Source organism: Pelobates fuscus, chromosome 6 (assembly GCF_036172605.1).
Source record: "Pelobates fuscus isolate aPelFus1 chromosome 6, aPelFus1.pri, whole genome shotgun sequence".
Taxonomy (NCBI): Eukaryota; Metazoa; Chordata; class Amphibia; order Anura; family Pelobatidae; genus Pelobates; species Pelobates fuscus.
This window is the reverse complement of record NC_086322.1, coordinates 252,930,245-253,074,423: the sequence shown is the minus strand read 5'-3', so window position 1 is coordinate 253,074,423 and position 144,179 is coordinate 252,930,245. Positions and strand designations below refer to the sequence as shown.

The 144,179-nt window shown below is 43.5% G+C and overlaps 1 protein-coding gene across 2 annotated transcripts; it reads right to left on the bottom strand.

Moving 5' to 3' along the window:
* Positions 1-27,337: 27,337 nt before the first annotated feature.
* On the bottom strand, positions 27,338-78,077 carry CAVIN1 (caveolae associated protein 1). Of its 2 annotated transcripts, XR_010091272.1 has the most exons (3): positions 77,448-78,077; positions 28,703-31,551; positions 27,338-28,609 (listed from the first exon to the last, which is right to left on the bottom strand). XR_010091272.1 is itself a non-coding variant. In XM_063458943.1 (2 exons), the coding sequence occupies exons 1-2, from the start codon at positions 77,868-77,870 to the stop codon at positions 30,889-30,891; spliced, it is 1,086 nt and encodes a 361-aa protein (XP_063315013.1). In that variant the 5' UTR covers positions 77,871-78,077; the 3' UTR covers positions 27,338-30,888. The 2 variants fall into 2 exon arrangements, 1 of the variants encoding a protein (XP_063315013.1); XM_063458943.1 differs by having other exon boundaries at positions 27,338-31,551.
* Between the last annotated feature and the right edge of the window lie 66,102 nt (positions 78,078-144,179).

Genomic DNA, 144,179 nt, shown 5'->3' with positions numbered 1-144,179 from the left:
AAGGGGGGGACCTAATGTCCTCCGTCCTGGCCCCCACCCCTGAGCGGTGGGTGGGGGCCCTAATGTAAAAAAATGGGGGGGGCCTATTGTCCCCTCCCCGGCACCCACCCCTGAGTGGCGGGTGGGGGCCCTAATGTAAAATAATGGGTGGGGGACCTATTGTCCTCCCCCGGGCCCCCACCCCTGAGCGGTGGGTGGGGGCCCTAATGTAAAATAATGGGGGAGGACCTATTGCCCCCCCGGCCCCCACCCCTGAGCGGCGGGTGGGGGCCCTAATGTAAAATAATGGGGGGGGACCTATTGTCCTCCCCCCTGGCCCCCACCCCTGAGCGGTGGGTGGGGGCCCTAATGTAAAATAATGGGTGGGGGACCTATTGTCCTCCCCCCGGGCCCCCACCCCTGAGCGGCGGGTGGGGGCCCTAAATCAGAATAAGGGGGGGGCCTAATGTCCTACCCCCTGGCCCCCACCCCTGAGCGGTGGGTGGGGGCCCTAATGTAAAATAATGGGGGAGGACCTATTGCCCCCCCCCCGGCCCCCACCCCTGAGCGGCGGGTGGGGGCCCTAATGTAAAATAATGGGGGGGACCTATTGTCCTCCCCCCTGGCCCCCACCCCTGAGCGGTGGGTGGGGGCCCTAATGTAAAATAATGGGTGGGGGACCTATTGTCCTCCCCCCGGGCCCCCAACAATGAGCGGCGGGTGGGGGCCCTAAATCAGAATAAGGGGCGACCTAATGTCCTACCCCCTGGCCCCCACCCCTGAGCGGTGGGTGGGGGCCCTAATGTAAAATAATGGGGGAGGACCTATTGCCCCCCCCGGCCCCCACCCCTGAGCGGCGGGTGGGGGCCCTAATGTAAAATAATGGGGGGGGACCTATTGTCCTCCCCCCTGGCCCCCACCCCTGAGCGGTGGGTGGGGGCCCTAATGTAAAATAATGGGGGAGGACCTATTGCCCCCCCCGGCCCCCACCCCTGAGCGGCAGGTGGGGGCCCTAATGTAAAATAATGGGGGGGGACCTATTGTCCTCCCCCCTGGCCCCCACCCCTGAGCGGTGGGTGGGGGCCCTAAATCAGAATAAGGGGGGGACCTAATGTCCTACCCCCTGGCCCCCACCCCTGAGCGGTGGGTGGGGGCCCTAATGTAAAATAATGGGGGAGGACCTATTGCCCCCCCCCCGGCCCCCACCCCTGAGCGGCGGGTGGGGGCCCTAATGTAAAATAATGGGGGGGACCTATTGTCCTCCCCCCTGGCCCCCACCCCTGAGCGGTGGGTGGGGGCCCTAATGTAAAATAATGGGTGGGGGACCTATTGTCCTCCCCCCGGGCCCCCAACCCTGAGCTGCGGGTGGGGGCCCTAAATCAGAATAAGGGGGGACCTAATGTCCTACCCCCTGGCCCCCACCCCTGAGCGGTGGGTGGGGGCCCTAATGTAAAATAATGGGGGAGGACCTATTGCCCCCCCGGCCCCCACCCCTGAGCGGCGGGTGGGGGCCCTAATGTAAAATAATGGGGGGGGACCTATTGTCCTCCCCCCTGGCCCCCACCCCTGAGCGGTGGGTGGGGGCCCTAATGTAAAATAATGGGTGGGGGACCTATTGTCCTCCCCCCGGGCCCCCACCCCTGAGCGGCGGGTGGGGGCCCTAAATCAGAATAGGGGGGGACCTAATGTCCTAACCCCTGGCCCCCACCCCTGAGCGGTGGGTGGGGGCCCTAATGTAAAATAATGGGGGGGACCTATTGCCCCCCCCGGCCCCCACCCCTGAGCGTCGGGTGGGGGCCCTAATGTAAAATAATGGGGGGAACCTCTTGTCCTCCCCCCGGGCCCCCACCCCCCAACCCTTTAAGCCGCGAGGCCCCCGGTCTGCAGCTCCCCCGGGAGTGAGCTGCAGATTGAGGTGTCTCGCGATCTTAGCCAATCAGAGCGTTGCAGCGGGTTACCACGGCAATGCTCTGACTGGCCAGATCTCGCAAAACTTACCATGTGGTCTGCAGCTCTGCACTTGGCAGAGCTGTAGACTAGACAGGGAACCCTCCGGACCACTATGGAGAGAGCCAGCCCACCGGACCACCATGGAATCGTTAAATGAAAATAAAAAGGTATTTATGACCCTCCCCACACTGTCTCCCCTTACCCTGTCACTGCCCCCCTTACCTTGTCACTGCCCCCGCTGACCCGGTCACTGCACCCTACCCTGCAACAGCCCCCACAACCTTGTCACAGGCCCCCCTAACCCTGTCACAGGCCCTCCTTACTTGTCACAGCTCCCCATACTCTCTCCAGCCCCTCACTCTATCACAGCCCCACCAACCCTGTCACAGCCGCCTCCACCTTGTCACAGCCCCCCCTTACACTGTCACATACCCCCACCACCTTGTCAGAGCCCCCTAACCCTGTCACAGCTACCCTAACCCTGTCACAGATCCTCCGACCAACTCCCAGCCCCCTAGCCCTGCCACAGCCCCCACCACCTTGTTACAGCCCCCACCACCTTGTCACAGCCCCCCCACCTTGTCACGGCCCCTCTAACCCTGTCACAGCCCCTCCCCAGCCTGCAACAGCTCCCCCTACCCTGTCACAGCTTCCCCCACCCTGTTACTGCCCCCCACAACTCCACAGCTCCCCCTACCCTGTCACAGCCCCTCCACCTTGTCACAAACCCATCCACCCTTTCACAGCATCCCACACACCCTGTCACAGCCCCTCCATCTCTCCACAGCCCCTCCACCCTGCAGCACAGCTCCTATCCTGTCACAGCTTCCCCCACCCTGTCACAACCCCTCCACCTTGTCACAGACCCCACACACACCCTGACAACAGCCTCACAGCCACCCTGTCACCCCACACACGCTGTCACAGCCACCCCAACCCTGTTTCAGCTTTTACACACACCCTGTCACAGTCCTCCTGTCACATGCAGTCCCTCACACACACCCTGTCCCGTCCACACACACACCCGGTCACCTCCCCCACACATACCCTGACAACCCCCCAACCACACACTATAACCCCACACACACCGACACCCACACACACACTGTCACCTCCTACACAAACACTATCACTATCCCAAACACTTTCAACCCCTTCACCCAGCCACACTCACATTAAACCCTCCAAATCTCGCCCACTCCAAACATACCAAACTCACACGCCTCGCTTTGCCACACTTATCCTATCACATTAACCCTCCAATCCTGTCAGACTCATCCTCTTTCAGTCTGTCCCACTTACCCCTTTCACCCTGCCACACTCACCTTACCACAAAAAACCCATCCAATCCTGTCCTCCACACTCACCCCAAACCTTCTCACACTCTCTCCCCCCCACCAACCCTGAGATACCTTTCTTAATTATGCCACACACACCCTGTCACATTAACCTCCTCAAATCCTTCTCCAATCCTCCAAGTCTTATTCCCCCCCTCACCCTGTCATATTCACCCTGCCATAGTTACCCCTTTACTCACCCAGTCACAGCCACTAACTGAAGTCATTCATCATAGACACACACAGTCATGAGACATAGCTTTGCCATAACACAATGCACAAAGGCCACAGGCAGCCTCCATAAACACAGCACACCGCAAGCAACTACCCCACACACATCTACGGTCCCAGACACATGCTCACAAAGACGTACATTCACACACTAGGATACTCTCTGTCACACACACTTTCAGGCACATGCACAGGTAGACAATGCCAGACACACTCAGAGATATACACATCAGCACTTACTTATACACAACTGCCAGGCTATGTAACCATTACCTTGTAGTCGTGAATAGACGATTAGCATACTTGCTAATTGCATTTATTTATTGCAAATTAAGTGTGCAAATTCAGTCGGAGAGCTTACATCAGCTCACATCACAGCGGCAAAGGGAGCCGCAACGCTGCAAGCCTCTGAACAATGAATACAGAGACTAGCTCTCTGTATCCAGTGCTGCAAGCCCGTCCTTCAATATAACTACAGCACCTTAGACAGGCAATGCAACCCCGATTTATTTGTTTCTTTGGGTATTAGTGGGGACTCATGTTTGAGTTTTGCCTAAGGCCTCACAAAGTCTAGAGCCACCACTGGCAGCATGCCAAACCAGAACTCTTTGTAATACAGTTGCTTAGTGGTATTTGTGAAAGTCAGGCAGGGTCAGACCACCCCATGATCTCGGTAAACACAGCAAGTCATGTTTAAGTCAGGATCTCTCCAAGCCACCAGGTGAAACAAAGTATCGCCGACCTCAAGGAGGCAAAAAATATTGTCTGTATAGCTAGGGAGATTGTTTGGTATAACTACAGGAGCCTGAGCAGTATGTTCAACTTGAACACCACGATGCAGCCCAGCCAAGACAACTGTGTCTAATGTCCCTTTATTATTATCATCTAATATAATAAATATAATTTATTTTCATATAAACGATACGTCTTAACCTCTAAGTCATCTTAAACCTTCAGTTTGGGTACAATCATCGAAACCCAAGAACAATTTTGTGTTATAGTGAAATTAATACAACGTAACCTTTATTATATTAATGTTAAATTTAGTTAAACATAAAACGATAAAATAAAATAGCCCTTATCTACCTGTTAACAGAACATTATATATATATATATATATATATATATATATATATATAAACAGTATATGAAGTATAAAGTACAATCTGAAAAGTCCTGTGTCTCAATTCAATCTTCTCAGCCCTCTAGATGGCAGTAGAGGTCCTATCTATTAAGTGAATCTGATAAAGTTTAACATGATGACAAAGAAACAATATGTATACTAACAAAGTTATTCACTAAAGTGAGAATTCAAAGTAAATTCCAAGTGATCACAATCATTCTGCTGAACATTTATCAACAAATTATCAGAACCATCCGACATATATTAACCGAAAAATCTTGATAATAACTGAAATTAAAACAATTTAAGGTTGATAATAACTTAGAACTTTGATAGTGCTGCCTGCAAAAAAACATTGTGACATTTTTGGTGATTGCTTTATAACTGACAACTTTTACGACTTCAGTCCACACACAGCTAGGGAACACATTGCACCGGAGGAGGAGATATTAAAACATATGGGGTTATGCATTGTCAAGGAGCCCCACTGTTATGTCAGTGATTGCGACTTTTCATCTGGTAGGGTGCATCTCCCTCAAAGGTCAGTGCAGCTCAGTCCACACCACCATCATTACAGGTGGTATCCATCCTGTAGAGTGTCCAAGTAGCTCCCAAGGTTCAGCAAGTACCTTGGGAAATCAGGGGACACGTACTTTGTTCCTGGGACCTTAGTGGCAGCATGTGTGGAGCACACCAAGGGGGAATGGTGGCAGTGGCACCTTTTCACACTAGGGCTATTTTCACTCTCAGAGTGACGTGGTGGTGCTAGTTCTTCTCCGGTGTGCGTGACATTCTTCACGGCCTTGGCCCCCAAAATCTGCTTTAATGTAATAGTATACAAGAAAAAAAAGAATATTGTTATTGGTTTGGGGCATATAGGCATTAGGTTTGTTAATAGAACTGTTTAATTACGCTTCCCCCTGTCTAAGAATAAACTTAGAAGGAGGGAAAGGAGGAGGGAGGGGGGGAAATCATTTAAAACAAAAAAACTTTTTAAAAATAATATTTCAAGTATTCACACAGTGTTAGTGTATTTACATAGACCAGAAGCACAAAAACTGTTTACCTAGCAAGCATAGTAATAATTGCTATAGACATGTTATAGAGTTAGTGTTATACAAAATGTCCCTTTCACCAACGTCTAAAGTATACAATTGGGGAGCCCTTGCAGCAGTATTACCAGGAAACTTATATTTGGCACATTGTTGCTTTTATAATAACCTCTAGGGCCAACACAAAATCCTTTTTATTTGCAAACAATATTCCTATTATATTTGCAAATTGCAATGAGGCTACAGTAGGTTTCTGTCACCCTGTATCTCCAAGGAGACATCTAGAAAACTGATAGAATACTCTCCACCTATGATATGACATAAAAGCACAGGCTATTGTTGTTTGGGAATTCCATCAGATTCCAGGAAATACCTCAAACAATTTGCTACTCTGGAATAGATATCATCCCCCGTCTTAAAGAAAGTGGGCAATATTTGAGGCTCAGAAGAAATTGCTCCAATATAGATGATTTTGAGGAAAAAACCAAGGTACGCAGATCTCTTTTCTCCACTCAACCCCTGTCTTTCCACCAGCCCCTATTTTCCCTTTCCCCATCATTTTCAAGCATCTGTCTTTTTCTTTTCTTTTTTTTTTTTAAATTCTTTATTTTTGGCAGTGCAGCAGAGTAGGTACATCATTTGGTAATAGCATGGTGAAAATACATTAGCATCAGATAATATACAGTAATGGTTTGTACAAAGTATTGAAGTATGCTGCACTGGTATTTTATAGGTAAAGTAGTATAAAGCAAACATTATGAACACGTTAGTAACATATCTCAGTTAGCGCGGCAGTTAGGTACATTCTTTCTATTTGTCGGGTCTACTGAGACTATAGCTGCAGACAGCGCTGTATCTGCTGCAGCGATAACTCAACTTAGTTAATACAAAGGTAAAGAAAAAACATCAAGGTAGTAACGGGCATACATAAGTATCATACGTTTTAGATAAAAATATGTGTGTTAGTGTGAACAAACTAGGCGTCCGACCGTGGTATCCTATATGAGTGTGTAGTCAGGGTAGGGTTAAAAATGAGTGTCCTCCCATAGGGGGTCTACCCCCGCGTCGCTGTCTGGAGCTTATGCTTGCCCGAAAGGGCTCATCTGAGTATCGGCGGGGGGGGGGGGGGAGGGAAAGGGGGAACGGGGAAGGGTATCATTAAGGTCAGCCTCAGGGTAGTGTCGGGAACGAGCCGTAAACATAAACATCAAAGACTAAAACAAGTCTAATTGGTTGTGGGAGTCCGAAACAACGGATAGCTGGTTTTCACTGCAGGTGGGTCAGTGGGTCAGGATACAGTCTCAAATAACTCAGGTCGGTAGACTGGCCGGTGCTTGTCTCGGAGTTTCCCTCGGGGTGAACACTTTTATGGTAGCCGGGTTGATTTTGGACAGACCTGACCTTTGTTCGGGTGCGGCCTGGATTATACCTGTGGAAGTTAGGAGTGCAGCCAGTTCTTGGTAGCTCTGTGCTTTGTGTGATATCCCATTGTAAGTAAACAATATCGCTCTCGGGTTCCCCCATCGGTAGGGCAGTTCTCTTGCGCGGAGGTGGAGCAGTAACGGCTGCATTGTTTTCCGCCAGATAAGCGTGTTTTTGGTAATGTCCTGGAAGAAAGACAGGTTGTTGCCCTCAAACGAGAAGGGAGTCTTTCCCCTCAGTGCAGACAGGAGTGCTGCTTTGTCCGACATACCCTGAAAACGCAGGATGAGGTCTGCTGTAGCGGTTGCTGGAGCTCGGGTCGGCTTCGGCAGTCGGAACATTCCGTCAAGCCTCAGGGACTTTGCCTGTTTCGGCGGGAGCAGAACGCCCAAGAGTCGTCTGATGTAGTGGGGTAGCTCAGTGAGGCTGATTGAGTCGGGTATTCCCCTTACTTTTAGGTTGTGTCGCCTCCTTTGGTCCTCCATGACATCCAAGCGGTCTGCTGTAACCTGTTGCTGTGTCACCAGGTCAGCCATCTGCTTTTCCACCTTTGTCAATCTGGAGTCCTGGTTGCTCGCATTAGTCTCCAGCTGGGTGATTTTCGTCTTTGCCCCTTCTATGGCCGCTTTATAGCCGGCCATGTCGGCAGAAAGGTCCTTTCTCAGCTCAGCCAGCATCTCCTTAAGTTGGCTCACTGTGACCGGGTCTCCAGGTGTTTTGGACCCCGTGTTGCGGCTTGGCATCGGCCCAAAGGACGCTGCCTCCATGAGGTCCGTGTCAAAGTCGCCCGATGAGTACGATGCAATATCCTCCTCCAGCGCCATCTTGGACCATGCGGCCTGTTGTGTGTTCCGCAGCATTTAGCCAATATCCCGTCCGGGAGGGCTTTTGTCGGCCTTTGTCTTTTTGGACTTTCTGCCCATGTTCCACCTTGCTTCCGTGGTCGGGTTTACGGGTATGTTACCGGTAATTTTCCCCGTTTAGAGTCAGTGAAAGTTATTTGGAGTCGGAGCTCACAGAGATGCGTCCGCTCCGTTGCGCTGCTGGCTCCGCCCCCGTCTTTTTCTTTTCTACTACTGTCCCTATATACTTATCATGCCCTTTTTAAACCTATGACCACAACTTTCTCATTCTGATTGCTTCCCTATATCAGTTCCATCATGCTCTGTTCTCCTCTTGCCATAACATTCCTTGCCTCTCTTCTTTTTTTCCATTGCTTCACCAACTTCTCATTATCTCCTCAACTTCCCCTTTTCTCTACCTACCTCTCTTCCTGCTCCCTATTAAAGCTGTTGTTTCCGCCAACCTATTGCTCCCTCACCTTTGTGTTCGGTGGCCGCGAGAGAGCTCATTGTGAGAGGGGATAGCAGAGTGTGATATCCCTTTCTAGCCCTGCCTCTCCCCATCACAAAGTGGTCCACGTATAAGGGCAAAGAGGAGATATGGCAGAGAGAGCAAGTAATGCTGCCAGGTCTCACTTAGTATTGGAGGGAAGGGTGGGAGTAACGTACAGAGCGATAGTTTGCTGGGGTCCTTCGTGTCAACCTTTTTTTACATTTTGCCTTTCAAGTTAGAGAGATCTCTAACAGGCCAACTGTTAGAGAAGGTCCCTGGCTGTCTCGGGCACTTGGTCCCAGTGGTGTATCCTGGTTTTGTGCTGCCCTGCCTCCCCCCCCACGACACCCCCACCCAACCCTTCCCCCCCCCCGTCCCGCCTTCTAAATACACACACACACACAAATTCACTGACAGATACGCATACACTAGCTAACAGACACACACACACAGTCAGACACACCCACTCACTAGCAGACACACACACACTCACTAGCAGACACACACACACTCACTAGCAGACACACACACACTCACTAGCAGACACACACACTCACTAACAGACACACACACTCACTAACAGACACACACTCACTGTCAGACACACACACTCACTGTCAGACACACACACTCACTAACAGACACACACACACACTCACTAACAGACACACACACTCACTGTCAGACACACACACTCTCTGTCAGACACACACACTCTCTGTCAGACACACACACTCTCTGTCAGACACACACTCTCACTGTCAGACACACACACTCTCTGTCAGACACACACACTCTCTGATATATAATATATAATATAATGTAATATAATATATATAATATAATAATATATAATATATAATATAATAATATATAATGTAATATAATATATAATATATAATAATATATACAAACTGCAAATGTCCCGCACTCAATGTACCGGTCTTGTGCTTGCCTTGGTGCTGCCTCAGCCTTTAATATATTCAAATAGAAAGAGTGCACTCGAAGGTCTTCTTAAGGATATAAACAATTTATTTTGCCAAATTTCAAAAGACATACAAGTCGACGTTTCAGTCCTCGTGGGACTTTTTTCAAGACGATGGAAGGCGGAAAAACAGTGATTTAAATATGCATTGCAGGTGATTTGATTGGAGAGTAGGTTATATGAAAGAGAGGCTGTGCAAACGTGAAAGTGGTTATTCAACTTTGAAAATAGGGATTGACCCCTTGAGTGCCTAAATAAAAAAAGGCCTGACGGTGAGTGTGGTTACGGCCAAATATCTAATAATCTGCGCTCGCAGACATATATTAAAATTCAAGGATAAGAAATAAGAAATATCGAAGCCACCTTAGAATGACTAAGAGTTTGAGATTCTATTTGAATATTTTAACAAATTTGTTAAACTGAATTAAACAGTATTTTACATTTGCTACATTTTTAAACACTAACATAAGGTGGCTGCGTATAGATTGGACTTCCCAGTGTCAATAGATACATTGTAACAAAACTTCAAAGTGTATTTGAATACCCCGCCGGGGTACTATGTATGTATTATATTACAAATAAACGGCCATACAGTCTATAGGGTATAACAGGAGCAACCATCAGCTAACATATTCTAGCTAAATAAAAATAATAATAATATATGAATACTATATGAATAATATGTAGTGGAAAAAAGTCTCATGGGTTAATCACCAGTTATGATTTTTCTATGACCTTTAGTGCAGATATATCAATTACTATTATCTTCTTTATCTTTTCGGGATGAAGCAGCTGAGTGGGTTGATTTCATTAAGTCCCCCCGGGGACAAAGTTCCTAATGTAAAGATCCTGAAGGCTTCTCTTTGAAGAAGTAGGACATCTCTGTCACCCCCCCTGTTCGGGGCCGGAACATGTTCAATGCCCATAAATTTCAATGTGGGCAGTGTGTGCCCTCTTTCCAGGAAATGTTTGGCTATGGGGGTGGTTGCTATGCCGCTAGATAACGCAGTCCTGATAGTGGATCTATGTCCCCTCATGCGCTCCCTGAGGTCATTAGACGTTTTGCCGATATACATGAGTCCACATGGGCAGGTGATGCGATATACTACATGTGTAGTGGTGCACGTGATCCTTTGCCGTATCTTGTATTCTTTACCTGAGCGAGGGTGGTAAAACGCTTTGCCCGGGGTCATACTATTGCAAGCCATGCACTTCAGACAACGATAACAGCCTGGGCTTTGAACAGACTGATGTGCCATGGATATATCCGTGTGAACCAGATAATCTCTCAGGTTCCTGTTTCTCCTATAACTAATCATAGGGGTATTTTGGAATATCGTCGGTAGTGTTTTGTCTTTTTTAAGAACCTCCCAGTTGTGTCTTACTTTCTGGGACATCTCTCCCGATAATGAATGGAACGTTTGAGGGAAGAGCATTCTATTTTGGTTGTTTTTAATTTTAGGGCCGTCTGTGTGATTTTTGAGTGCTTTTGAATATGCACACTCCAGCAATTGTCTTGGGTATCCACGTTGTGAAAATTTTTCAAACATTTCTTGTACCTGGTTTGCTGCTTTTGTAGAATCAGAGTTGTTCCTCAGTATTCTCATAAATTGAGATACCGGTAAAGATTTTATAAGGTTGGGTGGGTGGTGACTGCTGGCGTATAGTAACGTATTGCGGTCAGTTTCCTTGGCAAATAAAGTATACCCCAGCTTGTTATTTTCTATGAAAATTCGAAGATCCAAGAAGTCAATTTGTTGGTTGTTAATTTGATGGGTAAGTCTTACTGGTGAATCCAGTTGATTCAATGACCCTATCATATCATGGAGACTTTGTTCTTCACCTGTCCATATGATGAGCACGTCATCGATGTATCTCAGGTATTTCAGGATATGATGACCATATTTTTGAAGAATGTGTACCTGTTCATATGCATGCATGTATGCATTAGCATACATGGGTGCCATAGGGGCACCCATCGATGTTCCTGATATTTGTATATAGAATGCTTTTTCAAAACGAAAATAATTAAGTGTAAGGCATAATTCCAATAATTCAAGTATATATTCAATCGGGGGCTCTATACGTTCTTGGTACTGTGTTAGTACTTGGCGCATCGCCTGAATTCCCTCCTCATGGGGAATTATGGTGTATAGACTGCTTACGTCGATGGCTGCTAAGTAGACTCCTTGTGGGGGGAGTTCTATAGAGTTTAAGGCTGCTATAACTTGCGCCGAGTCTTTGACATAGGTAGGTAGTGACATTACCGTTTTTTTAAATTTTGCGTCTAACCATTTCCCTATGGGTTCTAATAATCCCCCGATCGCCGATACAATCGGTCGTCCTGGTGGGCGCTCCAGGTTTTTATGAACCTTAGGCACTGTGTATATGATCGGGCACCGAGGGTGGGTTTCAAATAAGTACTCATATTCCGTGGTGGTGAGGAAACCTGCTTCTAAGCCCCTTTGCAGTGTCTGTTGGACAACTTTACTGAATTCACCGGTGGGGTCTATTTGCGTGTATTCATAGACTCTGGTGTCTTTTAATTGTCTAAGGATTTCCTCCTTGTAGTCGTCATATTGTTGGACGACTATTGCGCCTCCCTTGTCCGCTGGACGTATGGTAATGGACATATCTTTAGCCAGGCTGTTTAAGGCTTCTCTTTCATCTTTAGATAAATTCGGACGTCTTTGGTTCCGGGTGGTTGTAACCTTCATGGTATCAAATTTTAACATTTGTGAGAACGTTTTTAATGTAGGGTTTAGGTTGGAGGGGTCAAAGGTGCTTCTCATTTTGAACTTTTCACTGTTCTCCTCACTTTGATGTTGTTGATTAGAACTTTTGAAGAAATCTGCTAAACGGAGTTTTCTATTAAATTGAAATTGCTCAATTTCCCATTGGAATTTATTAATATTAGCAGTCGGAACAAATGAAAGTCCTTTATTTAGAAGCATAATTTCTGTAGTGGTAAGGTTCCTAGTGGATAGATTGATGATAGGGTTAACTAGCGTCTCCTTGGCGGTCGTCCCCTGTGTCCAGTGCCTTTTCCCTTTCTGTCCCCTCCTGGTGTAGTTTTGATGTTTGGGGGGCGCTCTGTGCCTTGGTGGTTCCCACCTGTGGTTTCTCTCACCAGGCCAAGTCCCGGTTCTAAAAAAGACGTATTGTATGATGCTGTGGTATTAGAGTAAGCCCCCTCTCTTTGCGAATCCTTATAATCAGAGTCAGAAGCCGACTCTCCCGAGGTAAAGTCAACAGTGGATGCAATTGGTTTTCTAATTCTGGGCTTATAGGTTCTATATGCGGGTCTGGTGTTATCTCCTGATAGCCACCTGTATACTCTGTGCTCTGAGTAATCAGCTTGTACTTTGGTAAGTTTTTCTCTTTTAAACCTGACCAAATCGTTTTTATATTGTTTCAGATCTTCTGTTAGTTTCTGAATTAATGTATCACAGTTGGGTGCTGTAATTGTAGTTGTATGCAATACTTCATAATTTGAAATTTGAAATTTTGTGATTTTTAATTCACGACCTACCTCCTCGATCACCACCAGCATCAGGTCCAGGGAACACTTGTTTAGTATACCAATCCACTTCCGACACACTTCAGGGTTGTTCCTTCCAATAGTTGGAACGTTGTTAATCCGAAAACCTCTAGGGATTTTTTTCATGCGGTAATAGTCGGATAAGTAGGTGGCATGTAGTTCGAGATCAATTTGTCTTTGTTTAAGTTTAAGCAGATTTCTGATGACGTCCCGAGGTTCGGTAGATACTGGTAGGTCCGAGTCCGTTTGCGGCCACAAAATAGCTGCGGCTTCTGCTTCTGTGTATTGCAATACCTCTGCGTGGTCTGCATACGCTCCGGCTCTTGTCAGGAATTCCTCCATAGATCAAATCCTTGAAAACGATGTGACTCTCCTGGGTCTGGTGCGTGGATTGAGCCCTGGCTTGACGGGCTCTCCGTAATCAATACAAACTGCAAATGTCCCGCACTCAATGTACCGGTCTTGTGCTTGCCTTGGTGCTGAGATGTCCTACTTCTTCAAAGAGAAGCCTTCTGGATCTTTACATTAGGAACTTTGTCCCCGGGGGGACTTAATGAAATCAACCCACTCAGCTGCTTCATCCCGAAAAGATAAAGAAGATAATAGTAATTGATATATCTGCACTAAAGGTCATAGAAAAATCATAACTGGTGATTAACCCATGAGACTTTTTTCCACTACATATTATTCATATAGTATTCATATATTATTATTATTTTTATTTAGCTAGAATATGTTAGCTGATGGTTGCTCCTGTTATACCCTATAGACTGTATGGCCGTTTATTTGTAATATAATACATACATAGTACCCCGGCGGGGTATTCAAATACACTTTGAAGTTTTGTTACAATGTATCTTTTGACACTGGGAATTCCAATCTATACGTAGCCACCTTATGTTAGTGTTTAAAAATGTAGCAAATGTAAAATACTGTTTAATTCAGTTTAACAAATTTGTTAAAATATTCAAATAGAATCTCAAACTCTTAGTCATTCTAAGGTGGCTTCGATGTTTCTTATTTCTTATCCTTGAATTTTAATATATGTCTGCGAGCGCAGATTATTAGATATTTGGCCGTAACCACACTCACCGTCAGGCCTTTTTTTATTTAGGCACTCAAGGGGTCAATCCCTATTTTCAAAGTTGAATAACCACTTTCACGTTTGCACAGCCTCTCTTTCATATAACCTACTCTCCAATCAAATCACCTGCAATGCATATTTAAATCACTGTTTTTCCGCCTTCCATCGTCTTGAAAAAAGTCCCACGAGGACTGAAACGTCGACTTGTATGTCTTTTGAAATTTGGCAAAATAAATTGTTTATATCCTTAAGAAGACCTTCGAGTGCACTCTTTCTATTTGAATATATAATAATATATAATATAATAATATATAATATATATAATTATATTATATATATTTATTATATTATATATATTATATATATTATATTATTATATTATTAATTATTATATTATATATATTATTATATTATTATATTATATATTATTATATTATATATATTATATATATTATATATTATTATATATTATATATTATATATATTTAATATATATAATATAATATAATAATATATATAATATATATAATTAATAATATAATAATATAATATATATACGCACGAGGGAGCTGAGCAGATCGCTCAGAGGAAGAGCTCCCTCGCCAGCCGCCCGCCCAGCAGCCCGCCCGCCCGCCCAGCCCATCAGCCCGACCAGCCCATCAGCCCGACCGGCAGCCCAGTTAGCCGCAAGGCTAACAAGGCACTTGCCCTGGGCATTTGGGGGCGGCGCTTTTTTGCCGCCCCCTGGAAAATGCCGCCCAAGGCAAATGCCTTGTTTGCCTTGCGGCTAAAACGCCCCTGCTTGGTCCATAACTGATGTGCCCAGGTGGTCAGTCTGTCCCTGTTTTTTATATTATGAAGATACCCACCACTAGTTATGCCCGTTTGAATATAATGTTACCACATTAATCGAAGCCTTGGATATTTGAACTGTATGTAACAGTGTTCATACATTTAGTATGCATTTTTTTTAAAGTTGAGCTTAAGACATTTCATGTTCTTTTCGCCAGGTTATGGCATCACTCTTTTTGGATGTGGTGCCACGTGTTATTGTATTCTGCTAAGTAGTGGGCTGCTTTCATTAATGCAACAGAAGCAAATATTTTCTGCACTTACTCCCAAAAAACTCCAATTAGTGTTAACCACAACACGTGGGAGGTGTTTCTTCCCTCCCTTGTGGTCTCTGAGGTCAAAACTGTGTGCTGGGTCACATGACCGGGTCTGGCGCACATATAAGGATGCTGCTCTGGAGTTTGCAGCGTCAGAAACACTGTCAGTCCATTGGCGGATCCAGGGGGGGGGCAACGGGGCAATTGCCCCCCCCCCCGAGATTCCCCCCTGCCGGCTAGTGCAGGGCTGGCATTGCCCAAGCGCCAGCCCTGCAATGTGCCTGCGGACCGGGGAGGGTGATCAGTGATCTCCCTCCCCGGTCCGCAGGCACTGTGCTGACAGCCGGCAGGGGAGGGAGGGAGAGGAGAGAGGACCCGGGAGCTCAACTTGCAGCTCCTCCGGGTCTTCCTCTCGCGAGATTTGGAGCGTTGCCGCGCAATCTCGCGAGAGTGAACTCTAGCCGTGGAGCACGGGCTAGAGTTCACTGGAACCACTGGACCACCAGGGATTCCCCACTGGGACCACCAGGGATCCAGAAATGTCCCCCCTCCTCCTCCTCCTCCTTTTATTAAATACATTTTTTTTAATTAAAAAGCCTCCCTTCCCTCCTCCCCTCCCCCCATACACACTGCCCCACATGCACTGCCCCATACACACACTACACACACTGCCCCCATACACACACTGCCCCCATACACACACTGCCCCCATACACACACTACACACACTGCCCCCATACACACACTGCCCCCATACACACACTGACCCCATACACTCACTGACCCCATACACACACTACACACACTGCCCCACATACACACACTGACCCCATACACACACTACACACACTTCCCCCTTACAAACACTGCCCCCATACACACAAACACTGACCCCATACACACACACTACACACACGTCCCCCTTACACACACTGACCCCATACACACACTGACCCCATACACACACTGCCCCCATACACACACTGCCCCCATACACACAAACACTGACCCCATACACACACTGCCCCCATACACACACTGTCCCCATACACACTGCCCCAATACACACAAACACTGCCCCCATACACACACTGCCCCATACACGCACTGCCCCACATACACTGTCCCCATACACACTGCCCCACATACACTGCCCCACATACAAACACTGCCCCCATACACACACTACACACACTGCCCCAATACACACAAACACTGCCCCCATACACACAAACACTGCCCCATACACACAAACACTGCCCCCATACACACACTGCCCCACATACACTGCCCCACATACAAACACTACACACACTGTCCACATACAAACACTGCCCTCATACACACACTGCCCCACATACAAACACTGCCCCCCCATACACACAGTGCCCCACAAACACTGCCCCCACACACACTACCCCACAAACACTGTCCCCATACAACACTGTCCCACAAACACTGTCCCCGTACAACACTGTCCCACAAACACTGTCCCCATACACACACTGCCCCACAAACACTGCTCAATACACATACTGCCCCGCACACACTGCACACCCATACACACACACAGTGCCCTACACACACTTCCCCCTTACAAACACTGCCCCCATACACACAAACACTGACCCCATACACACACACTACACACACGTCCCCCTTACACACACTGACCCCATACACACACTGACCCCATACACACACTGCCCCCATACACACACTGCCCCCATACACACAAACACTGACCCCATACACACACTGCCCCCATACACACACTGTCCCCATACACACTGCCCCAATACACACAAACACTGCCCCCATACACACACTGCCCCATACACGCACTGCCCCACATACACTGTCCCCATACACACTGCCCCACATACACTGCCCCACATACAAACACTGCCCCCATACACACACTACACACACTGCCCCAATACACACAAACACTGCCCCCATACACACAAACACTGCCCCATACACACAAACACTGCCCCCATACACACACTGCCCCACATACACTGCCCCACATACAAACACTACACACACTGTCCACATACAAACACTGCCCTCATACACACACTGCCCCACATACAAACACTGCCCCCCCATACACACAGTGCCCCACAAACACTGCCCCCACACACACTACCCCACAAACACTGTCCCCATACAACACTGTCCCACAAACACTGTCCCCGTACAACACTGTCCCACAAACACTGTCCCCATACACACACTGCCCCACAAACACTGCTCAATACACATACTGCCCCGCACACACTGCACACCCATACACACACACAGTGCCCTACACACACTGCTGCCCCCCCATACACACATTGCCCCAAACTCACACACACCACCCCCTATACACACAGTGCCCCCCATACACACACTGCCCCACACATACATACAGTGTCCCCCCATACACACACTGCCCCACACAGACATACAGTGCCCCCATACACACACTGCCCCCTATCACACACACTGCCACCCTTACGCACTCACACTCACTTCACCGCTCACACACACACTGCACCTTTCACACACACTTCACCCCTAACACACACCACTTCTCCTATGCCCTACATCCCAGCAGACCCCAGGTAAGTTGTCAAACTGTTCTTAAACGGTATGACTACTTACTCTGGGGTGGGATCCTGGCACTACTGGCACCATAACTACTACACTGAGCTGTAGTGGTTATTGTGCCAGGATTATTTTTTGTAAAATAATCTACAAGTGCCCCTCCCGAGATCAGGCTCTGGATCCGCCACTGTGTCAGTCTGGAGCACAGCGGTGGGAATAGCCGCACGACGCGGACAGGAACCAAATGGCGCCGCTCACGGTGACGGGGTAAGCAAGGCCGCTGCGAGCAGCGCGGATGCAGGGGACCCGACATTACGTCTCTTATGTTGCAACGCCTCCACCAGCAGCAGTTGATGACCCTCTTAGTTTCCCGCCAGCTCTGGGGAGCTGTAACACTTCATTCCCCTGTTGCAGGCTTGACTGTGTGGAGACTTTTTGCAGGATGAGAATCAGCATTTCATGAGCAGGGAATGAGTATTGCGATCTACTGTCGCTGTATTGCTTCTCTGTAGGCCTGCTCCATCTGCTCTCCAGTCGTAGCCAAAACTCCTCAAAGAGCTTGTCGAGCCACATCGTAATTGTCTTCGTAGGGCCTTGTGTGGCAGTGGTCAGTAGTGCACTTGAAAAAGCCTACTGTTTGGCGAAACGCGTTGTGTATTTTTACTCTGTTTTATATTAAAGTATTTTGTTACTACCTTTTACTTTGGGTTAGTTCATTTACTTTATATGCTGCTGTTTTATCCTGGCTGATCTTTTTATCATCATTTTTTTTTTTTTTTTTTTTTTTTTCAAATTTTAAATCATTTTATTGTGCATTTTCCCTATCGGGGCAAATCATAAAACCACTTGCAAAAGCTGCCGATCTCTTGTCTGCAGGCTTTGCAAACCCTCCCCTTAAATTGGCATCTATATATTTGCCATCACAATAAATACAGAACTAAAATCACTTTCAACAAAAGTATTCCGTTCATTAAATACTAATCAGCAAGTTGTATTTCCCTATAATTGTAATATTAGTTATATAGCACCAACATACTCCAGGGAGCTGTATACTGGGGATCCATGCCTTATTTTCAAAACATACACCCCTAATATATGGTCGTACTGTAGCCACAATCCCTACAGAGCCCATACTGTTAAATATACAGACTTTGAATTCGTACTGACTGACAGATCCCAAGGTCTGTATGAAATCAATTGTTTGCTGTGAATTATTAAACATTATACATGAATACACACATTAATAGATGACAAATATATTTACACACACCCTGCCAGCTCAGCCACCTGTACGTTTCTTTTCTTAAACGAGAAATTACCTTTAAGTAATCAATTTACTCTGTTTGTCCACTACTCTGCTCACATATCGGCTGCTGTTTTAATCAAACTAAAACGAAAAACTAATATTGACAAATTAGGCTTGGTACACACCGCGTATCTGCGAGGCCCAAATGAAAAGCCCAGTTCGTGCCAGCGCACATGTCTGCATTCGGGTAACATTACCCCCAATATCACACGAGCCCACAAACCATTCTCACAGTGTAGAATACTACATATTCGCTGGTCCGATTCATATTAGGTATGCATGTCTAATGGGTAAAGGAACAGATTTAATTTAACATCTTAAAGGACCACTCTAGGCACCCAGACCACTTCAGCTTAATGAAGTGGTCTGGGTGCCAGGTCCAGCTAGGGTTAACTAATTGTTTTTTTTTTTTTTTTTTTTTTTAATTTGTATTTTATTGAGTGTTTTGCAACATAGAATACAACTTATACAGGGTATGTCTTGGAGGCATGTATTAGTCCTTTGCCTCTTCTATAAGTCAGAGTTCTGTTGCTCATTCAAACATGTCACACAGGTTGTCTTCAGTTGGGTTTTGTCATTGTCTGGTGTGTGTTCTCGTCTACTGTGAGTTGTTGTGTTTCGGCTGTGTTGTGTAGTCTTGTGTGGCTATGTGTATTTATGGTGTCGGGCTTCAAGGCTATGTGGTTTTGCGTCTCTTAGGTGTTTTGTGAAGTGTCTGAGGGGCAGAGTGTCATGGGTTACCTTCTAGTCCGTCCTTATGTGGGGCTGTCGCTCTCTCTCTATGTGAGTCTCGTGTGGTCTATGAGTCATGTAGCCTAGTATGGGGTTAGGCATGTGGCAGGACAGTCCTTGTTTTAGGGCCGCTCTGCCCTTAGGCTCTCCGGCGTCTTTGCTGGAACCTGGATCCCTCCGGGTCAGGCCGCAGTATTTCTTGGTTCTTTACCCGGTAGGTTCATAGACTTCCAAAACGCCGTGGGATCTTCCCCAGCTGATAGGGTAAGTGTTTCGTGTGCCTTTTGGATGTTCAGCGTTCCATCGTCTCCCCAGCGGTACCGGACCTCTGCCTCTCTCAATTTCTTGGCTACTGGTGCCAATTGTCTTCTCGCTACCAGCGCTGCGAAGGGAAGGTCTCCATAAACCGTCACACTGCAGCCCTCGAGCCGGAACACCTTGATCTCTCTGGATTTGTTGAGGATAGCGGTTCTCACCCCTATGTCTCTGGTGATGACTATGATGTCTCTTGGTGCCTCCTGTGGTGCTGCTGCCGCCTTCCGGACTCTGAACGCTGAGACCACCATCCCTTTGGTGTCTTTGCTCTTTAGGCCCATCGAGTCCACCAATCTCTGGACGAAGGGCAGCAGGACTTCGTCACCCACTGTTTCTGGGATTCCCCGCATGCGGACATTTTTGCGTCTGTGGCGGGATTCCAGTGCGGTCACCGACCGGGTAAGTTTCTGCACCTTCGTGGCCAGATCCTCGATTTGGTCGTGGGCGTCCTGCATCTGGTGTTCCCTAGTCTGCTCTTTATCTTCTATGTCAGAGACCCTCTTGCGGAGGTCTCCTATGTCTGCTTGTTTATCATCATTTTTAACAAGATCCAGTACTGCAAAAGAAATCCCTGGTGGGGATTATTCCACCTACGCTTGGTTCATAGAGCAGTGTGGCTGCTCTGAACACTGTAAGTACGTTTCTTTTTATCACTTTGTCATTTTTACATAAGGAAAACACTATGGGCCCTCTCTTGTGATTTTATTTTTCATAAGACCGGCACTACAAGCATCACTAGAGGAATATCCTACACGTGGGGAGTTTAAATACCACTGTATGCTGTTTTACTCAGAGCTGGTTATAGCTCTCTAAATTGTAAGTTGGCACTCTTAGGACCTCTGTGTTGTCTGTTGTTGCAGTACTACCTAAGTTATTGCACCATTGGGTTTTTTTCTTTTATATATTTTATATGCTGACGTCTGTCTCAGAAGTTTTAAAGAATCGTGTGGAGACTCCAATTGCCCAGTTATATCCTACATGTGGGGAGTATCAAATACCACTGTAAGCTGTTTTACCTAGAGCTGGGCTTAGCTCTAAAAATTGTAAGTTGGCATTTCTCTACGTCTGTGTTGTTCGTGATCCTCTCTACCATACGGTTTTGCACTATTGGTCCCCCCCTTCTCTGCTTTTGTGTTTCATATCCAACCACTGCGATTCCAAAGCGAGAACAGAAGAACATTTACTCAAGGTCTACACTGTACCTATAGAGACTTTCCTTTTTGTGTTATCGTTTTCGTTTATTTTATCCAGCGCACCCTGTATTTGTTGTTTAGTGGTCAGTAGTGCGCCCGCCATTTTGTCAACTCTGTGAGTTAGGCCTTGTGTAGTTGGGATATTTTCAGGATAACTGATTCACTCATATACCAAAGCCAGTGAGTGAGCAAATGCCTGGATGACCCCCACCGGTAGGTTTGGGGACGGGAACCCCTAACACTTCCACTTGTTCCGACACCATTAACAGCCGGGAGAGCAGCCGCCTCTCCCCGTACGCACCCACGTGCAGGTCGCAGCAGAGTTTCAGGGCTAGACCGCAAGTCAAGAGGTGAGACGCCTCCATGTGTGACACCGGATGATACAGGGTGCATGCCACGCTATTGGGAGACGTTGCCTCGTAAAAGTAATTTTTGGTGTATTTGCTCGATTTCATCCGGAGCTCACTCCAAGTGCGACTGCTTCATATGGCAGTCGGGCCCCGCTCCCTGGGGGGTTCCTTTTTGACGGTATTTTAGCCCCTTTTTTCATGCCTCACTCTCATTGCTTACGATGTATTAAAAATGAAACATGAAGCTTTCTGTCATGTGGCAAAATTGTAAACTATTCCAGCTTTCGTGAAGAAATAATCTTTTCTTAATACTGACAGGACGCAAATATTTTCCCGCCTCTTTTTCCCACTCTTGTTGTTCAATTTCTCTGATTTTGTTTACAGCTTTATTTTGTGTTTTACATTGCCGTTTTTATATCTGATTTTGAATGTGGTTAGAACTCTTTTTAGCTACATTGTTTGCATGATATTAGATGTTCTGTTATGTGAATGGCAGTTTTTCTTTCTTCTGTTGCTGTGTAATGTGCTCATTTATCACGTCTTGTTTTGTTTGTGGATTCCAAGTTAAAGTTGTATTTGATGATGATGGCTTATTGGACGATTGGAAGTTCCTTTTGCCGCAAAGCAGAGAAAGTGCTAATTTGGTCCAACCCTTTTATTCAATGTTACTTTCCTCTGACTGGTTGTTTGCTTTACTGTTGTTTTGCTGCAATGGAGGTGCAGTAAAGAGAGAATGCAAAACGTTCACCTCCTGTCATTATTAAAATTAAGATTATTGCTCCGCGAAAACTAAAATAATCTTCAATTGGCATTAAAGGGACACTATAGCCACCAAAACAACTTTAGCTTAATGAAACAGTTTTAGTGTATAGATCATTTCACTGCAGTCTCTCTGCTCAATGCTCTACCATTTAAGTTAAATCCCTTTTGTTTCTGTTTATGCTGCCCTTGCCACCACCCCCCCATCACACAGTCTGCATGAAAACAAAATGGTTTAATTTTCAATCTCATGTTAACTTTCAAAGTTTTTATCTGTATATTGAACATTAATCACACATAGGAGGCTCCTGTAGGGTCTAGTAACATAGCAGCGGATAAGAAATTCTAAAGTAAACAGAATGTGCAATAAAAGAAGTGCAAACTTTTGATGACTTTTTACAGGAAGTGTTTAGGAAGGCTGTGCAAGTCACATGCAGAGAGATCTGACTATAGCTGTATAAATAAAGTGATTTAACTCCTAAATGGCAGAGAATTGAGCACTGAGACTGCAATGGCATGATCTATATACCAAAATGGTTTAATTAAGCAATAGTTGTTTTGGTGACTATAGTGTCTCTTTAAAGTCTTAGGACCAGTGATATTTAATATCCCCAGTTAGTCCTCTGGGTTGTGTATTTATAAAGATAACTAGTAGTAGTAAGGATGGGACGGTCTAGTTATAGTTCATATATTGTACTTGGTGGTGATCTGCTGGTTTGAATATGAAGTAGAACCAGGCTAGAGATCTGATTATTGCCACAAGCCACCACTAGAGGACACTATAATAGCAACATTGTTGCAAATTCAAAGGATTTTGTGCAGGCCCTAGAGCAGGGGTAGGCAACCTTCGGCACTCTAGATGTTGTGGACTACATCCCCCATAATGCTAGCAAAGCATCATGGGAGGCGTAGTCCAAAACATCTGGCGTACCGAAGGTTGATTACCCCTGCTGAGGTTACTATGAAAGCAACACTATTGCAAATATAAAGGATGCATCTTTTTCTGGTGTAGTCCTGAAGTTTCCTGGTAATACTGCCGCAAGAGATGTTGGTTAATCAGACATCTTGTATAACGCTAACTCTATAACTTTAGCAATTATTACTACTTTTGCTAGTTAGACAGTTTTTATGCTTCCTGATCTATGAAATACAATAACACTTTTTCACTTGTGTATACTTTGAACATTACTTTAATAAAGTATTTATATTAATGAGATTTTTTCCCTTTCAGCTTACACTTAGTCAGGGGTAAACGTGATAAATCAATTCTGTTGTAATCAGAGCTGCAGTGTAGTCTACAGTGTTTCCCAGTGTATCGACCCTTGCCACGCTATTTGTCAATGAACACCTTATTGCCTGGACTGACCTATGTTATTGTCTGACCTTATCTTTTGGATATTATGCTCTGAGGTATTGGACTTTGCCCATTTCTCCTGCACTCAGTTGCGCAGGTAAGGAAGCCGCCGTGACCACTTGCCTGGGAGGCAGCGCTTCTGGCAGTAGGCTTCTCCTTCAAAGATCCATGCGATGGCATCTGCACCACCGTCAGTGCCAGCAGTCTTTATTCTCTCAGCGGAGACCCTGGGATGGTGGTGGGCATGCTGTGAGGTCATAGGGCCTTGGTGGCAACATGTTTGTGACACCTGCAGGGGTGGTGCCTTTTCAGACCAGGGCTGTTTTCACTCCCAGAGTGACATGCCAGTTATGCCAATACTACCCTGCAGGGGATGGCACCTTTTCAGACCAGGGCTGTTTGTTTTGTTTTGTTTTTCAATTCTTTATTTTTGAAGTGCATAGTGTTGTACACAGGCTCTCTTAGACATTTCATCATAAAATTGGTAACAATATACAGTGATATGAATATAACATGGAATGTCTAGAAAAACTACAATTTTTTTTAAACTATAGGAAGATACAAAAAGGCATAGAACAGAGCTATATTAGGTTTCAAGAATTATAGACCACTAGGTAGGTGGAGTAGGCTATGGTATCCATGCAGTCAAGGTATAAGAAGACAATTTATAAGGACTCAGTTGCAGCAAACATTGTACATATTGTAATCAGTGAAAACATTGTTAGACTACAGGAAAGGCCTGTCAATCTTTAGAGGGCTGTTTTCACTCCCAGAGTGACATGGTGATTCCAGTGCTACCCTGCAGGTCATGACATTCCACCTTCTTTCTCCATAAACCCTTTTAGCCAACAATGCACTGCTCAGTTGTAATAAAAGCTACAGTGTATATTTATGTTTCCTGCTAAAATCTGAAGTGTTACAGTGTACTGGCCCTTGTCACATTATTTCATTTCTGCCTGTAATGACCTATGTATTATCTGACCTTGACTCTTGGATCACCCCTTCTGCTTTGACATATTGGGATATGCCCTAATTTGTGCTTTACCTCCTTTCAGAGTAGGGTTAGGAGGTCCGCACCTATTGAAAACTTCTGGAGAGTTTGTAGCCCCTCTAAAAATAATTAATAGGTTGCTTATTCTAAACTGCACTGTATTCCAGTGGGCCTACAGATAATATCCCTGTGGCGTAATAACCATGGGGGGGGCAGGGGTTGGAGCAGTTTTCTACCAGTGCTTTTCTGTCACGGGCATGGAGTGGCAGGTGCCTGCAGTGCCAATATAAACGTGCAGGCTGCACGTAGTGCACAGAGTAATCCCAGCAGCTCCCAGCAAAGGGAGGAAAATGGAGATTGGATGGTCCTCATTGTAAAAAAACAAGGTCTATATCTTATGTTTATACAGCACTTCACAAATAGAGAAAGGGACGAGGAATGCCCTGATCAAACAAGCATACAATCTATGGCAGGAGTGCCCAAAAGGTAGGTCTGCAGATGTTTTCAAACTACAGCTTCCATGATGCATTGTCATTCTAAAGGCATGAGAAGAGTCATGGGAGTTGTAGTTTGAAAACATCTGAGAATCTACCTTTTTGTACACCCCTGCTCTATTGGTATGTATACGAATGTGAGTGTGTGTATAAGAGTCTATGTGTGCATGAATGTGTGTATATGCATGTGTGTGAAATTAACAAAAGGAGGTTGGAAGTGTAGTGACATGCAAAACAAATTCTACAATTCATGGGGAGGAGGGGGGCATACATTTTGGCCCCTGATACCAAGTAACCTAGTTACCTTCTGCTGCACCCTCACATTGCACAACACACACTGTTTTGCTCAGACAGGCAGGGCAGGGTAAACATCCAGCACTACTGCAGAAGATGCACGTTTGTTTACCCCCAAATGAAATACTTTTATGTTACCGCAACCACAGTGGACATGGGAGAATTCATCTATTTCTAATGTCTCTGAATGAGATCCCTCTGCTTGGTGGTCATATTTTAATTTGTGCTAACCATTACTCACAATATTGGCAGATACTGAATCCATGTGCCACCTTGGTGTGCGACAAGCAATGAGTTCAGCTTCTCCCAGCTGTCTGTGCCTTGTTTCCAGACACTGATCTCTTAACAGTAATTTTTCAATGTAAGTTCACAGATATAAAATAGTATATTTAGAAATGCTGTAACATAGGTGAACAGCTTAAGAGACATACCTTTTTTTAAAAAACATTTCTGGGAAAACTGCATTTATTGTAAACAGATTGGTTAAAATGTACCGGTTCTACAAAAAAAGATTCCAGGTATTGGAACCCCTATCCTTCGAAGATGCCTTTACTTTTAATTGAGATCCTCTTTATAATCAGTTATACATTTAAAGGGAAACTATAGTCACCAAAACAACTTTATCTTAATGAAGCAGTTTTGGTGTATGGATCATGCCACTGCACTTTCACTTCTCAATTCTCTGCCATTGAGGCGTCAAAGCAATTTGTTTTTAGTTTGTCGAGCACAAGCCACTGTGGCTGTAAATTGCATAGCCAACATGGAAAAAAAAAAAGGGTTTGTTTCCATTCAGATATACATGTGTTTAATTTAGAAGATCGTTTCACCTGCTCTGCTAACTAAACTTAAATAAAACACAGAAGACTCCTGCAGGGTTATTAATTAAGCAGGAGATTAATTCTAAATAAAACACATTAAACAACACAAAAAGTTTGAAAATTAAATCTCTCTATACAGGAAGTGTACAGGGAGTGTGTGTGTGACAGGCAGAGAAGGTGTTCTTAGGACTGCATAAACAAAGTGATTTAACTCCTAAATGGCAGAGAATTAAGCAGTGAGACTGCAGTGGCACAGCCTATACACCAAAACGGCTTCATTAAGCTTAAGTTGTGCTTGTGCTTATAGTGTCCGTTAAATTGGCAAATTAACAAAACACTTTTGATATTTTTGTTAAAGACAATTTGAAAGTTGTTTTGCAATAAACTTCATATACAAATCGGACTAAACAGTCCCCTCCTCCCCCCCATAGCAAGTCTGAGGTGAAGACTTTGAATGGCCAAATGTTGTTTTTTTTTTTGCAATGCTAGATATGGTTGTAAAGATCTTTCAGAAGAAAATGGATTCGTGATTTAAGCTGTTTTTTTCATGGATTCTTCATGTGTTCTCTTCTGTAAGGTGGATACACTTTGTTTTTATTTACTAGTGTATGCAAGACAGAGATTTTAGATGTTAATTTAAAATATTTTCCCCCTCTCCGGGACCTAACCAGTGGTAGCTAACATTCGTAATTCCAGATGTTGTGGACTATATCTCTCCTTAAGCTTGCTATGCTAAAATTAAAGCTGTGAGAGCATTATGGGAGACGCATTCCACAACATCTGGAGTGACGAAGGTTGCCTGACCTTGACCTAAATTTTGGCTTCCTGGCACTGTTGATAAGGCATTGCCTAATTATCCTGTGATACTTGGAATGTTGTACAGACATTCCATAACTTTCCTGCCAAATGTAGGTTGCTTGGAGACAAATAACTGACATGAGCCCACTCACTTCAGTGTGAGAACCCCCCAAAAAACAGACCCAAACAAGGCAAAATATAGTGTTTAATGTCTTTACATGTCAATAAGGACAACATGTTTTAATGGTTTTTCACATCCTTCTGGCAAGCGCACAGTCACATAATACACCCCATTGCCAAATTTCTAAATAATAGGAATTTTGTTTCCTAACATGAACGTTCAGAAGTAATATATATCTTCATGAACAACTGTGACACATTACCTAATACATAAACTTGATTTCTATGTTACCCAACCTGTTTAGACGTTGGAGGTTTATCTGCAGAGTGATAACTAAATGTTAAATTCCCCGTCTATTTTAAAATCAGTATAGTCTAATTTATTTTTTCAAATAGTTTTACACCAGATTTAGTATAGAGTAAGGCAGTGCAAGAATTAAGAAAAGGGGAAAAATAGTTGCTTAATCTTCTTAGTATATATTTATTGCCATGCTTTGTAAGGTAAACATTAATATCTTATCCGCGATTCACACACCTGGGAATATAGACTATTTTAAGACCACTAGGGGCAAGACACATTACAGCTCTCAATAAATTAAGCACAATGTTGAATAACACTAGTAGGCAACTAGTCACCAGCTGCACCATTTATGGCAATACCATTTAGCACCGGTACTTATATTTCTTACATCTTAGCATAGGGTCACTCTAAGCCTAGAATTCACTAAGCCTTAGTAAATCACTGGGAATTACTGCCCCCATTTTCCAATAAAATAAAATGTAAAATAAAGGCAAGCACTTACCTTAAATCCAGAGCTGGGGCAAAGTTTCCCCTTTAGTGCCCCCTCCTACATCCATGCCATCTCACTTTACTGCTTCTTGGTCCGAGGTCCAATCAAATGCTTCTCATAGAGAAGCATTGTTAGAGCTACGGTGCATGCACTTCAAGCACCGTGATTGCCAGTCAGATCATTCTGACAGAGAAGTCCTGAATCAAATGCTTCTCTATCAGAAATCGAGAACGCACTCTGCATGGGGCAGTGTATATTTACATGTGCTGAGTGACAGCTGGTGTATATGAGTTGAGCTGAGTGACAGCTGGTGTATATTTGGCAAAGGACTCACATTAGAGTCTGGAACACTGACTCGGTCACGTGTGCTAAAGGTATTATTACACCTGGCACAAATGTACAAATATCTCTGTATAGGCAGCGTTTCGAGCTCAAATGCTGCACATACAGATTTCTTGCAGGACAACCACTTCTAAAAGCAGAAGTGGTTGGAATAAACATTAAATAAAAAGGGTATCATAAGATACTGCTATTCTATTATTCTTTGCCTGCCTTATTCTACCACGACACCTTCTCTAAATTACACTGAAATAGAATTGGTGAGTAGTAAATGTGTGGTAAATATATTTCTGGGAACTTACCCTTAGTTTTACCATTAAGCTGCCAGACTGTACCTCTAACTTCTGGATTTCAGGATAACCCTCTATTTTCTGCCTAGAAGTGTTGACAGTATAATACACTATCTTCTTATTCAAAAACGGACTGTTGTATTGCAAAAGGAGCATTTTAACCTCTTTATCAATGTGTTTCTGAGGTGGGCTGGCAACCTATGTCAATATACAAGGTCAGTACAAACTATTGGCCTGCACAAAAATTTCACGGATCTTTGTGTGAATCAATATGTTCTACAAAGCATGAGGGAGCATTGACAGAAATCTGTGTATGCCTAAGTGATCAACATGACTCTATTCACAACATTGTCTCAGCTCATCCAGAAGCTATTTGCAAGCATCTCTATATTATACACGCATTAGTCTTGCAAGGGAACTCAGGTACTGCTTTCTCCCAGGAAACATTACCAGTGTGCTAGTCCAGCCATGGAGAACACTGGGAATATGGGTCACCAACACAAGCGCAAACCCACACTAGCAGAGGCCCTGGCCTACACAATCCATGTCTACTGCCTCACTTCTGTAGTTGCCTGCTAACAGACATCCTATCCTATCTCTACTTGCTTTTAATCAGCAGAACAATGGTGCTCTGAGGCTACAGCCCATAAAGCCTGTTTGCTAAAGGCTGTGGGGCAATTGCCCTTGCCAGACCTCCCATGACGTGGTTCTGTCTAGTGTCTACTCCAGCGCATGACTATCATAGATCGTTTGTTTACAGAAAATGTAATTATAATCAGTTAACAGAATTTGACATTGAACGCCACTTGCATCTTTAAGCTAGAACGTCCTTTTTACAAGCTTTTAGTCTTAAGTACTATTGTCCTTTTGAATCCAGTCATATAGCTACCTAAAGGAATGACTACATTCGTCTTAATTTCTACTATGTCTCATGGGTACAGCAATGAGACCCCACTGCTTTCTCTGCTACATGCTAAATAAACTGCATCTCCCTCAATACATGTCTCCATTCAAAAACAGCATAACATTTTTACAGTGCATATTTAAAAAAATATTTTCTCTGTGCTGCTCATTCAATATTTCACTTATGTATCACTTCTTTTCTCAGTTCCGAGGTATGCCTTTTATAAAACAATTTAAGGACATGCATATCTCACATCAACCCGGACACTATTCTTCAGCCTCTTTTCTATCCCTTGTCAACCAAAGAGCAGCCCTAACCACAACAAACAATCTGCACGGTCTTGACTGTTTTAGCTCTTTGCATAGCTTTTATTAGTGTGAAATATAATGTAATTTTGCTATTAAAGAATGTCTACATTTTATCCTAAATCTAGCAACAGCAAGTGATTAAAGAACTGGGATTGGGAAAAAAAGTAAAAAGTGCAGTGTGGATTTTATTGGGTTTTTATTTTTTTATGAGAGTGACTTATTCGAATGACTTCTATAGTTTTTTGTTTGTTTCATTTTTGAACAATGAAAGTAATGTTCACCAAACTTTCACTTATACACTGAGCATTTACTAAATTGTGAATCACGTAAAATTAAAAATCAAATTGTAAAATGCAGATCAAAACAATCACATTGTGAATGAGTTTTTTTTTTGCATCTCAGCTTTTTGGCCTAAAATTCTCTTAATTCTTTTTCGACATCACAATTCACTATTCAGCTAATAAACCCTGTTGTAAATGTTAAACATAAGGCTAGTTGCATTATAACTACGATCCTGCTAACACATTACTTGCATTTTCTTTTATAATTATAAGGTGGGAAGCAATATTGATATTGAAACATCTGTAGAGTACACAGCATGGCTGACTTGTAAACACAGTATAGTTTGGCAAACTTGGCACAGATCCTTTTATTGGGGGGGGGGCACTGAAATAATTATTGGTAGGAACTAAGGGGATAGTAGAGAAAAAAAAAGTATCTGTGATTTGGTTACATAAATATTATAATACTGGAATTTTTTTAAAATTTATTTTGTATTTGCTAGTGCCGCCTGTTAAGTAGAAATATGGTTACATATGCGTAAATATATCTTCTTTTTTTCAGTTTTTTCTTTTTTTGACGTGTGGTTACAACTGCAAAAATATAGAGGAACGAGATGTGTGTATATGAAAGGTAAGATAGGTAAATTGGTTTGAAATGTGAAAGGTAGTAAGCTGTCCAAGTGGAGGAAACAGAATTTTTCCTTGTTAGTCGCTGTCACTTCTTTCAGCCAACACAGCATCAGTGTCCTCAGAGATCTGCAGGAGGGAATTGGGATCGGGACTCTCACCTCTCAGCAGGTCAGCTGCTTCTTCTTCTTCACCCTCCCCACCAACCTCTACCATTTCTGTGGCCTGGACTTCAACCTCACCCTCCCTAATCTTTTTAACATAGAAGGTGAATGGGGGCACCTTGTACACTGCTGTTTTGGACCGGGCATATACAGGGTGGTCAGGAGTGAAGGATTTTTTGAACTTGTCTCTTGAGGTCTTCATTTGTTCTCGTCTTTCATTTGTCACTATCTTGGTTCCCAGCTTGGTCATTTTTTTCTCGATGTTGTGTTTGGTCTTCTCCAGATTTTGCTTTGTTTTTTCTAGGTTCTCTTTGGTCTTAACCTTGGTCTTTTCCATCTTTTCTTTAGAGAATGCTTTTTTGATATCATCAACGCGTCTCATCCCACTCCTCTTGATGCGTTCAGCTCTGGACTCTTCAATGATTTCTTCCAGTTCCACCTCCTCATCTGAGGAGAGCTGTATATTCTCATTTTCTTCCTTATTTTCTTTATGCTCTTCTTCTTCCTCTACCTCTTGCTTCTCTGTGTCCTTTAGAGATTTGCTGATGCTCAGCTTAGATGGCAATTTTACCTCATCCTGGGAAGAAAATACAATTAACATGTCAGTAAAAAAACAAAACAAAAATAGATGGAGAAGTAAAATGAATAAAAAAACAATAATAAAAAAAAAAAAGAACAAACACCACCCTTGCAAAGAATTATTAAATTTTATATTAATGTTATTCTAGGTACCTTAAAAGTAAATATCTTATGTTTAACCGGGGTTTACAGCATATCTGCTGAAAACTAAACCACAGTATTTTCATGAGGTGATGTCTTATAAGTTCCACCTCATGATTTTAACTTGTTTAAATTCAATTCTATAAATTCAGTGCTTGTTAATATTTGCTAGTCTGCATGGTCAAAGGAAAACACCAACATATTACAAATGAGCTATTGCTGATACCATCTTTCAAACAATTTGACTAAGTTACTAAGTCTAGGACTTGCCTAATAAGCCAGCCAATCAGACCGCTCTGACTATAAGGACGTTTCCTGCTATGCCAGCTCAGTCTGCGTGGAGGTGGCTGGAGGAACATGTGGTCCACCTGGTTTTAATGATGTCAAGGTTCTACCCCAACACGAAAGCAAGAGACAACTAATAGTTAAAAAGATACAGCGCATATTCCTAGACCTTAGAGTGGCCATGCTCTAATATAGAATATAGTCCTGATAGAATATAGGGATAACTGGAAACAGGCCAAGATCAAGGTAGAAAAATCGACTACACAAACGTCAGAGGTAAGAGTAATAGAAAACCAGAAAACTCACTGAATACTATAATGCCCTCTCGACCACAACAAGGCCAGGAAGTGATGTCAGAGAAGGATTTAAATAGGCTCACGTGAGTAGTGAAAGGCTGGTGAACAATTGGGATAATTAAAGGACCACTATAGGCACCCAGACCACTTCAACTCAATGAAGTGGTCAGGGTGCCAGGTCTATCTAGGGTTAACCTTGCAGCTGTAAACATAGCAGTTTCAGAGAAATGTTTACATTAGGGTTAATCCAGCCTCTAGTGGCTGTCTCATTGACAGCTGCTAGAGGTGCTTCCGTGCTTCTCACTGTGAAAATCACAATGAGAAGATGCTGCTGTCCATAGGAAAGCATTGAGAAATGCTTTCCTATAGACTGATTGAATGCACGCGTGGCTCTTGCCGTGCATGCGCATTCAGCGCTGACATCGGAAGAGAGAGGAGATTTCCCCAGCGCCGAGGGAGCCCTGTGCTGGAGAAAGATAAGTGTTTAACCCCTCTTGAGCCCAGCGGGAGAGGGACCCTGAGGGTGGGGGGGACCTGTTAACACTATAGTGCCAGGAAAACGAGTTTGTTTTCTTGGCACCATAGTGGTCCTTTAATGCCCTCTGCACAAAGCAAAAGCATGTGAAAAGTAGTTTAACCCCTTAAGGACCAAACTTCTGGAATAAAAGGGAATAATGACATGTCATACATGTCATGTGTCCTTAAGGGGTTAAAAAATGGCCCGATTCCATGAGGATGAGCCTGGAGCTTCAGCTCCATTATGCCCTATGTTAATCTGGACCAGGTTGGAGTAACCCTTTAATTACTGCGGTGTTGTAAAAACTCCTCCTAGTTTTCAGTATGTTACTTATTTCTTTTTTTTTCACAGAGACCAACAGCCACAATATTGCCCAATACTATGGCAACAAAACATTCCTACAACCACTTCAGAACATCTTCAGAACAGGACATGAATTGTACATTCACACTCTTAATACTCAAAGGGTTAACCAAAAAACATGATTTTAGCTGTTCTCAAAATGCATCAAGGAGGTCACATGTGACACATTCTGTTTGTCCATTGCTTTAAACTTTAGTCATATTTACCCAATTTACTGCAATGTGCAACTGGCTGCCAATGGAATCATTTTTTCCCGTCTGTACAATATTTTCCATTCTCTAGCTCATTCAGCCAAGCTTCTGCACAAATACAGTTTTCTCTGTCTCATGAATGCACATGAAGGGTTCCGTCTATTTGACTTTTTTTTCTGTCTATTTGCCAGTTCTGTCCATTTGCCTTTTTTTTTTTAAACTAGAACATATTACATAACATTATTTAAAAATAAATAAAGCATTTTCTGAAAATAGCGGCAGCTCAGATAATATTAGTCCAGTTGGATGAGATAGTTGGAATAAATAGTATATAACATTGTTTAATTAAATTAAGCCATTAATCTTATAACCATCACCTCTGTTGGTGCAGGGTTGTAGACCCCAGTTCTCTTGATAGAAATATTAAATGAAAAAAATACTAAGAATTAAAGTGCACTGACCAGGGAGTTTCAAATTAAGCCAGAATTGCTGGGCTGGAAAAATAGCAGAGTTAAAGGAATTTCCCTTTATTTTTAAAGTTTAAAACTCACCTTATTACCAGCGCCGCGCGGGTCTGCCAAATCAGCACGGGGGCGGGGCCAAATGCTATTTTGGCCAATCAGGACCTCCTCATAGAGATGCATTGAATCAATGCATCTCTATGAGGAAAATTCAGCGTCTCCATGCAGAGTGCCTACTGTGCAGCCCTGAGCCAGGAAGCCCCTCCGGTGGCCATCTGAGGAGTGGCCACTGGGAGGTGTCCCTTTTCTCTTAAAAGGCAGTGTTTACATGAAAATGCCTGAAGGGGACTATTATACTCACCAGAACAACTACATTAAGCTGTAGTTGTTCTGGTGACTATAGTGTCCCTTTAAGTGTGGTTCAAGAAGTAAAAGGGAGAGAAGAAACATTATAACAAATAGAAGAGGAAATGGGATCCTGCACATAAATCAGGCATTGTAGCTCTGTCCTTAGATTTGCAGGAATAGTAAGTCTAGATATCGTTTCACCTAACACCTGGAGCATGCCTTCTCATGGGCTGCTTCATGTAATTCTCCAACTGCAAAGGTCCAGAATGGTATATTACAAAAAGAAAGACACACTTTTGCCTCTGGCCTTCGATATATTGTGTTGTGGATGTTGCTTATTGTTGCACTCCTTGTTGTTCTTCTCCATTGTAACTGTTTCTAATAATGCCATATGATGATATGAGACTCCCGTTGGCGGGGGCAAAGTTATGCTTTAAATTAAATTAAATAGTTATGCACAAATACTTTCACATCTGGCTCCAGTTAGGGGTCTCTACTTCCCGATCCTATGAAAATTAGAACTCATCAGCCTTGTGCAAAGAATTTATTAAAGCCACCACAAATACCTAGCAACAATTTTGACCCTTTGACCTGGGAATTAGGTTTTTGCTCACATGTGCAATTACAAAGAGAACCTATACCATTTTGCATATTAGACTGATCCCACCCGTAAGGACAGTCCAGAACCAAAATGCCAGCAAGTCATCTATGCACAAGAGATACAGTAACAATTGATGATCTTTCTGACCTTCTCGTCAGTGTTTCGGCAAGCGAAAGAAGGCTGAAATTATTGCTATGGTAAACCGCGGCAATGATAGGCTACAGTAGAAGGAGAACTTGAGGGCGGCTTGCCCGGTGAGATAGATCTTTGATCTCGTCACCAGCCATGGAGTCCATTCTTTATGGTAGTGCCAGGCCTACAGCGGAAGGTGGGGAGATCCCTTGATTTCCCCTGTTGGGCTTAGGTTTTGTACTCTCAATGTGGCGAACTTATGGCTCACATGCCAACATACACAAACAGGCCTTTGCGTGCCAGCTGTGGCAAGTGTGCCATTAGTTCACCATCACTGGCCTATGATGAAGATATTAATAAAGTGTCCACATCAGAGATTCTATCTATTTATTCTCCTTTACCTTATTTCAGCAAACACTAAAGTAAATTGGAGGATTCCGTGTTAATTCTATTCTTATACAAAACCACGTTGTTTACAGGATCCATAACAGTGCATATTATTCTGTATTATCAACATCACCTCTTCTACGGCACTGGAGGATTAACTCATGCAAACAGAAATCCTCTGCTCACTGTATTAAACACCACCAAAAGGAATAATGTTTTAAATACATTTGTTATTGTTCCCAATGGGAAAATATCAAAGCATCTCTGTCACCCCCCAAAAAGCATTTGAGCATTTCATACGAGGTACAATCTTAATGGAATGCTCCTAAAGACGGTGTTAGAATTTCACTGTGCAGTCAAAAGTTATCATAAGGCAACCTAGGGACTACTTGGTATTATGGTAAATCTTCCAATTATCAAAACTTTACAAAAGGCTGTTGCTAGTGATAGTTGAGGGAGCATTATCTTGCTCATCACTAGATATATTGCAAAATATGAAAAGACCCCAGAAGGTGACAAAATGTCTGAATTTCTCCAAAAGCAAGTACAAGAGACGTGACAAATGCTCACTGCAAGTATTACATGCAAAGAATTAGGTGTTTATAAAACAGAGTATTAAAAGGAACACTCTAAACACCATAACCACTGCAACCCAAATGTACTGGTTATGGTGTCATGAGTGCCATGGGGTCCTCCCAATGTAAGTAGTTAAACTGATCAGTTACCGCTTCCTGCCTCCTCTCAGACAGAAGTGAGAGCTTCTTTTAAGAAAATAAATACAAATGATTGTAGAAAAACTAGCATTCCTGGTGAATACAGGCACTGGCATCATGCATGCAGAGGCGGCTCTCTAATTAGGCAATTTAGGCCCTTCCACGCCCCCTACCTCATGTTACTGCCCCTCCATCCCCCGTACCCCATATTACTGCCCCTCTACCCCTTCTGTCATTGCCCCTCCATTCCCCTTCCCCTGTTACTACCCCACCTACTCCCTGTTACTACCCCCTGTCAATGCCCCTCCTTCACCCTACCCTCTGTTACTGCCCCTCCAGCCCCCTACCACCTGTCTCTGCCCCTCCATCCCCCTACCCCCTGTTACTACCCCTCCATCCCACTACCCCCCACCCCCTGTCACTGCCCCTCCATCCCCCTATCCCTTTTTACTGCCCCTCCATCCCACTACCCCCCACCCCCTGTCACTGCCCCTCCATCCCCCTATACCCTTTTACTGCCCCTCCATCCCCCTAACCCCCCACCCCCTGTCACTGCCCCTCAAACCCCCTACCCCCCACCCCTGTCACTGCCCCTCCATCCCCTATCCCCTTTTACTGCCCCTCCATCCCACTAACCCCTGTTACTACCCCCCACCCCCTGTAACTGCCTCTCCACCCCCCTACCCTCTGTAATTTACATGGTGCACCCAAGAAATAGTTGTTATTGTATATACTATTATAATACAGTAACATTTTTTATAAACTTATTTATAGCTTTTCTAAAAAAAAAAAAAGGCAGAGCAGGTACTATCGGAACCATCTATGCGGATCAAAAAAAGGCAACAAATCAGGGCCGGCCTTCCAGTGGCTCCAGGCAGCAGTTTTACAGGGGCTGCATTTTACCACCCATGTACACTGTAAAGTACCTGCTGTGAAGCCTGGGACCCCTTTCTCTCTCTCTCTATATATATATCTATATCGATTACTGCTATATATATATATATGTATGCAGTTCTGGGCCCCTGCTACCTTGTGTTGTAGAGAGGGGGCCCAAAAGCCTGATATTTCCCTCCTGTAGCTTCATATGTTCTCCTCTCGTAACACTGTGAGAGCGTTGCCGCGGGTTGCCAAGGCAAAGCTAAGCCTTGCCGAGGCAACGCTCACTCGGCTCGCGAGAGAAGAAGACATGAAGCTGCAGTAGGGAAACATCAGACTTCTGTACCCCTTTTCCACAGGACACAGCAAAATGTGCCATTAGGCCACCATGGAAACTAGTGCTCCCCCCTAACACAGGTAAGAGGCAGGGAGGGGAAAATACACGTAATCATTAATTTTTTTAAAACTGATCACCCCTCACAGCCCCACTACACACACTACAAGCACTACACACAGACACTGCATCCAGTACACACAGCCAGTGCATCCACTACACAGACTCTGCATTCACTACACACACTACAAGCACTACACACAGACACTGCATCCAGTACACACAGCCAGTGCATCCACTAAACACATCCACTGCATCCACTACACAGACTCTGCATTCACTACACACACTACACCCACTACACACAGACACTGCACCCACTACACACAGACACTGCATCCACTACACACAGACACTGCATCCACTACACACAGACACTGCATCCACTACACAGACTCTGCATTCACTACACACACTACACCCACTGCATATCAGCCACAGCCAAAAAATAATAGAGAGAATAATATAAACAAAGGCACACACACACACACAAACACACTCCCACTGACAGACATACTTTTTGCTACCTGTGTGGGCAGACTGATAGGTGTGCTGGCGGCCGCATGGAGAACTTGAATGGCGGCCGCAGGGGAAGCTCTTCTGGTGGCCGCTGGGGGAGCAGGCTTTTCTGTCTCTGCTCCCCCGCCCTCGCGCGCAGCTTAATGAGACCGGGGCCGGAATATGGTCTCTTTCTAGCGCGCGAGGGCGGGGGAGCAGAGACAGAACAGCCTGCTCCCCCAGCGGCCGCCAGAAGAACTTCCCCTGCGGCCGCCATTCAAGTTCTCCCTGCGGCCGCAGGTCACTGAAATGTCTCCCCGGCCCCAGGTGCCGACGGCCCACTGGGAAATTTCCCGGTATCCGGTGGGCCAGTCCGGCCCTGCACACACTACACACAGACACTGCCTCCACTACACACAGACTCTGCATTCACTACACACAGACTCTGCATTCACTACACACACTACGTGCACTACACACAGACACTGCATCCACTACATGTACTACACACACATACATTGCACATACTACATGCACTACAAAGAGACACTGCATGCACTATATCCACTACACAGACACTGCATCCACTACACACACTACATACAGACACTGCATCCACTACATGTACTACACACACATACATTGCACATACTACATGCACTACAAAGATACACTGCATACACTATATCCACTACACACACTACATGCACTACATACACATACATTGCACATACTACATGCACTACAAAGAGACACTGCATACACTATATCCACTACACACATACACTGCATTTACTACACACACTACATGCACTGAACAGACACACATACACTGCACACACTACCTGCACTACACAGACACTGCAACCACTACACTTCACAAAATACACAAACACAGACAATGCACACACTACATCGACTACACAGCCACTGCAGCCACTACACAACATCAACTATAAAGGCATTGTACCCACTGCCCTGCATGCACACATACACTGCATACACTACACATGCACATAAACACACACACACACTCTGTATCCACTATACACACTGCATACAAAACACACACTGCATCTCCTAAATGTGCGTGAGGTATGGGGGTGTGGTGGGGCAGCATTTCATCCTTCGACCCAAGCAGCACAATGTTTTTGGCTGACTCTGTCTTTAAGTCATACATGTGTATTGAAATTGCACTTAAATGCACTTTTATGTGATGATGTCGTTTGTAACTGATATTCACTTTAATGTAGTATTTGGTTTACATACGATGCATGTATTTGAATTTCATATAAATTAATTTCTACTGGGTATGTTTAACCACACAACTAAATATGTCTAAGTTTGATCTTTCTATAAAAATCTTTAAAGTCCCTTTTGCCAGTGACAAAGTGTATTTAATAGAGATGACAATGGTTCAGAAGGTGTTTTGATGCTGATAATCAGCTGACAGAGAACATAATATGACTGTGCCAGCAGTGGGCTCTGATAAAGAGAAGGTTCTTGAATTTTATAGCTGTAAAAAGCTTCGCAGTCAATGGGAATTATCTGTTTGTAGCAATTCATTCTGCCATCTTCATCCAGAAACGTCTAATAGAGAACTAAAGAAAACATCAAATGGAGTTTGCAGTTTTAAATGTATTGTTAAACCATATACCTGAATAATATTTTCTAAAACGTTTTATTGATCTGAAATGTATAGATGAGGTTTGCCCATGAACAAGAGTAGATATAAATGAACACTCCAATCACAATAACCACGCCAGCCCATTCCGGTGCTTTCCCAGAAGAATTTGGCAAACTATTTAAGAATTGTTTGCTATTGTCTCCCATGCACTCTTACCACATCTGCCGAGTGTCTCCTCTGCCCGATATAGGACAGAGCAAATTAAAGTGGCCCAGGTTGGCCCTCTTTAGCCCAGTGGACCGAACAGGATACTCCTACAAGGAGAATCAGGCAACAGGAATATGGCTGTAGGCATCAGGCAAGACTAAGGTCAGTTGTCAAAAGTCCTTAAATGGTTTGACAAATTTCTGAGGGAGGGTGCCAGGGCACTACTGGCACCAAAACTGTTAAAGTGGGCTATGGTTGTTATGGTGTTTAGAATGCTCCTTTAATTCTTAATAAAGCAAAATGAACATGATAGAGGAGATTATGAGGAACAACATTATGAGGAACATGGCAAGCAATAGAACAGTTCTCAAACTTTCTAATACTGGTCCTCCCTTTCTTCCCAGAACAGCATGATTTTGTGGTGGAATGGACTCAATGTGGTGCGGGAAACACTCTAGACCAGGGGTCAGCAACCTATGGCATGTGTGCCATACATGGCACTCACGGCTGCCAGAGACAAACAGGATCTGACCTATCAGGAGTCCCAGTGGGTATCTGTTAGTGCAAACTGGGTGCTGATTGCAGAGATGAGGGACAATCATCAATTTACGCATTGCAGCACAGAGAGGGCCCAGAACTTGTGAGCGGTAATCAGGGCCGGCACGTCCATAAGGCGGCTGCCTTAGGGTGCACCGGCGCGGGGGCGCAAAAGTCCGGGTGACCGGCAGGAGGGAGCGCAAACCGGCAGTGCCGCGGCAGTGTGTGGAGGGGGCGGGGATATGAACACGTCATGTCCCTGCTCCCTCTGTAACACACAGCGCGGCTGGCGCCCAGCAGGGGCGGAGCTACAGCCGGCCCCCTCACGTCCTCCCAAGAAGAGAGCAGAGAGGAGGCAGAGAGGAGGGGGGCTGGGCAGGACCAGCTCCTCCAACTCCCAACTACCTCAGGCAGCACTTTGGATCCCAGGTAAGCCACCCTCCTGAACCTGTCTGCCAGTGTGTGTGTATGTCTGTCTGTCAGTGTGTGTGTGTATGTCTGTCTGTCAGTGTGTGTGTATGTCTGTCTGTCTGTCAGTGTGAGTGTATGTCTGTCAGTGTGTGTGTGTGTGTCTGTCAGTGTATGTCTGTCTGTGTGTGTGTGTGTCTGTCAGTGTATGTCTGTCTGTGTGTGTGTATGTGTGTATGTCTGTCTGTCAGTGTATTTCTGTCTGTGTGTGTGTATGTGTGTATGTCTGTCTGTCAGTGTATTTCTGTCTGTGTGTGTGTGTATGTCTGTTTGTCAGTGTGTGTGTGTGTGTGTCTGTCAGTGTATGTCTGTCTGTCAGTGTGTATTTCTGTCTGTCAGTGTGTGTGTATTTCTGTCAGTGTGTGTCTGTCAGTGTGTGTGTCTGTCTGTCAGTGTGTGTGTCTGTCTGTCAGTGTATGTGTCTGTCTGTCAGTGTGTGTGTGTCTGTCTGTCAGTGTGTATGTGTGTCTGTCAGTGTGTGTGTGTGTCTGTCAGTGTGTGTGTGTGTGTGTGTGTGTGTGTGAGTGTATATGTCTGTCAGTGTGTGTGTGTCTGTCTGTGTTTGTGTGTGTGTGTCTGTCTGTCAGTGTGTGTGTGTGTGTATATGTCTGTCTGTGTGTGTATGTCTGTCTGTCAGTGTGTGTGTATGTCTGTCAGTGTGTGTGTGTATTTCTGTCAGTGTGTGTGTATTTCTGTCAGTGTGTGTGTATTTCTGTCTGTCAGTGTGTGTGTATTTCTGTCAGTGTGTGTGCCTGTCTGTCTGTCAGTGTGTGTGTCTGTCTGTGTGTGTGTCTGTTTGTCTGTCAGTGTGTGTGTCTGTCTGTCTGTGTGTGTGCCTGTCTGTCAGTGTGTGTGTATTTCTGTCAGTGTGTGTGTGTGTCTGTCTGTCAGTGTTTGTGTGTGTATGTGTCTGTCTGTCAGTGTGTGTGTATATATGTCTGTCAGTCAGTGTGTGTGTGTGTGTGTGTGTATATGTCTGTCAGTGTGTGTGTATATCTGTCTGTCAGTGTGTGTGTGTGTATATATCTCAGTGTGTGTGTGTGTATATGTCTGTCTGTCAATGTGTGTGTGTGTATATATGTCTGTCTGTCAGTGTGTATGTCTGTCTGTATCATTGTTTATGTATGTCTCTATATGCCTCTCTGTTTCTTTATGTCTGTGTCTGTATTTCTGTGTGTGCCTGTGTCTGTATGACTGTATGTCTGTGTTTGCACGACAATGTACCTGTATGTGTAGATTGTATGACTGTGTTTGTTTGATTGTGTGCCTTTAATGACTGTGTGTCTGTATATCTTTGTGACTGTGTGCCTGAATAATTATGTCTGTGTGCTTGTATGGTTGTGTGTCTGTATGTTTGTGTGTCTGTATGTTTGTGTATTTGTGCATGTATGTATTTTTGCCTGTATCCATGTCTATGTGGGAGAAAAAGAGAGAGAGATAGGGGCTGGGGGGAAGAAAGAGACAGAAAGGGGCTGGCGGGGAAGTAAGAAATACATAAGAAGAATACATACATAAGAAGGTTGTAGGAGACACACTAAAGGGCACAAAGGGGCCAAAGGAGTAAGACATTGAAGAGGTTGGATATGCAACACTAATGGGGGTAAGACATTCAAAAGGGGGCTACGAGACACAGAGGTGAAGATGCATTGTTTATTTTTTGCATCTTCGCCTGTGTAGTCAAAAATCCTAGCACCGGCTCTGGCGGTAATCCGCACTGGAGTACAGCAGCCCACAACAGCTATTGCAGTTCCTGCCCTTGAGCTGTACCTGGCCAGCCCAGTCCCCAAGGAAGCCACTCACACTGCTACCTATACACAGAGCTGCCAATAAGCCTCCCCACATACAAATAATACAAACAGTCCACACACAAACATATGCATAGACCCCACCACCGCAACACCACCAGCCTGAACTTTTGACACAAGGCAGATCAGATCTGTTGATTCACATGTTTATGCTAAATTCTGACACTAACCTCTGCATGTCTCAGCAACCCTCGAGATTTATCAACAGAAAATATTTTTCTAATTATTAACAGTTTGGTTAAACAGATATGCATACTGAGTAAGTGTACAGATGTACTTAATAAAATGGTGCCTCAGAGCAAATCTGTAAATAAGAAATACAAAAAGCTATTTATAAAGCAACCCCCCAATAACAAATAGTTCTACATGAGAATACACTTAAAAATGCACAAGCATTCCTTAACCTTAATCATAGACTTTTTAAAATGTATTATTTATTACTGGTATTTATAAAGCGCCAACATATTGCGCAGCGCTGTACAATTGGGGAAAAGACAATACAATAGGTACAGACCGATACAACAGGTAGAGAGGGCCCTGCCCGTGAGCTTACAGTCTACTATTTAAACTGGGGAGGTGAGACAAAAGGCAGCAGAGGGATTTGTATGAGATGGTATAGAGAGTTAATGGTATAACTGCAGCTGCTGATAGCATGTGAAGGTAATAAGGAGGTGATTGGCTGTGGTTCCAAACAGCTGGAAGAGCATGCTATATAAGTAGAAGGGACCAGGGTGGGTGGGTAGATTGAGCCGAGTAAAATTAAATGGGTTTGTTGCAGGGATGGATGGGAGATTGGCCCTCCAGAGTAGAGAAACAGTTATTCAAAGGAATTTATGGCTAGGAGTGGCGAGGCGGGATGGTTGAGAAGACTAGCCATTTATCTCATACAATTACAATATTTGCCAATCAAAGTACTACCAGCCAGATTATTAATTACATGTAACTGTAAGTACAAAATGATACAGTAGTAAACTACAGGTACAAATAGTATCATTGTCCTGCAGAACTGTGGAATGAAAATACTAATTTAAAGCTAAGGTTCATACGAAAATGTAGGCCCTTTAGGCTTGTCCAGTTCTGCAGGATGTTGCATACTTTGTTGCCATAGCAACCCTCTGTTTAGTGTGGTTTATAGGGTGGGTTGAAATGAACAAGCGTGCTCTTTGGCACAGCTGTTTGTACCAGTCACATTGACATAAAACAGGGATGGCCATAATTTAAGTTGCAGGAGATTGTTTTGGATATGGAAAATACAGAATCCTGTTTTGACAAGCTCAGTAATCAGTATAATTTCTAACATTGATCTAATTGAACATTCTAAAATCTTTACTGTATGTGCATCAGCAGACTAACACTTTATAAATTATATAAGCCATGAACTAGACTAATGTAGGAAACTGGGTCTCCGTAAAGGGTAAATATGTAACAATTTATAGAAAATTTATTTTGTGCCCCATTTCCACTAAGATTCTCATTTTTCTGACACTGTACATTAAAATATTTCACTAAAAAATGAATACTGTAATGTAAATGTACTGCACTGAGTCAGACATGCACCTATGGCGTAAAATAACACTCCAGGTACCAAATCAACTCTATCTAAATTAAGTTGTTATGGTTCCAGGAGGCCCCCAGCACATTCTTACATTCAGGGGTTTAACCGTTTTCGAATGATTTAACCCTGAAGTGCTTCCAGCCCTGATTTCAGTTCCCCTTTATTTTCTTCCAAAATTTCAGATTTGGGAAGTACAGATTGCCGACAGGTGCTGATTGGCTGAGAGCCAATCAGTACTCCCTATTCACAAAACTGGCTTGCAAAGAAATCTACCTTTTGCAAGTAGGGGGGGGGGGGGAGCTGAGATAGATGCTGGAGGAAACTACAGGGTTAAACCGTTCAAGGACATTTAACCCCTTGAGGTAAGTGAGTCTGTGGGTCTCTTGGCACTATATCAACTTCATTTATATAAAGTGTCCCTTTATTTTTTTTATATAGTGTGTGTTCACTTACCACTTTTTTGACTAAAGGTTCTAACATTAAAGGGACACTCCAGGCACCCAGACCACTTCTGCCCATTGGAGTGGCCTGGGTGCCAACTCCCACTACTCTTAACCCTGCAACTGTAAATATTGCAATTTTCATAAACTAAAATATTTACCTTGCAGGGTTAATCTCTCCTCTAGTGGCTGTCTAATAGACAGCCACTAGAGGGCACTTCCTGGTTCATAGCACAGATTTTCTGTGCTATAGCGTCGCTGGACGTCCTCACGCTATGTGAGGACCTCCAGCGTTGCTAAAATCCCCATAGGGAAGCAATGAAAGCATTTTTCAATGCTTTCCTATGGGGAGGTCTAAGGCATGTGCACGGCATTGCTGCGCATGCGCAGTAGGTCTCACCCCGCCGGCGGCCGCACATGCGCAATCAGTCTCCACAGCCGGATGAGGAGCGTGGGCGGAGCCTGGACCAGCGCCGAGGGACATCGGCGCTGGACTCCGGTAAGTCACTGAAGGGGTTTAACCCCTTAAGGACACATGACGTGTGTGACATGTCATGATTCCATTTTATTCCAGAAGTTTGGTCCTTAAGGGGTTAAACCCCTTCAGCAACCTGGGATGGGGGGTGGGAGGGAGAGGGGTCCTGCAGTGCCAGGAAAACGGTTTGTTTTCCTGGCACTGGAGTGTCCCTTTAACAAATGAAAGTGGACTAAGTTCTAGCTATGATATCAGTTGTTATTTTATGATAAATAATTTTTCCAGTATCCTTATATATTTGACCACAGAAACAATTAACTGATGACCAGTTCAGTTCATCAGAAATTAAGGGAGAGAATTGATCTTCTCAGAAGAGCATGCCCTTTAGAGAAGAGTGCCGTCCGTGATGTTTACTATACATCAAACTTGCATCAGAATTTTTAAAGATGGCAGCTGCTGAATGAGAGGACGAATTTACTGCCAACCCCTGCCTCCCAGAATTTCAACTGGTGTAAATAATGACAACCAGTGCTATTTGTGGACATGCTATGTTATTCCCAGGCCAGATCCTGGCTCTTTACCATAACCCTGTTTAGCTCATCCAGCCCTGTATTTTTCATACATTCCTAGTTCACACGGCAGCCAACAGATCAGAAATAGAACATTCTGTTCAAAATGCCAGCAAAAACATATAGACTGATACTAGGGTGGGGATCGCTTGTCTAAGATGCATCTTTTTTTTTATCAACAGTTATAAAACCAAGGCTAGTTTGACATTATTGATCATTTATTTGAAGTACTGTTAAAGGTAATTACTCAGGGCTGGATTTACCCTCCTTGCTTCCCCAAGGCCAGTGTACTCAATTTAACCACTCCTCCTTCCCACACATAGATATATACACATATGCAAAACAAATGTAATGTGTTTGGATACGTTAATGCAACTAGTTTGGGGTATGATTAAATAATGAATGTGAATAGGTGGCTGTTTCTAGAAATGTGTGTGTGGTTGCTTGTTGTGTTGCATTTGTGAGGGTAGGCTACTTGTGGTGTTCCAGTGAAGAATGGGCTAGCAGGTGAGGGAGATATTTGATTTTCCATTCTCCTTCCTGCCGCCACAAAGCCGTGATTTCATTGGCCTTCTGACAAATCGGGCCATGTGCTTAGTAATACTATATGGTTTGTATTTCAAATGCAATATATTCATATGTTCATGTAAAATCTCAATTGATATCAATGGGTACTTGATGCAGGGGGTTACCCTAGAGCAGGGGTTCCCAACCCAGTCCTCAAGTACCCCCTACCAGTCCAGGATTTCGGGATTTCCCTGTTGTGTCTAAAGTGTGTTTTTTTTTTCTTTTAAAATCACAACTGGGTAATCCCTAAATCCTGGACTGGTAGGAGACACTTGAGGACTGGGTTGGGAACCACTGCCCTAGAGCAACATTGAAGGACACCAGAAGACAACCAGTGAGGCTCCCTTGATTTTAGAAACATCCTAATTGTTAATGCCAAAAGGAATACTATATCTATATCCTCAATTAATGAGACCCTGAACAAGATATACGTAATCTTCAGTGAATATCCACAATGACAATTCTCAGGTTATCTATAGTACAAATATCAAATACTCACTGTGGCCAAGTTGGTGAGCAGGGATTAAGCAACATGAACATAGTCAATTTATCATAGTCAGTATTAGTTATCTTTTTACATTTAATGTTTTAAGGTTCTCATGAACACGTCTCGGTACATTCAAGATTGTAGAACACAAAATCTGCTTTTGCAATTAGCACCAAACAAGAATATAATGGAACAATGGACAGTGCCGTCATACAACGGGTGTTGGGCACTAAACAATGAGTGTGAACTGTGTCAGGAAACAAGAAGTTTCCACAACCTGATTACTGATTTGGGACTTAGGAATATAAACATTAACCCTTTAAAGGACACATTGGTATGCAAGTATTATCAACTAAGATCAAACCATTTTAAGTTTAACAACGCAATATATCCAAAGAGCTCTGCTGTGTTTACTCACTGTGCTTTGGTGAGAAAGGAGACGTGTTAAGGCAGACATATCACTAGAATAGCATAGATGCCATGAAGGGTGGCTCTCTGCAGTCATTTGAAAAAATTTAATTGTAATTTGTGAAGTAGGCCAGGATTTTAATGACCCAAATAGGATTATATTAAATATTCTTTTCAGATGTAATAAACATACTATAAATACAATTATGCAAAGAGGTTTGTTTTGGGTCGAAGTTTGACGTGCAAGAATGTTTATTTGCAAGTCTCAATCAAGGTTGTTGGGTATGGCAAGGAGCTGTAACCTTCTGGAGAATTTCAACTAAACATCTGCTGATAGACATTTTAAAGGAACATACCAAAATTAATAAGGGGGTGGAAAAGTTAGTTTTCTACAGTAAAAAGATAATTAACCGGATATGGCCACGTTCCGCAAGGACCTGAAAGGGCTAACAACATGCACAGGCATTCTGGGAGACAACTCCTGCAACACCAAGGCACAAATTACCCATCTGCAGCAAGAAATAAACGTGCTCCAAGAGCAACAAACCGCCATGGAACAGAGGTTTGCAACTCTTGAAGACTCCAGACGTAGCAAGAACCTCAAGATCAGAGGGCTAGCAGAGGCAGTCCCTGAAGCGGAGCTACCACACTTTCTAAGGAGACTACTCGGCGCATTACTCACCCCAAAACAAGCCAAATCAATCACAACTATGGGTCTCTTCAGGATCCCACGACCACTCAAGGCACCCGCCACAGCATCACGGTATGTGATTGTAAAATTCCAAAGCGGGCAAGACAAGGCAGTGGTGTTGGGCGCACTCAGGGGAAACTCCCCATACAGCTTTGAGGGCTCCTCACTCACATTCTATACCGATCTATCAGGGAGCACCCTCGCCTGAAGGAAATTGCTGCAGCCACTCACAGAGGTATTGCGAGCTAACAACATTACTTACCGCTGGAAGAACAACCGCACGCTGGGAGACACCTCCTATCCGATCAGGAACCTCGCCGGAGCAGAGACTATCCTGGAGCCCCTCAGCCGCAGAGAACCAACCTCGACACACGGAACACACGTCTGGAACCCAGCAAACATCCGTTTGTACCCCGGAGAACCTCAGCTGACACCTACGAAGCAGCCACCTCATGAATTCTCACGGCTGAACCTGCGGACTAGTCCTACTGCTTCCAACAGAACTCTCCACCATGCCGGCCACAGCCTTACCAGGTCCTCTTTGCCACCCACCCAACAGTACATGGGAATCCAGGAGGCACTATAGCTACCGGCACTCCTCAGGGCTCAACACGCAAACACATAAATAGCTCACTCCCATCTACATGGCTACTGGAGCTTCCCCACGCATTCCAAGTCACGCTCCCGAGCGCCAATGACACTAACTTAGGTTGGTTTAAACGGCAGGCTACCCAAATGCTAACCAGCTCACGGTCTGACACCCGTCCCCAGACAGTAGCGAGTGTACTGACATCACCTGGGCTCTGGTCCTACGACTAGACACCGATGCAATAGGGAACCTAACGTACCGGCTTAAGCCGGCACTGCTACAAATTAAGTACGTGCACCCCCCACATGACAAGCCAGTACAGCTACCTTCTTGTCACACACCACTCCATCTCTCACCAGCTAACACTTCTTTCCCAGCCCAGAAATCTGGACAAAAACTGCCTCACTACCACACTAGCATACACGTGGGCCATACCTTCAGCAAACCACGGCCTTCACATACTTTATAGGGCTATGAGTAACAACATTAAAACAAATAATAACCCAGACTACATAACCCACCATAGCTTGTTAATCGTTGCCTGTTATTATACTCCTGTATTAAACACACAAAATAATGCAGTGTTCTTATGCCATGCAACTGTTTGTGTATGCCTTTGCCTAGCCTGCACCACCCGTTGTGGCAATGTGGGCATACACGTCTATTATCTGCACCACAAAAAATAAAGAATTAAAAAAAAAAAAAATTGATAATTAACATGTATGTGAACAGGTTGTTGATCCAATGAGAAGTCTCATTACCATTATGGACTCAAGTCAAGGAATTTATCCCATCCGCTTACGGCATAATTGACCAAATATGGCAAATTCTGGTGTTTTTTTGCCTTCTTTTGCATCAACAGCATAAAAATGTGTTTTTAAGGTAGAACTCAATTTTCAGCCTGGATTATTACATAACGACAAACTGTGGTGGTTATGGTGTCAGCAGTGCACTGGCACAGTCTCAGTGCCACTTGTTAAGTGTGCTGCTTCCGGTCTTCTTGACCTGGAGAAGTCAATTTGTTAAAGTCAGAAACTCAACCTGACACTCTTGGCCAATGAACGAACACCTGAATCGGCATCCAGCTTCTTCTGCTGAATCAAATGGAATGCAGCGCGGGCCCCTGGAAGGATCCAAGTAAGTGTTAAACCATGCTTAAACAGGTTAAGCTGGGACTGCGCTATGACACACCTGGCATTATAACTACTACAGGGAGCTGTAGTGGGTATGTTGCTTGGAGAGCTATTTTAATCTATTATCTTGTTACTGTTTTTACTAATGTATTTTGCCCACAATGGGTACTGCAAAATTGTACTCCCATTAGTTAATATATGGTGACATCGGCACAGAAGCATCCATTATACACCCCACATGTTTCAAACTGCACTATCCACTATCACTGCATCACTCATTTGGCAACACTTTATTCATATAAAATGACACAATATCAGGAGCCTCTAATTTTGGTCTTTGTTTTGTTTTGTTTTTTTCTCATATCCCGAGATCCACGGTCCAGCACAGGTTTATGGAACTGTTAGACACAGTTCAATTCACCACACGTGAGGACAATTTTGCCTGCACATCCCGTTTGTACGCCTATGCCTGTACTCAAGATCCAATACAAGATGGGTTTATTCACTAAACAGTGAATTATAGAGAAACAAAAACTGAATTGCAAAACTTGGACTAAAACAACCAAGCAGTTTTTTTTCCCCAAGTCATCTATTTTGATTAGAATTTTGCAATTTAGTTTTGAATGTGAAAAATGTATTATTTAATGATTGAGGTGGGCAGAAGGATTTAGGTTTAAAGTTCAATTAAGTTTACGTGATACATGCCTTCGAGATTAGAGTGCTAAGCCCATGATACACAGCTAGAGTGTTTCAAAAAATACATAAATAATTCTCTGTATCCACTGGTCTCTGATTTCACATTAAACAGCTCAGCATTTACAGCTTTAATCTCATTGATATATTCCTTCTGCTGAAACATTCACGGGGTTATGACCTCAATATATGAATTTTCTTTTAAAACACAGTCTCTGTTGGTGACATGGATTATGTAAGCGAAATACCATTAACATGAGTGCTTTACTTGACACCATGTGGGCTGCCTGGCAGGTTGATGATCAACACATCAGATTTGTAACGCAAACAATACTTTACAACTGTGTAAGACACAGCAGTAATTAGTGTGGACATAATATACATTATTCTGATTGATATTTCCATGGAATTAGAGTCCGTACATTCTACACCACCCCCACAGCAATAACAAATTACCATTCTTAAGAACCTACAGGCAGAGGCGTAACTAGAAACCGCTGGGCCCCTGTGTGAAAATTGCCCTGGGCCCGCCCCATGTGTTTACCTCCCGCCACCCTCCCCCATATGTCTTCCATTCCCCTCCCATACGTTCTTTTTCATTAAAAGGTAATTCACGAAGGTGTGAATTGCAAGGAATTCAAAGGGGATTCATCGATGTTACTCCAACCATCATAACCACTTCAGTGATTTGAAACATTGCACATTCTGAGCTGTTTACTGAGATATTTGCGAATGCTAGTTGCATCCCCAGCACACGTGACCAAAGCAGTCCAGAATTCTGTTTAATTTCAATTCTGTGCATATTACAACTGTTGTCAGCGTGGACAACGTTGCGTCCTGAGGAGAGAGGATTCAATTATTGCGATTAATGAGACAGGAGAGCTGTGGAGCTTGTAAAATGGACAACCATTCTAGGTTGAGAGATGTAATAGAGAGATTAATATAGGATATGTGTATTCTTGTAAATGCATCCTGCAAGTGTCCCTCCAGTATTACCTCCACCAGATAGAAGATATTTGAGAAGTATTGCTGTTTGTGCTTTCTGTCCATAAAAATTTATAACAAGGACCACCATAATTGCCTGCACCAGGCCCAAATAGGCTCATAATCCAGACCTGAACCTACACAAATGTTTTCACAACTCATGTTTCACAATGTTTATCATCACTTTCTACAAATCTCCCTGTTCTCAAAATCTATTAAGTATACGAAGGACGTTTTAAAGAAAATGTTGAGAAACAATGCACCAGAGAAAACATAAATCACGGCCTTTACCACCCTAACAACCTATAAGAAGTTTAAGACGAATCATATCAAACCTGCAGTGGGTTGACACGTTAGAGAAGTGGTACCCAACTAAATCCTTAAGGCACACCAAGACTCCAGGATTCAGTCCTTTACTGAATCACCAGTACTTAATTAATCACACTCTGTTTTCTGATTCTTTGCAATAGCACGTTTGCCATTATCAGCTCGGTGAAAGTATTCTGAAGAAACGTTATCACTTTAACGGAACAATCAGACACTTATCAAATTTACTACCTAAAAGGAATTGAAAAGTCAATAAAAACAATATTCTAACCAATGCCTCAAAAGTGTTTGTGTTTGAGGAGAATGAGCAAAACACTTACTCTGACTTGATGACATGTGCAAGCAATGTTAACCAACACGCCTGCTTGAACCATTTAGCCATATTAAAGGGAAAATAAGCACTTTAACTATAATATAATATAGCAAAATCAGTAACATAAACATTGTGCGTTATACCTTAAATGCCTGTCTAGAGGTACCACAAATAAACACAGACACACATTGCAACCTCTATTTAAAGGAACCTTAAAGACACATAAACAGTTGCACTGTCCATATGGAAAGCAACAGCTTAATGATACACTTGACACTTATTTGCATAATCGATGCACTTAGCTGTCTGTAATGTTCAACCGATGATGTCGTTGAAAAGCCTGCAAATAACTTGTTTTTCCTGACATATGGTGGCAGTACAATTGAGATGTACTCTTCCCTTAGGCCAAGCATCTGAAAGAAATAATTAACATAAAAAAGTCCCTCCCCTTACCAGGTATAAGAGGCCCAACCAGCCCAGAGACCTCAGTACGTACCGAGAACACTTCAGTGAACTTATAAAACACCCAAAATCTATATACATATATAAAGGGGGGGGGGGGAGTGATGTACTGCCACCATATTAAGCAAAAAGGAATTTACGGTAAGTAAAATTGCAGTTTTTGATGTTAAAGTGACACTAAATAGTCACCAGAACAACTACGGTACATCCTTATGTAGTTGTTCTGGTGAGTATAATCATTCACTGCAGGTCTTTTTAATGTAAACATTGCCTTTTCTCTGTTTACACTGCACCCTAGGTACTTCTCCAGTAGCCACTCCCCAGATGGCTGCTAGATGTGCACTGTGTGCAGCACTGCCGTTCAGTGTCTCCACACTCTCGATGGAGACACTGAAATTCCTCATAGAGATGCATTCATTCAAGGGCTAAAGGGGGGCAAGCCACCTAAATGTTGGTTTTATCAGGAATGCATGTTTGTGTTCCTGATCCTATAGTGTTCCTTTAACGTTGCAATATTGCTATTGAGCTTGCCATTAAGAAGTAAATCATGAGTTAGGTCTTTTAAGTTGATAACATTTTCTGATATTAGTGACATTATCAGCAACAAAATGCTGCATACATTTTTTTTTTTTTTTGCAATTACTTTGGAAAAACTGATTCGAGCAGAAAGTCAAAACACGTAATTAATTGGTTATCAATGCTGGATTGCACTAAAATTGCAATACTGAAAAAAACTTGGTCAATTAGTGTTCTCTGAGGACTTGGGCCTCAATTTAATTTGCTTTCCAAATGATTTAATATGGTTAGAAAAACTTTTCAAATGATTTAACTACAGACGTCATCATTAAAGTCTATGGAAATTGTTGTAGATGAATTATTTAGAAAGTTTTTCTAACAGTTGTGAATCATGTGGAAAGCTTATAAAGTCAAAGCCTTGGTTTGGAACACTGATCGAGATGTCTATAGTTTACAAGGACCCTAAAGGATTTTCCTATAGCTCTCTCCAGTCAAGCTAAAACCCTCCAAAAAGATATTTTAGAGCATCATTGTTTATTTCGGTCTGCACTACTCGTCTAAGTGTCTGAAAGCTTGGAAGTGGCCATAAAAGCCACTTAAGAGTTATATTAAATGCACTAAATATTATAAATTCATTGCATTTGTTACAGTGCATAGAGTCACTGGAACTGCCCTTCCATTCAGTCTTAAACCATCTTCGAGCAGTTTAATAGTGAAGAAGGGGGACCAGTGGCCACCGACAGTCTGGAGGCATGGCTAATGCAGAGACTATACTCTTTCTTCTGGCCTTACTAATTCATACCGGCAATCGTGAGTATGATAGCTTAAAGGTGGTCAGCTGAAATTCTCAGCAAATCACAACCACCCATTGCTGCTCAGGCTAATGCTTCCTATTTAGTCCAAACAACACAGAGATGATGGAAGGCCAGCATCAAGTGTCTCTAGGCACTATAACCACCTCAATGAGATGAAGCAGTGACAGTGTCTACAGTGTCCCTTTAAACACTGGATTGCACTGACATGAACTCACTCATATTTTAAGTTATACCAATGCTGTAAGCAAGTGACTTTGCGCTGGAAGGAGGTGTGTAGTTTGACAGCTAATGACAACGTTGACAAACGACGTGTAGCTTGACTAAAGCTCCCACTTTGTCAATGTGCGGTTCCTTACGTAAAACTTTAAATAGAAACCTTATTTTACAGAAAAAAAAATTTGGTTGCCGAAGAGGAGGACACAATGCAGGATGAGTGTCCATTCACAGCACATGCACAACAGTTGATGGGTTACCGTCATTATTACACGCTCTGTGTGAGTGAGTCATTGGATTAATCCTTCTTTTTTTTTTCCACAGTTACAGTTACCATAACACTTTCAAGAACAGCTTTGTGTGAATGTAAACTCTCAAGCTTGACTAAGTCACAAAACCAGATGGAATTATTATGCAAAATTCTCTAGATGCAAAGCCCTGATGTGTAGAAGCAGCACGTCCTTGTGTAACAGGACAGGCATGATGAAGATACAGTTCTAGCTATTAAAAGGGTACTTGTTATAGTATATACACAATATGTTCTTAAATTAAAGAGCATTAAATAGCATCTATACACTGTGCTAGCAGAAATGTTAGTACATTTAAAAATATAGTATTTTAATGCTCTTTAATATTTTGTCCTCTCTCCACCTGTCAATCATATCCACTGAATGACAGGGGGGAGCAGGAGAATCCTCCCGAGCAGTAGTTTCTCAATGGAGGAGTATGGCACGTACTGAGGCATATGTGCCTGCAGTGAAATCAGCATGTCGGCATCAGAAAAGGGGATTTCCTAACTTGGGGAAGTGTCCCGAAGCATGGCCACTCACAGCAAATCGAGGGTAGGAACAGAGGGTGGATGTTGTAGCAATTTAACACCAACAGCACCTCTAGAATGGCAGAACAGTAGCTGTAACATTATACCACCTCCCAGAACCACTAAATAATAATTTATCTTTATGATAAAATCTTTTTTTTACTTCTAATTTTTGTTTTACAAAATTACTGATGCACATTACAAACAGTGCAAAAGCATTGTATCATATATCTTCTGACGTATTCAGGATAATTGCTGGATAGCCACACCAGACAAGTGGAAAAAGTGAATCGAAAAAACATGTTTTGTTTTCCAATTATGCCAATGGCAAATGTTCTGTTTATCTGTCTCTGATCAAAGTGCTGTAGTCTGAAGAACAACTCACACAAGTAATTTGCAGTTTATTTTGTACAATGTAATGTAACACTTTGTATCCATCTGTATTCCTGTCTATATCACAGAAACATTTACAAATAATGCAAACTAGTCTGCTTTATTTGACAGCATTAGATTCCAGTACAGTCCAGTACTAAGGGAAGAAAAGCTGTTCTGGTACTCTCCTATACTGCATTTTAAAAAAAAGAGTTCCTGGCACGCGCTGTCCAGCACACCCAGAAAAAAGCTCTATATTTTCCTATACTTGTTTTATTGAAGAACAAAAATCTCGTCCATCCATTTAGGGTTATTCACTACAGTGCGAATTATGGAAAAATGGAAACTGAATTAAATTTCAAATTCTAGGCCACAATAGCTGAACATAGTTCACAAAGGGAATTTATATAGTTTGGCTATTTCGGCTTAAATATTCTACTTGAGTTTGAATTCACTATGATCTCCCCCCAAAAAATCCCACTTGAAGTGTGACTAGGCTTGTTTTTGTTATATTCGTTTAATAATATTCAGAGTGCACACTTATTTCATTCTATTTGCTTTCATTCTTATTACCATGATAAAATGCTACGTGAAGTTGCACACGGGAAGTTTGTGTATAAAGCAATATATAGTTGTGTTTGCAGCAGCAAGTCGATGTATCCAATAACATGTATTATTATTATTATTATTATTTTATTTATATAGCGCCAACAAATTCCGTAGCGCTGTACAATGTATGTGTTGAAACCTAGCTCGCTAGTTCTTAAGTACTTCCAACAAGAAATTATTTAGGCTTGAGAGGGGAGAAAGTGTTGACGGTTTGTCACTCGAAAATACAGTGGAAAAAAAAACTAACCAAACAAACAAAACAAAAACACAAATACATTACAAAATAAACAAACGTTAGGTTGCAGCTGCATCTCTAGACCAGTATGGCTATCCCAAATTATTCAGGTAATTCACAAGAATGTAAAGTGGATGCAAAGTGAAATTTAAAGGAACATTGTAGACACCATAACTGCATCATCTCATTTAAGTGGTTATAGTGTCTGGAATCCCCAGGGACATAAGAAAAGAATGCCCGATGCTCATGTGTGTGAAATATGGCTAAGAACTCGGCGGTATGACATCCCTCCTCCCCCTGCAGGATTAAAGTGACCTCGGCTGAACACATTGACATATTTAGGATGCCATATGCCCAGCTGTATCAGTGCACCTCCCTTACATTTACTCATTGACCTTGCAGATAGGTATTATGGGTAGAGTGTTTAGGTAAATGCATATGAAATACATGTAAATGCTTACGCATGGAACATACATGCTTAATTATACCTAATATCTTTCTTTCTTTTTATAAATTCTTTAAAGACTGGAGAAAGGCATTGGCAAATTACATACAATCAAATTGTATATGACAGATCAGTGAATCCAGTCTATTTATCCACTGTAGGAGTAACACACATGAACAAAAAACAATGTCATACCTCAGACAAGCCCTAAGGAATTTGCGTTTTAGAGACATTAATCCCAATATATGCCCAACTATTTCCTGGAGGATTGACCAAGAGATATCCTGAAATTGTAGCAAGTTATATAAAAGAAAAAGGGTGAAGGAGTAAAGAGAAGGGGGGGAAACCAAGTGTGCTACAGCAGTCTTAATGGTGGCATACTCTCCTATCTTATCTTTATGGGAGGTTCATAAATTCATCCCACGGAGACCATGTTTTATGGTAAGTGGCCAAAGTACCCCTGCCTGTTTCTGTGAGCTGGTAAGCCTATTATGTTGTATCCTATAATTTGATACCAAAATCTGCTGACTTTAGGAGATATAGCAGTAGGACCCTCTATGTCCACACTCTCTCCAACAAAGATCGCTGGGAGTCTTGCACAATCAAAATAATTTGACTGGGGTCGTGTAACATCGAAAGAAGATATTATGCATTGGTTCCTGCAATGATAGAGTGATAGAAACAGAAGTTGTAGTTTCCCATACTGCCTCCCACATCTCTGCTTCTACCTCCTTTCCCAAGTCAGCCTCCCACTGTCTAATGTATATCAGGTCTCCTCAAACTCGGGAGTGTGTGCATATGTAGATGTAAACAGTGGAAAAAAACATACCTTTTTTCAAGAAAGTTTTGTGAATGAGGAGTCACTGATTGGCTGAGAGCATCAACTGACCGCTCTCAGCCAATCAGTGGCGGCACTCCGTGCTTCCTAAAACTGAAATTTCAGAAGCTGGATGCCGTCTGGGGAGAATTGAGATGGGCGCTGGAGGCAACTTTGGGGATAAACCGCATGAGAACAGTAAAAGTTTGCCCGGGGGGCCTCCTAGCATCACAACAACTTTATTTAGAGTAAGTTGTTTTGGTGTCTGGAGTGTCACTTTCAGGATACACACTTCACTGTAATGTTTCAGCAGCATTTACTGGCAAATTAATGAAGAATTGTCAACAACAGTGTTTGGGTTTTCTGTTATATGCACTTAAAGCTGCTCCGTCATGTTTTTTTTTTCATTCAGATTTTGTTCCTTATGCCCCTTATATCTTAATGATTATACGCTTTGCCAAATGCCTTTATTAATATATTTGTATTCCTTGCACTGGATCTTAATATCTGGGCACCTCCATTTTGTTCTATTCTTTTGAGTGATGGAATGTGGGTAAATGAGGTTAGCAAATGAGATGGAACTTTGATTAAAGGGACACTACAGTCACCAAAACAACTTAAGCTTAATGAAGCAGTTTTTGTGTGTAGATCATGTCTCTGAAGTCTTACTGCTCAAATATCTACTATTCAGAAGTTAAATCAGTTCTGTTTCTGTTTATGCAGTCCTAGATTCACCTCCCCTGGCTGTAACTGGCACAGCCTGAATGAAAAAAAGAAATGGTTTCATTTTCAATCAGATGTTACTTACTTTAAACGTTTTTTTCTCCTGCTCTATAACTGAATTTTAATCACACACAGGAAGCTCCTGCAAGGTGTATAAAGCTATTAGCAGTGCAGAGGTTAATAAATTATAAATCAAACAGTATTTGCACTAAAGGAAGTGTAAACATTAAATTACTTTTTAAGGAAGTGTTTGGGAAGGCTGTGTAAGTCAACTGCAGGGAGGTGTGACTATGGCTGCTGCATAAACAAAGTGATTCAACACCTAAATGGAAGATAATTGAGCAGTGAGACTGCAGGGACATGATTTGTACACCAAAACTGCTTCCTTAAGCTAAATCTAGTGTCCCTTTAAGCTCTGCCCAATGACTACATTTGTCAAAGATCACACTCCCCATGAGGAAAAAAAAAATATTCCCTATTTTTTCTTATATATAACTAAAACAAAAAAAAGGTGAAATTTTAAATAATGACATATATAAAACACATAGAGCGACAAAAAATGATTAATTTATCAGTAAACCAAGATGTCTACACTACTTAGAGAATCAGCTCTTGTTAGGTCATTTGCAATGATCAGGGTCAGCTCCACTGGTCAGCACCAGGGGTGTCCTGAGGACAGCTGTAAAGATCACTTCCTAGACCTTAGTGAGTTGCCGCAGATACTAAGCATGACCAGGCTGCAGCATACAAGGATTGAGAGGGAAGGAGGGTCTGACTTTGGAAGAGCTGCCGTGCTAATGCTCGGTTCCCGCAGGCATGAGGAATGCAGGGATCCTGCGTATCTGGGACATGAATCACAAAGCTAAATATGGGTTGCAATTCCTGCCAAGTGAACACCAATATAGTGTCTGCTTACAGTCTACAACACTGAGTGAAAAGAGGGAACAGAAGAAAGTCAAGGGGGAAATAACTTGGTATCAGGACATTCATTTTCACATCCTACCATACAATTATGTGGGAATCGGCGTCTCTCAGAAGTCCAGAGACTTTTTATTTTTGGAGCCTTCCAGTGTATTAAAGGGATACTATAGGTGCCAGAAATACAAAGCTGTATTCCTAGCACTATAGCTACCTCTGCCTTCTCCCTCCTTTATCGCCCAGTTGGTGAATAAAGGGTTAAAAGCCCTTTAATTACTTACCTGACCCCAGCGCCAAGGTCCCTCGGCGCTGGGTCGTGGCTTCACCTCCTTTTCCATCAGTGGCGCCGGTGTCAATGCGTATGCGTGTTACGCATTAGACCTCCCAATAGGAAAGCATAGAATCAATGCTTTCCTATAGGGACAAATAATCTAACGCTTGATGTCCTCGTGCAAAGCGTGACTGGACCAAAGGTCCGTTTGGATGCAGGAAGTACCTTCAGTGCAGACTTAGTGCTGCAATGGAAACATTGTAGCTTCTCTGGAACTGCAATCTTTAACATTGCAGCACTAAGGGCAATATGGACACTGTACCCAGACCAATTCAATGAGCTGAAGTGGTCTGGGTGCCTATAGTGTCCTTTTAACCCTTTCACTACAGAGCTAATTTTGAAACAAGGGATGTATAGCACACATAATTTATATATATATATATATATATATATATATATATATATATATATATATATATAGTATAATGTTTTTCAAACATTAATGCAAAACTAAACCAATCATGTGTACACTTGCTGGTAATGAAGAGGTTAAAAAGATATAAAATTAACAGGAAAATATGTTTAAAGAACATGCAAGATTGATAGAAATTTCAAAATGGTGGAGCACCATAGAGAATCATGTCATGCCAATTATTAGACATGTGCAATTCGTTTCTGGCCGAATATGAATTCGGACGAATTTCCGGCAATTCGGACATTCGGGTACTTCCGAATGTCCAAATTGCTGAATTGCCAAGGTCCCGAAGTTCCGAAATTACCGAAATGCCGAACTGCCGAAGTTCCAAAGTGCCGAAGTTCCGAAGTGTCAAAGTGTCGAAGTTCCGAAGCACAGTATTGCCTAAGTACTAATATACTTACCCAGTGAAAGAAGAAGAATGTTACATTATTTACAATTTTAAATAAAAAGTATACAAACATAGCCAGGATTCAGCTGTAAGCATCTGCAACACTTACAACAATCAAGTACCACACATTCATATAAAATGTAAGTTACTTGGCCTGTCAATGTAATGACAGGAATGAATAAGTAGATAACTCCCTAATTCCCACGGTGTTAGGGAGCTATTTACTAAAAGGCTGAAAGACCTGAAGTAAAGATTACTTAGTATTAGTAAATTATGCCCCGCGAGTAGGGGCATGTCTATTAAACAGTGAGCAGCCACAGGCTGCTCACTGTTAAAAAAAAAACAAAAACAAAAAAAACATTTTCTACATTTACCTGTCACAGCACTCTGATTGGTTGGTTTGAAATCCACAATTTAGAGTGCTCTGTGTCATTTTACACAGCGTGGGAAAGTTCTTTGGAATTTTCCCACGCTGTGTAATTTGACTCATAACTCTCTGATTGGTTACCAACCATCATTGTCCATCTTCACACCTCTTATGATGGAATCCCCCAACAACAACTGCTTTCTATTAGGCCTCACCATAGTCTCCAAGCCTCTCTCCACAACACCACTAGCCTCAGTGCCTCTCTCCACAACACCACTAGCCTCAGTGCCTCTCTCCACAACACCACTAGCCTCAGTGCCTCTCTCCACAACACCACTAGCCTCAGTGCCTCTCTCCACAACACCACTAGCCTCAGTGCCTCTCTCCACAACACCACTAGCCTCAGTGCCTCTCTCCACAACACCACTAGCCTCAGTGCCTCTCTCCACAACACCACTAGCCTCAGTGCCTCTCTCCACAACACCACTAGCCTCAGTTCCTCTCTCCACAACACCACTAGCCTCAGTGCCTCTCTCCACAACACCACTAGCCTCAGTGCCTCTCTCCACAACACCACTAGCCTCAATGCCTCTCTCCACAACACCACTAGCCTCAGTTCCTTTCTCCACAACACCACTAGCCTCAGTGCCTCTCTCCACAACACCACTACCCTCAGTGCCTGTCTCCATAACACCATTACACTCTGAAAGTGCAGAAAATGAATTATGTAGAGCAACAGACTGTGCAATATGCCTTTTATCCACAACTCTAAGTCTACCAGATCCTACAGTGATCCATCTGCCATTCTTATTATGTCTCTGCGGCAGTGGCTTTGCAGCAGTTCCAGCCTGAGTTTGTTTACCAGATAATTTACAAATCTCAAAAATACAATCTCCTGCCGCAAGATAGAGAACTGTCTACAGATTAGACAACAACCAAACCTCCAAAAAGTGGAACGTGAAACAAATGCATAGCAACTATTACACTGAACTAAGTCTGCCATTCCAATGAGGTGAATTAATTTAAATTAAACAGATTTTAACTTTTTATTTATCCTCCTGAATACTTCAGATTACCTCCAGTTTATCTCCAGAATATCTCCAACCACACACTTAGAAGCAACACTCTCCAGAATATCTCCAACCACACACTTAGAAGCAACACTCTCCAGAATATCTCGAACCACACACACACTTAGAAGCAACATTCTCCAGAATATCTCGAACCACACACACACTTAGAAGCAACATTCTCCAGAATATCTCCAACCACACACTTAGAAGTAACACTCTCCAGAATATCTCCAACCACACACTTAGAAGCAACACTCTCCAGAATATCTCCAACCACACACTTAGAAGCAACATTCTCCAGAATATCTCGAACCACACACACACTTAGAAGCAACATTCTCCAGAATATCTCGAACCACACACACACTTAGAAGCAACATTCTCCAGAATATCTCGAACCACACACACACTTAGAAGCAACACTCTCCAGAATATCTCCAACCACACACTTAGAAGCAACACTCTCCAGAATATCTCCAACCACACACTTAGAAGCAACACTCTCCAGAATATCTCCAACCACACACTTAGAAGCAACATTCTCCAGAATATCTCGAACCACACACACACTTAGAAGCAACATTCTCCAGAATATCTCGAACCACACACACACTTAGAAGCAACATTCTCCAGAATATCTCGAACCACACACACACTTAGAAGCAACATTCTCCAGAATATCTCGAACCACACACACACTTAGAAGCAACATTCTCCAGAATATCTCGAACCACACACACACTTAGAAGCAACATTCTCCAGAATATCTCGAACCACACACACACTTAGAAGCAACATTCTCCAGAATATCTCGAACCACACACACACTTAGAAGCAACATTCTCCAGAATATCTCGAACCACACACACACTTAGAAGCAACACTTAGATGAAGCAACCAAGCTATATTAGCCAAGCTAATGACAACAACCCTTATATACTCCTAAAATCACCACCCATTAGGAATGTTTAACACCTGGGCAGGCCTCTGCTTATTTGCAAACAATAGCTAATTTAAACAGCAATCAATAGCAAGTAGCTAACTAATCTAATCAAATGCCTTATAATTACCAACAGGAAATCAAACCTTGTGCAATCAGTAACCTTTTCCTACAGATGAATCTTACCTGTAACAGTAAAAAAGAAAACTCTTAGCACACAGTTGAAGCTTCTGTAAAACTCTCCAGAATATCTCCAACCACACACACTTAGAAGCAACACTTAGATGAAGCAACCAAGCTATACTCTTCATTTTTGTGGACCCAGGACATACTTGAAAACGAGAGAAATCTCAATGTATCTTTCCTGGTAAAATATTTTATAAATAAATAAAATAAATAAATAAATTGTATCCCCTTATATTTGTTTACTATTGTGCTCATCTTTGTCTGACTGTGGAATTAATAAAGAATTTAAAAAAAAAAAAGGCTGGCTGATGGAAAAAATTATTGATGGTTAGGGGACAGCCACTAAAGGCTGATTTTAATCACAAATTGTGAAGATGAAGCTCCCAACACGCAAACTAAGGGACTCAAAAGGCACACAAAGCCTTTCCTAAGTTCCTGGTCCTTTGAATGGCCAGACTTAGGAAAGGAAAAGGGATGAGAAGAGAAAGGTCAGACGAGCCAAGGTCAGGATAGGAGACGGAAGAACAAGCAAATAACAAAGCCAAGGGTCAAGGATGCCAGAAATACGGATAACCAGAAAACAAGCCAAAGACAGATACCAAAAAAGACAAACAAACAGAACGCACTCTCAGGCTACAAGAGACCACGACAGGGCAAGGAAGTGATGTAAGAGGGAGATATAATTAGGGCTAAATGAGAGCTTATAAGCTAGGGAACACAATAAGGCAGTATTTAAACAGTTCACAGGTCAAAAATGGTACTTTCACTTTAAGCCAGCAATAGAGCGCGCGTGTGACGTCGGCCGGGGATCCGCAGAGCACGGCAGGACAGGATGGACGGCGGGACCGGAGCAGCGCGGGACGGGAGGAGGTAGGACACATATCAAGTGAGAAGTGAACAACTGATATCAAGATATGACCCCTTTTTCTCCATTATAAAAAGACTATGGTGTACCTTTGCACCATGAATACTGTTCCTAGATGCTCTAGATCAATAATTGATATCCGACTGTTCTCAAACAGCAACATTTCTGACATTCAGCCAGTCATTGGCCAGAAAAGAATGATTGAGAAGTGTATTTCCACAGCAAAAGTTACCTGTTGGCCATCTTGACTCTAAAATACCATGTACAAGAATCATGTGAACTCATCCTCCCACACAAAGAGCTAAGACAACTCTCAACTGAGTCACTTTGCAGACACCCTCAGAGACATGAATCACCCCCTCCCTAACTCAGAGGAACATTCTTGTTGCCCACGCCTCCCACACACGGATCACTGTTGCATGTCTTTGAGTGTGCATTACTCACCATTAGCAATCTGGAACTCTTACCTTCTACTAATACAAAAACAATTTATCCACTAAACCCTGACTTTTACAAGAACATTAGTTGAAAGAAGTCGTTTCAGGTCAGTTTAATTCTAGTACCTGGCCCACACTTGCTGCTAACTAATAAATATTTACGAAAAATAGTATTTGAAACAAATTACTGCATTAAGCTGTCTTTAAGAAACAGCATCATAATCACTGCTTGCTACAGGGGTAAAGGAGCTCAGAGAGTCGTAGTGACGTCCTACCATAGCACACAGTATTAGCACAGTTTGACACAAACCTGGGTCCTGCTGAGCACTCTCCTTCAATGAACGAGTTCTTATCTTGCACAGATTGACAGCTGGCTTCTCCAGCTTAAGAAAGACAGAAGAAATGCGGGCAGCCATCAGAATCCAAATAAGTCAAACTGTGCTCAAAATGTTTGGTTATAGTGAGATTGCACCAGGGAACTCCTGCCATCATAACCTCTACATTGGGCATTAGTGGTTATGGTGCTTGGAATATTCCTTTAACTGATCATGATAACTGATGTTGATGGAGATGTTAAAGGGACATTATAGGCACCCAGACCACTACGGCTCATTGAAGTGGTCTGGGTACATATTCCCAGGTTTCTTAACCCTGCAATAGTAATTATTGCAGTTTATAAGAAACTGCAATAATTACCTTTGTGGGTTAACTTTACCTCTAGGGACCATCAACCAGACAAACACTAGAGGGACTTACGGGTCGTTGGGCGTGACTTTTGGTTGCCTAACTGACGCTGAACGTCCTCATGCTGTGCATGAGGACATCCAGCGTCACCCGTGAGACCTAATGTGCATGCGCAGCAATGGAGGAGAGACATCTGTGCTGGACTCAGGTATGTGACAAAAGGGCTTTTAAATCCATTCTGCACCACAGAGGGGGAAAGGAGGGAGGCACAATAGGGAGCTATAAGGCCAGGAAACAAACTTTTTTTTCCTGGCACTATTGTTTCCCTTTAAGTAATGCTCCTTTGCAGCTCACTTTGTTGTCAGGAATGGACCAGAAAATTACATTGCAAAAATAAATGTATTTAAAAAATAGATCAGCACCCTTGTTAAACCAGGTGCTGGTGGTAAGGAACACAAAACGTGATGGTCCGCCAAGCCTCCTCCCCGTCATCCATGTGTGGTGGTATGTTAATAATATGAGCATCTGCTATCCTTAGGTTATGTTATATATAAAAAAAAATGTGCTGTCTGAAATGCCACACTTTGCAATGTTGTGAAAAATGCATGCGGATGCTGTCGTGGCTCTGCACGCTCGTTGTCAATCTTTGCACAAGAAAAATAAAGAATTAAAAAAAAAAAAAAACAATATGAGCATGGATAGAGCATGTGCTAGACCTGATTTATTACCTGCAACCCATGGCCAGTGGAAAAGAGGTTAAAGGAGCACTCTAATCAGCATATCCCCTACAGGTCAGTTTTGTGGTCAACAGTCTCCGGGTGCTGCTCTCCGGCATTTGTTAAACCAGTTGCACAACTTTTCAGTTTTCCACAAAACACTGTTTAGTTAAAAATTCTAGTGTGTTGAATTTAAGGAAGTATTCTTGTTCATAAAAGAAGGCAATCAATTTTCAAACTGCGCAGGTTTGTATAACTTCTCTAATAAAACATTCTGCACTACATCTGCAGTGCTCTATAGCTTCCAATCCCAATCCACCGACAGATTAAATTCATTCTGCACGCTTTGCAGCCCATTCTCCAATTCAATAAAGGAGGAACACTTCTACTAATATGGGGTTTTTATTTGTTTTGCAGTTTAGGTGATACTTCTCCTGAATTAAGCATGCAGAGTTAATTTAACCAGGGTTTATTTTCTGATTAAACAAATTGGACAAACCAAAATTTCAAGATATACTATAGTGAACTATGATATAGCTTAGTGAAGTACGGCCTGTGAGGATATTTATGGGGTGATACATATTAAAAAATAATATTTTCATAAAAATTAATTTAATAATTTTTATTACAGCAAAATTTGACATAATAGCACTGTTCCCCTTATTATTGAGGATTTATATTTCACACATTAATCACAAACTAATTATAAAAATGTGAGTCTGGAGAACCCACCTCCTCCACCACTTGCTTAACACACACATGCCCCTAATCTAAAAACTGTGGGTAGGAAAGAATTGGCTGATAGATCTCAGGCAGTTCCTGGTTTGAGTGTGTTAAGAAGAAGCCATGTTAAAAACCTGGGAAAGTACACAAAAGAAAAGCTTTATACAGCACTACGGAATTTTGCTGGCGCTATATAAATAATAAAATAATAATAATAGAAAAAAATTATGGATCTTTTTAATTCAATATTTATTTTAGTCAAAACAGACTGTAGGGTATAATGACCTGTGAAGACATTCAAATGTTGTATATTTTTTTTCTGCATTTATTCAGTTATGTACCTAACTCTTGACATGTATGTCAGTTGCGTTAGCATATTGCAGGGGTCCTCAAACTCCGGCCCCCCAGATGTTGCTGAACTACAACTCCCATGATTCTTTGAATTACATAGATAGCCAGAGAATCATGGGCGTTGTAGTTCAGCAACATCTGGGGGGCCGGAGTTTGAGGACCCCTGGCATATTGCATGACTTGACCATATTTAAAGAACCACTCCACTCTTCCAACCCATCCCCCAAAAACCCTCACAGTTTAGTAGATATAACCCCAATGAATACATACATGTATATTTTTATGCATGTATTTATTGAGGATGTAGCCTAAAATAGATTACAAAGGCTGCAGTTCTTATGACGACAGTCTTTGTAAGACCCTCCCCCTTTTTTCCGGAAGAGACTTTCAGTCTCTTCACAGGGAAATAATCAATTAGAGTCTTCTCATTGAGAAGCCTCTGACTTGTTCCCACGTGCACGCGCACCGCTTGTGCACTTCTGAAGCAGGTCTGAGGTCTGTTAGGGAGGGAGGGGGAGGCAGGCATGTTCAGCGGAGCTAAGGGGAGTAGGGAGGAATCTTTGCTGCTGTTTGATTGACAGCCAGGGGGGAGTTCCGAAGTTAATTTATAAAAGTGCTGATTTCTCATAGAAATCAGCACTTTTATAAACTGGGTTTAAATTAGGGTACTCCTCACCCATAAAGCACTTTAGCAAGCTGAAGTGTTTTGGGGGTTTGGAGTGGTCCTTTAAGCCAATCATTGTACAAAATTATATGAATAAAAGATTCACAGCCATTTGTGTATTTAATTAAAAATAAGTTTTAAAGTTACACAAAGGAACAAAAACTATTTTGCCCTCTGGGCTTGTTAATCAAATAATGTAATTAGAAAACCCTAAATGTCTATCCCAAGATAAGCGCCACATGTGTTATAGTATGAGATTGTTTGAAAAGATTAAAATGTAAGAAGAAGAGCTTTGGTTATCACATTTGCAGCTTTGCTTGTCTGCATAAATCAAACTGTGTAGACACTGTTGCTACAAAGAAATAGTTCTAAAAATGGTAATGTATGCCTAGAATTTGTAGCTGGGGCATGCTCCAAAACCAATGACCCATTGTACACTAAAACAACTGAGATATCAAGATATTGTTGATATATAGTGAAAACATGTTTCAGTCTTAACGACAGGAAACAATCAGTGCAACTCTCTACGATTTGATTGGCATTCAGCATTTACTTTTGTTATTCATGTTAACAGTATTTTATTCTTATATGTGAATAAGAATCCTACATCTTTTTTTTATTATAAATCACATACAAATACAATACTTATGATAAGATGCTGGTTAATATGGAAACATACAAAATTATGAATTAGAATGTTTCTGTCTGTACAGTCCATATACCTGCTGGTTAATCTTGGCACTGCTCACAATACTTAACCATTTTTTCTTTTTGGGATGACTGAGCATCATGGGAGAACTAAATTCACAAACTTTGCCATGCAAAACTATGTATCACTGGTCTAAGATTTGCATTCAAAATAAATGTTTACATCAAAGCACAGGTTATGGATTTCGTGTAAGATCTTACAAAAACTTTTCTTTGTATTATCTATGACATTTTTCACACAAACCTTACTTCTGTGAGGTAGGATAAACATTATGCCTTCAGTACCCTGTATTAAAGAGATGCTCACAGCACCACTAATCTTAACATAGTGTCCTTTATGTCTGAGAAAGTAATACAGTGTTTACGTTCTGCCTTGGACTTGCCTATAGAGGCTTGCCTATAGAGGTTATTTATTAAAGTGAGAATTCAAAGTGAATTGAAAATGAATCTCAAATGTAAGGTCAGAGTAGTTTATATGAAAGCATAGCTGACTTAGCCAATTTTTCCAGCTCAGCTATTTTGAGCTTAAAGAAACAAAGCTGTATTCCAAACACTCTCCCCTCAAAAGGTTCCATAAATTTTACAAAATTAAACACACACCTTATTCCAGGGCCGTCTCCGCTATCCTCGCGAGAGGGAACTTAATATGCATGTGCGCCATGCGTCAATGCTTTCTTATGGGGATTTAGAAGACGCTGGAAGTCCACATGCAAAGCGTAAGGACATCCAGTGTTGTTTCATGGAGTTAAACTCTGTGAAACAGCAGGTTCTGACACTGCATTATAGGTAAAATTTTTTGTATATAGATACATTTAAGTTTTTTTTTGTATATATGTGTGTTTGTGTGTGTGTGTGTATATATATATATATATTGTAGATTATGTTATTCCAATAAAAAAGGTATCATTGCGGGGCAGGGCCTGACTGCCAAGATGGCCAGACGCACTCTCTGAAAGCTCCGGCACCAGCGGGCGCAAAATCACAAATCCCGTTCTACCAAGCAATGTCAGCAGTGCATGGTGCCCGGAAAATGATGCAGGACCCTGAACGGAACATGCCGATGCCTGTCTCGCATCAAAACGCGAAACGAGCGCTTGAACCGGCCATGATGCCTAAACAGGAGCGGAGCCTAAAGCCTGGGGGAGGCAGCCGATCGCTCGGCAAGGGAGCCGCTCATAAGCATGAATCAAACACTGCCCTGCTACCCCCCCCCCCCCCCACCCCCGCAAAGCTACGCGAACAAGTGACAAAAATTGCGGTGAGATGAAACTGCCAGGGCTCAGGCAAGATGGCGCCACTGATACGGCCAGCGACGCAACACACCCGTTTAAAGCCACCCAAGCATACCTTGGACTTCTTCGACCAGCTCTGCGCAAGCCTCTGGCCGAATCTCGGTGCCAAAGGTCATGCCTTCAGGCTAGCGAGGAGACTGGCGGCGGCATGGATTCGCCCAGCAATCCGGCGACACCTGTGTGGACTCTCGCCAAGCACCACTAGGGCGGCCTCCCGACGGCGCCAACAAACAAGATGGCGGGAAAAGGTGACATGTCCCGCGGGCGACAGCGCTCACTCCCACTCACACCAGGGCAAGACCAGCCAGCATACCCAAGCTGTCTACCACACAGGGACCTCGGAGACTTCCGACCTCCATGCTAACCTCAACAGCCCCCGAACCCCAGCCTGTGACAGCAAGACTCACCAGAACGGTGAACACCACACAGGGGCCTCGGGAAGGGTCCAGCAAGAAGAACAAACAAGCATGGAATGTTAGAAACTGTCCAACTCAGAAAGACAAAATGTCCAATCACAGCGTTCTTCTAAATTCCCGGTAGTTAATGTATAAAAGATATGCTTTTAGATTAGTGCATTTACTATATAAAGCTGGAGAGGTTTTTCCTATTATGATGGGATAATTTCAACTTATCACAACATAATGAATCCCTACCCTTCTCCCTCTGTATAGTGGTGCAAGAGACAGCAATACCCCAACATGCACCGACTGCAAAAAGGTCATGTGATAGCATACTTATAGAAGTGGGTTCAATATAGTGTAAGCCCGAATGTTTGCAATTTAAAAGCCTTTTCCATTATTTGAGAGAGAGAAGTAAATACAGGCATTCCTTTGAGGAAAGGCCACTTTAGGTATTTGGATAACTTAACAAATACTTGAGCTTATGGTAAAGTGAAGAGTCTTGCTTTAAGGAGCACTCCAAGCATTATAAGCCCAACAGCTCATTGCGGTGGTTATGGTGTTATGAGTCTATAGTTGCTATCCGTTGGTTTTCTTTCAAAACATTGTAGACCTGTTTGACTAAAGGGAGGACTCCCAACCAACATCCTGCCCCCTTGAATTGAAATGTCATTCCTTATAAAGTGAGTGTCCATCTTGGAAATGCTGACAGGCCTGCAGTTTGGTAGGCTTGACTTTTAAAGCCTGACTTCTACTTTATCAGACAGTGTAGCTCCAGAGAGCGTGGGCTGTGGTTTTTTTTTGTCAAGCAGCTCGTAAATTATTTAAAAGAAAACCAAAGGATGCTATCCATAGACTCATAGCACCATGATCACTACAAAAAAACTGTTGTAGCTATGGTGCTTAAAATGTGCTAGTAATGTGATTAGCCTAAGCTGCACAGGTTTAATAAAACAACTGTAGAGAAAACTGGCATAGATTCCAAATTCCATTAATTGGAAAGGACTGCTAGACGCAAAAATAATTCTATGGAATGGATGTGTTCACTGAATCTATGAAAAACCATGACAAACAAATGCAAATCCATGAAAACAGCTGCAAATGCTTTAAAAGTAAGTAAAAGGGTTTGTGGTAGTACTGCCTATACAGTGACTTTCTTTCATTCATTTCAATAAGGATGCAGTTACCATGAGTACAATGCGAGCTAGATGCATGTATGTGCAGTGCTTCTACCATTTATTTAAGTAGGAGAGCACTGATTTGCTGAGATAATTCCATTAGTTCTAGATTTTAGAATAAATTTGGAGAGGGATTGTCAAGTGTTTTCTAATTTTTTTTAATGCATTTTTGATTATTTTTTCAAATATATAATGCATTAAAAGGGTTGTTAAATCCATTAATACATGTTTTGTGAAATTACATCTTTGTGATTTATAAATGTCAGAAGAAGGAGAAAAGTAGTGGGTGGTTTTACAGAATGTATGTCCAAGTCTCTGAAGCGTGTGGGCGAAAGTTAGATCGTGTCTGGGGTCAAAATGTAAAAGAGACTAGGACAATAATTCTGTTAAAAGTTCTGCTTTGTCCATTCATTGTCCATTCCTGCAAAGAGCATCACACGTAGAACATAAAAGCCTCAATCATACTTACAAAAGAATATACTATATTGTAACAAGTTTAGTATGTTGGAAGGGTTGTAACAAACTAAGTGAATGTGAATATCGAAAGCCCGGCAAGCATATTTGTATACTTGTCTCCCTGTAGTACATTATGGACGTTAAAAATCCTGCACTTTTTACTCATATTTGTACTTGTTTTTAAAAGAAACATTTGTTTTTATTTATTTGTACTTGTTACTAAAGTTGTGGACCCAAATAACTAGTATATTTTTCCTCTTAACCCCATTTGAGTTAGTCCCGAAATCGGATTCTTTGGAACCTAGGGCCTTTACAATTTAACTTAGGAAAGTGAACGATGTTGGCTCTAGCAGTGGTAAATTCCCTGCATTAGGAATTCAAAATCCAGATTTCAAATCCCAGTTGGACTACTTCACCAGTAAGTGTACTTAGGCAAGAAACAGAGCCAAATATATCAGTCTATCTCAAACCCTCTGTCATGGTAAATACACCCAAATACGCAGAACTGGGGTAAGCCAACAGAAGAAACAGATCTAAACATATTGCCGGACCTTAGATTGTACAAGCTAAGGTCAGGATAACAGATATCAGGGCAACTGGAGGTTCTAACCCGATCAAATTTACAGAATAGAGGAAAATTGGACAAGTTGTCAGGGATACAGAGGTATTCAGAATTGATCGAAGCAGGAAATACACAGAAGTGAATCAGGAATGCACTATTCAGGAACTAAAACAGAAACCACGATAGGGCCCAGAACTAGGGGCAAAAGAAGCTTAAGTAGGATTATCAAGGTTTTGATTGGCCCACGTCACCCCTCAAAAAAAGCAAGGTTGCCTTGGTGACGCGGCCAATCGTGGACTGAAAGTGTCATTGCGCAAGGTGAGTGTATTTAAGCATACGCCCCCAGAGCATGCAGTGTTCCTATTGCTGTACGGAAGCAGGCCGCGCGTCAGATCTGCACGATTGATGGGAGCAGCCCCTGCGGAGTTCAGTACCAGCAGTGCCCTCATAGATTGCAAACTCGTTTCAGCACGGCTTTTTTCACCTCTAATATTTATTTTTCATTGTAAAGCACTGTAATAATTCATTGTAATAACTGATGCATCGCCTATAGGTTCTAAGAAAAGACCAGAATTGCAGTTTTGTTTTGACTAATTTTCAGATTGACACTTATCGAAACATGCATCCTATCGGGCAGCAATGAATTTAAAGCAAGCAGTATATATATATATATATATATATTTAAGTTAATTGTTAAAGGAGATATCTAGCTGCTTTACTCCATATATATAGAAGTTGCAATATTTTCCCTTTCATTTGTACACTGAAAGCAGACAGAGAAAATGCAGAAGCATGGATTTCGCCAGCATTGGCATGGTAGATCATAGAAAGCTGGGATTATTTTGTATGTGGATTTTCGTTATACTAACATACAACCCTTCTATGTATATTTTCCATTTGTCTTCTGTTTAAACACCACGACTGGCTTGATGTGTATGTATTGCAACAACAAAGAGAATATGAGAAGTCTGAGAACAGTAAACAGTTTAGAGAAACTTTAATAGCTTGACCTTCCATCAATGCTCACTCAAGTCTCGAAAATGTTTTTGTTCACTTGTGCCATTACAGAGAGAACCAACACTATTTGCATATAAGACTTATCCCGTCCATAAGGGCAGTCCAGAACTGAAATGCCAGCAAGCTTCTTCTGCAGGAGAGAGACAACAACCCTGGATAACCGTTTCAGCCTTCTTTGGGCCTCGTCAGCGAGGTGTAGCTGATAGAAATCTGTGTATAGTGAGCATGGAGTGTAGATCTGGATTGCCCTAATGGCAAAAGTAACCAAAGACATTTTAGAGACCTGTGCGGGGACTAGCCAAATGGCAAACTATTGAGGTCTCTGTGAGCTTTTGCCCGTTCTCAGTGTTCTCACATTCTCTGTTTTTGTTTTAATGTATGTTTATCCTATTAAACGTTCATACAGTAGCACTATGTAGAATTCGAGCCCTCAGGGAGACAGTGAATTTTCAAGAACCCCTGGTAATTTATACAATGTCAATCTGAATACATCCAGAGATATAACACTGAACGACTATTTCATAAGAGCAATGCAGACATAACAAGTGAATAAATGCTCAGCAGACTGAAGGTGATATATTTTTGTATCCGTAAACATGTATATACTTGTGTGCAGAGATAAATAAAAAATATGTGAAACAGTCTAAATGTAAAGGCAGGACAAACCAGGAGGAGTGAGGGAAAGATCCCAGTGCTGATAAGGCTAAATCATGTAATTAAACAGAGCATCTACAGGGCTATTCACTTAAAGGGAAACTCCAGTGCCAGGAAAACTATCTGTTTTCCTGGCACTGGAGGGTCCCTCTCCCTCCCACCCACCAATCCCCAGTTACTGAAGGGGTGAAAACCCCTTCAGTCACTTACCTGTGGCAGCGGTGATGTCCCTCGCCGCTGTCTCCTCCTCCGCGACGCTCCTCCTTCTGGCTCCGTCGGCCGGCGGGCAAGACTGATCCCGCCCACCGGCCGAGGAGACCTAATGCGCATGCGCGGCAATTCCGCGCATGCGCATTAGGTCTCCCCATAGGAAAGCATTGAAAACTATTTTCAATGCTTTCCTATGGGGATTTGAGTGACGCTGGAGGTCCTCACACAGCGTGAGGACGTCCAGCGACGCTCTAGCACAGGTTTCCTGTGCTATGGACCAGGAAGAGACCTCTAGTGGCTGTCTAGTAGACAGCCACTAGAGGTGGAGTTAACCCTGCAAGTTAATTATTGCAGTTTTTAAAAAACTGCAATAATTACACTTACAGGGTTAGGAGTAGTGGGAGTTGGCACCCAGACCACTCCAATGAGCAGAAGTGGTCTGGGTGCCTGGAGTGTCCCTTTAAGACTCTATTGGAATTCAAAGTAAATTTTAAATTCATGGTTAATGTGGCCAAACAAAAAGCATAGCTGACTTGGAGAATTTTTCCAGTTCGGCTATTTTGGCATTAAAGGGCTAGTCCAAGCACCATGACCTTTTCACTATGAAATTCTGCACATACGAAGTTTAACCCATCTGCAGCTATAGGTGTTACTCTACATCTGGCAGTGTCATTGGTGCATCCTTAGCCACCAATGTCGATAGGCTGGCTAATGTGAATTCTGTGCAAATTTAGCATCTGTTGTCAGGACACACAGCATGCTGGCAAAAGACAGTCAATGGCAGTATGTCGCCCTCTGTGTCGCAAGTGTCCACCCTCTGCCTATCCTGCCTGACATCCCTCCTTCAAGAGGGGGTGGCATCAATGTTGGAGGATTCGGCTGAGGGCGCATCTGTGCTGGAAAGGAAGGTGAGTTTTAGCTATTTTTTTTTTTTTTTACTTTCTATTTTTTTGGAGGGCGTTATGCTAACTAAAAGCAATGTGTCTTAAAGCACTCCTTTGTTTTTTGTTTGTTGGAGCATCCCTTTAAAGTTCACTCTGATTTCTCTTTGTAATCCAGACAATTTGAGTAACTCTGCAAGTATCTAAATGGACTGAAAAAAAACAAAAAAACGTGCTGGCTATTTTTGAACTAGATTTATTTTTTTAGCCTAATATAGAATTGCCAGTGGATGTGTTTAATCACAGACTTGAATGAGCCATGTTTGAGACTTTTAATAACTTTAGCTACAAATGAAGACATTCAGTCTGATTCACTCTTTGAATGTTTATGTTTAACCCCTTCTGTTTGGCAAAAGTTATAAATATCTGTGCATTGTTTTCAGATAGGTTCCAGATTAAATTTGTAAAGACACAGCTACACCTAAAGCTTCATAAGCTCCACAAGCATTGTACATGATGATAATAGGGATGAATAATAGTCTTTTTACTGACTTTTCAATTCATTAATTATCAGTTCAGGCTGGCACCTAGGCCCATACTCATTCTATTTGTTAATAGCAAAGTGTGAAAGGAAAAAAACATATATCAACTTACGGTAAGTTGAATTTTTTAAAAAAAAAGCCATCTTACAAAATCTTGAACTGATTTTCATTCTTATTAGCTGTTAGATAAAGTCCTGGATAATTTTACTTGAAACGTCTGTTGTACAGTGGGCAATCAGCATTAAAGAGTCAGTACATTCACCAGAACAACTACAGCTTAATGAAGTGGTTCAGATGGCTATAGCGGGTCCCTGCAGACATTTTAATGTAAACACTGAATTTTCAGAGATAAAGCAGTGTCCACATTACTGCCAAGGAGCATCTCTAGTGGCAGTCACTCAGACGGTCACTTGAGGTGCTTCCTGGGTCAGTGCTGCAAAATGTGCAGCACTGACGTTAAGTGTCTTCACGCTCTGTATGGAGGAGCTGAATGTTCCCCATAGAGATGCACTGATTCAATGCATCTCTATGAAGAGGTGCTGATTGGTGCTGCATTTTGCCGCGCATGCACAATAGCTTTCCAATGCGTTCCTATGGAAAAGCATTGGATTGACTGAGATCATCACTTTTGATGATCTCAGCCAAGGGGCGGAACAGGGGCGGGTGAATGTTTTACTTTTTTAACTTGGGTAAGGAGGGACCGGAGACCTAAAATTAACTTTTAAAACTATAGTGTAAGGAATACATGCTTGTAGTCCTGACACGATAGTGTTCCTTTAAGAAATCTGTTTAGGAAAGGCCCATAAAATTGCGTAGATTGTTGGTGTTTTGGGAATTTATAGACTTTTTTTTATATTACTTATATAAGACTTACTTTGTAAGTCATGTGTAGGTCCCTGCACAGTATCTGTCTGGAGGATGGTATGCACATTATTGGAAGGCGGTTATGTTAGTTGACCAAGAGGTAAGGACTCCATGGTTTACTCAACAGTATACCCCAATCTCACAGCACACGAGGTAGGTGGACAGGGGCAGATCTATTGATTTCACCACACTGCTAATGAACACTCTGAATGTCCCACTAGCAATATAATATCAAAGACCCTAAGCATTATTATTAATTTACACTCTCCAAGATTGAGGAGACCACTTCCATCCCTCCTAGTTAGTAGTGGATTATTGGGATCCTTTATCATTTAGGACTTTCTGGTGAAGTGTGGCTATAGATGGGCTATCTCACCAAATATCAAACAAATCATTTGAAATGTTTAAGCATCTTGATCTTTAATAAAAAATGGTATTCGTAGTTGCAGAGGCGATCCTTGCATTCGTTATGTACATCTATTAAAGTTCATTTTATTCTACATCTCTTCCACCTAAGTTTAGTATCTGAATGAACTACAAAGCAGAACCCATCCCAAGTTGAGCCTCAGTGCAAATATCTGGCACAAGATGCCAGTCCACACCCTTAAGGCAAGAGGGATCACGAATGCAAGAATTGTGGTATATTAACAAATTGATTGCAAAATGTGGACCACGCAAGTCAAGTGTTTCCTGCTCTTCAGTTTGTACCTACATTTTCCAGTTTCAATGACAATTTATTATCAGGTGAAAAAAAATTATTCCAATCACCTGTAAGCCGGTATGCACTAATTTGACATGATAATCACTAGCCCACAAAAGGGTTAATGATGTTTTAAGTACGGGCAGGGTAAAAGAAAAGACATAGGTAAAAAGTGTCTTTGCAATTCAGTAAATAATGATGTTTTTTCAGTGCCTAAAGAGGTGTGTGTGTGTGTATATATCTATCTATATATATATATATATATATCTATATCTATATAAGTACACCTTTATTTTCTTGAAGTGAATACGTACGTGGATTGCACCCAGGCAAGTCAGAATACACAATATTTGGGTAGTGTGCAGAAACTGTTATTTTTTTAATACATATATATGTATCCCTCTGTTACTATGACTAGTGAAGGTATAGTGATCTTAATGAAACCTTATGAATTTAGCATTGTAAATGAATTTTCTGATGATATTGAATTTGTGATTTTCCTGCTAGCGCCTTTTAGGTTTTTTTTAATGCTAGAACCACTGATTATCACAGGATGATTGGAGTGTAGCTCGTAATACCCACTATGAAGAGAGACGGTTTCTAAGGCTCTAATTTTAAAGAGGGGACAGCGCCCGAACCTGTTCTCCCCAGCATGAACAGATAGTATAAATGAATGGCAAAGTATGTAGGATGGAATGTTGAATAAAACAATAAGAGATTTAAACTGCTGTTGCACTTTGATATGACACTCACTTAATTCTTACATGTATTTTTAATTAAATATGTGTCATATCATATTCATAAACCTATACCAGGGGCAGGCAACCTTCAGCACTCCAGATGTTGAGGACTATATCTCCCATAACGCCCTTACAGCCATAATGCAAGCCATCAAAGTAGATATAGTACAATATATGTGGGGTGCCAAAGGTTGCCTACCTCTGAATATATTTGTAAGAGTATTATTAGTATTTAATAATATAGCCAATAAATCAATACTAGTTCTTTATTAAATTGAACTTGCTAATAAAATATTTTGGGTTCAAGACTCAAACCAGTCAAGGCAAGCCATAGTAACTTAGACAGGCTTATAACTTTTTTGTGAATAATTCACTGATATGCTCAGCATAAAATGAAAGACAATAAAATGCATGCATAATAAAAGTGAGTTGTAATGTTAGAAGGAACAGATAAAAGAATGTCTCTTTTGACAAAGAGAATGACAAGGATCTATGTAAAAAATAACCACCCACCAAGATATGTTCTCACCTGGTAGATCATAACTTTGAAGTTCCTGCGCCTCAGCAGTTCAGATTCATTGACTTCTAGCTTTTTTATCTGTCCTGCCTGTCTCTCCAGGTTCTGTCTCACCGTCTTGACGTTGACACTAACCTTCCTCACTTTCTCTAACAGTTTGCTAGCTGTATTGCTGGTGGTGGCGTGGGACTTTGTCAGCTTGGTAAGTTCTCCTTGAATGCTGCCTACTACATTTTCCATCTCCTGTTGCCTCTCTTCCAGCTGGTTTTGGGTCACTTGAATCTGGTCCACCGCTCCTATGATTTTATCCAACAAGCTTAGCACCAAGACCCCATTGATCTGATCGGCTTTGATTGGCTCACTGTCCATTGGTTCTTCTGGTGGAGTCTCCGGGGTGGTGGGCTGCTCAACTATCTGCAAGGTTGTATCCGCCATGTTTTACGACCGCTTTATAGAGCAAAGTTTTGATTGTGTTCAAGCTGGAAAGGGAGCAGAGAGGAAAAACAAGTGGTGTGGGATCCAGAGACGTTGTTAATGCTGGTTACCGGGATGCTAGCCAGAAATAGCAAGCATGGGAGTGTGTACTGTAAGCTTCTATGCAGCGTAGCAGTTCTCTGCATAACTGTACGGGTAGGGTTGGACCTGAGAGGAGGGGGAGAGACTATGTTCACTGCTTACTTATAATTGGTTAACTCCACCCGAGTATATTGGCTGCTAACCCAACCTCTCCCTCCTCTCTCTCTCTGAAATGATTAAAATAGTTATAAGGGAGGTGACTGTCTTGCATGCAAGCACAGGCAGTGGAATGTACCAGCAGAGGGAGAGGAGAGAACAGTCAAGCTGACATACTATGGGTATCCCTAATGCATTAACCACTTAACTGTAGCAACTGGTTCAACAAATACAAAAGGTTAACAAAAAGAAAAGTACTAGGCAATTAAAGAGTTAATACATTTATCCTCATACTATAAATCATTTAAACTACTTAAATGATTACGCAGATGGTTATCAGTGAATCAACAGTTAATTTTATGGTACTGGACATTTGTGTTATTACTAGTTATATGGATAAACAATTATTACTAACTGTTCCCTGTAGGCTAGCTGTAGAAATAGGCATATATAAGGTACCTTGACGGTGCTAAATTGCAGAGGGTTAAAGGAACTGCCTCTGGGAAATGTTGGCATGAACTAAACATGTACAAAAAATACTTGCAGTAAACAAAAAACTACATTAAAGAAGCCATGAATCAGACAGGATTTAGGGCAGGAAGGAAAAGGTACATTAAATGGGATAATAGGGCAGCAGCTACAATTGATTGCTCTTTACTTTGTTTAAAAAAGATACTTTAAATAAGCAAACAATAAACACAGCAAGTTGGCTAAAATGCACATCTAACGCATCATACAATTACAAATTGTAAGCCAAAATATGTGACCTATAAAACTACCTAACTTTAATAATTCTTCCAGTTTGCAATTCCCTGATTGATTTCTGACCATTCCTGGCTCTGGCCAATCACAAGTTTATTGGATAGAAAAACAAAACCATTCTCAGTCCCGTGCCAGACATCCATATGGCTGCTGCTATCTATAGCCATGCTATTTTAAAAAAAAAAATCTTTATTTAGAATGCTTTAATATGGAAATTGAGAAAGGTACTGTTACAGTTTTACATGTTTAGGAAATGGCAGATAAGAAAAACAAATAGGGAATAAAACTTGGAGCCAATACAGCCGGGAAGAAGAAAAAAAAATTGTGCTTTTTCAAAATTTCTTTCCTCACAATATTAAATGTAACTCTCATCTTTTTTTCGGCTGCGATACGATTATATAAAATAAAATCTATGACAGCAGCAGGAGGGCTATGGTTGGATTCAAGACATTTTCTTACCTTCTAACTTTAAGGCTTCTATGATTGAATTCTCCAGTGTAAAGTTCAGTATGTGGCAGGTGGGTGGGCTCTGATGAAAGGAGAATGGAAAAGTCTGTTAGTACAGCAAATGGAAAAGTGCTTGAAATCATTATCAGTCAGATGTTTCCCCTCTCGGACACTCCCTGGGTCTTTCAGAGGAATCTAAACTCACAGATCGTGCACTGCCTGGTGCAAGGTTAGGCTAAGCATCAGCAGGTAGGAAAAAGTCTGTTATTTTAGCTGCTCACTTACAGCGGTAGACACTACACATGGGTAATATAGGACAGAACTGGGCAGAGACTCGGGATAAGGTTTAAAGGGACACTATAGGCACCCAGACCACTTCAGCTCATTGAAGTGGTCTGGGTGCAGCGTCCCTTTTGCACTTAGTGCTGCCATGTTAAACATTGCAGTTCCAGAGAAACTGTAATGTTTACATTGCAGCACTAAGTCCACCTCCAGTGTCTGTCTCCCAGACAGCCAGTGGAGACGCTTCCTGCATCGTAATGGACCTTTGGTCCAGTATCTGACACTGGACATCCTCCTGCTCTGCATGTGGACATCCAGCATCAGATTTTTCCCCAATAGGAAAGCATTGATTCAATTTATTGTTGGACGTCAGAGGGGGCGGATAGTCGACCCAGCATCGAGGGACATCAGCGGTGGGATAAGGTAAGTAAATAAAGGGCTTATAACCCTTTATTCACCGGGGAGGGGGGAGGCAAGAGGAGCGATAGTGCCAGGAATGCAGCTTTGTATTTCTAGCACTATAGTATCCTTTTAAAGGGAACTGCCAATTCCAGGGATTTTTAATATTATGTTTATATATTTCTATATTTAGCAAATATGCATTTGTGAGGTGTAAAAAAAATAAAACCTATATGGAGAAATTCACACCTCTTCATCCTGCATATGGGTGCCTCCATCTTAGCTCCCTGCCATTCATTGTTTGTGTGTCCTTATGCGCCTTTTGCACCAGGTGGTCAGCCAAGAGAAATCAAACAATGGAGAGGAAAAATTTAACAATGCTTCTATTTTTCCTCAACATCTGCAATGTTTGCCCTAACTTTGGACTTGTCTGAACTGGATTATGATGTAATTTTTAATATAAATCTTAAAGACAATGGAACATCTCATGAAAAAAATGTTAACACAAGCTATAGGTTGTTTTCTATATTTTCTTTGACGGATTAATTTCCAGAGAAGTGAAAGTTCCTCTTAAAGTTTTGTGTACTAAGAAAAGTGCTCATATTTTTTTTTACCAATCTTTAGTATCTGTTATTAAAAAGTAAAACATTTGACACATAAAAAAAAAAAATCATGTTGTTACCTATCCAAAAAGCTGTAATATGTAACTAATAAAAACAGGAAACATTGACAATATTGTGAGTGCTCATAAGTCAAAGGAAAGTAAAGAAGAAAACCGGGGGGGAGGAGAGGGGAAGGAGGGGGAGGGAGGCGCTGGTGACCTCTCCTGCCCTGCCGACATCAGCTGAAGTGGTCTGGGTGCATTTAGTGTCCCTTTAAATATGAGCATATTTTGTGCCTATCGTCAGCATGCACAACAAGCTGGCGACAGACGTGCTCATTTTCCCCATGGCACAGATTGCTTCCCCCTTGCTCCCATCCCTCCTTACTCCATTGCCCTCAGTAGAAGGGGAAAAAATCCTGCCTCCCTTTTCCTCCATCCTCTCCCCTTGCAGGCCCAGAATGCACGAATGCACGAATGCCCTCTGAGTTGATCAAATGGACCAATCACAGGCATCTCCAAGAGAAGAGGGGATGCGGAAGGCAGCACCAGAGATTCCAGGTGAATAAAAATGTTTTTCATGTTTTACTACAATCAGAGGGGGGGACTTTTTCCACAGTGCCCAATAGGGCATATTACACAGGAAAGGTCTCCCCCCCTCAAAAGGGTTGGAGTAACACTTAAGTTGAAATATTGGACTTGCCAACAATTTGTCTTTGGCTGTTTGTCCAAATTAAATTCCTTTGAATCTGCGCGCAAACAAATTGTTCCATCCGGGATTTAATTCAGAATTTTGTTTTTTTTCTCCAAAGGAAATTTTGCACAAGTCTAATAGTCATGCCTTAGTGCTGTCACTATCTTGGATAGTCTTGTAACTTGCCCACAGATGGCAGGACTATTGATGCCAGGATCATCTGGTCCACAAACCTTGATCTCTTACAAAGTGAATCTCCGTCTCCATAAAGATAATGGATAAGGATATGGAGAGACTTGTGAAGAAACTTCATAGAGCTTTGTTTTGTCTAAGGCCCTTCTAAGGCCCTTCCAGTAATATGCATATCGAAGATATTTAACCACTATAATTTGTTCTTAGCTCTAAATAACAACAAAAAAATAGTTTCCTGATATGAAGTGTGTAAATAATAGATTTTGCTAATCAGTCTTTTGATTTAACCAGAGAACATACCTTGAGGGCGAATAGAGAAAACAATATAGATAGAAAATATTGGGAAGAAAAATAAAACATGCAAGGTAGAATTTTTGATAATTCATACGGAATTCCAAATTTATGGTCAAAGTAGTTGAAATTGCATGTCAACTATGCTTTCAGTTTGAATGCATACACCTTAAATCTAAAGTTCAATTCTCACTTCAATAAAAAAAAGAAAATCTTATTTGTCTCCGATTAGCAAGGATACCCATATATCTCTGCTCACAGCACCAATAGGTCTGTACACTGAAAGGTCGACGTACCAATTGGAGAAATATGATCTGTTTTACATACATATGTACATAATGCAGATACTTCAAGGAATGTTTGTAAAGGTCATTAGATCACTAAGTGCTCCTCCACGCCGCACACCCCCTCCCGTAAAGTGTTTCAAAATATGACCATTGTTCATTAAAACCTACGTGATAAATTCTTCCACTACAAAAAAACAAACAAACAAAAAAAAGATCCATCTGAATCCATTTCAATGCTAGTTTTGTTACAATAGTGAATTTTCTGCATTAAAAAATACACTTATTTGACATTCACTTTTTACTATGTATTTAACTTTGTATCAGGGAAAAAAAGATGTTTTTCAGTGGCACACAAATTTGTTTAAGAAAACTGCTCAACTCTATATAAATCTGTCAACAGCAGTCTTACTCACTATCCCCCACCCACCCCACCCTCACAAAGGACATAACTGCTGATAATATTAACTACTACTTTTTGAACTGTAACTATCGGTAAGTATTCACTTCTTATTTATTTATTACTGCCATTTATAAAACGCCAACATATTCCGCTTCGCTGTACAATTGGGAAAGACAACACAATAAGAACAAACAGACACAACAGGTAGAGGGCCCTGCCAGTGAGCTTACAATCTCCCCCCCCCCCCCCCCCCGATAATCCAATAAACTGTATTAATGCTCTCAAAGGAGCGATTAGTGCACTGGAGATACGTCTAGAAAAGGTAAGAATTAAATGTTGGGGCCTGACCGCCGACGGGATCAGACGCGTTGTGTCTGAGCTCCCGCTCCGAGACCCGAAAATCGGAGCAAATTGGAGGATGCCGCGACCGGCAAACCCCACCAACATCCACACAGTCCCCCAGTTACTGGGGAGAGCGGGGATACCGCATGGGAACCGGACCGGCACCGACAGTAACCCGGCTGGGCTCGGAGCTCGCTGGGGCTTGAGCCGGGAGAGACGCCCGCTCTCCCGGGTCTCCTGGCCAGCGGCTCGCACCCCCGGTCCGCGGAGGCACTAACCAGGGCACCAACCTGGGCCAATCAACCACCCTGGCGGGGAACATCACCCAGGCGCCAGTCCACAAGATGGCCGCCGCCATGTGCGCGGGCCGCCAGAGAGAATGAGCCGACTCCTGCTCGAAAATGAGGAATCCAACGCAGCTAACGAGAAGAGCCAACAAGCGAGTTACCCCTCAACCTGCCAATGCACCGAAATGGCGCCGCAGAGGGAAAAGCCTCCCGCATTCAAGAAACCCCACGAAAAGATATTACATACATCGGAGAAGAAACAAAACGCGGCAACCTCTGCATACGCCCAGCAGCCAAACGGGACAAGCAGGTCAGCTGCAAAAGGCACACTGCATTAATGCACACGGGAAGAGGACAAAGCCACAGAGGGACCAGCAGACCTTAACAATGGCAACACTAACCCGTCCTCTACCTGCTGATACCAGACGAAGCGGAGGAGCGCAAGAAATGAAGCCCAAAAAGGCGGTTAAACCAAGCCAGACCAACACCGGCAGTCAATCACAACAGGGAAAATCTCCAGAGCACAAGCAGCGCCCGAGATCAAGACACACCTGGGCACTTGACCGGGACTGTGACATACCTGCGAAGGGAGTTGGCTGACCGGGACACTTATCACTGCAGATGAGATGGTCGTTTTATACCTCATACTGCCCATGCCGGTGACTGGTGATGGCTTATTGATCCTATATGTTTTTTTCAGCTAATTTTGCTTCAACGTGTTACATGCTAGCTGTGGGGGTAATTATAAATCAACCACACATGTATCAGGCTTCACAGAATGCCAACACTGCCACTACGCCCTACTTTTAACCTAACACACGTTTAATGCATAACGAAGGGAAATACCCACATATTAAATCTGCACTTTGATTTAATCACTTTACTTTCCCTTTAAAACCGTGCAGATGTATCTAGATACCTAGCTTGCCCTGGCATATACCTCGCTGAAATGGTGAAGTAACATGTTATGAGGAAAGCTATTGGTGGTCTCACTAGTTAGCAGACCGACACTAATCTTTAACACTCCAATCTCCTACGTGTTGCAATGTTCTAATTGTTAAACGATCATCACTTGTTCCTTCTAATGTTAGCAGGCCCATAGGCATATATAGACCAAACTTCTATGATGTACAGTCACATAAACCTGCAATGCCTATCATTTCTGTTTTATAATATGTTAAATATAAAAATGTGCTGAAGCAGCGAAACGAGGCAAGTGATAACTTATGAAGATTAATTAATGTATTCTGCTTCATTGTGTTATATGCATGTTCTTGCACTCGTTATTGTGACGGTGCAAGACGACTTGTCCACTTATGCACAATAAAAATAAAGACTAAAAAAATAAAAAAAATAATTCAATGTTAGCACTTCATTCATGCAAAGGCATAAGTAAGCATCTGTATGGAATGGTGGGGGCTAAATTAATTTGCATGGTATGTACTAGCTTTGTCAGGATAGGCACATAGTTTAAATGAAAGCGTGCTGTAGTGGTTATCGTGCCACGAATGTCCTGGCATACCACCCCCCATTGTAAATATCAAAACCATTTTGTCTTCTTAACTGGGTTCCACTGGCGCAGTTCCCTGCCCCCACTACTAACAACAGAGAACAAGAAACTGATCTCAGCCAATGAACTGCATTGCAGTGTAGAGCTCTGTGGTCGGGGTAATGTAGCACCTGACAGATCCTACCAGGCAAGAAATCAAACTATATGACTATCCAATCAGAATATAAGGGGAGGATGCAATCTGCCCTTAAAATATGCCCAGTTTGTCAATGGCTGATACTCAGCTACGGCCTGACGAAGCCAGAAGGCAAAACTCGTAGACACACGACACACTGATGTCACGCTGTGGGCGGAGCTTGAATCCCGCAAATTTCCCACTGAGAACTTTGTTACTTATTACACCTGTTTGCCGATTCAGGAACAGAGAGGGCTGATAGACCAACACCAAGACACCGGAATCCCTCACCCACGCTGGGACCGGGTTGGCAGTGTTAAAGACATCTCCCTGCATTTGGCTATTTGCCATACCAGCTTGCATGAGTAGCGGTATTTGGAAACCGCATAAGCTCACTTTCTCTCATCTTGTGAGCAGCTGTATTATCAATGCTTTTATCAATGCTTTTATTTATTTATTTATTTTTCTGCAATAAATTATTACACTTTTTAAATATTTGCAGTTTTGCTATACAGACTTTGTTCTTTACTTGCACCATGGGTCTATGACCACCACCTACTTATGCTCTCCACTTATCTTCTTTATCTATAGCTATCTTCTATTTGTGCTGATCACCTTTGGGGGCTCCAGCACTTGAGTGTGTAGCCGCATTTTTGAATATATTTTTACCATAGTGTACTTTATAAGTATAATATTACACCTGTATGTTCACTTCTTAAGTAGACAGTTGTTTTTTTCCCATTTTTTCTCTCCTTTTGAATGCCTTTTTAGCGCTTTTACCATTTTGTATTTTTTTCCCATGAAATCAAACTGTTTTAAAATGGTTTTACTACTTTTATTGTGGGAAGTGCAAGGGCACTCCTGGCACCATAACCACTACAATGGGCTGCAGTGGTTATAGTGTTTGGAGTTGTACTTTAAAAATAAGCACTGTTCATGAAAGAAATATTAGCACAACCCAACAGTTAACTTTAGTTAGATTTCAGGTTGTTCATAAATCCCAAATGTGACAGTTCCGCTACAATGCAAATGTGAGTTTCTTGCCCTGCAGGAGCTGTGTGACAACATTGATAACCTGTGAGCATTAATCATGGTGTACTGCTGTATTCCCTGGTTTAGAATATCAATGTCAGAGAGACAGGGGGCCTTTTTTTTTAGCTGTCACTTTTTTTTACAGCATCAAACAGAGTTGGTAATACAGACAGTCTCTTCCCTTTCTGGGTTGGCAGGGTTTACTGTTTACACAATATGTATGTCTGGTCTTTAAGAGACCTCATCTAAGGTCATGGGCTGAAATATTACAGGTATACTGATGACACTCATATCATGGACAGAGCCGAATGTATATGTTCGGTGCCTGCAGCTACAAATTTCTAAGGCGCCCCCTGCTCTCTCTCTCTCAAAAAAAAAAGAAAAATTGAGTTTAATGATGTATTAACTAGACATTTCAGGTAAATATAAATATTTAACAATCGTATAAATGCATATGTGCATATTATTGTATTGTGTTTAAATCTGTGATTGTATATACCTGTGTAAATGAATGCAGTGTTTAGAAGTGGCTAGGAAAAAGAGGTTACCCCTATGCTAAAATAAAAGAAGTTATAACTCACCTGAAACCCAGGATTGGGCAGGGTTTCAGGCGCTTCTCAGGAAGTATGTTTTATTTAGCTTAATGAAGCAGTTTTGGTGTATAGATAATGTCTCTGAAGTTTCACTACTCAATTCACTGTCATTTGGGAGATAAATCACTTTTGTTTCTGAAGTCCTAGCCACACCTCCCCAAGCAGTGACTCACACAGACTTCATGAAAACAAAATGGTTTAATTTTCAATCTGATGTAATTTATTTTAATAGTTTTTATCTCCTGCTCTATAAATTGAAAGGTTAAAAAACCCTTTCGTTCACTTACCGATTCCAGCGCTCCTCAGCATTGGGTTGTGCTCTTCCTCTGCCAACTTCAGCCGATGAGGGGTACCTAACGCGCATGTGCACCCATTAGCCCTTCCCCATGGGAAAGCATTGACTAAGTGTACTTTCCTATGGGGTCCTCATGCAGTAAAACTTTGCAAATATTACGGATTTTGGCAAATATCGGTATCGCCACTATTGATACCGATATTGGCAATAATGTGAGAGGCGGCAGTGGCCCAGCGCATGCAGGGCCAGCGCGTCCTTAAGGCGGCCGCATTAGGGTTCACCAGCCCGGGAAGAGCAAGATTAGAGTGTCCAGCCGAAGGCTAGCACACAGTTCTCCCTCCTGCCAGTCAGTCACTCATTGTAGCATGGGCGAGCGGACCGCAGTACAAGACCTTCTGTTTCCTGTACCCGGCCAGAATGATGGGAAGCGCTCACTGAGAGAGCCCTTCCTGTCAGTCCGGCAAGGTACAAGAAACTGAAGCTCCTGTACCGCGGTCCGCTCCGCCACGCTACAAGAAAGGTAAGAGTCACACCAGGAAGGGCAGAGAGAGCACTAAGAGGGGGACACACTAAAGGACAGGGAGGGGAGAGAAACAATAAGGGGGGGGGGGGGGCGAGGGGAGAGAATCAATAAGGGGGGGGGGAGGGGGATGAGGGGAGAGAGGGAACACTAAGGGGGGGGGGGAGGGGGCGCTAAAGGACAGGGAGCAGTGGCGTCTCCAGGAGTCATACTTAGGGGGGGCACTTAAGGGGCCAGGGACAAAAGTGGGGGGGGGGCAGTTATAAAATGTGTATATATACACACATACATACACACACACACACACATACATACACAGGGCTCGACAAATTCCAGGTGCCAGGTCGCCACGGCGACTAGACATTTCGCCCTGGCGTCTGGCATTTGTCAGCCCTTTGCTAAGTTGCGCAGGAAACATTAAAGCCGGCCGCCGCGGGGAACATGACGTCGCCCCGGCATCACTACAGAGAGTGCGCAGGGTAGCAGAAAGAAACTGCAGGAAGATTGAGAGGAGACACACTGGACGCCAGAGAAAGATCCACTCAGCTCTCCCAGTGGTAGGGAGGCTGGGTGAATTTAAATTAAAATAAAAATGGCAATTTGTGAGAAAATGTGTGTGTTTGTGTGAGTATATGTCTCAGTCAGAGAATGTGTGCCTGTCACTGTATGTCTGTCAGAATGTGTGTATGTCTGTAAGTGTGTGTCTTAGTCAGATATTGGGGGCAGAGCTTGCATACGGGGAGGCGATCTTCAATGCAGGGGCAGAGCTTGTGTGCCGGGGAAGCTGCTGCACACAGTGGCATACATACCAGGGTCGCAGGGGTCGCGGCAGCGACCGGGCCCGGCCCACCAGGGGGCCTGGCCGCCCCTGCGACCCGGTATGTAGCCACTGGGCCAGCCTCTTCTCTTGGGGGGCCCTGGAGCCGGCCACCTCAGGGCCCCCCGAGGCTGGCCCTGCTGTTACCCCATGGCCGGTCCTGCGGGCGCGCGAGGGAGCACTCTCCCCTGAGTGCTTCCTCTTCAGCTCCCTTGCGCACCGCACTAATACCGGAGCCGGAAGATGACGTCATCTTCCGGCGCCGGTATCAGTACGCGGTGCGCGAGGGAGCTGAAGAGGAAGCACTCAGGGGAGAGTGCTCCCTCGCGCGCCCGCCAGCCTGCCTTCCCGCCGGGTGACCAGCCCCCCAGGAGCCCAGCAGCACCACTGGACCCCAGGGAATCCCCTCAGCACTCCAAAAGGTAAGGAGGCTGGGGGGATTAAATAACAAAAAACGTGTGTGTGTTATTGTGAGTGTGTGTGTTAGTGTGTGTGTTAGTGTGTGTAAGTGTGTGTGAGTGTTAGTGTGAGTGTCAGTGAGTGAGTGTTTCTGTTGAGTGTGTGTCTGCTAGTGAGTGTCAGTGAGTGTGTTACTGTGTGTGTGTGTTACTGAGTGTGTTTGTGTGTGTTAGTGAGTCTGTTTGATGTCTGTTAGTGAGTGTGTGTTTGTCAGTGAGAGTGTATGTTTTGTAAGTGAGTGTGTATGTATGTCTGTCGCTGAGTGTGTCTCTGTCAGTAAATGTGTGGGTCTGTTAGCTAGTGTGTATGCGTCTGTTCGTGAGAGTGTGTGTGTGTGTGTCTTCAGCACTTACCTTTCTCCAGCGCCGGACTCCCTTGGCGCAGGGGATCCCTCCGCCTCTCAGCTCCGAATGCGCATGCGCGGCAAGAGCCGCCCACGCATTCAAACCGCCCATAGGGAAAGCATTACTCAATGCTTTTCTATGGACGTTCAGTGTCTTAGAATCGCGGAAGCGCCTCTAGCGGCTGTCAGTGAGACAGCCACTAGAGGCTGGATTAACCCTCAGTGAAACAGCAGTTTCTCTGAAACTGCTATGTTTTCAGCTGCAGGGTTAAAACTAGAGGGACTTGACACCCAGACCACTTCATTGAGCTGATGTGATCTGGGTGTCTGTAGTGGTCCTTTAAGTGTGTGTGCATCTGCATGCACTGGTGTACATACCGGGGTCGCAGCCCTGCAACCCCTGCGACCAGGTGCCCGCCGCAATGTGTTGCGGCCCCGGCCCGCCAGAGTAAGCGCGGGGGGGGGGGGCCCACGGATCAATTTTCGCACCGGGGCCCCATGGGTCATGTGTACGCCACTGGCTGCACAGTGGCGGAACTAACATTGAGTGAGCCCCTGAAGACACATGCAACACCAGCACTCACAGGCAAGACATCTTTTTAACGGAAACTGGAAAACCTTTTCAGGAGATGCAAGATAATTTTCATGGTGTTTAGAAGGGGCTGTGGTGAAGTGTGTATAGAGGAGTCTGTTTATGGTGTACTATGTGTAACTAGGGGCTGTAGTGTGAGCCCGTGCTCATGTATAGGAGCTTTTGAGATTGTGTGTGTGTGTGTACTGAAAGGTCTGTAAAGTGTGGGCATGTGCATCTAGGGGCTGCATTGTTAGTGTATGTGTATTGGGGTTGCATTGTGTGATTATCAAGGATCTGTAGTTATTATATATATATATATATATATATATATATATATGAGATTCGGTGTGTAATGGGGTGAAGCATCTATGTATGTATGTATGCATGCATGTGTGTGGGTGAAAGTATATGGGGAAAAAGTGTGTATGTGGGTGAAGAGATGGTGTGTGGGAGGGATGCACTGTGTGTGTATGCAAAGGTGTACACTGTGTTGGTGGGAGTGTACTGTATGTGGGGGGTTCACTATCTGTGAAGGGCATACTGTGTTCAGGGGGGTGAAGAGAGTGGGATAGGGAAGAGCTTTACAATTTTTACTTTAATAATTGTAAAAAAATAAAAATAAATGAATATTCCCCTTTCCCTGATCTTACCTTGCAGGAAAGGAGTGGCACAATCAGATTTGTGCTGGTTGAGAAGGCTGTCTATCCATAGGGTATAGGGGAGGTTACGAAATGAAAGGTATCTCTCTTGGAGCTCTAGTACTTACACAGATTGACCCATACAAACCCACAGACTGACCCATACACATACACATACACAAACAGACTGACTGATACACACACACACAGACTGCCCCCCCACACAGACTGACCTATGCACACACACAAACTGCTCGCACACATACGCAGACTGACCCATACACACACACAGACTGACCCCCCACACACACAGACTGACCCCCCACACACACAGACTGACCCCACACACACATAGACTGACCCCCCACACACACAGACTGACCCCCCACACACACAGACTGACCCCACACACACACAGACTGACCCCACACACACACAGACTGACCCCCCCACACACACAGACTGACCCCCCCACACACACAGACTGCCCCCCCCCACACACACAGACTGACCCCCCCACACACACAGACTGACCCCCACACACACACAGACTGACCCCCCCCACACACACAGACTGACCCCCCCCAACACAGAGACTGACCCCCCCCACAACACACAGACTGACCCCCCCACACACACAGACTGACCCCCCCACACACACAGACTGACCCCCCCCACACACAGACTGACCCCCCACACACACACAGACTGACCCCCACACACACACAGACTGACCCCCCCACACACAGACTGACCCCCACACACACACAGACTGACCCCCCCACACACACAGACTGACCCCCCCACAACACACAGACTGACCCCCCCTACAACACACAGGCTGACCCCCCCTACAACACACAGGCTGACCCATACATACACACACACAGACTGACCCATACACACACAGACTTGACCCACAGACAGACTGATCCCCCACACACACAGAGACTGACCCATACACAAACAGACTGAGCCCCCACACACACAGACTGAGCCCCCCCCCCACACACAGACTGACCCACCCCACACAGACTGCCCCTTCCACACAAACTGACCCCCACACACACAGACTGAACCCCCACCTCCACACACAGACTGAACCCCTCCACACACAGAGACTGACTCCCCCTCCCACACAGACTGACACATACACAGATTGAGCCACACACACAGAGACTGAGCCCCCAACACAGAGACAGACACATACACAGATTGAGCCCCCCACACACAGACCGACCCCCCCCCCCCCCCCATACACACAGACTGAGCCCCCAACACACAGACAGACACATACACGACACACACACACACACAGACTGACCCCCTCCTACTCCCCTGCCCACTCAGAGACTGAATCACATACACTGACTCACTTATCAGCAGCTGCCTGGATGTCTCTGTGCAGAGCTGAGCTTCCTCTCCCTGTCTCTCCCCTGCGCTGCTCTCTGTGATCCAGCAGGAAGTCCTCCTCCCAGCACAGTCCCCCTTCTGGCCGCACATGGGAAAAGGGTGGAACACAGTACCACAGTGATAGCACTGCTGCAGCTTGTGAGGGGCGATTCAGTGCTCCCAACTTCAATTTTATTTAGGGGAGCACTGCATGATGTAGGGGGGCCATGACTCCCTCTGCCCCCCTCCCCCTCAGAGATGCCACTGACAGGGAGGGGGAGAAAACACTAAGGGAAGGAAGGGGAGAGAAACACTAAATATTCTTGAAAACATAAAAAATAATAATATACATGTTCAGTTAACAGTAGATTTGTGTAGGAATTGTTTCTTTTTTCAAAACGTAAAAGTTCACAGATTATCGGTTCTGAAAAATCAATATCGGTCGATCCCTAGTCTTAATTCAGCAAAGTAAACATTGAAGTTTCTCAAAAGCTTTTACATTGCAGGTTTAAGGTAGACACGGACACTGAACCCAGCCCACTCCCTCCAATGAGATTAAGTGGTCTGGGTGACTAGTGTCCCTTTAAGGGGGTGGTACTCAGGAGACTTCGCTGAACACAAATATGAGTGTTGTAGAGGAATAAAATGTATAATGCTGATGTATGTGACTAAGTGGCTACTAAAAAAGACTGGACAGGGGGGCGGAGCCAAACAGCCGAGCTGAGTGGTCGCACGGGAGAAGAGCTCCGTGCCAAAACGCTCATAACTTGCCATAATTGGGGCAAAACCCGGGCAAACCAAAGTTTAAGCGACCTGGAAAAGGGAATCCTAGACTGCAGAGAAAAAATCCCAGCATCCCGACCGCGGGCCTACTTGGGGCAGGGAGGTGGCCAATCCCTGCACTGACTGCAGCCATTTACTTGGTGGTCTCTCCGGCAAACTCCCCCCCCCCCCCCCCCCCCCCCCACCGGTGAGGGATATCCCGGTACCAACAGCTTGAGGAGCAGCAGCCAAATCGCAAAGGTGATAGACCCACGCAGCCGGATCATCACTGCAACTATGACGGACACCACATGTGAACCTCCGAAAGGCGCCCGGCTGCCACCTCTGGAAGAGAGGTTGGACCGTCTGTTTGACGCCTTTTGGGCAAAAATCTACAGTCAAAGGGGCACGGATGTGGAGACCCCACAAGCAGCGACCCAAGGGGAGAGACCCGCGGCTCCTATCAGGGCAATGGCAAATCTAAAATGGCAGGAGGGAGGAGGAGGACTCCCCGACATAAACCCCGACACCCAGGGGCGTATTAGCCGCGAGGCAAACAAGGCATTTGCCTTGGGCGGCATTTTCCAGGGGGCGGCAAAAAAAGCCGCCCCCAAATGCCCAAGGCAAATGTCTTGTTAGCCTTGCGGCTAACAGACATGCCGGCGGGCTGCTGGGCGGCACTGCCTGGCGGGCGGGCGGGCGGGCGGCCGGCCGGTGAGGGAGCACTTCCCCTGAGCTGTCTGCTCAGCTCCCTCGCCAACCGCAGAGTGAGGCTGGGAGGCGGAGCCGGAATATGACGTCATATTCCGGCTCCCAGCCTCACTCTGAGGCTGGCGAGGGAGCTGAGCAGACAGCTCAGGGGAAGTGCTCCCTTGCCGGCCGGCCGCCCGCCCGCCCGCCAGGCAGTGCCGCCCGATCACCCAGCAGCCACTGCCGCCCGATCACCCAGCAGCCACTGGACCACCAGGGAGGAAGAGACACCCCCGCTCCCCAGCATTCCCAAAGGTAAGGAGGCTGGGGGGGGGGGTTAAATTAAAAAAAAAAAAATGTGTTAAAAATTAATTTTAAAAAAAAGTGTTAGAAATAAATTAAAAAAAAACGTGTTAAAAAAAAAGTGTTAAAAATAAATTAAAAAAAAGTGTTAAAAAAAATAAATTAAAAAAAAGGGTTAATGTGGGTGGGTGAGTGTGTGTCTGTGTCTGTTAGTGTGTGTGTCTGTTAGTGTGTGTCAGTGTTTGTGTCTGTTAGTGTGTGTGTCTGTTAGTGTGTCTGTTAGTGTGTGTGTCAGTGTGTGTGTCTGTTAGTGTTTGTGTCTGTTAGTGTGTGTGTGTGTGTCTGTGTCTGTTAGTGTGTGTTTTTGCCTGTGAGTGTGTGTGTATGTTAGTTTGTGTCTGCTAGTGAGTGAGTGTGTTTGTCTGTTAGTGAGTGTGAGTGTGTCTGTTAGTGTGTGTGTGTTTCTGTTAGCGAGTGTGTGTGTGTGTGTATTTAGAATGCGGGGCGGGGGGAAAGGTTGGGTGGGGGTGGCGCGGGGGGAGGGGGGGCGCCTGAGTTTTGTCCTGCCTAGGGCAGCACAAAACCAGGATACACCACTGCCGACACCACAGATCACGAACAGCGGTGAGTCTATATAGAAAGAATCCCAGGCACTCACTGTGATTGTTCTTCAAGCAGATTTATTGCAACGTTTCGACCTCAATGAGGTCTTTTTCAAGCTAACACCACTGTGACAAACTTGAGCTTATATACACACACAAATTAATGAACAGATAATCCATCAATTAGATGATCAATTACAAGATTTCATTAAACAAACATATGTTAAAAATAATTCAATTAATAGATCAATTTAATACATAGAAGTAAACAAAGACATGTTGTGGAATAAATAAATGCATGGCTGTAAACAAATAGCTGAAAGTAAAGAGAAAAATCCCGGTTTTGGAGGTAACCACATACACATTAGTTCATGCACAGATCCTTCAAATCAAGCTTAATTATTAAACTTAAATTGTATGATTGATAATAGAGAGTTGTACCTGGGAGGCAATCAAACCTATCGCACAAACCGGAAGAGACCGGGACGCCTAACCCACGTGACTTGATGCAGCAGCGTCATCCGCTACGTTACAGAGTACGGTGGCCGCAGAGGGTATACACGTCTGGCACTCACGGCGCATGCGCGACAAGAAGCCCAATCGCGCATGTGCGGGAAAAGACTCAGTCACGCATGCGCGCGAGACACAGCATGTATAACCAGGGCGGCAAACAGTACAATCTACAATCATATGTGAAACCTATAAGGATCCCTAGGTTAAACAAGCAGTTGAATATCATAAGTAGTTGGCACCAGGAAAAAAAACAAAAGGAAAAAAGAGAGAATATAAAGTAACACAATAAGAGTAAAAGAAAAAATAGAATATAGAGGACAATAAATAATACAAGACAGAAAATAATAAAAAATAAATAATAAATAAAAATTAATGAAAAATAAAGTAAAGTGAAAAAAATAAATACAAATAAAAATAATAAATAATAAATAATAAATAATAAATAAAAAATAATAAATAAATAGAAAATAAAAAATAAAAAATAAATAAAATATAAAAAATAAATAAAAAATAAAAATAAACAATAAATTAAACAAATAATGAAAAAATAAGAATAGAAGACTAAATAGAAAAATAAAAAATAAAGTTAAATAAAAGTAATAATAATAAAAATAGAAATAATAATAATAGTAATACAAATGAAAATAAGAAAACATAAAAGAAGGAGAAGAAGAAATGGAAATACAACATAACTAAAAATCAGCCAAATATTACAGCGTATACCAAAGACGAAAGAGGAATAAACATCCTAACACTCAATTTAAGATACATATATATATATATATATAAATATACACGCAAAAACATATATGTGTATATGTCCGCAGAAAGATACACATAGGTTTTTTAGCATGTAATATAAGTAAAAATAAAGCATAGTGTGTATCACAAGAGAATGAAGGTTAAAATTAAGAGACCTAGAATACATAAGTCCAATCTGATCTAACTGTAATAAGGGGTCCAGAAAGAAAACCCTTTTGTTTGGACAGTTCACCATTTCCTCCATCAATACAGAGGAACATATTAATCGTTATACCACTCAAAAGTAATAGAGAAAGGCTATACACTTGTATACATGTGTATACACATGCACACATATGTACAACACAAAAAATGTAAAGCTAAGTGTTAAAGAACATGCAAAAGGTTAATCAACAGTGTAAATTATTTAATAAAGTGCATCAATAGTTGATATAATACACTAAGGAGAAAAGTGCTTAAGTGACTAATAAAGTGCATATAGTAGCTAAATGCCATATTTCAATAAAGTGTACAAAACACATGCAAAAAAACACATGCAAAAAAATAACTACATGGGTACAGTAAAAGTACTCTCAGTGATCAATTCGTTTATATAGACCATAGAAATTGTGATTAATATGACATATAATACGTATCCTATCCGTGAGGGAGTGTGTGATATTGACAAAGTCCCAATAGCAAAATTAGTTGATCAGCAGATGTATAACTTCTTGTAGACCAACGGGTGATCAGAAGAAGGTCTCTTAAGAGGGTGAAAAGAAAAAAGAAGAACCCAAACGAGCAAGGCCATAGAGGAGCCTGTAAAAACAAAAAATTGATAATTTAGTATAATACATGAAAGCAAGTCAATTGAAGAGAAATCTTCAAATCAAAGGTAACAAGTCATATTCTAGGTTCAGCCCTCTAGGTGATATTGTGTCCAGTTCCCTAATCCAAAACGCTTCCCTCATTAATAGCCTCTTAATCCTATCTCCCCTTCTGGGAGTTTCAGGGAGATAATCAATAATTTGAAATTGGAGCTGAGAGATGTTATGAAGCGCTTCAGAGAAATGGAACGGTATGGGCAGATCAATCATTTTGGTACGGATTGTGGATTTGTGTTTGGAGAACCTCTCTTTCATCTTTTGTGAGGTCTGACCCACATACAACAAACCACAAGGACATTTGAGAATGTAGACTACATATGAAGAGTTACATGTCCAAAAGTGTTGTAATACATACTTCTTGCCACTACGTGGATGATAAAGCCATTGGCCTTGTATCATAGAGTGGCAAGACACACAATTATAGCATGGAAAATTACCCTTCCTGGTCGTTTCAGGTTTGATTAATGGTAATTCCGCTCTCACTAATTTATCTTTTAATGAAGGACATTTCTTGTAAGCTATCATAGGTTTTGAATTAAATTCGGGAATATCGGGGTGGCAATCAGACAAAACGTGCCAGTGTTTAAAGATGATTTTGTTTAGGGAAGATGAACATCTCCCAAATTTAGAGATGAACTTAAGTCTTACATTTTTATTATCTTTCCGTCTTGGGTGTAGACACTCATCTCTGCTTTTATTTTGAACTTCGTCTAATTGCTCTTTCAAAAGAGCCCTAGGGTAGCCCCGTTTCAGAAATCTATCAACCATGTTGTTCAATTGAATATCAATCTTATCAGTATCTGAGACCAACCTTTTGACTCTCATGAACTGGCTTTTGGGTAAAGCCTTAAAGACAGAAGAGGGATGGTAACTCTTAAAGTGCAAAAGAGTAAAAAAAAAACACCAGTATATCATCGATATATATCAACACCAGCGGACAAGGGTGGTGCCATTGTGGTTCAGAATAAAAGTGACTATGTACAAGAAGTACTGCGACAATTACGAGATGTTGAGACATATAAAAAACTTGACTCTGACCCCACTAATATGCTGCAAATTAAAATTGATACATTACTTAAGTCTGCCTTAGACAAATTAATCATTGATCAAGATACCTATGGGTTCCTATATGAAAAAACACCAATAGTGCCAGTAATCTATATGTTACCCAAAGTCCACAAGAGTCCAATATGCCCTCCGGGTAGGCCAATTGTAGCAGGGATAGGCTCGGTATTGTCACCCCTTGCACAATTTTTGGACTGCCTGTTAAGACCCTTCCTCTTAAACATCAAGTCATACGTGAAGGATACGACTGAGGTATTAAAAATATTAGAGAAAGTGAGGAATGTTGAGAATTATACTCTGGTTTCCTTTGATGTAACTAGTCTCTATACCTCCATAGAACATGATTTGGGTCTGTCGGCAGCAAAAAATGCATTTGCGACATTGGGTTTTGAAGGTGATACTTTACTTTTTCTTGTTCAACTGTTGGAAATGGTGATGAGAGATAACTATTTTCTTTTTCAGGAGGATATCTATCTGCAGCTTAGAGGAACATCTATGGGCTCCAATGTGGCACCCACATACGCCGGTATATACATGTCCGAGATCGAAGAAAAATGTATCTATGATAATGTACTGTTTAAGAGACATGTGGACAAATGGGTCAGGTACATCGATGATATACTGGTGTTGTGGACTGGCACATTGGAGCCCTTAGAGCAGTTCTTTTCCTTTCTCAATTCGTGTTCCCGGACCATCAAATTCACTATGACTCATAGTAACAGCGAACTTCCTTTTTTGGATATATTAATTACCAAGGGATCTAAGGGATTTGAGACTAATGTCTTTCGTAAGCCACTTGATAGAAACACTCTTTTGCACTTTAAGAGTTACCATCCCTCTTCTGTCTTTAAGGCTTTACCCAAAAGCCAGTTCATGAGAGTCAAAAGGTTGGTCTCAGATACTGATAAGATTGATATTCAATTGAACAACATGGTTGATAGATTTCTGAAACGGGGCTACCCTAGGGCTCTTTTGAAAGAGCAATTAGACGAAGTTCAAAATAAAAGCAGAGATGAGTGTCTACACCCAAGACGGAAAGATAATAAAAATGTAAGACTTAAGTTCATCTCTAAATTTGGAAGATGTTCATCTTCCCTAAACAAAATCATCTTTAAACACTGGCACGTTTTGTCTGATTGCCACCCCGATATTCCCGAATTTAATTCAAAACCTATGATAGCTTACAAGAAATGTCCTTCATTAAAAGATAAATTAGTGAGAGCGGAATTACCATTAATCAAACCTGAAACGACCAGGAAGGGTAATTTTCCATGCTATAATTGTGTGTCTTGCCACTCTATGATACAAGGCCAATGGCTTTATCATCCACGTAGTGGCAAGAAGTATGTATTACAACACTTTTGGACATGTAACTCTTCATATGTAGTCTACATTCTCAAATGTCCTTGTGGTTTGTTGTATGTGGGTCAGACCTCACAAAAGATGAAAGAGAGGTTCTCCAAACACAAATCCACAATCCGTACCAAAATGATTGATCTGCCCATACCCAGGGCCGTCTTTAACGCGGGGCAAACGGGGCAGCTGCCCCGGGCCCAGTTGCTCCTGGGGGGCCCAGAGCAGCTGCCCCGTGTGCCCCGCGATTTGTGCAGTCCCTCTTGGACCCGGCGGTGCGGCTGCACAGAGCCGCACCGGCCCGCACGCTGAGGAGGCTCCCGGGTGGCTCATGCACTAAGGGCCACCCGGGGAGCATGTGTGAGCAGGGGCCCGGTCTGGCGCTGTGACGCTTAAACAGCGCGACCGGGCCCCTTCCTGTACCGGCTTCCTCCCGCACTTCCTCCCGACGGAGAACACAGCCGCGCAGGAGGAGAATGGCAGGGAGGGGAGTTCCAGAGGAGAACTCCCATCTGCCTCAGCCTGCCACTGGACCCCAGGGAAACCACCCTCCAGGAAAAGGTAAGAACCTGGAGGGTGGCTAAATGTATGCTTGTGTGTAAGTATGTCTGTGTGTGTCAGTATGTCTGTCTGTGTATGTATGTATGTGTGTATGTCAGTAGGCCTGTGTGTGTCAGTATGTCTGTCTATGTGTATGTCAGTATGCCTGTGTGTCAATACTTCTGTCAGTGTATGTGTCTGTGTGTGTCAGTGTATGTGTCTGTGTGTGTCAGTATATCTGTCAGTGTATGTGTTTGTGTGTGTGTCAGTATATCTGTCAGTGTATGTGTCTGTGTGTGTATGTATGTCTGTGTGTGTCAATACGTCTGTCAGTGTATGTATCTGTGTGTCCGTATATCTGTCAGTGTATGTGTCTGTGTGTGTATGTATGTCCGTGTGTGTGTGTCAATACGTCTGTCAGTGTATGTGTCTGTGTGTGTGTCAGTATATCTGTCAGTGTATATGTCTGTGTGTGTGTGTGTGTGTGTCAATACATCTGTCAGTGTATGTGTCTGTGTGTGTCAGTATATCTGTCAGTGTATGTGCCTGTGTGTGTATGTATGTATGTATGTATGTATGTCTGTGTGTGTGTCAGTATGTCTGCCAGTGTATATTTGTGTGTCAGTGTATGTGTGTGTCAGTATGTATCTGTGAATGTTTTAATGTCTGTCTGTGTGTATGTGCCAGTACGTCTGTCTATGTGTGTGTCAGTATGCCTGTGTGTGTGTCAGTATGCCTGTGTGTGTGTCAATACGTCTGTGTGTGTGTGTGTCAGTATGTCTGCCAGTATATATTTGTGTGTCAGTGTGTATCTGTGAATGTTTTAATGTCTGTCTGTGTCTGTATGTGCCAGTACGTCTGTCAGTGTGATTGCACATTGGGCGTAATTGGGGGGAGGGATAGGAGGGGCAGGGCCCAGGGGGCCCAAGAAAATGCATTGCCCAGGGTCCTAATCATATTAAAGACGGCCCTGCCCATACCGTTCCATTTCTCTGAAGCGCTTCATAACATCTCTCAGCTCCAATTTCAAATTATTGATTATGTCCCTGAAACTCCCAGAAGGGGAGATAGGATTAAGAGGCTATTAATGAGGGAAGCGTTTTGGATTAGGGAACTGGACACAATATCACCTAGAAGGCTGAACCTAGAATATGACTTGTTACCTTTGATTTGAAGATTTCTCTTCAATTGACTTGCTTTCATGTATTATACTAAATTATCAATTTTTTGTTTTTACAGGCTCCTCTATGGCCTTGCTCGTTTGGGTTCTTCTTTTTTCTTTTCACCCTCTTAAGAGACCTTCTTCTGATCACCCGTTGGTCTACAAGAAGTTATACATCTGCTGATCAACTAATTTTGCTATTGGGACTTTGTCAATATCACACACTCCCTCACGGATAGGATACGTATTATATGTCATATTAATCACAATTTCTATGGTCTATATAAACGAATTGATCACTGAGAGTACTTTTACTGTACCCATGTAGTTATTTTTTTGCATGTGTTTTTTTGCATGTGTTTTGTACACTTTATTGAAATATGGCATTTAGCTACTATATGCACTTTATTAGTCACTTAAGCACTTTTCTCCTTAGTGTATTATATCAACTATTGATGCACTTTATTAAATAATTTACACTGTTGATTAACCTTTTGCATGTTATTTTTTTTTTTATTTTTTTTTTTTATTCTTTATTTTTGGTGTGCATAAAGGTTTACAACATTGCTTGTACAGCCACAGCAGCTCTCACAAGCGTACGTTTCAGAAAAAAAGGAGCATTTACGTGGTCTGCGAGGGAACAGCACACATTTTTTTTTTTATGAGCTTTCTTAACATCGTGTCTTCAACAAGTTAAACAACATTAATAATAATAATAGGTGATTACATGCTTAAATATTAGTGTGTTATCAGGTTTACGTCAACATTAGTAGGTATACAAAAAAAATATAATAACATGCTACTAGGCTGGTTGTGATAGTCATGCTAACCTAGATGTGCACATTGTTAAGCTACTTATAAAGAGATTGATCATGGTGAAATCATTTAGTACAAACAGTGAAACTATCATGTAATTTGCACATAATGCTTTTCAATTGGGAAGCATGTCAATCAAGAGTTTACCACCGCATGGCCCCTAGATGTCATTAGACCTGCTTATTTGGAGGGTCGAAACAGGACAGGCGCTTGAGAGCTGTTAAGTGCGGTGTGAGACATTGGTGGAGTACCAGGCAGGTGTCAAAGTGGCAGTGTTCAACTTGCGGTTTAGCCGATGCCCCCCGCAGACAGGTCACAGCTCCCAACGTTCTCGATGTTCCTCTGGGTCGGTCCCTTCTCTGCAGGCTGCCGGTTAAAGCGTTATGGTCTCCTCACTAATAGGGAGGTATTGCAGGCAAAGCTGGGAGGTTGGTGCGGTATCTCATGTTGGGAGCCGAGATCTCGGGCAGGCATGGTGATCCTGTCGGTGCCGCAAGCGTCGGCTTGGTTTGTTTGTCAGTCATGTTTGGCCTGTGTCTGGAACCCAGATTTTGAAGTTAAGTGCGTGAGGCATAGGGCTGGGTGTTTCTGGGCACATGTTTCTTGTCAGCCCGAATCGGCAGTTAGTTGATGTTGAGGGCATGTTGTAGCACGTCATCTCCGCCATTTTTAGTGCGGCCTCTGGGCTGATATCGCTGCAGCCTGGGTCGCTGGTGTCTGCACGACCACAGGGCCATAGGGTGGGGACCGGGATCACCCCCACCGGTCCAGAGGGGGGGGGAACAGGGCCAGTTCCACCTAGCCTCACGTGTCTGGCTAGGTCCCGGTAGGCAGAATCGCAGGGCAGCGGCCGTCTACCCCACTCACCGCCCGAGTAGCCCTCATCTTGGGCGACAAGGGTCTCCCCTCCAAGGGACTAAAACACCTTGGCAAGTCTCACCTCGGTACCAGGGTGCCTTCCTGCGATGGGCCACGGCTGCCAGTCGTCAGGTGGCTGTTTAATCAGGGTTTTTTAGTTGATATTATAATAGATTGCAGGAGCTGCCCTTTTGTGCGGCCGCTCCGCATGGCGGCCCGGCCCCGCCCCCCAACCTTTTGCATGTTCTTTAACACTTAGCTTTACATTTTTTGTGTTGTACATATGTGTGCATGTGTATACACATGTATACAAGTGTATAGCCTTTCTCTATTACTTTTGAGTGGTATAACGATTAATATGTTCCTCTGTATTGATGGAGGAAATAGTGAACTGTCCAAACAAAAGGGTTTTCTTTCTGGACCCCTTATTACAGTTAGATCAGATTGGACTTATGTATTCTAGGTCTCTTAATTTTAACCTTCATTCTCTTGTGATACACACTATGCTTTATTTTTACTTATATTACATGCTAAAAAACCTATGTGTATCTTTCTGCGGACATATACACATATATGTTTTTGCGTGTATATTTATATATATATATATATATATGTATCTTAAATTGAGTGTTAGGATGTTTATTCCTCTTTCATCTTTGGTATACGCTGTAATATTTGGCTGATTTTTAGTTATGTTGTATTTCCATTTCTTCTTCTCCTTCTTTTATGTTTTCTTATTTTCATTTGTATTACTATTATTATTATTTCTATTTTTATTATTATTACTTTTATTTAACTTTATTTTTTATTTTTCTATTTAGTCTTCTATTCTTATTTTTTCATTATTTGTTTAATTTATTGTTTATTTTTATTTTTTATTTATTTTTTATATTTTATTTATTTTTTATTTTTTATTTTCTATTTATTTATTATTTTTTATTTATTATTTATTATTTATTATTTATTATTTTTATTTGTATTTATTTTTTTCACTTTACTTTATTTTTCATTAATTTTTATTTATTATTTATTTTTTATTATTTTCTGTCTTGTATTATTTATTGTCCTCTATATTCTATTTTTTCTTTTACTCTTATTGTGTTACTTTATATTCTCTCTTTTTTCCTTTTGTTTTTTTTCCTGGTGCCAACTACTTATGATATTCAACTGCTTGTTTAACCTAGGGATCCTTATAGGTTTCACATATGATTGTAGATTGTACTGTTTGCCGCCCTGGTTATACATGCTGTGTCTCGCGCGCATGCGTGACTGAGTCTTTTCCCGCACATGCGCGATTGGGCTTCTTGTCGCGCATGCGCCGTGAGTGCCAGACGTGTATACCCTCTGCGGCCACCGTACTCTGTAACGTAGCGGATGACGCTGCTGCATCAAGTCACGTGGGTTAGGCGTCCCGGTCTCTTCCGGTTTGTGCGATAGGTTTGATTGCCTCCCAGGTACAACTCTCTATTATCAATCATACAATTTAAGTTTAATAATTAAGCTTGATTTGAAGGATCTGTGCATGAACTAATGTGTATGTGGTTACCTCCAAAACCGGGATTTTTCTCTTTACTTTCAGCTATTTGTTTACAGCCATGCATTTATTTATTCCACAACATGTCTTTGTTTACTTCTATGTATTAAATTGATCTATTAATTGAATTATTTTTTATTTTTTTTTAAATTCTTTATTTTTGCGTGCATAATGATAACAAACATTCCGGCACTGCCACAACAGCAGGTACCGGTCATTAATCGGCATAGGTTACATCTGCACATTTTTTGGTATTAAATTCAGGCTTGGTTCAAGGTTAATCAACAGTTATGTCAGTATAAGAGGCAGTATAAAGCGTGGAAGAGCAGTATGAAAACGGACATGAAGGTTTAGTAATAAAATAATACAGTAAAACAAGTACTTGCTGGACAGGCTAGCAGTAAGCGTTTAGGTAAACAAAAGTGATTAACTTGCTAAAGTTACATGAGGCTTGGCTGACTGACCCTGAGAATGGCTATAATACCTCGATTGTGCTGTGCATAGTAATATCAGTGCGGATAGTTCTAGACAGGCTAGGTGGGGAGGCAGTTAAGAGCCATATGCTTCAGGAGTAGTTATTAGTAACTTTCTGTAAGCTTAGTTAAGTTTATCCATCAGGGAGCAGCAGATCGACAGACATATCTGCAAGCATAGACATTTCAGTTAGAATAAGCATAGAGATATATAACAGGTAGGGCCCAACTCATCACAATGCAAACCTTTTCAAAGAGCTAAACAATTAAGAAAAGTATATACATTAAAACATGAGAGACAAGCTGAGTAATCCCTGTGCTGTCTATTAAGGCTATTGTAAATAATCGTTTGAAAGGCAAATGTGTGATGTGGCTAGGATACATTGTAAGGAGTACAAAAACTCTGCTTAGGAAGTGCCACTGTGGTATAGATAGCGTCCATGGTAGTGAAGTCCTTGGAATTATACCGCTGTGCGTCCTGGTCTGGTAGTGCTCGGTCAGCCGATACCCAGCGCCTTGAAGGGTGTTGGGAGCGTTTGGAAGTCCTGCTGAGGCTCTGCAGTGTGCTGCGTCGTGGGTTCCAGTCGCTGTTGCATCTGCTTGTCACCGCGGGGACCGGTGTGGATAATGCTTATTAGTGTGTTCTTCGCTTGGTGCTCTGGGGCTCTCCATAGCTCCGAGCAGGATCGAGGCTGGGGTTGTAGCTTGCTTGTTGCTGGTTGCGGGTTAAGTGTCCGCCGCATGCGGGATTTAAGGTGAGCTTGTGGGCCAGGTCGGGCCCTTGATGCCTTTCGGTATCTGTTTTGTCGGACGGCCATCTTGGATGCGTGGGGCACCTGTGTGTAGTGCTTGCGTCGCGTTGCCGGTCGCAGCCATGAGGCTACCAGCTGCTCAGCTTGACGGTAAGTTACTCCTCGATTTCGCAGAGCTGCCCTGAGACCAGCGCAGGTCCGGTCTAGTATTGTCATAGGAGATGTGTATGTCTCTGTGCGGGTATTCCGCCTGCGCTGTTTGGGCTGGGCGGCCATTTTGGCTGTACCTCTGGGGTCTGTTGCCCTGCCATTTCTGGCGGTTGGTGTGGTCTTGTTCCGTGCTGGTCCGTCTGTGCCTGGTAGACCGGGATGTCCCCCACTGGTCCCTGGGGGGGGGGGGTAGGTAGAGGTGTAGCAGCTTGTGGGGTCTTTCGCTGAGAGGAGCGGCCGCCTCCTCCCTGCTTCAGCCCCATTAGGCCGCACGTGTAACTTCGCTTCTCCGGCATCGACAGGCACCGGGGTGGTGTCAGAATGCGCAGTGGGGCACCCCCAACACGGGTAGTGCTCCCTCCGACGCTTTTGGGTTCAATATTCGTCGCTGGTACCCCGGTTTCTGCCCGTCGGATCGGAGCTCGTGGCAGATGCGTCTGCACGGCTCAGCGGTCAAGCTCCGCCCCCAATTGAATTATTTTTAACATATGTTTGTTTAATGAAATCTTGTAATTGATCATCTAATTGATGGATTATCTGTTCATTAATTTGTGTGTGTATATAAGCTCAAGTTTGTCACAGTGGTGTTAGCTTGAAAAAGACCTCATTGAGGTCGAAACGTTGCAATAAATCTGCTTGAAGAACAATCACAGTGAGTGCCTGGGATTCTTTCTATATGCATACATTTCTTGGGTTTTTTTTGCTGACCCTTGCCCAGTAGCACCCTGTGTTTAAATTGATGTGATTGAGTGCGACCCTATCTCCTTTTTTCAGAACAGCGGTGAGTCGTCCTACCCCCCAGCAGGGACTACCCCTTCGTTGCCTCGCCACCCACCACAGAGACCCTCGGCTGTACCCTCCCGCACACCCACAGCACCTTTAAGAACCCCGGCCCAAGAGTCTGACTTGCCTAGCATACCAAAGAACAACACGGTTTCTGGTCAAACACGGCTGAACGGACAGACACCTCCCCACAGACTGGGCATCGGATGAGCGGGTGAGAGGACCCGGACTGCCTGTTGGCCAGCTCCGGTGATGACGCCGACAAAGACGACCCCACAGAACCCTCCTAACTCGACAAACACTTGGACCACGCTTGCACCCATGGGCACAAACCTAGGCATGGCACTCTTGGCCCGTGCACTGACTCGGACTATGTTTGGACAGGCATGCTGTCTAATATTTTAATTTTACACACGTAACACGGGGAACGACAATTAGCTACACTAGCAAGCCCTAGGGCACAGTCAAACACCTAAGGCAGCAAGCATGTTATCGTATATAGACCTAGCATAAGTGTGCAGATAATGTCTAACCTGAAGCCTTGTGGATTCAACTATACATAGCTCCTACCCACAAATAGCCCGTTTCAAACATGCACAACCTTTCTATGCAATGTTCTGTACTAAAAAACCTAAGCTACGTACATCACAACTGTTTATAGCCTTACAAAAAAAAAAAAGTGCTAGACCCACCATCTACCCCACTGTTTAAATTGTTTATAATGCGCTAGAGGACTGCCTTTGGGGTACCTCACAAGCGAATGTTATAATCGTATGCACTACAAAAATAAAGAATTAAAAAAAAAAAAAAAAGGGGGGGGGGCGGGGCCTGACAACAAGATGGCTGGACGCGCTTTATAAAATCTCCGGCACTGACTGGCATAAAAACGACAATCTACGACAACCAAGCTATGCCAGCAGCACAAGGTGCCCGGAAAAGAATGCGGGACACTGCACAGATCACGCAGATACCTGTCTCGAATACAATCAGGTCACAAGAGTTGGAACCGACCACGAGGCCTCAAATGGAGCGGAGCCCAAAGCCTGGGGGAGGCGGCCGATCGCCCAGCATGGGAACCACTCGCAAGCATGCTTCCACCGCTGCCCTGCTACCCCTCCCTCTGGACCGGCGGGGGATATCCCGGTCCACACTGGGGGCGACCACCCCAGTAAAGCGAAAGGCACAAGCGACAAAAACTGTGGAGAGACGACATAGCCAGAACACTAGCAAAATGGCGACGCCAGGTATTCTCATCAGGCCACCCAAACATACCTTGGACTTCTTTGGCCAGCTCTGCGCAAGCATCTGGGAGAAGCTCCAGGACAGGGATCGGGCCTACAGGCTGGCAAGGAGAATCGCGGCAGCATGGATTCGCCCGGTAATCCGGCAACACCTGTGCGGATTCCCGCCAGGAACCGCCAGAGCGGCCTCCCGAAGGAGACGGCGCCAACTAACAAGGGGGCGAACAAAGATGACATACCCCGCGTGCAACCGCATTGACCCCCAGCCACGACAAAGCGGGAACAAACAAAATACCCAATCGGGCCAGCACACGAAGACCTCGGGAACCTCAGATCACCCTGCCAAACACACCAACCCCCGAGCACCAGCCCACGACAGCGAGACTCACCGGAACGGAGAACAAAACATATGGGCCTCGGGAAAGAACCAGCGAGATGCACAGCTGCAGGCCGCAACCCTCGAAACACAGGTACGCAGGGGGGACAGACACCCGTACGCCTACAGCTTCCCACTACAGGGCATAGGCTGAACAGCCTACTGGACTGCTCGCGACATGCGAAGAGTACAGGCGGTACCCACGAAGAATGGAGCCCCACGGACACTAAGAGGCAAGATCTGGGAGGTTTGTTTCGCTGGACCCGTTCGAATAACTGGACTTGGGACTAGCAGCGGGACCATTGTGGTAAGAGAGGGCATTTGGGTGACCCACAAATGCGAGACTTTTTCTAATACTGCCTGTATTCCACGACGCACCTGATGACTGCCTGATAAGCTTACTATCCGACCAGGACCCTGCTACATAATCTTCACCCAGCCGGGTTGCCACGGGCATAGACCTAGGACAGTATTCAACGGTGTTTTAACCAATCTCAGCTTAAATGTTTTGTTCCTAGATGTGTTATTCAGTTAGTCATGTCGACCATTTAACGAAGTTGGTAGCAAACATATGCTCACACTTTTCAAATATGTCATAACCTGTTCATAGCTTAACCTACCCAACCAGCACTACCAACGCTGAACTAGCCAGACCTGCTTGAACATTAAAGTTAGAATGTACCTAGCATGTACCTTAATCGCTGACCTATACATTATAACACACAGGTCACACGAAGAGTAGCAGTGAGCTGGTAGACTAGTCCGCTTAGTATAAACCATACCTTTTCGCTGTTGGACTTGCATGGCATAGGCATAGCGTACCCTGTAGTACCTTAATTGAGTTTAATGTAATTTAACATGACAGTAAAACACTAGTTTTGCTGCAAATGTTCAAAAAAAATAAAAATAAGTGGCACTTACACACTAGATACTTAACTTCCTTAACTGTCTAGCCAAAATGAACCTGCTTAGCACAAGCTCATGCATTATATTGTATCTCTGCCTGAAATCAATTGTCTGGCTTGGCCACATCTTATTTGCTATTAACGTTGTCGCTAAAATTCTAAAATGTCATTTGCCTGTTTACTACACCAGTCTCTGGTATCATGCTCTAAGCTCCTCTCTAATGTGTTAAATATGTTTTTGTTGAACGACTTATACAAAAGAAAAATTAGGCATTAACACTCCGGAAATGTACATAACACTGTTATCGCTGTATTAACCCTTTGAGTGGAACACCCTTGCATTTCCCTTTCTTTATTCTGTACCGTTCATATATGCCTTAATAAAATAAAGAATTAAAAAAAAAAAAAAAAAAAAAAAAAAAAGAAAGCTAAGCACAAACTCCTCTAAGGATGGTACAGAACCCCCAAACGGTTACACGTCATTTATTGAAATCAGTCTAGCTCTTATTGGCGCTGCGCTACAGGCAGAGGAACTCTGTTGTATGTATGGTTAGAGTGTTCAGAAATAGTGATGTTCTAATGGGGCTTCCACTCTCCTCCACTATTCTACCCTGCAGAGTACCTACTTCATTTTACCGCACAACTAACATCTGGCTCTAAAAATATCTCTTGTTACTTTTTGAAAGCTTCTAAAATCCTGATCCTGGTCCTCTGGAAGAGCGTTCCAACAGTTTTTAGGGAAAGTCGAGGAAATATGAAGAATGACGAATATGATTGTCTCCCTGTACCAGAGACAAGAGTGGTATGGCTCTACCTGGACCCTTGGTTTTAATACATCCATGAGGATCATCTGGCATGAGTGGGGCAGCCACAGAGAGGAAGGGTGGTCTCCTCCCTACCTCTTCTCTCCTTCTAACTTACTTCTCTTTTTTTTTGCCCCATTCCCTTTCTTTCTTGCTGCATCCTACCATGGGGTGCCTCCTCCCCCGTCCCTCTTTCTCCTATTTAAAGTTATTCTTAGTGAGATAGGCTTAGCGCCGGCCCTTTACACAATATTCTGGCACTACATTATCTTTGTATTGACAGTTTTCAATAATGTTTACATGATACTGTGTATCTTTTTTTTTTTTTTTTTTATTTAAAAAAAAAAAAAGACCGGACATACCCCACTTGCAATACTTTGGGTTCCCTACTTTTGCAAATGGTATGTCATCATGGGGGTAATTCTCTTTCCTGGGCTACCACACGTTCTCAAAGGTAACTTTACTAATCTGGCAAATTTCAATGTGAAAAAAACGTAAAAATGGAATGTGCTTCATTTCACCCTGTAACTTTCCAAAACACCAGAAAACCTGTTAAAGGGGGATACTGTTGTACTCATGAGACTTTGCTGAATACAAATATGTGCATTTTATTGCAGTAAAAGCTAACAGTATTATGACATTTACAGCTAAAATGTCAGGCGGAACCACAAATGTTTAAAAAAATAAATCTTAATTTCTCACAGGTTTTTAAAATTTTATTCATAATAAATTATTTTTCATATATGAAGAGTTCATGAGAAATTAAAGCCCTGTTTCTCCTGAATAAAATGATATATAGTAAGTGTGGGTGCACTCAATAAGAAAGAGGTGATTTACGGTTGAACAGACATATAGCGCATATTCCAGGTTTTGTTTACATTTTGTTTTGATCAAAACGTGTACAATTCACTCCGTCCTTAACCCCTTAAAGGGAAACTCCAGTGCCAGAAAAATGATCCGTTTTTCTGGCACTGGAGGGTCCCTCTCCCTCCCACCCACCAATCCCCGGTTACTGAAGGGGTAAAAACCCCTTCAGTCACTTACCTGGGACAGCGGCGATGTCCCTCGCCGCTGTCTCCGCCTCCGCGACGCTCCTCCTAGTGCTTACATCGGCCGGTGGGCGAGACTAATCTCGCTCACCGGCCTAAGAGACCTAATGCGCATGCGCGGAAATGCCGCGCATGCGCATTACGTCTCCCCATAGGAAAGCATTGAAAAATCATTTCAATGCTTTCCTATGGGGTTTTGAGCGACGCTGGAGGTCCTCACACAGTGTGAGGACGTCCAGCGACGCTCTAGCACAGGAAACCTGTGCTAGAAACAAGGAAGTGACCTCTAGTAGACAGCCACTAGAGGTGGAGTTAACCCTGCAATGTAAATATTGCAGTTTATGAAAAACTGCAATAATTACAGTTGCAGGGTTAAGGGTAGTGGGAGTTGGCACCCAGACCACTCCAATGAGCAGAAGTGGTCTGGGTGCCTGGAGTGTCCCTTTAAGGACACATGACATGTCTGACATGTCATGATTCCCTTTTATTCCAGAAGTTTGGTCCTTAAGGGTTTAAGGGGTTAATATGAAAGAGAGGTAACTTATGATTGAGCAGACATATAACTCAAATTCTAGATTTTGTTTTTATTAGAACTTGTTCAGTCCAGCTGCTTGAATTTCGTCTGAAATATAATTCTGCTTACAAAATAAGTAGATACTTATCGACTACTATTGGCTGATAAAATTTCGTCAATAGAAATGGACAAAGGCATACTACTGGTCCTTAGGTTTGCGTGTAATAGATATGATAGTAGCATGAGGAACAGGCAAAATTGACAAAATAGAGGTCTAGAACAATACAAGGTAACATATACGAATGAACAAGCCAGGGTCAAGGAACACAGAATATAGAATGGTCAAATACAAGTGGAAGTCAGCATACTTGGAAAAACTAACTACGGTAATATAAACACACTCTTGGAACACCACGAGGGAAAACCACAACAGGGCAAAGCAGATAGTGTGGAGAGGGCTTAAATAGGCCTTAGAAAAACACCATATGGTGCAAGAGCCAAGTTCAGCAAAAGAATGCACGTACGCGTGCATCAGAAGTGATACATGGAACTTAAGCGACATATAAGAATGCAGTTATGTAGTGGCCAGTGTTTAAAATGCCACAATGAATGTGTGGCAGAAGGAAAACTGTGAACTGCGAATATCAGATATAATGCTTGTTCCAGTCATCTCAACACAATGAGATTTGTAAAGATCAGTGGTGTAACTAGTACACAGCTGCGACCGGCCTGTCACTCCAGGGGGCCTTGTCGACTGGTGGGCCGGTGCACTGCTGCATCAGCTTGGAGAGCGCACAGCACTGGGATTACATCCTGGCACCTGCTGCCTGTCTCAGAGTTACTACGTGGCAGGTGACAAGTAAATTTGTGCTACTTTTCTGGACTTTGTTCATTACAAACTTTCTTAATTTTCCTTATTAAAGCGGCACTGTCATGCCGAACTTACTTTTCCCCAATCAATTCCTCTTCTTTCCCTCTGTCATGATCTGTTCTTCATTTCTTCCTATCTGCTCTAGTTTTCTTTAAAATTTAAGAAAAAGTAGGGACTATTTCTTTTCTGGAGGTTTCCTACGCGGTGACTAGCGGTGTACCAGCGGAGAAGCAAAGTGTGCTTCGTTTCCGGTGGTCACAGCAATTTTCCCACAATCCTTACCTTTCCTCCCTGTTCCCACGATGCTTCCTGTCACTTAGACAGGATGCCGGCAAAACTGCAGAATTGCGTTCTAACAGTTTCTCCATTCGTGTTAGAACGCAATTCGGGACTTTGTTCGTATTGAAATCCATCCAATCACAGTGCTCTGTGTCATTTTACATAGCGTGGGAAAGTTCTTTGGAATTTTCCCACGCTGTGTAATTTGACTCATAACACTCTGATTGGTGGGCTTGGAATCTAACCAATCAGAGTGCTCTTTGTCATTTTACACAGCGTGGGAAAGTTCTTTGGAATTTTCCCTCAATGTGTAAAATGACAAAGAACACTCTGATTGGCTTAAACCAACCAATCATAGTGTTCTTAGCCTAATTGCAGGGCGGGGCAAGGCTTTATAAGCCTTCCCCGCCCTGCAGAGCGCCCTGCATGGGTGAAGATGGATTATTTTTTTTGCGCTTGGGTTTTTTCTTTTTCAGCTGTTTTTTTTTTTTGCGTTTTTTTTATTTTATTTTAAGTTCGACGGGTATGATGGTTTTTTATTTGGCCTTTTTTGGGTCTGAAAAATTAAGATTTTAGAAAAAAGAAGACGTCAAATGGTAAGTTTAATTTTTCTTTACAGGTTAGTTATTTTATTCCCCCCTCACTATTTTTTAGGGTGAGGGGGGTAGGTAGGGGGTAACTTTTTTTGGGGTGGGGGGGGGTGGGTGACTAGGGGCTTGGGGACCCCTAGTCACCTTTGATGGGGGGGATTTGTCACAGGGCCCCCACCCACCGCCCAGGGGTGGGGGCGGACAGTCCTCATTATCTTTATGGCCCCCACCCACCGCGCAGGGGTGGGGTCCGGTGGGGGGGGGCAGTAGTTCCCCCCCCTCATTATCTTTATGGCCCCCACCCACCGCTCAAGGGTGGGGGCTGGGGGGGAGAGGACAGTAGGTCTCCCCCATTGTAATATATGGCCCCCACCCACCGCGCAGGGGCGGGGTCCGGTGGGGGGAGGACAGTAGTTCCCCCCCTCATTATCTTTATGGCCCCCACCCACCGCTCAAGGGTGGGGCTGGAGGGTGGGAGGACAGTAGGTCCCCCCCATTGTAATTTATGGCCCCCACCCACCGCGCAGGGGTGGGGGCCGAGGGGAGGACAGTAGGTCCTCCCCCTAATTATCTTTATGGCCCCCACCCACCACTCAGGGGTGGGGGGCGGGGGGAGGACAATAAGTCCCCCCTTGTCGTTTAGGGTCCCCACCCTAGTAAACTGCTATGTTTACTGCAAAAAGGGTTAAACCTAGCTGGACCAGGCACCCAGACCACTTCATTGAGCTGAAGTGGTCTGGGTGCCTATAGTGGTCCTTTAAGACTGGTTCCCAAAAATGCACAGTATATTCAAGGTGGGGTCTTACCATTAAAAAAAAATCTATTTTCATAACATAAATAAGTCAATTTTTTATAAGGTTGGAGTTTCCAGAATTGCAAAGCTATTTGTATGCTTTAAACCAGGGGTGGCAATCAGCGGCCCTCCAGATATTTTGGACTACATCTCCCATAATGCTTGCAAAGCATCAAGGGAGATTTAGTCCAAAACATCTGGAGGGCCGTAGATTGCCCACCCCTACTTTAAATCCATCTAGGCTCTCCCCTACAATGTGGCTGGGTTTAGTGCAAAATCTTTTGCAGCTCTAACCAATCCATTTTGGCTAAATTAATTAATGTCAGAAATTAAATGCAACACACCATTTCAACCAGTTTTATTTTTCCTGGATAGTTATACCTAAAGTATAAAAAAAGGAACTATTGAAATTGTTGTAGCTTTATTTGTAACAATAAGACGTTGAACCTTATACAGAAAGGAAAGAATGTCCAATTTTTTTTCATTAACTGCCATTATTGTGTTTGGAAAGCAAAATCCATAGCAACTGCATATGTGCCCTGGCCAGTTCCATTACAAAGCTCTGCGAGTGTTGGCACAAGGATACTTTTTCTCCCCCTCTCTCTTCCTCATAAGACAGTGTGAACACGCTGAGTCCCTAATGTTCTGACCCAGGAAGCCTCTCCCAGGCCAGATCGGAGAGATTTCCATGGTGACCAAGCCTGAATGGAATGCTGGGAGGGAAAGGAATTTCTGACGCTCATGCTTCACTCAACACTCCTCAGGTACCTTACAAATAAGGTGCCAGTTATGTGAGGGGCACAAGAGGTGAAAGACTGTGATCAGGCACATTCCGGGCCTATCTGTGAGTTGCACTCCTACAAGTTCAAGGCAGAGAACTTATAGGGGAAGATCAGGAGCAATAAACAGGACAGGCTGAAAAATTATACATGGTTAAATTAGATGGAGGATTCACAAACTGTTAACTTGCACTCAAAGGAGTCGTGATACTGATAGTGTTATTTACTAAAGTCAGAATTCAAAGTAAATTCAAAATTACATTTTTTGTAAATCTTTATTGTGATGTGGAATATTACAGATAGGACTATAACTGCAATTTTTTTCCAAGCATTTTGTTGATGCAAGAAAATATATTCACAAAACATTGCGGGGTACTATGGCATAAAAAAACAAGGCAATTAAGGACTAAAAATAAACACGTACGTACACAGGTACACCCACAGACATAGAAAGAAGTATATATACACACTACTGTAAAAGTGAATTAGTACACACTAGTGAAAAATTCCCAAGTGGTACGTGATAAACTAGGTGTTACCCAGGTGTACCTCACAAACACCTAAATACAAATAGGAACAAAGAAAAAGTGGGAAAAGACCCAGTATATAAAACATTGAATACAACCTGGAATATGGACCAGGATAAAATAAATGATGTATGTAGATCTGTAACAGTAATGAACATTACATAGCATAATACAGTTACAGTAAATAAAAATATGTGTTATATAGGAATCGCACTCACAAACATAGGTATAAAAGAGCTTCTCACCCCACCAGGGGTTAAAACCATAAGGAAAGCGGTTGGATTCCAATGCTCATTGATTCCTTTAATAAATTAAGGAAAGAGAGCCATACATGGTGAAGTATAGTTAAAACTTAGAAAAATGTATTTAGATTGACACACACATACATATTAAAAAGTATATTTAGGAAAAAAGCATTCTTAGCTCAGATTATCAATCAACAAGAATTAAATGTAGAATAAAATAAAACATAAGTTGTGTATGAGCTATGTATGAACCCTTATATGACCTCGTTGACAACTTGAGATCCTCTCATCAGAACAAAGTGTCCTATGAAGGGCCCTGCAATCACAAAGCATTAAGGTGTATTATGGCATGAAAAAAACAAGGCAATTAAAGGCCAAAAAATAAACACATACATACGCACAGATACACATAAAAAGGGATATATTTAGGAAAAAATAATAACATTTAAAATTTAAAGTCATAATAGCCAAACTGAAAGCATAGCAGACTTTTAGCAGACATTTTTACACTTTGGCTATTTTGACCTAAAGTATAAATTTACTTTGAATTATAAGGAGAAAGTGCTGGAAAATGCACAGTGTGTGTTTGTAAGAGTGTGTAGCAGCATTTGTAGTAGTGTATGCAGTGGTGTGTTTTGAAATGGTGCTGCCCTAGGCATGACAGATCTCCTATGACAGGCACCACCTAATTTAAATTTACCCGCCCCTTTCTGCCAAGGCCACACCTCTTACTGTTAACTAACACATTTTGACTGACAGACACACACTCACAGACCAGCACACACTCCTACACTCACTGATTTGAAACAATCTGACAGACACATACAATCATTCAGACACTCACTGACAGACGCGCCCACTTACCACTTACTGACAGAAACACACAATCACTGGACACACTGGGTAGCAGTGTGTTTGTAACATTGTGGGTAGCAGGATGTGGAGTAATTTGTTTAGCTGTGTGTGTAACAGAATGTGTAGTATCAGTGTGTGTGCAACAGTGTGGGAAATGTGAATATCATTGTGGGTATGTATGTGAACGTGTACAGTATGAGTGTGTGTACCTGTCATTTATGAGCTGGCCATTATGGCCCTAGTCCTCTCCCTCGAGGAGATCGCAGTATTCCATCTACAAGGGATGGGCCATGCACAGGTCAGGATCCCTCAGACTAAATACAACGATCCGAGAGTCCTGGAGTATCTGATCCTGTAAGCAAGCATCATACACTAGGCAGGAGATAGAGAAGGGGCCTATCAGTAGGTCCCCCGTCAGGCATGCACCCATGGGCATGTTTCTACTCTGCCTAAATTGAAATCCAGCCCTGTATGTGGGGTCCCAAATAATGGTACCAAATGCCATAAGGTTTGCTGTATGTATACATATGCTTCACGTAATTATTTACTCTGTGTTTATACATTTTCTCTAAACTGATTAAAACACACCGTTTACAATGTACGTTTGTTAATACAGCAATGCCAGTGAAATATAACACATTTATTTTTACTACATTTCTGTACACGCCCCAAGAATTGCACAAAATGATTCCAGAACACAGTTTGTTAGAACGATAGACTCAGTGTGTGCTCGTGAAAGCAAAAATGTGAAGGGTTAACCCAATGCAAAGGCATTCCCTTTTGGCTGTATTCCCAGAAACATTAGGTTTCCAACAACAACAGTCGGAAAATGGAATGGGTGAAGCAATCAGTATGTTTATTCCTGGATTCCACCATGTGGATAGGAATCCCACAGCAGGTTTGGCCCCTCTGATTAATATTTCAGAACTTGGAGATAAGGAAAAGCCAGCTATATATTTTCCTGGGGATGGGATGTTTCTTAGTGGGTGATCACAGTAAAGAGTCACGAGAAACTAATGATGATGTACATTCTTCTTAGCTAGTTTCCAAAAACAAAAGAAAACTAAAGAAATATTCAGGATGCTGGAGGAAGTGGGGGTAAATTCTATTAATTAGTATTCCAATCTAATCGATGTGATTAAATACATAGACCTTTACTAATAACCTCATGGCTGAAAGATCATATATCTGCCTATGCCGTTCACTTACCATGGGCATTTGAAAGTAAAAAAAATACATTCCTGCGTAAAAGTTACTATATTAAAAATAACCGAATAATGTTGTTTCTGATTGATGACTAAATCTGAGGATGTAAGAAGTTAACAAAAATATATAACAAGTTAAGTTAAAGGACCACAGTTAAAACATGGAAATATGTCCAATTATATAGATAATAAAAAAAAAAGTATTTAACCAGGAAAGGCACATTCAGAGTACTCTGGTTTTCATGTACGTCCTGGGGATGTTACCGTAGGTTGTTACTATTACCCAATCTAATGGTACTGTACTAATTTTATCTACCTCGGAAGGATGAAGGGCTGAGTCAACCCTGCGACACAAGGGTTGAACAGATTCTACTGATGATGCATTAGCCCATTGAGCTATAAGAAAGATAAAGAAATAGAGGCATTGGATTGTTTATTAAAATCTGAAAAGAAAATTAGAGCCTTAATGAAAAGTGTTCAATTTGATGAGCAAGATGTAGTATTAGGTGGTCATGTCTCAACTTTAATAAATGAATGGAAAAATTCATGGATTGGATGAATGAAATGAATGTTGAGATTCGCACCACAGAGTGGCTCACAATTATATCAGAGGTAAAGAAATCTATACATTGCCTAAACATTATAAAGCTCCAATATAATATTTATAACAGTCCAAGGATTTATATCTAGTCCCAAGGAAAATTAATAAAATGCCCCCACAACATCGGCATTATGTTGGCACTGTAAAAGAATGGAAGGCTCATATAGCTCAGTCTTCAATCTAAAAGAAATTGGTCTAGGTGAATATTCTTATTCTGGGGTAGAACATTGGCTTAAGGATAGAGTACAAAGAGTTGATATTAATGGTAAATTTCCAGGCTGGAAATAAATGGTAAGTGGTGTCCCTCAGGGTTTTGTTTTGGGACACCTTCTATTTAACATATTTATAAATGATCTTGAAATAGGCATTGAAAGCCATATTTCAGTGTTTGCAGATGACACAAAACTTTGTAAAGTAATAAAATGTGAGCAGGATATTGCTTTGCTGCAGAGGGATTTGGATAGATTGGGGGACTGGGCACCCAAATTGCAGATGAAGTTAATGTAGAGAAATGCAAAGTTATGCACTTTGGGGGCAAGAATGCACAAGCAACTTACACCCTAAATGGTAGTGAGTTAGGGATAATCACACACGAGAAGGATTTGGGAATTGTTATAGACAACAAATTAGGCAGCAATATGCAATGTCAATCTGCAACTGCTAAGGCCAGTAAGGTTTTGTCATGTATAAAAAGGGGCAAAAATTATCGGGATGAAAATATAATTTTGCCTCTTAATAACTCGCTGGTAAGATCACACCTTGAAAATGCTGTGCAATTTTGGGCACCTGCATTGGTGTAGGAACCCCAACAAATCTGGGGGGGATAGCATTCTTACTCGCCGGGTATATTCTTATGCAGTAAACTGGGAGTTGTTTATCCCATTGTACAGCGCTACGGAATTTGATGACGCTATGTAAATAATAAAATAATAATAATGTTAAATTTTAAGTGTGTGTGGGAAATAATATAATGTGAAGCATATCAGAGTATCGCATAGCTCCACAGCAATACAACTGACAGTAATGTGTGAGGTGCAAGTACATCACAGAACACCTCAGCAATAAAATGCATGGGAAAGTGCAGTGTGTGAGTGTATCACAAGCTCTACAGAAAAATAACTCACAGGAACGTGCAGTTTGTGAGCGTATTACAGATCACCTCATAAATACAATGCACAGGAATGTACAGTGTTTGAATATATATCAGCCAACCCAATGCGTGGCAAAACACTTCGCTGCACCAATCAGCATCTCCTCCCAGAGATACGTTGTATCAATGCATTTCTATGAGGAGTGTTCAGCGTGAATGCTAGTGCTGCACGTTGTGCAACACTGGATTAGGAAGCACCTCTAGTGGCCGCCTGATAAGGTATTCCTCGGCAGTAATGTAAATACTGCCTTTTTCTGAAAAGGCAGTGCGCTTACATTAAAAAGCATGCAAAGACATGCTATAAACACCAAAACTACTACGTTTAGCCGTTGTGGTTCTGGTGACTATAGTGTTACATGTGAGCTTTCCATGTGCTCAGTATGGCATCCCTATCCAGATGTGAGCATTACATGTGCTCAGTATGGCATCCCTGGCTAGATGTGAGCATTCCATGTCCTCAGTATGGCATCCCTGGCTAGATGTGAGCATTCCATGTGCTCGGTATGATATCCCTGGCCGGATGTGAGCATTCCATGTGCTCAGTAGGGTATCCCTGGCTAGATGTGAGCATTCCATGTCAGTATGGCATCCCTGGCTAGATGTGAGCATTCCATGTGCTCAGAATGGCATCCCTGGCTAGATGTGAGCATTCCATGTGATCAGTATGATATCCCTGGTTAACCCCTCTATCCACCCGTCCCTAATCGTCTCCCCTCCAACCACCTAGCCTCCTAACCCCCATAAAACAAGTAATATATCTTCTTGTACTTACAGTACTGAAGACACCAGCAGTGCTCTAGGCTCAGGGTTCAGGGCTGAAAGCGTGAGGCGCTGCTCTGCAGATGTAGGAGACCGGGGCCAGGGCCGGTGCAAGGATTTTTGCCGCCCTAGGCAAAAGTAAAGTTTGCTGCCCTCCCCATGTGACATCACAATACCCCACTCCTATGATCTGCCATGTTAACTAACGCCAATGCTGCAGTGCCGCCGTGTTTACATTAAAAGGCATGCAGGGACAGGCTATAGACACCAGAACCACTACATTAAGCTGCAGTGGTTCTGGGGACTATAGTGTTTCTTTAATGTGAGATTAGTGCCACGAATAATATACTAGATTGCCTACTTACAACCAGATGAGGATGATGATGGGCTCTAGCTGCAGTCTGGCTCCACTGGTCTGGTGTAGAACAGGATCTCTGGAGGCTGTTTGTACATGTGGTCACAAAAATCAATGTTCTGGGAGAACGGGAAGCAGCTCCATTTTTTGGGGCCCTTTACACAGCTCAAGGTCTGGGTCCCAGGGTCCACCTTCATGTTCCACCAATGAGTTTGTTCCCAGGGGGTGGAGTGTGTAGGGGATGTCCTGATATGTGTGTAAGGAATGCATTGTGTGAATCTGTGTTTGTATGTGTAAGGGCTGCAAGGTGTGTTTCTGTGTACGGGATGCAGTGTGTGCGTCTGTAAGGGGTGCATTGAGTGTGTGTAAGGAATGCATTGTGTTTTTCTGTGTGTGTAAGGGATGCATTATGTGTAAGGGTTGCATTGCTTGTGTGTGTGTGTGTGTCTGTGTGTGTAATGCATTGTGTGTTTTTCTGTGTGTAAGGGATGCATTGTGTGTGTGTGATGGATGTCACCCTCCCCTGTCACTCTCACCTCCCTGTCAATTTCTTTCTCCCTCCCCCCTGTCAATTTATTTCTCCCTCCCCCGTCAATTTCTTCTCCCCCCTCCCCTACCAATTTCCTTCTCCCCCTCCCCTACCAATTTCCTTCTCCCCCCTCCCCTACCAATTTCTTTCTCCCCCCTCCCCTACCAATTTATTTCTCCCCCCCTCCCCTACCAATTTCTTTCTCCCCCCTCCCCTACCAATTTCCTTCTCCCCCTCCCTTGCCAATTACCTTCTCCCCCTCTCCTGCCAATTTCCTTCTCCCCTCTCCCCTACCAATTTCCTTCTCCCCCCCTCCCCTGCCAATTTCCTTCTCCCCCTCCCCTACCAATTTCCTTCTCCCCTCATCCCTACTAATTTCCTTCTCCCCCTACCCTGCCAATTTCCTTCTCCCCCCTCCCCTGCCAATTTCCTTCTCCCCTCTCCCCTACCAATTCCCTTCTCCCCCCTCCCCTACTAATTTCTTTCTCCCCCCTCCCCTACCTCTGTTAGCTTTTGTTTCCTGTACCCGGCCGGACTAAAAGGAAGTGCACACTCAGTGTGCACTTCCTGTTAGTCCGGCCGGGTACAGGAGACAGATGCTCCCTGTACCCGCGGACCATACAGGGCTCGGCCACGCTACAGTGAGGGAGTGACAGGAGGGAGCGCTGAGCGCTTCCCTCCTGTCAGCCCCTCTCCTCATGCTGCTCCCGGGCGGTGCGCCCTCATGGCACCAGCCCGGCGGACCTGGGGGGGATTTTTGCATTATCTGTCCCCCCCGGATGATTTCCTGGGGGGGATGCATCCCCCCATCCCCCCCGGTTCCTACGCCCGTGGGCAACTGTTCTAAAGAAGGATATCATGGCACTAGAAAGTGCAGAGACGAGCTACAACATTGAGAAAGGTTAAAACATTTAAATCTCTTTAGTTTGGAAAAATGACGCCTCAGAGGGGATATGATGACATTATACAAATATATTCAGGGCCAGTGCAAACCTTTATCTGGAAATCTATTCATAAACATACATAGGACACTAGGTCAAGCATTAAGGCTGGAAGAAAGGAGATTTCATCTAAGACAAAGAAACGTTTTTTTTTACAGTAAGAGCAATAAGGATATGGAATTCTCTGCCTGAAGAGGTGGTTTTTGTCCATACAGTTGTTTAAACTGCAATTGGATAAATACTTGCAAAACATAACATACAGGGATATAATTTCTAATTAGTGTGGTAATAGCTGCTTAATCCAAGGAGACATCTGACTGCTGTTTTGGGGTCAAGAAGGATTTTTTCCTAGTTTGTTGCAAAATTGGAAGCGCTTCAGATTAGGTTTTTTGCCTTCTTTTGTATCAACAGCAAAAACATATGCAAGGAAGGCTGAACTTGATGGATGCAAGTCTCTTTTCAGCAATGTAACTATGTAACTATATATGTACATATTTGGTGTACATGTAAAAAAAATGAGTTTTTTTTAAATTTATATATGAAATCGTGAAAGGGACAACGGGAATATCCTTGGATGTCTTCCTTTCAGTAGCTCCTCTGCATTTAGACTGGCCTAAAGAGGGACTTAAAGTATTACCTGGGTAATACTAAAAAGACAAATCTCCTACCAATTGGAGATGGAGAAATAGACCTCACTTATAACAAATCAAGGTTGGATAAACTGGAGTCATTATATATATAAAGATTGATTTCAGACGGCACTTGACTTCTTGGAAATATTCGCTTGGAAATACTTGGATATAAATTGGAGAATCCCCCTGAATAAACAAACCTGATCCATCAAATAAAAGGATATGAAAGTTTCATGTATATATGCACATTGGGCATACCCCCCCCCCCCCCCCCCCCCCACCTCCTCCTATAGATCCTGTATTGTATTATTGGTGGCTTTTTATGTATTTTTTTTTAAGTAATGTGTACATATATGTTCTGTATGCGTAATGTTATTTATGTATTAACTTAAAAATCGTAATTGTTGAACTAATTGTCATATGGCAACCCAAAATCCCTTGCAAATGTGAGATTTCTCTGGGAAAGGCAAGTCTTATGATGACTTGACTGGTGTGCAGATTTGTGTTTAACAATGTATTGACTATCCACTGAGTTCAGTTTTCCCCACCACAACTTTCTTGGTTTGTGCTCTGGATACAGAAAAATATATAAGTGAATGCCAGACCAGTTCAAATTTAATTTATCTTGGACTTTCTTTGATCAACATTGGAACGGAATTAACTAGGAGTTCCCACTGACCTACTTGAAGATTCTCATTGATACTTTCACAAGTTCTGTTTTGTGTTTTAGTCCCATTTTATTTTAAGAAATGTGTTTTGCCTATTTTGTTTGTGTATGTCCTCTTGTTTTGTGTAATTTTGGCAATGTGTAACATTTATTTGTCTTTAGTGCTGGTTTAAAATAATAGGAACATATTGACTTATGTCACTCTGTTGAGATGCCGGCAGTGGAAGTGATGTCGGGCATGACAAATGAAATCCGAGTGTGGAAAAGACCACACATAGCTGTTACAGTAATGAAAACCCCACAGCCCTGAGGACATGGTGACACAGGGCTAAAGGATAGTAAGTATAGCACTAGTATTAGATAGTAAGTATTTCTAGAAACTTTACATAATGAAACACAATGACAAATGATCAATTCAATGCCTATGTGGGCAATTTCAATTAAAGTGAACCTGCCATGCTCAGCTCACTTTAATCTTACAAATGTGTAAGAATATACCAATCGTGACACAGCTTCTGATGGCTCCAGCTGTCAAGAAAAAAAAACAGAAGATGGAGATATAGAGGAGGGATAACTTCTGGTATGTATATCTCTATCCTCAAGTGCCACCATACAAGAGGACATTGTGCTTAGAAGGGGTTTATGCATAAAATATCCCACAAGTGTCAGTACTGCATTAAATGACAGTTTGTTTTCATCTCAGCATCTGTTAAGATAAAGTCTGATAATAAGGACACTCCAAATATTTCTAGGGAGTGCACTGTGGTTTGTAAATTAATCTAGTACCTTGAACACATGTGTGTTTGTGAGAGCTACAGAATTATCTTTGTAAAAAAGAAAAGTTTAATTTAGCCAATAGTGTGTACAAGAATCCATATCTTGTGTATACTACACATTCCATTCTTTAAATTCACTTCACCCTTATCAGATGTATTTGACCTTTTTCTAACAGAATACCACTTGTAGTCAACTTTTCATTTAAATTGTGCAAGTGTTCGATAGCCATCAGAAGTACCCCTGAGCTGTTTTCAAACTCTAAATTTAGACTTTTAGCTTTTTTTTCGTATTGATTTATTCTTCTAATGTATCAAATGATAAATGCATACTCTTTGATTTCAGAAAACAAAATAAAGCTACTTTTTCACATTTATATATGTCTGTAGAACAATTTTCTGAAACCTACGTTGTGTCCCTCAAATAGTCCACTCAAATATACTTATCTATATTTTAGACATAGGCGTGCGCAGCCTATTGCATTAGGGTGTGCACCCTCAAGCACAAGCACACGCGGCGTGTATATATATATATATATATATATATATATATATGTATATGTATGTATATATATATATACACATATATACATACACACACAAAGCTGTGTGTGTGCTGTGTGAGGGTGCTGTTAGTGTGATGTGTGTGTGCTGGTAGTGTACTATGTGGGTGAGGGTGTTTGTGTGTGCGTGCTTGTGAGGGTGCTGTGAATGTACTGTGTGTCAGGGTGCTGTTTGTGTGTGTGTGTGTGTGCACTTGTGAGGGTGCTGTAAATGTACTGTGTGTCAGGGTGCTGTTTGTGTATGAGGGTACTGGTAGTGTTTTGTGTGTGTGTGTTTGTTAGGGTCCTGTTTGTGTTTGTGAGGGTGCTGTGTGTGTTGGTGCTGTATGTGTGTGTGGGTGCTGTATGTGTGTGGGTGCTGTATGTGTGTGGGTGCTGTATGTGTGTGGGTGCTGTATGTGTGTGGGTGCTGTGTGTCTGTGGGTGCTGTATGTGTGTAGGTGCTGTATGTGTGTGGGTGCTGTGTGTCTGTGGGTGCTGTATGTCTGTGGGTGCTGTATGTCTGTGGGTGCTGTGTATGTCTGTGGGTGCTGTGTATGTCTGTGGGTGTGCTGTGTATGTCTGTGGGTGTGCTGTGTATGTCTGTGGGTGCTGTGTATGTCTGTGGGTGTGCTGTGTATGTCTGTGGGTGTGCTGTGTATGTCTGTGGGTGTGCTGTGTATGTCTGTGGGTGTACTGTGTATGTCTGTGGGTGTGCTGTGTATGTCTGTGGGTGTGCTGTGTATGTGTGTGGGTGTGCTGTGTATGTCTGTGGGTGCTGTGTATGTCTGTGGGTGCTGTGTATGTCTGTGGGTGCTGTGTATGTCTCTGGGTGTGCTGTGTATGTCTGTGGGTGTGCTGTGTATGTGTGTGGGTGCTGTGTATGTGTGTGGGTGCTGTGTATGTGTTTGGGTGCTGTGTATGTCTGTGGGTGCTGTGTATGTCTGTGGGTGCTGTGTATGGGTGCTGTGTGTGTCTGTGGGTGCTGTGTATGTCTGTGGGTGCTGTGTGTGTCTGTGGGTGCTGTGTATGTCTGTGGGTGCTGTGTATGTGTGTGTGTGTGCTGTGTATGTGTGTGTGTGTGTGCTGTGTATGTGTGTGTGGGTGATTGTGGGGGGTGGAGGTGGGGGTACATTACTTAATATCCCCCCTCCCTTCTTACTTTATGTGGGGAGGGGGGATTCTTGTTCCTTGTCCCTGGTGGTCCAGTGGAGGTGCAGGCAGATCAGTTATCCCCCCTCCCTTCTTACCTTATGCCTGGGAGGGGGGATCCTGCTGCTCCTGCCATCCATCCCTGGTGGTCCAGAGGAGAGTGAACTCTAGCCCCGCAGGGCTAGAGTTCACTCACGTGAGATCTGAGCGTTGCCGCGGCAATGCTCAGATCTCGCGAGAGGAACCCGGCGGAGCTGCTGGCAATAGCTCCCCGGGTCCTCTCCTGCCTCCCTCACTGCCTGTGAGCCGGTGAGGGGAGGCTGAGAGCAGAGCCGGCGCTCGGATAGCGCCGGCTCTGCATGAGCCGGCAGGGGAGATCCTGAGATCTCCCCTGCCGGTCTCAACGCATAGGCGTGCCGCGGGGATTAGGGTGTGCCCAGGCACACCCGGCACACCCCGTGCGCGCGCCTATGATTTTAGAATAATGTTTACTTATCCCCTTTAATTAACAAGCATATGCAGTATTTGTGATATCTGAAAAATAGAATTGTGGCAGAAATGCCTCTGCTGCGTGTTCTTGGAGGGGCCTGCTTGCCAGCCTCCTGCAAAAGACTATGAGTCCTTTAAAAACTTATTTTGGATCAACAGCAAAAACATATGTGAGGAAGGCGGAACTTGATGGACGCAAGTCTCTTTTTAGCTATGTAACTATGTGATTTATGTACTTTTGTACTCCAGAAGGAGAGACCGACCGTTGGTCCTAATTCCTTGGAACTGTTTTGGGCATGATAGGACCATGTGCATGGTCGGTCAAAATTATGACTTCGATGGAAATTCCGAGCCCCTGAACCGATCTGAGTGATATTTGGATATGTAGGTCCCCCAGATCAGGGCTATCAGTGGATATGACTTTTGTGGGGTTTCTATGTGTTTTGGGGGTACTTTCGGGTTATTGTAAAATATATGTTTTCTGTGCCTGGAGATGATTTAGTTTAGTACAGTTCCTCACTCAATTATCTCTCAGGCACAGGGGAGGGATTATCCTGTTTTGTGTGGGAGTGTCCTGGACCTGAGAGCCAATGTAATTAGAGTGTGTACTTTGTCACAGTCCCCTCTCAGGTCCAGTGGGGAATGCCCCTGGAATATGTTATGGAAAACCCCTTGTATGGGGCTTGCATATAAGGCCAGTTGTGGCTGCCATTAAACAGTTCAACTTCACCCTCAACACAGAGCCTCGTCTCACGATTGTAGGGAACAGCTATACCAGCTATATCACTAGCTCTTGTAAGAGCTATCCTGCTATACTCTGGAGTAGGAGAGGTCTACCCACTGGAAGCTGGATCCCTGACTTGGGTCCAGGGTGGTTAGAGGACAGCGAGACTCCAGCCAAGCTGCGGCGGCTATAAGTCTACAGTGCTGATGGTGTCTGGTGGAGTTCTTGGAAGTATTGGAGGTACTAGGAAGCAGTGATTGGCATAGGCACCCAGTCGGGGTGCCAGGCGGTCCATCACAAGAATTAAATGTAGAAATTCACACCCCTTTATTCTGCAGCTGGGTGCCTCCATCTTAACCCTCTGTCAGACAATCACTGTCCTTTGCACCTGGCAGTCAATATATGGAAAATGTACAAGAGAAATGGAACAGTGTTTTATGTAATGCTTCTTTCAAAGATCCCAAACCTGCTGAATTAATCACCCATAGATGCTTAAAGGGACACTATAAGCATCAAAAGAACTTTAGTTTAATAATGAGGTTTGCCCCTGCAGCTTCACTGCTCAATTCTCTGTCATTTATGAGCTAAATCACTTTTGTTTCTGTTTCTATAGCTCTATCCACACCTCCCCAGGCTGTGACTCACACAGCCCACATGAAAAAAAATGCAGCTTAGTAATCAGATGTTGACTTGCGTTAGATGTGTTTATCTCCTGCTCTGTAAATTGACTTTTAATCACACACAGGACGCTCCAGCAGGGGAGCAGGAGATAAGAAATTCTAAGTTACACAGACTGTGCAAAGAAGGAAGTTTAAACATTAGATCTCTTTACAGGAAGTGTTTAGGAAAGTGTTGTAAGTTACATGCAGGAAGGTGTGACTAGGGTTGCATAACAAGGTGATTTAACTCCTAAATGTCAGATAATTGATCAGGGAGCCTGCAGGTGCATGATCTATACATCAAAACCACTCCATTAAGCTAAAGTTGATTAGGTACTGATAGTGTCCCTTTAAAGGACAGAAAAAACTAAATCCATTCAATGTCTAGCACAAAAACAATCTCTTGCACATTCACTAACACACCCTTACCTCCACCATCTGATGGATTAATATTAATGAATAACATAGAAGATAATCTTATGGTTCCAAAGCCCTCTATTTCATATAATGATAAGAAAGTGCCATGTTTTACTCTCCAAGATCTCCAGCGCAAAATGCCAGAAAACTACCAAGCCTGGATAAAGTGCATGTCTCCCTGGGTCATCTGTCACGGCACCTTTATTTTTGTAGTTCTACAATTGTACATACAAGTCGTCAATGCCACAACAGCATAATAAAAGAAAGTTTCAAAAGGTTAACAGTACGACAATTATATCTTGGCACAAATTGTTTTAGTTAACGTGAGGCAGCTAAAAATGCTCGTTTTCTGTGCTTGTATTTGTCAGTATGTAATTGGCAGCCACATTTACCTGGCATACTTGAATGGCCACACTTGTATATAACAGTATCAGCTAGCCTTTTTGGTCTCTGTTTTTGTATTTTTTTTAGACTATCTTGCTCGTATTTTACATTGCTCCAATATATGATTCCCATACCCACTAATCCGATTTAAACCAGGCAGAGGTACATTTAATATTTTGTGGGAAAAAGTTGGTAGATAGTTGTAAACAGCTCACATTACTCTTATGAACTCTTACACACTAATTAAAATCCAAAAAAAGGATGTAAATATTTAAGTGAAAGTGCAGCTACAACCAGTTAAAATTCCCAAATAAAGTGCATATAAATATTCACCATACAATAGTTCTGTGCTACTTTTTTTGAAATTCATATGCATACAAGGGCTGAAAATTTTCCAAAAAAAGTTTGATTAAAACCTGCGAAAAAACAAATAACAGTTGATAGTACATATGGTCTGTGTAATTTGATTCTCCTTTTAAAAAAAAAAAAAAAAAAAAAATCTCCCCAAAGGAAATACACTCACAGATTTCAGATTTACTTCAAACCGGCTGTGGATATATCAGTTTAAAGTCTATTCCACAGGTCAATCTGTATCAATAAGCCATAAATAGAGAGAACCCATGAAGGAAGCCCACATGATCGGGCAAAATACTGATACTTATTAACCTGTGGAATAGAAGTGGAGTGATACATCGAAAACAGCTCATAGATTTTAAAGGGGCACAAAAAGGCCTGCTTTTTATGATTTAACAGCATTGTTCACTTATAAAGCAAACAACTAAAGGGTACAATTGCATTTCTATCCACCAGATGGGGATAACTCACAGCCAGGACTAGCTTTAAAAGTAATGCAGCTCAAGCACACTAATGCCATTATAGTTTTTAGTGAGGGCACAGCCCCAGCATTGACCATCACTGGGACACAGATAAGGACTAGTTAAAGGGACTCTCCAGTGCCAGAAAAACATATCCATTTTCCTGGCACTGCAGGACCCTGCACGTTGCTAAAGGGGTTAAAACCTCTTCAGTGACTCCGCCCATGCTCCTCTCCCGCCAACGGGGGAGACCCAATGCGCATGCGTGGCCGTGCCGGCGCATTAGACCAATGGCCGCGCCGGCGCATTAGACCTCCCCATAGGAAAGCATTATTCAATGCTTTCATATGGGGATTCTGGCGACGCTGGAGTTCCTCATGCATAGCGTGAGGACGTCCAGCGTTGTTTAAAACACTTTTCGTGTTATAAAAACACGGAGGTCCCTCTAGTGGCTGTCTGATAGACAGCCACTAGAGGAGGACTTAACCCTGCAAGGTAAATATTGCAGTTTATAAAAACTGCAATAATTACACTTGATGGGTTAAAGGACCACTATAGTGCCAGGAAAACAAACTTGTTTTCCTGGCACTATAGTGCCATGAGGGTGCCCCCACCCTCAGGGTCCCACTACTGCTGGGCTGAAGGGGTTAAACACTTACCTTTCTCCAGCGCCGGGCTCCCTCGGTGCTGGAGACTCTCCTCCTCCTCCTCCTCCTTTCCCCGTCATAGGCTGAACGCGCATTCAGCCAGTCTCATGGGAATGCATTCTCAATGCTTTCCTATGGACTCTGGCATCTTCTCACTGTGAAAATCACAGTGAGAAGCGCGGAAGCACCTCTAGCGGCTGTCAATGAGACAGCCACTAGAGGCTGGATTAACCCTAATGTAAACATAGCAGTTTGTTTACAGCAGAAAGGGTTAACCCTAGATGGACCTGGCACCCAGACCACTTCATTAAGCTGAAGTGGTCTGGGTGCCTATAGTGGTCCTTTAAGGGTGGTGTGAGTTGGCACCCAGACCACTCCAATGGGCAGAAGTGGTCTGGGTGCCTGGAGTGTCACTTTAAGAGTAGGAAAGTAGTTCAAAAGTAAGCGTGCATTACAGCCTGCAGAACAGCAACTTTACAGATGCATACCTTAGTATGAAAAATGTTCTTTACTCCTGTGAATATGGTACCCATAAAACTCCTTAAATATGTAAGAAAATATAAACATTGCAGAGTCTAGCAAAGTTTGGACTGCTTTGCTAGACTCTAGCCAATTTTTGACTTGCTTCACAGATTTCCCTAGAAGTACTGTCACTTACTCACACCCCCATCATCAGCTGTTTACATGTGTACTGCCCCAATATATGCATCACCATGGCAAGCATTTCTGGCACGTGGACATACAGGAATGTCGTTCTCTAAGGGTGAGCATCATGGCAAATGTAATTCATAAACACCTACAGTGCCAAGGTCAACCATCACTGCTCTTATTTTTTACTGAATGAACCCTGATCATTGTTTGATCCAATTCATGATAACAGCCCACAAGCAAAACAATGAAAAAGCTCTTTAGCTGAAACAGAACTCTAATTGCTGCGACACTCATCCAGTAGGGATACGTTCAGAAATCTACATTGCTGAGCTATAAAAGTTGCTGGAAAAACTGACATCTAAAAAAAAAAATCTACTTGGAAGATTGGTGATATGAGTTTACATGGCTTGCAGGCTGACTTCCAAATGCAGCTCACCTTTCCTTTTTCTGTGCATATTTTTCCTGGTATAAAGTAAAGGCAGTTATATTAACGAGAGGAGGAAGCCTGGCACATGACCTCCCCAATTTCTCCACCCTGTGTTGGGGCTGAATGAAAGTTTAATACAAACTTTCCAATGCAGTACAATGAGAAGTCTTTGCAAGGCAGGTGCTCTGGGTAATTGCTGCCTCTTGAATTTAGCTGTCTGATAAACAGCCAGGGGGTGTAACAAGATTATTTTATAAAAGTGTCAATTTCTGTAGAAATCTGAAATCGTTCTAAAATTAAAAAAAAGAGGACACACTCTTCCCACAAAGCAAGCAGAAGTGCTTTAGGTGTCTGGAGTGTTCCTTTAGGTGGGCTACAGAGACTGATCCACCTAGTGCTATAATAAACAGAACAAGGAACATGACAAAGTCTATAGCCATGCCTTTCCACCTCTCAGCCAGTGGCGTACATACCAGGGTCGCAGGGGTCGCGGCTGCGACCGGGCCTGGCCCACCAGGGGGCCCGGCCGCCCTGCGACCCGGTATGTACCCACTGTGGCCAGCCTCTTCCCCTGGGGGGCCCAGGAGCCGGCCACCTCAGGGCCCCCAGAGGCTGGCCGTGGTATGACCGGGCTGTCGGGCGCACGAGGGAGCACTTTCCCCTGAGTGCTCCCTCTTCAGCTCCCTTGCGCACCGCACTGATACCGGAGCCGGAAGATGACGTCATCTTCCGGCTCCAGTATCAGTACGCGGCGCGCGAGGGAGCTGAAGAGGGAGCACCCAGGGGAAAGTGCTCCCTCCCGCGCCCGCCAGCCAGTTAACCCGCCCAGCAGCACCACCACCACTGGACCCCAGGGAATCCCCTCAGCACTTCTAAAGGTAGGGAGGCTGAGGGGATTAAATAAAAAAAAAAAGTGAGTGTGAGTGTGAGTGTTAGTGAGTGTGAGTGTTAGTGAGTGTGTGTGTTAGTGAGTGTGTGTGTGTTAGTGAGTGTGTGTTAGTGAGTGTGTGTGTGTGTTAGTGAGTGTGTGTTAGTGAGTGTGTGTGTGTTAGTGAGTGTGTGTGTGTGTGTTAGTGAGTGTGTGTGTGTTAGTGAGTGAGTGTGTGTGTTAGTGAGTGTGTGTGTGTTAGTGTGTTAGAGAGTGTGTGTGTCTGTTAGTGTTATAGTGTGTGTGTGTTAGTGTGTGTTAGAGTGTGTGTGTGTCTGTTAGTTTTAGTGAGTGTGTGTGTGTTAGTGAGTGTGTGTGTCTGTTAGTGTGTGTGTGTTAGTGTTAGTGTGTCAGTGAGTGTGTTACTGTGTGTCTGTTAGTGAGTGTGTGTTTTGTGAGTGAGTGTGTATGTCTGTCACTGAGTGTGTGTGTCTGTTAGCTAGTGTGTATGCGTCTGTTCATGAGAGTGTGTATGTCTTAAGCACTTACCTTTCTCCAGCGCCGGACACCCTTGGCGCTGGGGATCTCTCCGCCACTCAGCTCCGAATGCGCATGCAAACCGCCCATAGGAAAGCATTACTCAATGCTTTCCTATGGACGTTCAACGTCTTCTCACTGTGATTTTCACAGTGAGAATCGCAGAAGCTCCTCTAGCGGCTGTCAATAAGACAGCCACTAGAGGCTGGATTAACCCTCAGTGAAACATAGCAGTTTTTCTGAAACTGCTATGTTTTCAGCTGCAGGGTTAAAACTAGAGGGACCTGGCACCCAGACCACTTCATTGAGCTGATGTGATCTGGGTGTCCGTAGTGGTCCTTTAAGTGTATGTCTATCTGCATGCACTGGCGTGCAGGGGTCGCAGCCCTGTGACCCCTCTGACCAGGTGCCCACCGCCAGTTCGCGCAGAGTAAGCGTGGGGGGGGGGCCCACGGATCAGTTTTCGCACCGGGGCCCCATGGGTTGTGTGTACGCCACTGCTCTCAGCCTTAGACACGGCATCCATACGAGCTAACTATCACATAAAAATCACAACAGAAGCACTTACATATCTAGGGATTCACCTGACGGCAGATCACATGCCTCGATTCAAGAGTAATTACACTCCACTTCTTTACACCCTCATAAATGATCTGGAGAAGTGGATAGAAAAACACATCTCTTGGATGGGCCGCTTACACTCGATCAAAATGAACGTCCTACCTAGAGTACTATTCTTGTTCCACTCATTGCCAATGACAGTGCCAAAAGGTACTTAGCAAATTTACAGAAAGCCATAGACTCATTCATATGGCAACAGAAACGGACAAGAATTGCTCGTAGTGTGCTATACAGACCCAAAGACAGAGGAGGTCTTGGACTGCCTCACTTGTACCACTATTATGTTGCTGTACAATTATCTCCAACATTTACATTGGCACTCCCCTATGAAACAGAGGTGAATGGTGGACATAGAATCACTGATGACCGTGTAAGGATACAATATGATCCAGCAAGTAGAATTGCGTTACACAGATGACTAATAGGTAACGTATTACCAGGTCTTAGAATGGCTGGACTAACGTACCAAAGAATAGTCAGGGTGCTAGCCGAAGTCAGGACACACAGAATAGGGACACAACGATAAAGGAAAGCCAGAGGTCAGGGATACCAGAAATACAGGGAAGTCAAAATCAAAGCCAAAGTCAAAAACCAGAAGAAACTTGAATCAGGAACGCGCTCTCAGACAACCACTAGGGAAACCACGACAGGGCAATAAGGAAAGGTAATTCTAGGATTTTATACCTGCTTTACCTTTCTGATTGGCCTGGGTATAATTAGCCATGGATCCGCAGCGGCCGGAGTCCATTAATGTGTCGCAATTGTTAGTCATGCAGACTCACGGCCGCTGACCGCAAGGTGAGGAAGAATATGTTACATTACCCCCTCATCTGAAGACCGCCCACTGGTGGGCAGGACCTGGCTTAAGGGGGAATTTAGCATGAAAATAGCGAATCTTGCAGTCTGCATGTATATCAGAAGCCGGGACCCAAGAGTGGTCGGCTGGTCCGTAACCCTTCCAATCCACTAAGTACTGCAAAGTGCCCCGAGAAAACCTGGAATCATTTATGGAAAAGACCTCATACTCCTCCTGTGCAGAAACAACTAACCGAGGAGGGGGAACACTTGGGACAGTATATTTATTGCAAATAAGAGGTTTGAGTAAAAAGACATGAAAGGTATTAGGAATATTTAAGGAGGCCGGAAGGGCCAGAGAGTTAGAAACAGGATTGAGCCTTTGACGTATACAAAAAGGAACAAAAAGGAACCTAGGAGCAAACTTCATGCAAGGGACTTTAAGCCTGATGTTGCGCGAAGATAACTAAACCCTCTCACCTACTTGGTAAACAGGGTTGCCACTTCGCCGTTTATCAGCATAATGCTTGAAACAGTCATCAGCAGTCCCCAGCGCGGAGTGAACTTTGACCCATGTATCACAAATGGAAGAAAGATAGTCATCCAAAGCAGGAATAGCTGTGTCAGAAAAAAAAGCTGGAAGGACAGTAGGATGCCGGCCATTATTAACAAGAAACAGGCTATGTCCAAAGGAGTCATGGTCAGCATTGTTCCTAGCAAACTCGGCCCATGGTAGTAATTCGGACCAATTGTCTTGAGTGCTATTAACGAAACAACGCAAATACAATTCCAAAGACTGGTTAGCCCTCTCAGCCGTACCATTAGTCTAGGGGTGGTAAGAGGATGAAAAAGATAGTTCAATCCCCAATTGCTTATTGAAAGCCGGGATACAAACTGAGAACCTCTATCAGGCACAATATTGTGAGGAATGCCATGCAAATGGACAATCTCACGTATAAAGATCAGCACCAGGTCTTGTGAAGACGGCAATTTCTTGAGTGGAATGAAATGAGCCATTTTAGAAAAACAGTCAACAACCATGAGAATAGTGGTAAAACCATTAGAACTAGGAAGTTCGACAATGAAATCCATGGACAAGTGGGACCATGGGACCTCAGGAACGAGAAGAGGTTGCAACAAGCCACAAGGGAGATTATGAGGTACTTTAGAAACCGCACAAACAGAACAGGTCTGCACATACTCCTTAACATCCTTTCTGAGGGAATCCCATCAAAACAATCTCATGTTCAGGATGTGGATTTATTAATTCCCGGGTGTCCAGCAGTCACATTGTTATGGAACACTTTCATGACATTTACCCTTTCACCCAACGGAACGAACAGTCTGTCTTGTGGTTTACTGCAGGGTGCCTGAGACTGAGCCTCCATGATGGTTCCAAGCAGTGGAGAAGACAATGAAAGAATAGTAGAAGCAATGATACACTCAGGAGGAATGATAGGGGATGTTTCCTGTTCCTGTATAGACTCAGTGTCAAACTGTCTAGATAAGGCATCGGCCTTGACATTTTTAGAACCAGGTCTATATGTTATAAGAAAGTTAAAGCGAGAAGGGAACAGTGACCACCTAGCTTGTCTAGAAGATAATCTCTTAGCATCACCTATAGAAGCTAGGTTTTTATGGTCAGTAATGATCAAAAAGGGGGTCCTTGGAACCCTCCAAAAGATAGCGCCACTCCTTGAGAGCTAGAATAATTACCAACATTTCTCTATTGCCAATATCATAATTGCGCTCAGCAGGGGACAACTTTCTAGAGAAATAACCACAAGGATGCAAAGGAGTTTCTTGGCTCTCCCTCTGGGAGAGAACAGCCCCTACCCCTGTCCAGTATAAAAGGTTTACTGGTGTTGGGATGTATCAATATGTCGGCAGAGGCAAACCTTTGTTTGAGAATATCAAAAGCTTCTATAGCCTCCTTACACCATATCATACTACTAGCCCCCTTGCGTGCCATATTGGTGATGGGGGCTATTACTGAAGAAAATCCCTATATAAATCTTCTGTAATAATTGGCAAAACCAATGAACCTTTGAATGGCCTTCAACCCAGTAGCTAATGGCCACTGTAGAACAACCTCCAGTTTTTTAGGATCCATCTGAAACCTCGAGGCAGAAATATTATTTCCCAAAAACTGTACTTCCGACAGATCAAAGATGCATTTTTCCAATTTACAATAAAGGTGATTTTTCAATAAGGTTTGCAAAACTTGTTTAATATGATTGTGGTGAGTTTGAAGGTCAGGGGAATAAATCAGGATGTCATCCAGATAGATCAAGGCAAATGAGTAAATATAACCCTGAGTAAGTCATTAATAAAATCCTGGAATACAGCCGGAGCGTTGCACAACCCAAATGGCATCACCAGGTACTCATAGTGCCCACTTCTGGTATTAAATGCTGTTTTCCATTCATGGTTTTCTTTAATTCTCACCAAATTGTAAGCGTGTCTAAGGTCAAGCTTAGTAAATATTTTAGCGCCTTGAAGTCTGTCAAATAATTCAGCAATAAGTGGAATGGGGTAGGCGTTCTTAATGGTGATTTTATTCAACGCCCTATAACAATGGCGGCTCTAGACTTTATGAGGCCTTAGGTGAAACTCAAACAACAGGCCCCCCACTAACACTCATAGTAAAAAAACATATAGGGGTTGCATCGTGTGTATAATGAGCTGTAGTTATATTGTATGACAGGCTTGCAGCGCTGGATACAGAGAGCTAGTCTCTGTATTCACTGTTGGGGTGAGTGTGGCACGGTTGAAGGAGAAAGTGTGACAGGGCGAGGGGAGGTGAGAGTGACAGGATGAGGGAGGGTTATGTGACAGGGTGAGTGTGGCATGTCTAGGCAGGATGAGTGACAGGATAGGAGAAGTTAATGTGATAGGGTGAAGAGGGATGAGTTTGACAGGGTTATGGGTTATGTGTTGCACGGCTGGAGGAGGGAATGTGACCAGGCGAGGGAAAGTGAGTCAGACAGGATTATGTGACAGGGTGAGTGTGGCATGGTTGGGCATGAGTGAAAGGGTTAATGTGAAAAAGGATGAGTGTGACAGGGTTGGGGGTGAGTGTGACAGTATGAGAGAAGATGAGTGATAGGACTAGGGGGATTAATGTGATAGGGTGAGTGTGAAAGAGTGAGGGCTGGTAATTGTGGTATGGATGAGGGGGTGAGAACGACAAGATTAGGAGAGGTTAATGTGACCGAGGCAGGGTGAAGGGGGCATGACAGCATGTGGGGGGTTGGCTGTATGTGTGTGGAATTGTGACGGCGGGTAGGTGAGAGTGTGGGAGGCAGTGTTGGAGAGGGTGACAGTGTGTGCAGTAGCAGTGTGTGGGAGGGCGGACTGTATGTATTGGTGACATAGTGTTGGGGGCTGACAATATGGGGTGCAAGTGCGTGAAAGGGTAACGGGTGAGGGAGCAGTGTGGAGGAATGTGACAGTTTAGGGGGCAGGGTGTGAGTGGGTCACAGTGAGGAGGAAGATGACAGTGTGGGGTGGCAGTGTGGAGGATAGTGACAGTGTGGGGGGCAGTGTGTGACAGTGTGGGGGGTGACAGGGTGTGTTACAGTGTGGGAGGGCAAGGTGTGTGGGACACAGTGTAGAGAGGGCAGGGTGTGTGACAGTGTAGGGGGCAGTGTGTGGGAGAGAAGGGTTGGAGACAGTGTGGGGGCAGTGTGTGTGACAGTGTGGGGGGCAGTGTGTGTGAGAAACTGTGGGGGCAGAGTGTGTGATAAACTGTGGGGGCAGAGTGTGTGAGAGACAGTGTAGAGGGGCAGAGTTTGTTAGACAGTGTGAGGGGCAGGGTATGTGGTGGTCAGTGTGGGGGGCGGTTATGTGGGGGTCAGGGTATGTGGTGGTCATTGTGGAGGTCAGGGTATGTGGTGGTCAATATGGGGGACAGTGTCTGTGGTGGTCAGTGTGATAGTGTGGGGGCAGTGTATGTGGTGTTCCGTGTGGGGGTCAGGGTATGTGGGGTACAATGTCTGTGGTGGTTAGTGTGGGGGCAGTGAATGTGGTGGTCAGTGTGGGGGTCAGGGTATGTGGGGTACAATGTCTGGTGGTTAGTGTGGGGGCAGTGTATGCGGTGGTCAGAGTGGGGGAAGGGTATATGGGGGCAGTGTATGTGGTGGTCAGTGTGGGGGACAGTGTATGTGGTGGTCAGTGGGGGAGCAGGGCATGTGGGGGCAGTGTATGTGGTGGTCATCAGTGTGGGGGCAGTGTATGTGGTGGTCAGGGTGTGTGGGGGAAGGGCAGTGTGGGTGGGAGGGTATATCGGAGGCAGGTCAGTGTGGGTGGTAGGTCAGTGTAGGTGGCAGGGCAGTGTTGGGGCATGGTAGTGTGGGTGTGAGGGCAGTGCTGGGGCAGTGTGGGGGGCAGGGCAGTGTGTGGGGGCAGGGCAGTGTGGATGGCAGGGTAGGGTTGGGGGCAGTGTGTGGGCAAGGCAGTGTTGGGGAAGGGGATGTGGGGGACAGGGTAGTGTGGGGTACAGGGTAGTGTGGGGGGCATGGCAGTGTGGGTGACAGCGCTGTGTGGGGGGCATAGCAGTGTGGGTGACAGGGTTGTGTGGGGGGCATGGCAGTGTGGGTGACAGGGCTGTGTGGGGGGCATAGCAGTGTGGGGGGCATGGCAGTGTGGGTGACAGGGTAGTGTGGGGGGGCATGGCAGTGTGGGGGGGCATGGCAGTGTGGGGGGGAATGGCAGTGTGGGTGACAGGGCTGTGTGGGGGGCATGGCAGTGTGGGGGGCATGGCAGTGTGGGGGGAATGGCATTGTGGGTGACAGGGTAGTGTGGGGGGCATGGCAGTGTGGGGGACAGTGTGTGTGGAGGCTGTGACAATACCTTTGTGTTGAAATTCCCTGGTGGTCCAGTGGCAGCAGTCCCTGGTGGTCCAGTGGGATGACTATTCTGTCTGCAGCTCTGTTCTGCGAGAGCTGCAGACCTCGTTCTCGCAAACACCTGTCAGAGCGTTGCCATGGTAACCCGCGGCAACGCTCTGTAAGCTCGCGAGAACCACAGTACGTGATCTGCAGCTCTGCTGTCAGCGGAGCTGCAGATCAGAGGCTGGCTCTCCCTGTGGGCAGACCATGTGGAGGGGCCACCCGGCGGCATACTGGGCAAGCCGCCGGGCTCCCTCTCACTGTCGGGTCCTCGGTCATCATAGACCGAGGACCCGACATTTCAGTCTGCCCTAAGGCGATTTAGGTGGCCGCGAGGCCCCAGCAAGCGCGAGGCCTTAGGCGGTTGCCTAAATCGCCTAATTAGAGAGCCGCCTCTGCCCTATAATCGATACATGGACCTAACTCACCATCTTTTTTTACACAAAAAAGAATCCTGCACCAGCAGGCGAGGAGGAATTGCGTATATGGCCTTTACTCAGTGAGTCCTTAATATATTCCTCCATTATTCTTATTTCCTGTGGGGACAGAGCATAAACTGCTCCCTTAGGTGGCATAGCGCCGGGTAGTACGTTTATGGAAAAGTCATATGGTCTGTGAGGAGGTAAAACATTAGACTGAGTTTTGCTAAATACTTCCTTAATGTACTGGTATTGTATGGGAACTTTGGGGGTTTGAGGAGTAATATTGGGTAATTCGATAGTGCCCACTCTCTTGGTGATATGCAATATGCACCTTTCATCACAATCCTTACCCCATTCCAATATTTCTACATTAGCCCAGTCAATATGAGGGTTATGCTTACTAAGCCAAGGAAAGTCTAATATGATAGGACAGGAAGGGGATGCAATAACCTGCAATGTTATATCTTCCTTATGTAAGGCACCAATAGACATACTAATGGGTAAGGTTTCATGAGTAATTAATGGTTGTGTCAGTGGTCTCCCATTTATAGCTTCAACAGCTAGAGGTGATATTCTCTCCTTGATAGGTATAGCATAACCCTTAACAAATTGAACATCAATGACATTCCCAGCAGCACCTGAGTCCATCAGGGCTTTGCATGAAAAGTTATTTTTGTCAAGGATAATTGAAATATCAAGGAGAAATCTATTTTTATTCTTTTGAGAGGACGTCTCCATTACACCTGTAAGAACTGTCCCCTTAATGCGCTTAGGTGCGGTAGTTTTCTGAACGAATTGGGCAATTACTTCTCATATGTCCTTTTCTACCACAGTATAGACATAGGCCTAGTGACACCCAACTGCATGGGTTCGGGTCGGACTGTACAGGAAGATCAGGGACAATAGGTTTGAAGAAACAGGGTGCTAAAGGCATCGTCATGCGTCTGGTCTTGTTTCTAGTAGCTTCTCTGGTTCTTAATCTATTATCAATTTGCATAACAAATGTGAGCGGACGTGGGGGTATAATTAGCCGTGGATCTGCAGAAGCCGGCATCCATTAACATGTCGCAATTGTTAGTCATGCAGACGCACGGCCGCTGACTGCAAGGTGAGGAAGAATATGTTACAGACCAGAGCAGACTGACCTCAATTTTACATATGGGTCACCAAAGCTCAGAGAGCAATTCTCAGGACACAATACCCAGCCATACTAAATTCCATTCCTTTATGGGACCACACAGTTAAAAAATATGTTGCGGGAGGGATCCCCTCCCAGTACTTTGATATAGAGCATTTCCACCAGGCATGAGATTCAGGGACTTTAACCCGGGACTGCAAAGGTACAACCACCTATATAAAGATTAAAAAACAGTCACGTACGACCACTTATGCTCACAAGCACCTCTAACGACCAAAGACTATTTCTAATGTATTCAAATTTGAGATTTTGCATGGAACAAAGAGATCAGCACAACAGCAGAGATTCAAATTACGTTCTTTGAGAAATTCTGCTTTGAGGAAACATCTCAAATCAAGTTGATCTCAATACTATATCATCAAATAAGTTCACAATCAGGGAAATGACCTGGGCTAGAAACTGGAGGGAATAGACTGGCAAGAGATATGAGGGGCCTCTACCAAAACCTCAATGTGTGTCACAATGCAGGAATAATGCTATAGGATAATGTATAGATGGTACACGACACCGGTAGAATGTACCACATAAAAGCCGAGTCCAACAGACACATGATGGCACCTCAGTAGGTATAGGGGCAGCTATATTCACATGTGTTGGCAGTGCCCTAGAGTAACAGACTTCTGGAAGAGAGTAACTGACTTAAGCCCTGAAATCTTTCAGAGGACAATGAAACCAGACCCATGGGCCTGCCTTCTCTCTAAACCCACAGACGGCCTACTCAGACATGAACAAAAGTTATTAAACATGATCTGCTTGGCAGCAAGACGGGCGCTGGCACAAACATGGACAAACACCACTCTACCTCCTATATCCTTAGTGAAAACTTAGAGATAACAATTTGATGGACAAGTTAACAGCTAAAGTCCAGAATACATGTATGTACGTAGTGGGGAATAGCGATGCAGCATAATACATAAACCAACCCAATTCAGCTCTCCACAATAATGATGGACATCATAGTATGGATGAAACAGGCCATAGCATTTATTATAGCATTTGACAACTACTGTATAACACATCCATAATTTATTTAATAATTTCTCTTCTTTTCTGTAACCAAAACGTTAAACATAAATAACCATAACTAAACACACACACATATATATATATATAAATAACTTAACACATAGTGTCATTCAGTGAACCCAACCGTCCTTGCCAATAAAATGACCAGAAAATTACTAACCTCCCCCCTCGGCATAAACTCATTTTCTTCCAGTGCCTGCCAGCAGCCGACCTTATCCACACTCAATGGGCACAACATCCCAGGTAACCTAAGGTTAACCCTTTTAAGCAGGGGAGGTTGAGACCTGAAAACTTGTTCACTTCATTCCACATAATTAACATAACCATCTCAAACTTAATTGGCAAGGACATACCCCTGGCTAGCTGCGACTAAATATACTAATGGGGCGGGCGGGAGGGAAGCTTTTTGCTGGCCTGAATCCCAAGTAGCACTGAGGTAAGACCTCCCCCCTACTAACTCACACAGAGCATAATCCCACCCACACATTCTTTCCCAACCAATCCCACGCATATATCCCCACACTCATACATGTACCCTTGTCCGCACTATCTCCCCAGGGCCCGAGACCACCTTCAACAAAGTTTGGGAACAATATGAGAACTAACGTACACAACACTTGGGAGAGACCAAACGACCCCTCCACACCCCAGCCCACTCCTTTACTCTAACAGCAGAAAAGACCTTGTCACACCGATAAAGCGGAACAAGTTGATTGACAACATATTTATTTTTTATTTTTTTGTCAATCATTTTTTATTGATGTACAGAATCGCATGGGGTACAGAAAGAAGATTGGGATACAGTACAGATTATACATAGCAGGTGTAGTCTAGTACATTGCATATCAACCCCAGTCTCTCATAGATCATATAATGCAATAAACACTTGGAACTAAAACGCAGTAATATGTCGTAATATTGAGTTCGGCCGATCTCTCGGTTGAAGGATCTTTTAGCTGCTCGTTAACCTACGTTCTTTTCTTTTCTTTTATGTTCTCCTATGTTAGTGTCTTTCCTTCCCCTCTCCTCCCATTCCTACCTCTCTACCCTCCCCTTCATTCCCCTCCCGTTTCCACTCTCCCTCTCAGCTCCTTCCTCCTCCATTCCTCCTCTCCCTTCCGTAGAAAGTGCCATCCCTGTGGAGTGATTAGTGAGCAGCTCGTGTGTAGGATTAGTGTTCTTCCCCGTGATCCTCCCCCCCTCCTCTTCCCCCTTTCTTGGGGGGGGGGAGGGGATGCTGTTCCTCCGTCTGGTCTGGCAAGAGTGTACCTATGATGAGAGATCGTGCAATGGCCCAACCGTGCCACAGGTGAGGAGCGTTGTCAGGTGTATGTGGGTGACGGCTGGGACGTGTCAAGGCTGTCTCCTGGTGCGTGTTACTACGGGGCTATGTGCGTGTTAGGTCCGAGGCGACTACCCGATAAGTGTCAGGATCGGGACAGGGATCCAACACGCAAAGTACAAACAGGACAGGGTACGTATACCGGACCTTAGAATGGCCGGACTAACGTACGGAGAGTAAAGAGAATGGTCAGAAACAAGCCGAGGTCGAGGGAATGAGAGGACAGGTGAGCGAGGAACAAGCCGGGTCAAGGATACCAGAGGGAAACAGAGTAAGTCAAACTAGCCGGGTCGGAACCAAAGGAATAACTGAAATCGCCAGAGCACTGTGTGACTAGACAGGCTAGAACAGGGGTAGGCAACCTTCGGCTCTACAGATGTTGTGGACTACATCTCCCTTGATGCTTTGCCAGCAATATGGCTGTAAAAGCATTATGGGAGATGTAGTCCAAAACATCTGTAGAGCCGAAGGTTGCCTACCCCTGGGCTAGAACCACGACAGGGCAATGAGTGAAAGGGAGAAACAGGTTTAAATACCCTGGTCACAGTAAGTATACCCGCCTCCGACGAGTCCTGAGTGGCTTCCAGTCACTTGAGTGACAGATCGGTCCGGACTGACGTCATGACGTCGGGCAGCGTGCGTGACGTCATAAAATGAGACGGATCCCTCGCGGCCGGCGTGAGAGTGTCTAGGAGAGCCGCGAGGGATGGAGGAAGCCGACCTGCTGGAGGAGTAAACTACTAAGTCTCTACCTCTTTCGGAGGTAGAGGCCTCAGGTACCCTGACAATAAGTTACTGTTGCCTGTCCCAGTCGTCCATCCGGAGTGTCTCCATCGGGTGCACCCTGTCCCCATTGCACGGATCTCATTTTCACGTCAAGTCATGAGCTCCCCTCTCGCTCCATATCTCCGTCTCGACTCCACCGGGCCCCTATCCCTCCAATCGTGGGGGGGGGCTGGGAAGCAGGGTGGGTGAGCGGGGCCACAGAGAAAAAAATAAATAAATAATTTTTTTAAAAAAAAGGGGGGGAAGGGGGGGGGAATTAAAAAGAAAAAGAAAGAAAAAGAGGAAAAAGAGGAAGAAAAATCCGGTATCTCCCTAGGTCTTGACGTCTAGGCGGTGGCCGTCCCTGCGGCCATGTTCTGCCTCTGGGCCATGAAGGTACACCAGGGGAACCACGTGATGGCGCATTTGTCTCCTGTTCCGTGTAGCGATGCCGTAAGGGATTCCATACTATATATATCCTCTACCCTGGTCATCCACTGTTCCACTGTCGGCGGCTCCGTCGAGCGCCATTTAAGTGGGATGAGAGACTTGGCTGCATTAAGCAGATGTTTGGTGAGGGAGCGTTTATAGGTGGCAATGGGGCGTGTGGTGTGGTGGAGTAACATTGGCAGAGGCTGGAACGGGAGTTCCGGCTCTGCTATGTTCGTGATTTTGGAGTGGATTTGTTTCCAGTACTGCTGAATTTTGGGACATGACCACCAGATGTGGATGTCTGTCCCTACTTCGGCTCCACATCGCCAGCAGGTGTCTGGGAGCTCGCTATTCATGCGGTGTAGTCTTGCAGGGGTCCTGTACCAGTTGACCATAATTTTGTAATTAAGCTCCTGGAGTTTTGAGCATACTGTGCCTTGGTGTGCGAGGACATGAATCTTCTCCCACTGTTGGTCCGTTATCGACTGTTCCGTGGCTCGCTCCCAGTGTGACATGTATTTCGGTGGCGCCCGTGGTGCGGTCGTGATCATCATGGTGTAGAGGAGGATGATCCCCTTCAGCGGTCTATCTCTGGCTGCGCACATATGTTCGAAAGCGGTGAGCTCTCTGTGAAACAGGTGTTTGCCTGTCGTGGCCCGGTAGTAATGTTGTATCTGGAGGTATCAGAATCTGTCCATTAATGAGGTGGTGCCTTCCGCTCCCAGCTCCCTGAGTGGCTTCAGTCCTGTCGCGGAGCATAGGTGCCTCATGTAAGTCCAGTCCATGCCCCCGAGACCCGTCACGTCTGCTGGTCGCAGGCCGTCAGCGATTTCTGGGTTATGGGTGATAGCCGTCAGGGGGCCCGGCGTCGTGGTAAGCCTGTCTGTCAGTCGGGTGGTGATCCATATCTGCATCGTGGCCCGGATAAACGGGTTTCGGGTCGTGGTGAGGCATTTTAGAGGGTATCTCGTCCACACCACGGACGGTAGTTTATGGTTCGTTTGGTCGTCTTCTAGTTTCCGACAAATTTTGTCCGATGTTGGGACGTGCCAGTCCACCAGACGTAGTAGATGGGTTGCTCTGTAGTAGTGTATTATGGATGGGAGACCCAGTCCCCCCATTCATTTGGGTAGGGACAGGAGCGTCCCGCTAACCCTGGGCCTACTTGTTTTCCATACAAATCGTATTATATCGGTGTTGAGCGTCCGAAAGAAGGCTCTGGGTATCATGATCGGGATCGCTTGAAATAGATAGAGGAGTCTCGGGAGCAGGTTTAACTTCAGTGCATTGATTCTCCCGAACCAGGAGATACGTAGGCTACCCCAGGTCGTCATATCTTTTTGCAGTGTGCGGAGGATAGGTATGAAATTTTGTTGATAAAGGCAAGTCGTGTCTCTGGTGAGCCAGATCCCTAAATATTTGATCTTGTCCGCGCACCATCTAAAGGGGTAC

Excerpts from the sequence above, each read along its gene's own strand:
- CAVIN1 (XM_063458943.1), bottom strand. The coding sequence starts at position 77,870 with ATGGCGGATACAACCTTGCAGATAGTTGAGCAGCCCACCACCCCGGAG. Across the intron at positions 31,552-77,447 it reads TCAAAGTTATGATCTACCAG|GATGAGGTAAAATTGCCATC; the intron begins GTGAGAACATAT and ends TTTTCTTCCCAG.